This window comes from Sorghum bicolor, chromosome 4 (assembly GCF_000003195.3).
Source record: "Sorghum bicolor cultivar BTx623 chromosome 4, Sorghum_bicolor_NCBIv3, whole genome shotgun sequence".
Classification (NCBI taxonomy): domain Eukaryota; kingdom Viridiplantae; phylum Streptophyta; class Magnoliopsida; order Poales; family Poaceae; genus Sorghum; species Sorghum bicolor.
Window position 1 is genome coordinate 3,625,344 of NC_012873.2, and position 122,807 is coordinate 3,748,150.

At 42.3% G+C, this 122,807-nt stretch overlaps 14 protein-coding genes and 6 long non-coding RNA genes across 26 annotated transcripts; 10 read left to right on the forward strand and 10 right to left on the reverse strand.

The window, feature by feature from the left end:
* LOC8069986 lies at positions 1,079-6,122 on the forward strand. Of its 2 annotated transcripts, XM_021458246.1 has the most exons (12): positions 1,079-1,578; positions 1,679-1,826; positions 2,245-2,328; positions 2,423-2,539; positions 2,660-2,857; positions 2,939-3,142; positions 3,231-3,718; positions 4,399-4,498; positions 4,679-4,738; positions 4,810-4,902; positions 4,983-5,102; positions 5,336-6,122. In XM_021458246.1, the coding sequence occupies exons 1-12, from the start codon at positions 1,478-1,480 to the stop codon at positions 5,702-5,704; spliced, it is 2,082 nt and encodes a 693-aa protein (XP_021313921.1). In that variant the 5' UTR covers positions 1,079-1,477; the 3' UTR covers positions 5,705-6,122. The 2 variants fall into 2 exon arrangements, with proteins under 2 accessions (XP_021313921.1, XP_002451560.2); XM_002451515.2 differs by lacking the exons at positions 1,079-1,578; positions 1,679-1,826 and adding an exon at positions 1,869-2,138 and having other exon boundaries at positions 5,336-5,821.
* Positions 6,687-9,525, reverse strand: LOC8074648 (1,4-dihydroxy-2-naphthoyl-CoA synthase, peroxisomal). Its single transcript, XM_002453272.2, has 9 exons — positions 9,116-9,525; positions 8,829-8,951; positions 8,597-8,698; positions 8,182-8,220; positions 8,000-8,098; positions 7,760-7,807; positions 7,357-7,452; positions 7,142-7,264; positions 6,687-7,064 (listed from the first exon to the last, which is right to left on the reverse strand). The coding sequence occupies exons 1-9, from the start codon at positions 9,383-9,385 to the stop codon at positions 6,948-6,950; spliced, it is 1,017 nt and encodes a 338-aa protein (XP_002453317.1). The 5' UTR covers positions 9,386-9,525; the 3' UTR covers positions 6,687-6,947.
* LOC110434399 lies at positions 17,364-26,687 on the forward strand. The gene is made up of 3 exons (XM_021458331.1): positions 17,364-17,561; positions 18,233-18,300; positions 24,777-26,687. The coding sequence occupies exons 1-3, from the start codon at positions 17,524-17,526 to the stop codon at positions 25,655-25,657; spliced, it is 987 nt and encodes a 328-aa protein (XP_021314006.1). The 5' UTR covers positions 17,364-17,523; the 3' UTR covers positions 25,658-26,687.
* Positions 25,225-26,718, forward strand: LOC8069987 (UPF0481 protein At3g47200). Its single transcript, XM_021458332.1, has one exon. The coding sequence runs from the start codon at positions 26,150-26,152 to the stop codon at positions 26,555-26,557; it is 408 nt and encodes a 135-aa protein (XP_021314007.1). The 5' UTR covers positions 25,225-26,149; the 3' UTR covers positions 26,558-26,718.
* On the forward strand, positions 32,915-43,584 carry LOC110434891. The gene is made up of 2 exons (XR_002452416.1): positions 32,915-33,075; positions 43,314-43,584. It is a non-coding gene; the product is annotated as an uncharacterized LOC110434891 (long non-coding RNA).
* Positions 33,750-37,146, reverse strand: LOC8074649 (tyrosine-sulfated glycopeptide receptor 1). The gene has a single exon (XM_002453273.2). It carries the CDS (start codon positions 37,002-37,004, stop codon positions 33,801-33,803), a length of 3,204 nt encoding a protein of 1,067 aa, XP_002453318.1. The 5' UTR covers positions 37,005-37,146; the 3' UTR covers positions 33,750-33,800.
* Positions 39,364-42,691, reverse strand: LOC8074820 (tyrosine-sulfated glycopeptide receptor 1). The gene has a single exon (XM_021459765.1). It carries the CDS (start codon positions 42,689-42,691, stop codon positions 39,515-39,517), a length of 3,177 nt encoding a protein of 1,058 aa, XP_021315440.1. The 3' UTR covers positions 39,364-39,514.
* Positions 48,080-58,255, reverse strand: LOC8076069 (tyrosine-sulfated glycopeptide receptor 1). Its single transcript, XM_021460299.1, has 2 exons — positions 56,283-58,255; positions 48,080-51,312 (listed from the first exon to the last, which is right to left on the reverse strand). Exons 1-2 carry the CDS (start codon positions 57,716-57,718, stop codon positions 48,231-48,233), a joined length of 4,518 nt encoding a protein of 1,505 aa, XP_021315974.1. The 5' UTR covers positions 57,719-58,255; the 3' UTR covers positions 48,080-48,230.
* On the forward strand, positions 51,002-53,449 carry LOC110435024. Its single transcript, XR_002452679.1, has 3 exons — positions 51,002-51,110; positions 51,193-52,504; positions 52,932-53,449. It is a non-coding gene; the product is annotated as an uncharacterized LOC110435024 (long non-coding RNA).
* LOC110434428 lies at positions 58,401-59,318 on the forward strand. The gene is made up of 2 exons (XR_002451926.1): positions 58,401-58,574; positions 58,913-59,318. It is a non-coding gene; the product is annotated as an uncharacterized LOC110434428 (long non-coding RNA).
* LOC110434694 lies at positions 61,751-68,396 on the forward strand. Its single transcript, XR_002452330.1, has 2 exons — positions 61,751-62,316; positions 67,553-68,396. It is a non-coding gene; the product is annotated as an uncharacterized LOC110434694 (long non-coding RNA).
* On the reverse strand, positions 63,250-67,223 carry LOC8076071 (tyrosine-sulfated glycopeptide receptor 1). Its single transcript, XM_002453277.2, has one exon. It carries the CDS (start codon positions 66,678-66,680, stop codon positions 63,498-63,500), a length of 3,183 nt encoding a protein of 1,060 aa, XP_002453322.1. The 5' UTR covers positions 66,681-67,223; the 3' UTR covers positions 63,250-63,497.
* Positions 69,521-72,388, forward strand: LOC8076072. Of its 2 annotated transcripts, none has more exons than XR_002452329.1 (3): positions 69,521-70,048; positions 70,164-70,435; positions 70,730-72,388. It is a non-coding gene; the product is annotated as an uncharacterized LOC8076072 (long non-coding RNA). The 2 variants fall into 2 exon arrangements; XR_002452328.1 differs by having other exon boundaries at positions 69,524-70,048; positions 70,167-70,435.
* LOC8074650 (tyrosine-sulfated glycopeptide receptor 1) lies at positions 74,729-76,879 on the reverse strand. The gene has a single exon (XM_002453278.2). The coding sequence runs from the start codon at positions 76,877-76,879 to the stop codon at positions 74,729-74,731; it is 2,151 nt and encodes a 716-aa protein (XP_002453323.2).
* On the reverse strand, positions 79,975-82,262 carry LOC8076073 (receptor-like protein 2). The gene has a single exon (XM_002453279.2). It carries the CDS (start codon positions 82,135-82,137, stop codon positions 79,975-79,977), a length of 2,163 nt encoding a protein of 720 aa, XP_002453324.2. The 5' UTR covers positions 82,138-82,262.
* On the forward strand, positions 90,326-90,834 carry LOC110434880. The gene is made up of 2 exons (XR_002452398.1): positions 90,326-90,456; positions 90,618-90,834. It is a non-coding gene; the product is annotated as an uncharacterized LOC110434880 (long non-coding RNA).
* Positions 90,990-93,128, reverse strand: LOC8076074 (receptor-like protein 2). Its single transcript, XM_021459717.1, has one exon. The coding sequence runs from the start codon at positions 93,126-93,128 to the stop codon at positions 90,990-90,992; it is 2,139 nt and encodes a 712-aa protein (XP_021315392.1).
* On the reverse strand, positions 101,285-106,069 carry LOC8076075 (60S ribosomal protein L19-1). Its single transcript, XM_002453281.2, has 6 exons — positions 105,936-106,069; positions 104,674-104,886; positions 103,535-103,657; positions 103,147-103,460; positions 101,660-101,709; positions 101,285-101,567 (listed from the first exon to the last, which is right to left on the reverse strand). The coding sequence occupies exons 2-6, from the start codon at positions 104,783-104,785 to the stop codon at positions 101,543-101,545; spliced, it is 624 nt and encodes a 207-aa protein (XP_002453326.1). The 5' UTR covers positions 104,786-104,886; positions 105,936-106,069; the 3' UTR covers positions 101,285-101,542.
* LOC8076076 (60S ribosomal protein L37a-1) lies at positions 108,820-110,800 on the forward strand. Of its 2 annotated transcripts, XM_002451518.2 has the most exons (5): positions 108,820-108,940; positions 109,895-109,934; positions 110,017-110,105; positions 110,359-110,441; positions 110,530-110,800. In XM_002451518.2, exons 1-5 carry the CDS (start codon positions 108,938-108,940, stop codon positions 110,591-110,593), a joined length of 279 nt encoding a protein of 92 aa, XP_002451563.1. In that variant the 5' UTR covers positions 108,820-108,937; the 3' UTR covers positions 110,594-110,800. The 2 variants fall into 2 exon arrangements, with proteins under 2 accessions (XP_002451563.1, XP_021315393.1); XM_021459718.1 differs by lacking the exon at positions 108,820-108,940 and having other exon boundaries at positions 109,868-109,934.
* On the reverse strand, positions 112,806-119,540 carry LOC8074651 (receptor-like protein 2). Of its 4 annotated transcripts, none has more exons than XM_002453282.2 (3): positions 119,072-119,540; positions 117,717-118,912; positions 112,806-116,672 (listed from the first exon to the last, which is right to left on the reverse strand). In XM_002453282.2, exon 3 carries the CDS (start codon positions 115,307-115,309, stop codon positions 113,102-113,104), a length of 2,208 nt encoding a protein of 735 aa, XP_002453327.1. In that variant the 5' UTR covers positions 115,310-116,672; positions 117,717-118,912; positions 119,072-119,540; the 3' UTR covers positions 112,806-113,101. The 4 variants fall into 4 exon arrangements, with proteins under 4 accessions (XP_002453327.1, XP_021315391.1, XP_021315390.1 ...); XM_021459716.1 differs by having other exon boundaries at positions 112,806-117,320; XM_021459715.1 differs by having other exon boundaries at positions 112,806-117,623.

Below are 122,807 nucleotides of genomic sequence, written 5' to 3' on the forward strand. Positions count from 1 at the left end.
CCTAAGCTGGCGTTTTACCGTGTTTGAGGATGAATCGGTCTAGGGTATACCTCTCTCGAATAGGTCACAAACAAAACAAATTGCTATTACTTGTGTCATGATTATCAACTACAGTAGATCGTGTGTTGTTTATAGGTACCTTTCATGATATTTGTATAAGTCCTATCGTTTCTGTTATAGACCGATTTGGGTATCTCATCATCCATTGTTCCTATTCCATCTTTTTGCAAAGGTAGGTGGTTAGAGACATCAATGTGGTCCTCAAGATTACCCTTTAACTAATACTTTTTTATAAAGTGTACTACAACTAATAGAGAAATAAAAAAAATCATAACGAAACTAATACTCACTAGGTCAAAAAATTCTCGCTTCCTATGTAATCAAGCATTTTAAATTTGACCAAATCTAAAAAAATACAAATATTATGATATCGACAAAATATTATTGAATTAACTATCAAATATACTGTTTATAGTAAACTTATTTATATGTATAAACGTTGATATTTTTTTTTTATAAATTTAGCTAAATTTAAAAAAGTTTGACTTGTCTAAAATCTAGTATTATTTTTTGGGACGAGGGAGTAGCATGATAATGTGTTGCTAACTCATGTGAAGAAAAATATATACATTGACGAAACGAAGCGACATGTGGTGTGGTAGAAGCAACAAAACCTACCTTATTACCGATATAAGAATCATTATGTAACTATTATCGAGTTAGTCAGGATATTCTTACGTGGTCCTCCCTCTGTTATGAAATATAAACGATCTAAGTTTGTTCCAAATTAAACTATCCAAAATTTGATTAAATTTATAGAGAAAAGTAGCAACAAAGCAACATCCATCACATCAAAAGAGATAAATTATAAAACTACACTTGATGTACCTAATAAATGATGTTAATTTGATGTTTTAAATATTTTCGTTATATTTTATTAATTTATTTAATCTTAACATAGTTTGACTTTAGAAGATAAATTTAGTTTTTTTTTGTATTTTAAGATGGAGGGCCCATTTGTCAGTTTCGTTGCATTCCTTGTTGTTTGCTGTCCTTGTCAGTTTAGGATGGAGCAGCCGTCAGCCCGTCACCAGCAGGATCCAGTCGCCTCGCCAGCTTCACTCACCATCCTACACGCCCCCCACTACTCTTCCTCCTCCAACCTCCCTTCCCCTCTCCCTCCCTCCATCGCCTAGCGGTGGCAGCGACTGCTCCCCCACCCGCACGCACGCCCGCCGTGAGCATAAAGCCGGCGCGCGCCCACACGCCATTGTCATTTCCATCGTTTCCCTTTCCAAATTCAACGCCGCGGCAGGGAGCTGGCACGGTCACCTCCCTGACCCGTTGAGCCGTCAATTCTGTTCCGCCGCCCCGCGATTTCTTCAGCTGCCGATCGAGTGGCCGGGGAGGCGCATTGCCTCCGCTTCCACCGGGAGGGCCTCGCCTGACCGGCGCTCCCGGCGCCGCCTTGGCTCCCATGACGTGCGCGCGCGCCGAGGACGCCATCTCGCCCGCCGCCGCCGCCGCCGCCGCCGCCGCCGCCGCGGGCGACGACGACGATGTGGCGGCTGCCCCAGTGTGAGTGGGACTCCCCTTCGTCTGATGCGTTTCTTGTCTTCTTCGTCTTGCTGAATCTTTCTTGGACTGTGCGAATGCCATGCTTCTGCGTGGGTTCCAGTTCCAGGGGCGGCTTGATCCAGAAGGTGGCTGCCGGCGGCGGCGGGCGGAGATCGGCCGGCTCGGCGCGCTCACTGCAGCGCTCGGCACATCTGGCGACCGGGGACGGCGATGCTCCGGCGCCGGCGCCGGAGGCCAGTTGCTCCGGGGTAAGCTCTCGGTTGACTTGCTTCTTCCTCCAATTAGCGCGGCGTTCACCCCGCACAAAATTCACAAATTTTGTCTGGATTCGGTACGACATTGTTGAGAAAAAGTTATAAGTTAAATTTTCTCGGTGGACAAAAGCGAGAGTTTAACGGCAAGCGTAGCAAAGTTGGTGTCCTTTCGCGAGTGCGTGCCGTGGTGCGGAGGGCACTGTCGGTTTCGGCCGTACTGTGTGCTCCCCGCACTTCATTGGGGGGACCTGAATGCTGGATGAACTGTCCCTTACCTCCCTTGTCCCTACTTCCCATTGATTACCAGTCTGTTCAGTCAACCAACAATCTTGTTGCTATTGGTTCTTCGATTTGGTTTCTTCCCAGCGAATTAATGTGGCAGTGATTGGTTTTTTGGTTTATTCCTTTGTAGGATGGGATAGGTAAGAGCAATGGTGGTGGGAAGAGGGAAGATAGCCACAGGATGCGGCAGTACAGGTCCCAGCTCGAGCAGGAGGTGGGTGATCCTCTTGAACCCTGTGATTTGGTTTCTAGCTATAATGTAATGGTGTCAACTGATGTGATTCACTAACACTGCCAAAATTGTGCAGGTCAAGAAATTGCAGAGGCAGCTTGAAGAAGAGATCGATCTGCATGTGGCGTTGGCGGATGCTGTTACACAAAGTGCTGTGCCTATATTGAAGTCTTCTAAGAAGCTTCCACACAAGGTGTGAGTTTGCTTAAGTCTGACGGTTAAATTTCACATGTTTCCTTGTGCTTATTCGATGTCATGTCCTAGACAGTTAACGCATCCAGTAACCCAGCACCTTCAACCTTTTGTTCTGCAGGCACAGGAGCTACTGATTAACATCGCCTCCTTGGAGACTACCGTTTCAAAGCTTGAAAAGGAGCTAAATGATCTGTACTACCAGCTTTGTCAAGAAAGGAATGAACGGTTACTTGCTGAAAATAATCAGGGATGCTTGCCGTCTACATCCTCAGATGAGCACCAATCAATGTCAACTTGCACGTGTACGTGGGAAGAAGTAAGTATCATCTGAGTAAATTTTTCTTTACTTTCTTTCTGCTGTGGGAATCACTGACAGTTTCTTGATTATCAATCTTAGCACATATCATCATTGAGAGATTTGAAGTTTGGGGGGTATGAATCAATGAGGTCAACGAGACAGGACTTATTCCCTGAGCTTGAAGATGACCAGGATGTTGGAGAAGATCCTGAAGGTCAACAGATGGTTTCTTTAAACAGGCTGCTAGAAAAGCACCGAGATTCTTCTTTGAATAAACTTCTTGAAAAGCACCGGGATGAAGAGGTCCCTTTCATGCCTACCTTACCTCTATAGTTTTAAGAACCAACTTTGGAACATATTAGAGTGTCAATAATTATTTATCTTTCAGCAGATGCAAGAATCATGCTCTGTGGAAAATGAACGCAATGAAGATGAGCAGCTTGACGCCTTATCCTTTGAACAGTCCATTCTAAAGATAGCTAGCATGAAAGGAGGGAATCTTTGGAGCAACCCAAATGAGCTCTCCGAGGAGATGGTTCGTTGCATGAGAAACATTTTCCTGCGCTTGTCTGAATCCTTGAAGATATTGCCGAAGGCATCTTCTGATTGTTCATCTTCCTCAGCGGAGCGTCTATCAGGCTCCACATCAGCATCCTTCTCAGATTCATCCATAATGCCCTCAATGCTACGGAGTCCTTCAGTTGATTCTAACCACAACAATGAGACAATGAATGAAGTCAGGAACTTTGATCCATATAAAGTTAATGGAAAGGAAACTCGAAGAGATATTGGAAACTATCGTTCAGCAGCTGAAGTATCTTGGATGTCTGTTGGAAAGGATCAACTTGAATATGCATCTGAAGCTCTGAAGAAGTTCAGGTTTGTTGCTGCAACCTTGGCTAAACCTATGATGAGTCCTCATAGATATATCACATGTTTACAAACTTTACAAATGTTAGTGCATATGTACATAATTGTTAGATATGATTTAGACTTCTTAATTTTGTTTAATCTTGTAAATGCTCTAAAAGAATAAGCAGACAATTGAACCAGTCTAGGAATTTGGACTTGGGAACCAAAAGATGCTCTATTCTTGTTCACTTGCAGTAAGGAAATAAGTTTCAAATTTGGTTTGGAGTACGTTTATTTTTCTTTCTTTTGAGCCCTTAAAGAATTCCTGTCAGCATGGAATTTGCTAGTATTTTGAATGCACTGGGGAACATACTTTTCTGTCTCCATTTCGGCACACTTCTTGTGGCTTATGTTACATTTCTGATCCTGGATCTTAAGAACTCCCGATGAAAGTTAACATATGTTAGTTGGTGTTTGGATGAGGAGGCCACTCTTGGAATTGAGACATTTTGATCCAAACCCTCCCTATTCAAACAGGAAGTTATGAATTAGTGAATCCCCTAAATCTCACAACAAACATATTCTTACCCCACTTTTTTCCAAATTTACATGGTGCAGATGTTGCTGCCCCACATTTATCTCGTTATTTTGAATGTAGGTGATATACTTATATTTAAGCACATCTTTTTTTGCTCTATGTTTTGCAGATTTCTTGTGGAACAGTTGTCAAAGGTTAATCCTAGCTGTATGAATCGTGATCAGCGGCTAGCCTTTTGGATTAACTTATACAATGCTTTGATAATGCATGTACGTATGACATGGTTGCTTAAAATGCTGGCTTTGCAGATGAGAACAAGGATTAAATTTCTGTTTATAATTGGAAATAGGAACTTGTTTCTTCATTGCATCAGTCCTCATTTCCTTTCATTAAGTGTCGTGCACTCACCAGTTGCTTACAGTTGCATTTTTTTTGTCGGCATCTATTAGGCGTATTTGGCATATGGAGTACCTCGAAATGACATCAAGCTTTTTTCTCTAATGCAAAAGGTTTGAGCAGTATATCTTCTTCTGTTAGTCTAATCTCATACATCGGACTGTTAACCGTGTGAAATGTGCAGGCTTGTTACACAGTTGGTGGCCAGTCCTTCAGTGCAGCGGAAATAGAGTTTGTGATTCTAAAGATGAAGACTCCAGTGCATCGGCCCCAACTTGTATAACTTGTTTCTATATCCTAGACGTCACCTTTTGGTTTTATTGTCTTTTCACTTATTTTGCTTTTGCTTTCTTTCAGTCTTTGATGTTGGCTCTGAATAAGTTCAAGATTACTGAGGATCACAAGAAGTACTCAATCGATGAATTTGAACCCCTTTTGTTGTTTGGACTTAGCTGTGGAATGTTCTCTTCTCCTGCTGTAAGTATGCCTGCTAATCTTACTCCTGTTAAGATGTGCATGTGCTTCAGCAAATTCGTCACTTTAATAAGTTGCTGGCCAAACTAGAGCCACGCTTGTCCTTCAGTGTGCTATCCTTGTCCTCGCCAAGACCTGGCATCCTTCAGAGTTCTTTGTCCAATTTATCGTATGATTATAAGATTGCTAAAACTAAGTTATCTATATCCACGTTCCTGGGTCCTGTTGTGGTACAGGTACGTATTTTCTCCGCCGCAAATGTCAGACAGGAGCTCCAGGAATCTTTGAGAGACTATATTCAAGCGACTGTTGGTACAAATGACAAAGGGAAACTGCTGATCCCAAAGTTAGTGCAGAGCTACGCCAAGGGAGCTGTTGAAGACTCTCTGCTTGCAGACTGGATCTGCCACCACCTTGCTCCTGATCAAGCTGCAGTCATCCGAGATTCTTCTTCACAGAGGAAGCAGCGGCTTCTTGGATTTCGAGGTTTCACTGTTCTCGCGTTTGACTCAAAGTTTCGGTACCTCTTCTTGCCTGACAGCAGTGGCTCCCAGAAGCTAGAGGCAAAACAATCTTACAAACTTCCTGAGCCGTGTTCAAAATAGATAATAAAAGCTCAGTTTGGTATATTTGAGCCATAATACCATTCTTTTGCGTAGCGTGACATGGGATTGGCGGTTGTATATGATGTAAATTTTGAAGAAGGAAAGTATATCATTCAACAAAGCTCAGAGAAAGCTTGAATTGCCGTGTTTGCAAAATCGGATCCTCTCTGCAGAGTTGGTGACGGGTTGTATTGTTTTTTTAGGTATTCACTTGTCTTTCATACTGAAGATAAAATCCTTTTGTTGTTTCTTCTTTTTTCCATACTTTTTCCTCTCTCTCTTTTTTCTGTAAAGCTCTTTGGTCAATTGATCTGTAACTTCTACACAAATAAAGGCGGTGAGCAGTCTTTACTTTGGTATCTCTGTGCAATTGATCTGTAACTTTCTGTTTACTTATATGATACGTTTTCATTGCAAATCTTCACTCTGGTTTCTCTGCTTGAATGGGGTGAGCAGTCTGCACATAGCGGCTGCTGGTGGTTACTACTCGTACTGATGTCGACATCTCTTATTCCTCTTCTCACCTAAATATAAAAATATCGTCACGATAATAATAATTTTTGGAAAATTTCTTTTGTGTGTGATTTGTACACACACAAAAGTACAATTCCTTTTGTATTTATTGTTTAGTGAACATGTAACCTTTTATGTGTAAATTAAATCCTTATATAGTGAGGACGAGTAAAACACATGCTGCACACTGTAAATAAAATCCAACATCCTCAGGAGCTGCTAAACCTTAACATTATGTCAAAAACTCTGCTTTGTGATGGACATTTTTTGCATCCCAAATTTTGGAGGTTGTAGATTGCAAGGGGGAAAAATGGCGGTCTGCATGGATTCTGTTTGTTCTTGCAAAAAAATTATAATCCTAGGATTGATTGAATAAATGCTAGCAAAAAGCAACAAGCATTAATTAAATCTTAGACTTTACTTTAGAAGAATTCCACGACGAAGAACCGAAGAAAGCCAAAAAAAAAGATGAATCAAATGCATCTAGCTTTATTTTCCATCGATCTGAATATTCATACAAATTACATTTTTTTTGTATATATGCAAATAGATTGACAAAAAAAAAAGGTCCCATCATCCGTCGCCTTGCATGTAGTAAACGATAATGATATACAACTTGCTGGCATTATTGTTTTGGGACCACACCTTTTCTTATTTCCATGTTGGAAAAAATAACATTCAGTAAAATAATTGACTAGGCCATTACAGATGTACAGAACCAAATCGAAACTCAAGGTTTCCGTGGGAATTTGGAGAAATCTGGGCGTCGTCTCTCCATGTACGCATTCTTCCCTTCCTTTGCCTCCTCAGTGCCGTAGAATATCAGGGTGGCATTCCCGCCAAGCTCCTGCAGCAACAGCGTCGTCAGTAGTTCATTTCAACACACAAACAGAAGCTGAACTGGCTTTGTCTGTCAAGTTATACCTGAAGACCTGCATGGCCATCATCAGCAGCGTTGAGTGCAGATTTGAGCACTCGGATGGCCATGGGGCTGTTCCTTAAGATCTGCCTGCACCATTTGACAGTTTCTTGCTCCAGTTGAGCAAGCTGCATATGCAGAAGCAGTGTACTTGTCAGTGCATCAGCAGGATCCAAACAGTTTGTTTTTTCGGTAGCTGATGATAGTTTTCAGCACTCACTGGCACCACAATGTTCACAAGTCCCATTTTGTCAGCTTCATCGGCTGTATAGAACCGCGACAGAAACCACATCTCACGGGCCCTCTTCGGTCCAACCTGTGTATATGAGGGAAATAATTGGACCGAGAATACCATGCTACTTATAGCATGTATATGGTGGTAATATGAAAATTAAATGCAATACTAGTCTACAACTCAAAATGCTTGATGGGACAAACTGTTCCGGACAATGTGTTATTCAGAACACTCTTTTGGGTATTGAAGGTGTTTTGGTTCTTTTCTCGAACAATGTGTGATAGCCTGATAGGAGTAATGTCTCACTAGAACTAGATTCAAATGTGTTCTAGCTAGGACACTGACAAACATCTAAGCAAGGAACCAATAGATCAGCATGACAACTCACCAATCGGGACATTATTGAAGATCCGTAACCAGCATCAAAGCTTCCAACCTGTGATAGGAAGTACAGAAATGGGATGTTAATACATCATGTTTACTGTTACGGTAAAAAGAAGGAAAAAGATTAGTTAATAAACATACAAAAAGGGCAATTCCACAATCAACTGATTATTTCACTTTATCGGTATTTGGTATTATATGCATCATATACACCAAGATACAAAATAGACCAAATGAAAATCACCTTGGGCCCTGTCTGCCCAAATATCGCATTGTCTGCTGCAATTGTTATGTCACACACCATATGCAAGACATGCCCACCACCAACAGCATAACCAGCAACCTGATAGTAAATGATGACAATAAATCCAGTCTATGAGATGAAGTAAGGAAATAGGAAAAGGCGAATAACAATGATGACCATACCATAGCAATAACAGGCTTTGGAAGACGGCGAATTTGCACCTGAAGAAATGATTCATCTGAGGTTCTCAGTATTAAAAACAACTCTTAATGTATTATGAACTAAAAGATTATCATTTTACACACTAAAACTACAAGTGCCAACATGACAAGCAAAATCTGCTTGGACCCTGCAAATTAGCTAAGCAGGACATCAACATATATTCAGTATTCAGGAATTCTACTCAACTCAAGCTGAACGATGTAAATCAATACAAACCTTACTAAATGCACAGAAACGCCTGCATTGCGTGTGAAGAAATCGTTGATGGAGGAAGTGCATTATTTTAAAAAAAGAGAATCCCGTCTCAAAAGAAAAGTTCAGCACAACAGCGATTCTCTTTCAGAAAACAGAAATTGTCAAAGAGGTGCGTCTGACCTGGAGATCTAGAACGTTGAGGCGGCCGAAGCTATCGAAGTCAACATATCCATCAGAATCTCTTAACGCCTGGTCACCGCCGCTGCAGAACGCCTCGGTTCCCTGCTCAACCAAAACATTGCAAATAAGCTTATCTTATCTCCGACAACTAACCCAGTTCAATCGTGCAAACGGTTTTTTTTTACCCCATTTGTTTTTCCTCTAAAAGCATCGGTAGTAGTAGTAGTAGTACCTTCCCTGTAAGAATGATGACTCCAATGGAGCTATCATCTCTAGCGTCGTTGAATGCGCGCATAAGCTCCTTCACGGTCAGCGGACGGAACGCGTTCCTTCGATTTGGCCGGTTTATGGTGATCTGCAGCAGCAATACACACGCACTATTGAACAGAACACGAGATGCAAGACGCGTGTAATTGTGAATTTGTAATCCATATAAGCATCATACGATTGAAGTTTCTAGATTTTTGGAAATGCACAGTAGTGACTCGACGGAAGATAGAAGCCTTCTCAGTAACTCACCTTGGCGATGCCCTCTCCCACGGCCTTCTCGTAGACGATGTCGACGAACTCCTTCCCCGACTCGTCCGTGGCGGCGCGCCACTCCGGTGGCTCCGACGGCACGTCGCCGTGCACGCGCCGGTAGCTGTCCTTCGCCGGCGAGGACGACGACGACGCTGCCGTGGCAGAGGGCGCGAGGGGACGCACGGTGGCGTGCGTAACCGGGAACGACGACGACGGGACGAGGTGGGCGGCGACGCGGGCCAGCCTCCTCTCCGCGGCGTCGCCCATGGCTGAGACTGAGAGCTAGGCAAGGCTACCCGTATCGCTTTGCAGCTGCCTGCTGCCTGCAACCAAACCAACTCCGACCGCGCGCAGAGCATCTCATCCTTTCCTTTCCGCTCAACCAAGATGACGAAGTGGTTAGAATTGTTGGGATTTGATTAATTTAATTTAGAGGAATATGCATGCTGAACGCTGAGTATTATCTATTTCTTAAAAAATATGCCACGATAAGTGCTATCATGTGCTTCACCAGGATGACGATAGTGATCTGCGACGGGGGTTAGGGCCTGTTTAGATTGGGAACGAAAATTTTTTGGGTGTCACATCGGATGTGTCGGAAGGATGTCGAGAGGGGTTTTTAGAAACTAATAAAAAAACAAATTACATAGCTCGTCAGAAAACTGCAAGACAAATTTATTAAGCATAATTAATCTGTCATTAGCATATGTGGGTTACTGTAGCACTTAAGGCTAATTATGGAGTAACTAGGTTTAAAAGATTCGTCTCGCGATTCTTAACTAAACTGTGTAATTAGTTTATTTTTTTATCTACATTTAATGTTCTATACATGTGTCTAAAGATTCGATGGGATGGATGAAAAAATTTGGGTAGGGAACTAAACAGGGCCTTAGGGCCTTGTTTACTTTCGAAAAGTGAAAAGTTTTCAGTATTGTAGCACTTTCGTTTGTTTGTGATAAATATTATCTAATCATGGACTAACTAGGATCAAAAGATTTGTCTCGTGATTTACAGCTAAACTGTATAATTAGTTTTTGTTTTCGTCTATATTTAATGTTTCATGCATATGCCATAAGATTCGATGTGACTGAAAATCTTGAAAACTTTTTGGTTTTGCAGGTGAACTAAACAAGGCCTAGCTACGCTACGCACCTGGCGGATGCCGTCGGATTTTATCCTGAGTAGTCAGCTGCGGGATGTTTTTTTTCTAGGCCAAGAAGACCGATGTTACTCGATTTCACTGCTCAATACTTCACACATGGGCTTTTCATAGGCCTATCCTTCCACTCCTCGACTTTCTCTCTCCCGTTTTTCTTCTTCCTTTCTGAGACGAGTTTCCTCACCAGCGAACGGCGGCGCTGGCACCATCGTGTATGGAAACCCGAGCGGACGCATGGAGATTCAACGGCACTCTTACGAGGTAATGTGCTCGTTTCTTGCGATATATTTTCAGTGTGTTTATTGGGGCTATATTTTCTTCTATGCCCTGCTGCGTCAGCACGTGGTTTGGATACGTTGAGATGCCATGAGCTGATAGGGTTGAGTTCAGAGGACTCGACTCCTTGTTCGTTTGAGCTTACCGGTACTTTCTACCATGACTTAGAGCATCTTCAAGAGATTAGCTAGAAAGACTAGCCAAATTTATTGATTTAGCTACTCTCTAAAATAGAGTTGACAAAAAGATATTAGAGTATTCCAACAGACTCTATAAAAGATAGCTAGTGAGGTAGGATATCTCAAAAGTAGAGAGCGAATAAGGTGGGATGGAGAGTTTCTAAATTTGAAGAGTCATTTACAGAGTCTGTTGGAGACGTTTTTCCTTTAACAATAGCAAAAGATACCTTTAGAAAATGATTTGGCTAATCTCTTGGAGATGCTCTTATTAGCCAAACGAGCATTTGGACAATAGTTCATGAGAGCAGAAAAAAAGATACATTGCAAGAGAAGTTTAGCAGTATGTTATTATACAAAACAAGTGATGTGCAGGTCACTCTATGCCAAGACATAAGTTTGTATTATATTTCCAAAGGAAAAGACAAATTTAACAAATTTTAATCAATAACTAATAGAATTAAAATGACAACCCACCACAAACAATTTATATTTTTTTCTAGTCAAATCTGACAAAATTTCATTGTACCATAACAAGAACGACAACAAATAAAAAAATCAAGGATATGAAATACTAGGAAAAGCGTAAAATTATTCCACAGTTCCAAAATATATCGAAATCTACAATGAAAAAACTCATGGACAACAAGATTTAACGCAAGAACTCGTGACGTGTCAGTGCCGGCGAGGTTTCTCGCTGCCGCAAGCCGTCTTCTTCCGGGCTTCCACCTTCCTCCGGGCTTGTTCCACCATCTTGTGAACGTACTCCAGGTCCTCAGTTGCCTCCGTTGGGGTGAGCCAGAACGAGAGGTCATCTCCCTTCGGCGGCGACTGCTGCGTGACGAAGTGGTTCACCGCCGCTTGTTGGTTGGCAACGTCCCACTCCCCGAACACCTCCACACCACGGCGGAAGCGCTCGTCGTGGTCGTCCGATTTCAGTGGCACGACAGCAGAATTGGCGGCGGACGGCGATGGTGGTCGTCTCGCCTTGGCCGGAAGGTGCGGCGGCGGCGGCGGGGCAGCCGGTCCTAAGACGGTAAGCCGCCTCGAAGAAGAACTCGGAGTGGCAGCTGCGTGATTGTTGGCGTAATAGGAGTGGTTGCTGTCTCCCGGTGAGCTGCCGCTGCCGGCGACCGAATGTTGTTTGCCGCCGCTGTCACCGCCGATGACGAACGATGACGACGACGATGAGTGCTTGACGCGGATTGCCTTGCTCGATGCAGGTAGAGCCACGAACGGTGATGCCTTGTCGTCCTTGCTTGATGAGCCACCGGCACCCGTCCTCTCTGCCGCCGGCGCGCGTCTCTGGCTGCGGTGCGCTCCGCCCGTGGGTGTGGCGAGCTCTGTGCCGCCGCGGTCAGCGTCGATCGTCGACCATGTCGCGGTGAGTTCTTGAGGAAGAAGAGCATCTTTTGCATCGTGCTTCCTCCGCTTCCGCTTGTGATCACGGTGGCCTGTCACCAACGGCGGCAGCAGCGAGTGGTGAACATAGTCGACAACTTTGTCGTCGCTTGCAGCCACGAGGCCCGATGTTTCCTCCGGTGGCATGGTGATTGACTGGAGTCCGATCGGATGCGTGCACCCGCAGCCTTGGTCTTGGTTTATTTATAACAGCAATTAAACGAATCGGACTCAGAATACGAGTTGTTGAGTACAGCGCGACGCTCAGCATCCACCCAAATCGGAGTAGGGCTGCCTTGCCGCCCCCACACCCTCAAGGCGTCACTCTCAGTAGCCGCCGCATCCGGCCGCCGGTCCCGCTCCCGCGCGAGGGGGAGGAGAAGATCACGGCGGCGGCGGCGTCTTCTGCCGGTTTGAGGTAGCTTTCCGTTCGTGTTTAAGCTAAAATTGGTGCTGTTGATTAAGAGGGGAAGAAGGTGCTGGCTCGTCAGATTCAGCTGTGCTGCTCCGGCTCGGGTTTTCTTTTCTTTGAAATGGATAGTCAAATTGCAGGATTTGGGGACATCAGCTGCCGCCAGGCTCCATCATGGACAAGGCGTTTCTGCGCCCTCCGCTCGCTCGTAATCTGGTTTATGACGAGTTTGCCGTTCTGCACCCCACAAGCTACCCTTTCCACACTCTTCGGTATTTGAGATGCAATTCGATGTAGGCTTTGTTCCCGAAAACCAAAAACTTTTCAAGATTTTCCGTCACATCAAATCTTGGAACATATGCATAAAGCATTAGATATAGATAAAAATAAAAACTAATTGCACAGTTTGTCTGTAAATCACGAGATGAATCTTTTAATCCTAATTAATCTATGATTGAATAATATTTGTCAAATAAAAATAAAAATACTACAGTGCCGAAATCCGAAAAAAATTTAGGAACTAAACAAGGCCGTATTCAAGACCGCTGCTAACAACATCACCACCTTCACCATCAACGGTATGCTCTTCCCGAAGCTGCAAGGCATAACAGAAGGAACTTCTCTGAGTTTCAGAGTTGATTTTTAGCTCCAAAATTCACATCAAGGGTAGCTTCACCATCAAGGGTATGCTCTTCCCGAAGATGCGTGAGCTCGGCGGGATGGGCAAACACGGCGTGAGCTTCCCGGCGACCGTGTGCGAGCAGACGACCTCATCGCGCCGCTGCACTGTAGACCCGGCCCCCTACCGCCACCGACACTGAGCAGCACATGGCCGACGCTGCCCCTGGATCTCCATCGTCGCACCGGTGCGACCGGCCATCTCCGTTGGTTGGAACGGCAAGGCTCCAGGCACACCGGATCTAGAGGGAGGGGATTCGGTCCCGTCCCCAATGTCGTTGTCGTAGTTTGTGGTTACTGCATAGACTTTCTTCAAAATTTTAAGATCTTGTTTAGTTTCGAATTTTTTTTAGATTTCGGTACTATAGTTTTTTCGTTTGTATTTGATAATTATTATCTAACTATAGACTAAGTAGGTTTAAAAGATTCGTCTCATAAATTACAGACACACTATGCAATTAATTTTTGTTTTCATCTATATTTAGTGTTCCATGTATGTGCCGCAAGATTCGATGTGAATCTTAAAAAGTTTTTAGATTTTGGGGTGATCTAAACAAGGCCTAAATTGATTTCCATGTTAGATTTTTGCTTAGGTTTTGTTTAGTTCACTCTAAAACCTAAAAACTTCTCAAATCTTACAGCAAATGCACGAAACATTAAATATAGATAAAAATAACTAATTATACAGTTTGTCTATAATTTACGAGATGGATCTTTTGAGCCTAATTAGTCAATGGCTAGACAATAATTACCAAATTAAAACGAAAGTGCTATAATACCTAAAAAAAATTTCACCTCCTCAAAAAGGCCTTACCTGACGGTGGGCTCATTAGGGCACTCCCAATGCTAAAACTATATGTAGTTTCTATACCTATTAATTTCTATAAACACTATGTACAAAAACTATAGTTCTAATAGATACAATAATTTTTTATCCAATCACATTCATTCTCTCTCCATTCTCAACCAATCATACTACATTATGTTTTGGATCTCGTGTAGACATGATTTCTAACTTAGGCCCAGTTTCTATGATTTTTGCTCTATCTCTTAAATAACTATCTTGCCACATCAGCAAAATGCTTAGGTGGTAGCATAATTAATGTCTATAGAAACTATAATAGTTTCTGCATTGGAAGTGCTCTTACACGTAGTTGAGAGGTCAAACTGGGCAGTCTCATGTTAAAAACTACGTGTAATTTTTATACCTATTAATTTTCATATACACTATATATTAAAATTATGGTCTCAATGAATAGTTTCTATAATTTTTTTTATCGAATCACATATATTCTTTCTTCGTTCTCTACCAATTATATACCTTAATGTCTCGGTTCTCGTTTAAACATAGTTAACTTAGACATGGTTTCTTGATCTTTGTTTTCTCTATTTAATTCTATACCTATATTCCCTTCATATGTGTAAACAAAGTTGTTTAGGACAGCGACGTCTTCAAAGCATAGCTTTAACTCTTTGTGTTTATAAAAATAATTATCAAAGTGGTATATGTATACTTTTATAAAAGTACCTTTTTAAGATAAATCTATTTATATGATTTTAGTTATTCATGATTTATATTCTCAAAAATCCAAATCTTATCTAAAATGACTTTCTTTATAGATATAAAAAAGTAATTTGCTACATCAATAAAATGTTTAGGCGTTTAGTTCGTGAAATATTTTGGGTTCGATTAATGTAGCAATTTCGTTTCTATCTGGCAATTATTATCTAACCATGAGCTAACTATGCTTAAAAGAATCGTCTAGCAAATTACAGATAAAATTGTATGATTAGTTATTTTTTATCTATATTTAATGCTCGCATCCAAGATTTAATGTGATGGAGATTCTTTAAAATTTTTGAGAACTAGCCTTAGTTGATATATAGGCATGGTTTAGTTCGCGAAATGTTTTGGCTTTAGCTAATGTAGCATTTTTGTTTGTATTTAATAATTATTGTCCAATTATAAGCTACTCCCTCCGTCCCCAAATACTGCTATTTCTTGCAGATTTCAGACAGATTAGTGTGACAAACAAAAGACCATTCTACCCTTAATTAATTTAGGTTCCACCATTTAATCATGCACGTTAAGCCATGATTCTCTAGTTCCAACGAGCTGCATTTAATGTCAACTGAATAGACTCAACCAATTACCATGCGCCAAAGTACTACTCCCTAAAAAGAAATTAAATGAGTTGGTGAACCACCCAAGTTCCAAGGATAATTAAATGAGCTGGTGGACTGAGTATGCTAGTAGAAATAGCAGTATTTGTGGACAAAATTTTCTCCTAGAAATAGCAGTATTTAGGGACGGAGGGAGTAACTAGGTTTAAAAGATCTGTCTCGCAAATTACAGACAAATTATGAAATTAGTTTTTTCTATTTCTAATACTCTATGTACTCTCTCTCTCAAGACCGTTGTTGTTGATTTTATGACATTTTGTTTGACTATCCGTCTTATTATAATTTTTTTATAAACATTGTCTCTTTTAATATGACTTATTTAATCAGTTATTTTAATAATAATTTATCTATTTTAAAATTTATATAAAAAATTTAAATAAAACGAATGGTCAAACATGATTGATTAAAGTAAAAAATAACAGTGTTTTTGAGGCACAGTGAGGCCTTGCTTAGTTTCTAAAATTTTTCAAGATTCTAAGTCACATCGAATCTTACGACACATGCATGAAACATTAAATATAAATAAAAAAGATAACAAACTACATAGTTTATATGTAATTTGCGAGACGAATCTTTTGATCCTAGTTAATCTATGATTAGATAATAATTGTCAAATAAAAACGAAAGTGCTACAGTAATAAAATTCAAAAAATTTCCCAAAATGAACCAGCCTGAGTATGCTTTGAAGGTTCTTTTGAAATTTGCTAATATGAACAGAAACCGTGCGGTCCATCTTGCTGTCTCCACTCTGCAGCCTCGCATGCATCGGCTGGGACCCAAATGGAGTTAAAGCCGCCTTTATTGGTGCTGGCAGGTGGCAACCCAATAATCAATAATGGCCGTTGGGAAGCGAGTGTACAGTAGAGGAGTACTGGAAGAGCCACTCTGCACTTGGCACTTGGCTCTGGCCTCCGCGATTCCTCACCCGCGGCTGTCGCCTGTCGGCTCGCTTCTGATCACCAGCATGTGAACGCTAACGACGGAGTGACAAACATATCAAATTTTTGAGCTCAGCTACAATATCATTTTATGTATTTTTAGTAATTGTTATTTATGTATAAATTCATTAAAATTTAAAATTCGTCTCATAAATTAAAAATAAACAATATAATTAATTATTTTTTTATTATATTTAATACTTTATATATATATTTAAAGATTTGATTTGATAAAAGATCTTAAAAAAATTTATGCTAAAATGTCAAACTGACATTAAATTCGTGACATGGCTCTACGAACCTGGGACATGTAAAAACAGTACCCTTCTCGACAGCTGTGACCATGATCCATCGGTTTTTGGGTGTTTCCCGTCGGATATTTGACACGTACATATAATATTAAATTTAGACTATTTATAAAACTAAATATAGTATATTAAAACTAATTTAGGAGACAAATTTATTAAGTCTAATTAATCTATGATTTGATAATATGGTGTTACCACAAACATATGTTGATAACAGATTAATTAGTCATAATAAATTCGTCCCGTGGATTACTAAGAACTTTATATAATTTGTTTTTTCTAACCGAACACCTCTTAAACTTTAGTTACTGTATGAGTTAATTATAAAACTAATTGCATAGATTAAGCCTAATTAATCTATCAGTAGCACATGTTTGTTGTAACACTGCATTATCAGACCATGTACTAATTTGGTTTAATCTCTACCTATGCAATTAGTTTTGTAGTTAGTCTATGTTTAATATTTTAAATTAATTAATGGTTAAACATCCGATATGATGGAGACTAAACTTTAACCAAAGGACTTTTCGTTTGGCTAATAAGACATGACAGAAAGTACTATTTACTGATTTGTTGTCAGATTACCTTTGTTCATTTGATCTTATATAAGTCGAATCTATCAGTCATTCAGTAGTATTTTTTTCTCACAACAAATTAGCCAACAGTATTTTATGCCATTCGTTTAGGCTGATAAGCTCAACTCAACGAGAGGACGCCTCGCCTCCGGCCTCCTTTATAATCCCGTGGCTTTGGAACTGGAGCTTCAGCCTTGAGCCGTTGAGCTCACCTTTTGGCTGTGTCGTTCCGCCTTGCTTTCCTCCATTTCCTCCCTATATACAACACACACCAGGACTCCAGTAGAGCGGGGGGACGATGGAGCCCGACGATTTCTTCTACAAGGACGATGAGTCGTAAGTTGCTCATTTTATGCATATGGAGCGATAGTATTCCATCTTAGCTAAGACTTCTCTTATGGTTCTAAATTACAAGATGTTTTGAGTTTTCTTTTATTATACAATTAGACATATGCATTATACTATGTCTAGATCTATAATAAAGTAATACATTTACAATAATCAAAATATTCTATAACTGGTAATAGCGGAAGTATACTAAATTACTTCTCGTATCAAGAATATTATGGGCTCTTGACCATATTGTTCTTTATTATAAGTTAGGACATACATATTTCTTTTATTACTTTTATTAGGGCCGGAGCCTCGAAGAAGCTAGCGCCAACTCCCTGTCGCTCGCTCCGGCCTAGAGGAAGTTTAGTCCACAAATAAGTATCATTAGATATTTATGATATAATGTTATTTGGTGTCATAAATATAGATATTTTTTTTGTAAATTGGTTAAATTTAAGCTATTTGACTTAAAGACAAAAGCAAGAATTGCATTTTTTTAGAGGCAATACTAACACGATAACTCTTAAGTAATAACTATAGATGACTAATAAGAAATCATGGCTACGAATTATGAAATATTATAATTGAGTTAATCAATTAACAACTAATTTATCATAAGTTTGCCCAAAAATATAACAAATACATTTTTACTGGGATATCTATTCTACTTGCAGTGATAGATCTGAGTCGCTCACGGGGTGCGCGCCAACATCAACATATGAGACTAAGATGCGGCTGCCAGGTCCATAGTTTGCTACTCCCTCAGTTCTAATTATGAGTCACTGATGTGAAAAGTAAATTGGTACCAGACTGTTTGGGTATTTTGTTTTCTTCTTTTTTTTGTTTTTTCTTTTCTTTTCTTGTGGGGTGATGGTTGAGACGACGAGACTCATGATTCGACCGCATCTAGCGATGATATATATAGAGTCAGATCGTATATATTGAGGCCTTGTTTAGAGGCGATTTTTTTTTTATTTTAACACCGTAGCATTTTCGTTTTTATTTAACAAAAATTGTCCAATTATGGTGTAACTAGGCTTAAAAGATTCGTCTCACGATTTACAAGCAAACCGTGCAATTAGTTTTTGTGTTTATCTATATTTAATGCTCCATGCATGTGCCGTAAGAATCGATGTGATGGAGAATTTTGAAAAGTCTTTGGTTTTTTGGGTGAACTAAACAAGGCCTCATAATTCCGTTATAATGCACCTGTACGTTTGCTAGTCAGACTAGTTTAGTTTCGAAAACTAAAAAGTTTCCGGAACTGTAGCACTTTTGTTTTTATTTGACAAACATTATTCAATCATGGAGTAACTAGGCTTAAAAGATTCATCTCGTGATTTACAGGTAAACTGTGCAATTAGTTTTTATTTTCATCTATATTTAATACTCCATACATATGGCGTAAGATTTGATGTGACAGAGAATCTTGAAAATTTTTTACTTTTTAGGGTGAACTAAACAAGGACTAAAATGAGAGCAATAGATGTGACATGTGACTAGACTAGGGGAGGGAGGGTGCATAACCTGATTCTGCTTGAAGTGCTGATGGTGGAAGCGTGGTGACGGTGGGGGCATCAATCAAGTAGGGGGCAAGACATCCCCAATATTGCAAGACACCGAATAATTAATCACTTAAGTGGCTTAGCAAGCCAAGGCCCAACAACTATTTTCTGTCTAAGCCACACAAGCCAAGGGTTGAGAGCCAAAGCAAGCGGTCCACCTTGACCTCTCCCCTTTCCTTCTACCGCACGCTATGCGGTCATGCTCGACCTCTCCCAGTATGGACCACTGGGATAGGACGTGGAGAGGCCGGACGCCATCAAATACACCTACCCTAACACAGACAGGCATGCTCTGCTTGCTCCACCAGGGCAGAGGGGACAACCATCTTGGAGAAGATGCCATCCCTACATATGCCTGCACAGACAAGATGGCACCATGGGACGATGACGTTGAAGGGTCGAGGTGGCGGACTAGAGAAGGGTGAATAGTCTTTTTTAAAAAATTATCACGCCGGCTAACCGAAACAAATGCGGAATTAAAACTATCGGTCTAGCCAAGACTACACCCCTCTATCTAAGTTCTCTAGCACCTTGAAAAGATGCTAAACAAGCAAACAAGGTGCTACCTTAGCAAGAGCTCACCTAACAATTCTAGGAGCAAGGTCACACAAACATATGCAACTAGTACTTTGCAAACTGGGGGAGCTCCTACTCAAACTAGTGAGGCAAAGCGCACAAAGCCTAAGCTCACTATCAAGCTCAATAACAAGCAGGGACAGATCTACAGTAGTAGCACGGGGGTACAGCTGTTCCTTCAAAATTTCTTGAAAAACATCTAGTATATATACCCTTTAATAACATGTACATGTATAATACATTATTATACACAATTACTAGTCTGCTCAGCCCAGACAAAAGCCTCAACACTCTAGATTCACAACTATTTTATCATCGTTTAGTAATCTAATTATGTTATGTCTATGTTGATAAACTATATTATTTGTATATGTACCCCCATGATTAAAATTCTAAATCCGCCACTGATAACAAGGCAACTAATGTCAAATTAGAGAGCGCAACTTACTTAGCTACACAAACTAAGCAATGTGACTAACAAGGTTACACAAACCAAATTAGTCACGCAAGGGAACTACTTCTAGCTACACAAGCAAGAAGGTAACTAGCAAGCTACACAAGCTAACTAATTACAAGAGCAACTACACAAGCACAAGTATAAGAAAGTAAGCACAAGCTTGTGTTAGGGACCTGCAAACCAATGGGAGAACAATGTTGACACGATGATTTTCTCCCGAGGTTCACTTGGTTGCCACCAAGCTACGTCCCCGTTGAGACAAGCTCCAAGGTTGCCGCCGGTCCTCTTGCTAGTGGTGACCCGCAAGTCACACTCTCCCACGTGGAGTGCTTACCACAAGCTCTAGCACTTGACCCGGCCGGACCACTTGTCGCTCTTCACGTCTCGCTCAACTAGAGTTGCTCTTCACGATCCCCGCGGGGTGAGCACCATACCCCTCACAATCTCTTCTCCGGAGCACCGCACAATCTCCTTGCATGCTTCGACGGAGTCACAATCCACCAAGCCGTCTAGGAGGTGACAACCTCCAAGAGTAACAAGCACCACCGGCTTACAACACGAACACCTAGTGCCACTCAATGCAATCTCTTAATGCAACGCACTAGAATCGCTCACTCACACAATTGGATGAACACTATCAAGCATATGTGAGTTAGAGGCTTCACTAGCACTCTTCAAGCATGGACACTAAGTCCCAAGGGTGCTCAACACCAGCCAAGGCCGGCCACCACTTCTATTTATAGCCCCAAGGGCTAAACTAGCCGTTGTTCCTTCACTGGGCAAAAGTCGTGAGCACTGGACTCACTGCAGGTAGCACCGGACGCTGGAACAGTGCGTCCGGTGCTCTAGAAACAGCCACATGTCACTAGCCGCTTGAACTCGACTGTTGTCGCCAACGGCTAGCACACGCACGCGCGTCTGGAACAGTAGCACCAGACGCTCTGCTGCTTCACATTGGACGCGTCCTGTGCGCACCGGACGCATACGTAGAGAGCAACGCAAACTTGCAGCAGCACCGGACTCTCAGCGTCCCGTGACACCGGACTCGTCCTGTGCGCACCGAACCCGTACGTAGAGAGCAACGCAAACTTGCAGCAGCACCGGACTCTCAGCGTCCTGTGCACATGGGACTCGTCTTGTGCGCACCGGACTCAGCGTCCTGTGCCTGTAGTTCAACTTGTTCGGTTGCTAACTTCTAGCTCCGAACTCCGAATTCAATGATCTTAGGCATTTTGGAAAGCTTACTTAAAGTGCTATCCAATCTATATGAATACTCAATCCAAATCAAAATGTATCAAAGCAGTATTCCAATCTAAAAGCCATCCTAATATCCAGAGAACACCAAAAGACTTCTCTCTCTTCTCCAAGTTGAACAAAATCAACTCCAACACCTTCTCCTTTGCAAATGTGCCAACACCACCAACTGTACACCACCATGTGCAAGTGTGTTAGCATTTTCACAAATATTTTCCCGAAGGAGTGAGCCTCTCAACTTGCCACGCCACTCGATCTTAACACGTATGCAAAGTTAGATCACTCAAGTGGCACTAGATGACAGATATGCAAACAAGTTTGTCCCTCTTAATAGTACGACCATCTATCCTAAATCCGGTCATAAACTTCTCTAAACACCTATGACCGGTGAAATAGAAATGCCCTAGGTTATACCTTTGCCTTGTGCATTCCATTCCATCTCCTCCAATGTTGATGCAGCACATGCACCAACCAATCACCAAAAGATATGATCCACTTCATATCATCACGTGACCGTATTGGTTCATCAATCTTGACCTCACTTGCTCTTCACTGTTGCCTCGGTCCATCAGCGCCAAGTGTTGCTCAAGCTTCACCGTCACACGCGGTCCCTTGCTTCAAAGCCTCCGACTTGCCCTTCACTCTTGCAACCGGTCCATCAAGCCAAGCCTCATCTTGATCTTCTCCACCTTGGTCACATGACTCCATGTCATGACTCATGTGCAATGAGCTCCTCCATCATCACATCATCACATCATCACCTGTGGACTAATCTTCTGTGTATCTCACATAAACACTATTAGTCCACCTAAGTTGTCACTCAATTACCAAAACCAAACAAGGACCTTTGAGACGTCTAGTATGACATTGCACCATCCAAAGCCCGCCTGACAAGATAGGTGTACGGCCCCACCCACTGCGGGATGGGTCACATGACCATGACTTTGACCTCACAAGGCTAACAAGGCCACCAGAAGCCTTCCTGCGGTCTAGGGTCAAGGTTAGCAGCACCAACTCATTGATGTACCCATTTAGAAATGCACTCTTCACATCCATTTGGTACAACTTGAGGTTGTGGGCACAAGCATAGGCCAACAAGATTCTAATTGCTTTCAGTCTTGCAAGGGCATATGTTTCCTAAGTCAAGACCCTCAACTTGAGTATATCCTTGTGCTACCAATATTACTTTGTTCCTTACAACTATCTCATCTTGATCTTTCTTGATTCTAAAGACCATTTAGTTCGAATCACATTGTGGTTCTTTGGTCTTTCAACTAACTCTCATACTTGATTTCTAGTAAAGTTGTTCAACTCTTCATGCATGGTATTAACCCAATCAACATCCTTCAATGCTTCTTCTATCTTCTTTGGTTTAATAGATGATACAAACAATGTTTTCCTAAATGCTAAATAATAAACAGTCAAACACCTACTGTTTAGCCATTATTCAGGCTAAACAATCAATTAAATGGGCTAAACAACCAATTAAACGGGGCAAACGGATGATTAAACGGAAATGACATACCACTGTGTAGCGTTTACACGATGTTTAAATGGTTGTTTAGGCGAACAGTGGATATAAATAAGAACTGCTCACAAAATGACGCCAATCTTGATCTAGTTTGCACACCTCTTGAAATATCTCCAACTATAGTATCCAATGGATTATCATCTCTTGCTATGTTGGTTGGTTATTGGAACTTGATCATTCATATTCGGTTGAGATGATGTATTAGTCACTTTGAATTTGTACTTGAGATGATGAACTATCTTGATTTGTATCAACTTGCACTTTTGGAGAAGATAACACTTGATTTTGATCATCTTCTTCATCTATCACCTCTCTAGGCCATATATCACCAACATCCATTTTCTTCATTGCATTTTCCAATTGAACACCTCTAAAATCATCATGATTCTCATCTTCATCTTGGGAACCCTTGGTTTCATCAAATTCCACATCATGAACTTCCTCAAGAGTGCCACTTGCCAATTCCAAACTCTATATGCTTTACTAGTGGTTGAATATCCAAGCAAGAATCCTTCAACACATTTCTTGTCAAACTTGCTCAATTCAGTGTCTTTCTTCAATATGTAGCATTTGCAACAAAAAACTCAAAAATATGCAATGTTGGGTTTTCTATCATTCGAGAGCCCATATGATGTCTTTTCCAACATAGGGTGACAATAGAGTCAGTTACTATAGTAGAAGGCCATGTTAATTGCTTCGGCCCAAACAGATTAACTCACATTGTACTCACTAAGCATAGACCTTGCCATATCAATCAGTGTTCTATCAATAAGGCCATTTGATTGTGGAGTGTACTTGGCCAAGAATTGATGTCTAATTCCAATTCATCACATAACTCATCAATTAGTTCTTCTTGAACTCAATACCATGAGGCGCCGAGTGAGCTCATTGACGTCCTTCTTTAAGGTCTCATTTTCGACCATAAACGAGGCATCACAAGTTAAACCATCACTCATAGGTGAAGTAGTACTGGTAGTGCTAGATGAGCTACAAGAGGGGTTAGTGGGAGCAACAACAATAGGCTTATAAAAAGATTCATCAAGAATATCACATGTCAAGCCTACGTCACATGTTACAAGACCCTCTTTCTCATTTTGGCTATCAAGAAGAGAGGAATGAGCTTTCTCAAGCTTCTTGTGAGCCTTGCCAAGCTCATCATGGTCTTCCATTAGTCCTTCCCAAGGAGTCAAGGCCGAGGGTGGCTGAGGTGTCCGTGTAGCATATGGTCGAGAGACGGGCTGGGAGAGGTCGAGGCGAGCCTCGCACTGTTCGAGGAAAGAGAGACGGTCGAGATGGGCCAGGGCCTGCTGGGCCATTCTGATTGACTATTAGGGTATTGATAATTGAAGGAGGTGTGAGCGCACCTTTTGGTGAAAACATAACAATATACAATTTAACCTACCTAAAGTATATATAGCTACCGGGGAGTAAGGATGAAAACGGAACGGAAATATTTCGTACTGGCCGCTTTCGTTTTCTACGTTATGATATCGTTTTCTATATTATGATACCGTTTTTGAATTTTGTCAAACATAAAAATTTGTCAGTTTCAGTTGGTTTCACAACCGTGTTCGTTTTCTATATTGTAATTCCGTTTCCGACCGTTTTCATCGGGGAGTATTCATAGATGTAGAAGATATACCCATATAGGGAGTATATATTTATACTTACTAAAAACTAAAATACTTTGTTGGCTACTTGGCTACTCATATATTGCATATTGGTGCCCATATATATTGAGTTGAGGGAACAATATACTGCATGCATGTTCCTTAACTAACAATTTATTTTTTTTCTTTTTCTTTTTTGAACTTAACAAATCAGTTGATTTTCAGGTGACGATGAATTCTCAAAAGATATGGATATGATAGAACTACTCTTCAGGTTTCGTGGGATAGAGGAACCTCCCGCAAAACATAGCAAGTGGCCTCCCACCATTTGCATGGTTCCCAAGGAACTTCGAAGGGGTGACAGTAATGGTTGCTATGACCCTGTCGCTGTCCAAATAGGCCTGTGCATAAGCAGAAGACCGGAGAAGCTCCATCCAAGATTTAAAGAATCTCCGGGAAGAGAGTTCATAAACACCAAGGATCTCCGGCAAGTGCTCCCGAAGGAGCTGCAGGACATGGAGCGGTACAAATCGTCCTGCGTGCTGCAGCTGATGAGCCGGCGGCGTGACAAGAAACCAGGGGAACTGGTGTACAGCTGCTACGACGGCATGAATCGCCGGCTTCGCGAAACCATTCTGTGCCACTCCAACGCCGAGGGCCGTTTCTTGGACCTACTGGCGTTGCTACGCACCTTGGTAATCGACGGCTGCTTCATCCTTCACCGCTTGGTCAAGTACGCACATCTCGCAGAAAGGAAGACGAAAAGCAGCAGGCAGCAGCAAGGCGGCGGCTATGGCGCCCATGACTGCACGCAGACCGGTGGCAGGTGCTTCGTGTGGCAGCTCGTGACGCGGGACCTGCTGCTGCTCGAGAACCAGATCCCTTTCTTCGTCCTCCGCGAACTGTTCCAGGTGCTGAAGAAGGACGGCGAGAGCGACGAGACCCTCGTGAAGGGCGGCCTCATGCTCTTCCGCGCTCTCTGCCCCCAGATGCTGCTGCATCGTCCAGATTCTTCTGTCCCTGTCTCGGACATTGCCAAAAAGCTCGATGCCGATGCCGATGGTGTGCACCACCTCTTGCACCTCTTCTACCTCTTGGTCGGCTAGAGAGAGCTCATCGTCAGCAAGCACCCAGCACCAGCACCAGCAGGTCGTCGTCCTCGTCCAGCAGCGGCAAATGTTTCGGTACCCAGGTGGGCTGGTACCCATGCTGACCGAGCACCAACATCAGCACCAGCAGGTCATCGTCCTCGTCCAGCAGCAGAAGGATCAGCACCAGCAGGTCGTCGTCCTCGTCCAGCAGCAGCAGCAGCAGCATCATCAGCAGCATCAGCAGCAGCAGCAGCAAGCAGGAACAACAATAATGACGGCGGCGACGACGCCGTCGTCGAGGAAGAGGAACTCGACGACGACGACGTGCTGCCGTCGGAGCTCCCGCAGTGGATACCAGGCGCCAAGGAGCTGGTGGAGGCCGGCATCCGGCTGAGGAAGAGGAAGGGCGCGGTGAGCTTCCTGGAGATCAGGTTCGACGCCCGCCGCGGCGTCCTGGAGATCCCGCCGCTGCAGCTCTACGACTACAGCGAGGCGCTGTTCCAGAACATGATCGCGTTCGAGCAGACGTACCCGCGCACCCAGTTCGACGTCTCCACCTACGCCGTCTTCATGAACTGCCTCGTCAGCACGGCGGAGGACGCCAGGATCCTGCACCTGCGCGGCATCCTCGTCAACATGGTGAACGGCGGCGGCGACCACGACGGCGGCCGCCACTTCTTCGACAGGATCTGCTCGCAGGTGCACTTCCCGTCCGACAACTACCTCGTCCACACCATGGCCGGCGTCAGCGAGTACATGCAGTCCAGGCGGCACAGGTGGCGGGCGGCGCTTGTGCGTGACTATTTCAGCAACCCTTGGGTGGCCATATCCGTGGGGGCCGCGGTTTTCCTGCTCTTCTTGACCGTGCTGCAGACCTTCTTTACCGTCTATCCCTACTTCAAGCCTTCCAATTAAGGCAGAGAGATTAATAATTAAGCACAGAGCCATCTGTGCAACATTTGCTGCATCCATGTTTTCAGTGTGTTAAACTGTTAATTAATGTCTGTATAAATGTACATGGATCTATAAACATATTACTGTACTACCTTTTGGTAAATGGCTACTCTTCTTCTATACTCCTTCTGTACCTAAAAAAACAGACGTCGTGGGCTTCTATTCTACTTTTACAAAAGCTGACGTTTTACTGTAGCTAGACACCATTTGGACTTATTTGCCCTCCGCTCGCGCAGACTTCACACGCACATTAACTGCAGCCCGCAGCAGACTCGATGCGACGCGCCGCTCATCCATGCAGAAATCGAAGCGTTCAACAAAAAAAATGTGCGTCCGAGGCTTTGAACTCGAGACCTCAAGGCTAGCATCCTCACACATTAACTACAAAACTTTTTTGAAAATAATGTACCCGCAGTCCTATTTAATAAGGGCAAAGAAGGAAAAACACCCTTTAATTAATCACTCATTGGTCACTACAATCATGTCCTAAACGTCAAGAATTTCGGATATGGGGGGAGTATGTAAGAGCACTCCCAATGCAGAAACCATCGTGGTTTCTATAGATATTAATTACAGCGCCATCTAAGCATTTTGCTGATGTGGCAAGAGAGTTATTGAAGAGGGAGAGAGTAAAAATCATAGAAATTGGGTCTAAGTTAAAAACCATGTCTACATAAAATCTAAGACATGAAGTGATATGATTGGCTAAGAATGGAGAGAGAATGAATGTGATTGGATAAAAAGTATTCTATAAAAACTATCCATTGAGACCATAGTTTCTATATATAGTGTCTATAAAAATTAATAGGTATAGAAACTATATGTAGTTTCTAGCATTGGGAGTGTCTATTGGAATCACGAGTGTCTAATGGAATCATTTTTCTCTTCTTTATTTAGTCGTACACGACATATATGGCATTGCCAGGACCCCACGACCCATATGGTGTTTTATGTTTTACACTTTTCACCTTCTCCTGCAACTAAAAAAAAAAAGTAAGATCACCATTGGATTGCTTGCCTGTTTCAGTCATTTTTTGGTGGGCATATATTCACCTACCTTTCATTGAACTGGCATTGTTTCCCTCCGACATGATATCTTATTCTGATCTACAACTAATTTGTACTCATGCTGCTTAGGTTTTTCTCTGAATATTTTTTTTGCTTTGCTCATGCACAGGTAATTCAACAATGTCATCAGGTATAACTAGAACAATATATGTACGAATGAAAAAAATTGGGTCATGTACACCTTATCTAGCATTCTGCTACATTAAGACAATTATTTGTGAAGTTTGGGTCAACAAAAGAAAACAATGATTTTGTGAATTTCTTGTGAAACCAAAGTGAAGACAGTTCTTTTAGGATTTTTAGGGATTTGCTAACTGAGCGTAGCTCCCCCCCCTCTCCTCCGCATTGGCCATGGCTCACTTGATGTTTGCATCGGTAGTTTTGTGTGAAGTCGAGCAAGCAGCGCCGACTATCGATTGCATGGTGAGGTGAGTTTTGCATCTGCACGAGTCACGAGAGCGAACGCGCATGGACAACGTAGCGGCTTCAATGGTTTGGGACAGTAGGGACGCCTCCTCTCCGTTCGAATCTAGAGAGTCGACAACCCAATGGGTAAGGGAGGGCAGGACGAAGGCAAGCGGTGGGCCGGATCCGCCGCCTCCGATCCGGACCCTGCCGAACCGGCCTTGCCGGTGTGGGCGCGCACCCCGAGCGAGTGCTGCGCGGAGCTGGGGCCTTGTTTAGTTCAACCTGGAAACCAAAAAGTTTTCAAGATTCTCCGTCACATCGAATCTTATGGCACATGCATGAAACATTAAATATAGACGAAAACAAAAACTAATTACACAGTTTAGCTGTAAATGACGAGACGAATCTTTTGATCCTAGTTAGTCTATAATTAGATAATATTTATCATAAATAAACGAAAGTGTTACAGTACCGAAAACTTTTCACTTTTCGAAACTAAACAAGACCAGGGTGTCTCGACTAACCGTGGCCTCGGCTCCGAGGAGGCAGCTGCATGACTACAGTGGTACGGGCCCAACGAGCTCCAGGGGCACATCCCACCGTCGGTCTAGAAGCTTGTCCTCAAGCAGTTTAATGACACATTCATGTGCACCTGGTGGCCGTGGTCTCCTTTGTGCTAGCGCTCTACGACGACAAAGGGTCTACGGATGTGGGCGCACTGCCATTCTGAGGCCTTGTTTATGCCTTGTTTAGTTCTCAAAATTTTTCAAGATTTCCCATCACATCGAATATTGCGGCACATATATGGTGTATTAAATATACATAAAAACAAAAACTAATTGCACAGTTCATCTGTAAATTACGAGACGAATCTTTTAAGCCTAGTTACTCCATGATTGGACAATATTTGTCAAATAAAAACGAAAGTGCTACAGTGCCAAAACGCAAAAAGTTTTGCAAACTGAACAAGGCTTTAGTTCTCAAAAAATTTTTACAAAATTTTTCAGATTTTTCGTCATATCGAATCTTTAGAGGTATGCATGAAGTATTAAATATAGACGAAAATAAAAACTAATTACACAGTTTGATCGGAATTGACGAGATGAATTTTTTGAGCCTAGTTAGTTCATGATTAAACAATATTTGTCAAATACAAACGAAATTGGTATTATTTATATTTTACCAAAAATTTTTGAACTAAACACTGACAGGGAGCCGTGCGGGCTGCGCGCGGCCGCCGCCCTCAGTAGGGCGAGCGGCTGGGGCTCCACCCCTTCGGGCCCGCTCTGAGCTGCTACGCTGTCGGCTGCCTGGCCAGAGAACCTAAAGCCGAGGCCTTCCCTTCCACACACGTGACTAGCAGAAGCTTCTCCATGGCTTGCATGTAAACCTGACAATAATTTGGGTTAAAATCGAGTTTTTTTTGGTTTGGTTTTACTTTTGAACTGTATTGGTTTGGATTAAAACAGGCTGAAAAGGCTGTTGAGCCAGTTTGGTTTGGGCCCTATTAAAGTGGGCTGAACTGGTTTGGCTGTAAATAATAGAGTTTACAATGATTTTTTTATTCTATCTATTTATTTTTTGTTTTTGTTTATAGCTAAGTATAAACAATAGCATGAGGTGCCGATAAAATGGTGGGTTGGAAATGTATTTTAATGGGTCTAGCGCATAAGTGGTATGGTTTGGTGTGGATGATTGAAGTCATGGTCTAATTTGGTTTGGATTTGACTTTCACATATATATATGTTTTGGATTGGTGTGGGTTTGGTTTGGATCTCAGTCCATTTTCAGGTTTACTTCCATGGCCATGGAGTGAGGAGGAAGAAGGAAATGTTAGTGAATCCTCCTGCGAGCATGTCGATGGCAATGTGCTTAGGCAAAAATTAGTGACCAGCAGAAGATTTAAGACGAGGGCAAAAATACCATTTTACCCATCTCCCTCTATGAATGTGAGAAATGCATTATTTTATGGAGGCGGTGTGTTTCAACAAATGGACACGATTTGTAATGGTACTAAGCAAATTTCGCTCTTGGTGTCCATCAGCATATTATGCATTTTCACGGTGTTCTACATCAAAATTTTAACACAGTGATGAGACAACCCAAACCATTTTGAATCAGCCGCAAAACAACCGTATATTTGGGAAAAACAACCGTCAACCAAAAAGCTGCAACAAGTACCTAAATTTGATCCTGTAAGAGATCAAGCTTATTGTTGGATAGTGACTTGTGAACCTCGATTTTTTTTTATTATTAGCCCAAATTTAAAACATATTTCAATTTTGACCCGCTTATGAAAATATGTTCAAAACTAGGCCGTTTGGACCCGCCACCATGCATGGCGGGGCAAATGCACAGAACCCCGCCACGCATGGCGGTGGGGTACTACCGCTGACGTGGCATGGTTCAGAGAGACATCTCCTAACGTGGCTAACACATGGCGGGGTACGTGGCAAAGAGTACCCCGCCACTCATCATGGCGGGTTGCAACCCCGCTGCGCATCATGGACGGGCTACCTCCTACTTTCTTTGTGTTTTCTAGTGCACTTTCGTTAATTTGTGGTAATTATAGTCTATAAATTACACTAATTATACAGATTGCCTATAAATCGCGAGACGAATATTTTATGTCTACTTTTTATAATTAAATAATTTTTATTAAATAAAAACGAAATTGCTAAAGTGTTAAAATCTAAAAAAATTTTGGATCTAAATAAGTCCAGGCTATAATGTGTATGCGTGGAAAGAGATACGTCACGACGAGAGGCAAAGTGACCACGTGAGTAGTCTAGGGGGTTGGGTGCAAAAAATTTTGCAAAATTTTTCAGATTTTCCGTCACATAAAATATTTAGACGTATATTTCTAACTTTAAATAAATTTATTAAAAAATTAGATTTAAATATCTATCAAATGATACTAATTTTATATTATAAATATTAATATTTTTAAAAAATATTTAATCAAAGTTTTTTTATAAGAAGCGAAAACGACAAATATTTAGAAATAAAGAGGTAGCATATGCTTACAGTGCTACAGGCCTGGACTGGCCTGCTCCTTCAGTGCTACAGTACTACAGTGCTTCTGCTCCTGCTCCTGTACTACAGCGCACAGACGGCCTGCTCCTGCTGCAGTGCTGCGCCTACTCCTACAGTACTACAGCGCCGTTGAATTGTGGTGTCGTATGCTACCTCTTTATTCCTATATATTTGTCGTTTTCGCTTTTTATAAAACATTTTTATTAAATATTTATTAAAAATATTAATATTTATAATATAAAATTAGTATCATTAGATAGATATTTAAATCTAATTTTTGAATAAACTTATTTAAAGTTAAAAATATACATCTAAAGGTTTTATGTGACGGGAAATCTGAAAAATTTTATAAAATTTTTTAGAAACTAAATAAGGCCTAACACTCTAATCTTTAGATGCTTGCATGGAGTATTAAATATAGACGAAAATTGTTTAGTTCCCAAAAAATTTTGCAAAATTTTTCAGATTCCTCGTCACATCGAATCTTTAGACGCTTGCATGGAGTATTAAATATAGACAAAAATAAAAACTAATTGCACAGTTTGGTCGAAATTGACGAGACAAATCTTTTGACCCTAGTTAGTCCATGATTGGATAATATTTGTCAAATACAAACGAAAACGTCACTATTCATATTTTGCAAAAAAAATTTGGAAGTAAACAAGGCCTAGACCTGTGGTCACTTTGCCTCTCAGCCTGACTCCTCTCTCTCTCCACGCATACACACTATAGACTTGTTTAGATAAAAAACTTTTTAGATTTTAACACTGTAGTAATTTCGGTTTTATTTAATAAAAATTATCTAATTATAAAAAAAAACAATTTGTCTCGCGATTTACAGGCAAACTGTATAATTAGTGCAATTTACAGACTATAATTACCATAAATTAACGAAAGTGTCATCACGAAACACAGAGAAAGCAGGAGGTGGGCGGTTTTGTCGGAAGCACCCCGCCATGTTGGGCTGCGGGGTTGCAACCCGCCATGATGAGTGGCGGGGTACTCTTTGCCACGTACCCCGCCACGTGTTAGCCACGTTAGCAGATGTCCCGCTGAACCATACCACGTCAGCGGTAGTACCCCGCCGCCTTGCATGGTGGGGTTCTGTGCATTTGCCCCGCCATGCATGGTGGCGGGTCCAAACGGCCTAGTTTTGAACATATTTTTATAAGCGGGTCAAAATTGAAATATGTTTTAAATTTAGGTTAAAAATAAAAAAAATTCTGAACCTCAGCCATACACAGCCGAAGAAAATGACCTCCTCGACGATCGCCAACTGTATGGGGGTATCCATCCATTTAACGATGGCGCATCCACCCCTTGCAGTCTTGCACCCTCTCCACCGCAGCAATGGATCAAGTCATGCACTTTGCTGACCTCATTCTCTTTTCTTCTCTAGCTAGCTCCTTCATTCATCCATTGCCATCGTAGCCCAAATAAAGGGCTTTTTTTAGTTCACCCAAAAAACAAAAAAGCTTTTTTCAAGATTTCTCGCTTGTGACACATGTATGGAGCATTAAATATAGTTTTAAACAAAAACTAATTATACAGTTTACTTGTAAATCGCAAGACGAATCTTTTAAGCCTAGTTACTCTATGATTGGATAATGTTTGTCAAATAAAACAAAAGTGCTACGTGTCAAAATTCTAAAATTTTTTGGATCTAAACAAGTCATGCACTTCCATTAGGAAAGGAAAACCCAGAAAAAAGTTTTTTTTTTCCCCTGGGCCAAGAAGACTCCATATTTCCAGATTGCTTAATTTCACAACTCATCACTTCACGTCTGGGCCTCTCATGGACCCGAGTTCTGGCCCATCGTTATTCTCTTCCAAGCGCGAATTGCGTTTCCGCTTCCTTCGCCGGCGAGATGACCTCCCGCTGTTCCGCACCGGCGAACGGCGGCGGACCCGTCTCTGGAGACCTGCGCAGCCGCACGCAGGACCAGCAGAGCGCCTATATGGGTTAGGTGACCTTCTCTGTTGTTCTCTTCTCCTCCGTTTAGTGTTTGCGGATACTATTTTCGATTCGCTGCTGCGCTGTCGGTTTCTTCAGAGATCCGTGTAGATAGGGTTTAAGCAGAGAATTCGATTCTGAGGATGCAACATCTGGCGGAGGAGGGAGCTGTGAGTCCCCGCCAATATAATGGGGCCTTCACATTGGGAGCTATTAACGAGCCGGCCATTTCAGTGTTGGTGACCTCTAGTTTGCTTTCATTTCTTTGCCCCCACTGTTCCGATCTCTGATTTAATTTTGTCATTCTGTATATATTTCATTTTGCATCTAGTCGGTAATTCTGCCCTTGCTGCGGTGGTGCTCATATAACTGACGAAGTCCAAAGTTACGAGAACAAATTACCTGGAACTCCAGAATAAATTGAATAGGACTGAACAGTTGCCCATAGTCTTTGTTTCTCGTGATTAATCATGCAAATTAGCTCACAGAAAGGGTAAAAGGAGATGGAATACAAAGCTGTGACTTGTTTCTCAAGAGTCATCATGTGTATGTTACTTTACATTAGCTCACAGAGAGTGGACAAGGGAGATGAATTACAAAAGTATGGTTGCCTGTTTAAGCTGTTAAAAAAGAGGTAATATGATCAGTCAACAGAAGTAGTTCAACTACACATCTACTCTATGCACTGAGATATAGCTTATCATTTACATTTGTATGTTACTTTATGCTTGGCTGAATTTATATCCTTAGGTCGATGTCTATGCTGTCCAGGCAGGAGATTACTTCCTGTATTGTTGGCCTCATGGATGGATTATGGTTGACACACTGGCAAGCAACTTCAAGTACCTTCAGCATTTGCTCCTCATACCCTGTGCCCCGTAGTGTTGGATCCAGAACTTCAATTTGCTTTCCTTCAGATCTCATCTCCCATACCCACTGGACGAGTTCTTTTGACACAAGCGAGATTGGAACGGACCGCTGGCCTGTGAGCATCTCAAGAAGGACTACTCCAAAACTATACATATCACCTCTTAGAGTAGCCACCCAGCCTTGCCCATACTCAGGTGGGATGTAACCAAGAGTGCCAACCAACTCAGTTGTAACATGTGTTCTGTTGGGGAGGATCAATCTGGATAGCCCAAAATCCGCAACATAGGCTTTGAATTCTTTGTCTAGTAGGATGTTGCTGGACTTGATGTCACGGTGAACTATGTGAGGCTTGCACACATTGTGGATATATGACAGACCTTGGCTTGCTCCTTGTGCAATCTTTAGCCTCCTCGGCCAGTCAAGAAATGAACTCACATCATCATCCCTGTTGTGGAGCCAATCATCCAGGCTTCCATTCTCCATGTAGGAATATATGAGGAACCTTGAGTTTCCCTGGATGCAGTAACCCCAGAGTGGCACGAGATTGTCATGCTGCGCCATGGAGAGTGCATTGACTTCTGCACTGAATTCCCTATCCATCAGACACATTTCACTGCTAAGTTTCTTTATGGCGACCTTGGAGCCATCAGATAGCGCAGCTTTGTAGACTAGCCCATAACCTCCACAGCCTATGATATTCTCCTTGCCAAAGTTATTTGTAGCCTTCACCAGGTCAGTGAATGTGAGCTTATTTGGTTCCCCCTTGCCTCGTGAAACCATCACCAAGGATTGCTCTGAATTGAGGTTGGACGACATTCCTCGTATGACATTCTCATTGTTGCTCCTGTTTTTGTTCATGAAATTTGTCCTCTTGAAGAAGAAAAAGAAGCAGGCTAGCAGGAATAGGATGGCAATCCCTCCAAAAGTTATACCAAATGCAAGCACAAATATGGCTTTTTTGTTTTGTCGCTTCTTGGTGCTCAATGTTGTTTTACCGGAATTGCAGTGATTTGCAAGCATTGGACCACACAGTTTTGGGTTTCCATAAAAGCTAGAGTTTGGAAATGTGCTAAGCTGACCTGAAGTTGGAATAGAGCCTTCTAGGTCATTATTGGAAACGTTGAATTGAGAAAGAAAGTGCAGATCCTTCAGCGCATCTGGAATTGTACCGTTGAGATTATTGCTTGATAAGTCGAGTACCTGCAGGTTTGTGAGGTTCCTCATTGATTGAGGGATCTCTCCATATAATTTGTTGAAGCTGAAATTGAGTGAAAGGAGTGCTTTTAACTGACCAATCTCTTTTGGGATGGTGCCAGTGAAGTTGTTGTTGCCTAGATTTAGCTCTTTAGGGAAGGAATTGGGCATGCGGTATTGAAGTGACTGATCCTTATAAACAGGCAGCTCAAAAACCTTTGGTGCAACCTTGTCTGTTTTTAGCATTTGCAGCTCCGTTAATGTTGTTGGAATTTCTCCTGTAAGGGTGTTGTTTGATAAATCTACATAGAAGAGGGAGTTTAGGTTGCTGATCCAGTCTGGTATTGGTCCAGATAGTTTATTGTTATATAAAAATAGTATCTCCAGATTTGTGAGCTTTGCTAACCATTGGGGTATCTTTCCAGACAATGAACAACCATTCATGGAAAGGACCTGGAGGTTCTCAAAACCATCGATTATTTCATCCTCTGGCATGGCCTCATTCTTGAAGTTATACCCAATTAGCAAGGTGGTTAGGTTCCTGCAACTGCTAAGGATTTGAAGTGCAGCTGTGATATTTCTTAGGTTGATGTCAACAAGTGATAAGAATGAGAGAAACTTGAGACTGCTAATTCTTTCTGACAACTGGCCATGGAACTTATTTGCAGATAGCCGCAGTGCAGTTAGATTGCTGCATGAATATATGCTTTCTGGGATAATTCCAGTGAAGTTGTTCCACACAAGATCCAAGGTTTTTAGATTGGGCAGGTTGGAGAAATTGACCTTGCTGAGTTCTCCACTGAAATTGTTGCTCTTGAGGTCGATGGTTATAAGATTTCTGCAGTTGCTAAGAGTTGATGGAAGGTCCCCAGACATGTGATTGTAGTCCAAATGAATCTCCTCCAGTCTCTTGAGCTCACCTATAGAATCTGGGATATTGCCGCCAAATCCATTCCCTCCAAGGTCTAGGGTAACCAGATTAATGAGTTTGCTGATACTGCTGAGTGATCCTTCCAACTGATTATTTGGAAAAGAGAGGTGCTCCAACAAGGTAATATTGAAGAGCTCATCCGGAAGAGTCCCACTGAAGTTGTTATGCCCAGCATTAAGAGATGTCATCATGGAACAATTGCCAAGGCCTGGAGGGATACTTCCGCTGAACTGATTGTAGCTAAGGTCAAGCATAGCAAAGGATGGTGCACTCACACATAGCACGGTTGGTACAAGACCAATAAAACTGTTGTTACTAGCGTTGAGTGCAACTAGATTCTTCATGACCTCCCATGTACTGGATGGAAACTGCCCCGTAAACAAGTTACTCGAGATGTTCAGTACCTGCAGAGGCCGTACAAAGGTTGCAGATGGCTGATCTTGTAGGTCTCCACTGAGCTGGTTGAAACTGACATCAAGCACGGTGATGCTGTTGGACAACACCAATTCCAGTGGTAGGTCACCAGACAACAAATTATAGGATAGATTGAGGCGCAACAAGCCTGTGAGGTTACCGAGGAATGGTGAGATGAATCCCTGAAGGTTCCTAGAAGCCAAGAAGACATCTGTAACCATCTTGTCTTGACCACATGCAATGCCTTCCCATTTGCAGCAGTCTGTGCCATTCTTCCATGACACGGTGAGGTTGCTGTCCTGCGAGAGCCCCGCAAGGAACTGGAGGAGGGAGTTGCTCTCCTGCTCGGTGCAAGAGCTTGCAGGAGATGCCAAGAAGAGGAGCAGAACAATAGCAATGGCAAGGGAAATCGTGGGAAATCTGCTGCTGTATTTGTTGCATGGGAATTGGAGTGGCAGCATGGTTTTTTGCCCCCAATAGATGAACATGGGAGAAAGAGGCATAAGGTGTAAGCTGAGAAGCCATAGGTCCATTTTTGCGTCTGATGGAGAAAGAGCATGAGGACCAAATAGAGCAGCTGCTGTCCACTTTTTGTTGGACCTCTCGGCCAGGTCGTTGTCAAGTCACCAAGAGAAAATACTAGTCAAGGACTAATTGCTACAGCGTTTTGTGAGTTCACACCATGTGGTGTCGTGTCTGAGTTGCCTGGCTTCCATGCTCGAAACAGGAAAACAGTAAGTGGAACAGTCATCCACGATTAGTTCAGGACAGGAGCAGACATGATTTCAGGGCAACAACGAATTCCTCCGATCTGCAACTGCAAGGTATGAATCCATGAGCATCATGTAAAGCATGCATTCAAAACTGGGTGCTCGTGCTTTTTGGGTTTGTTATCCTTCTCTTCTAATGAAATCCTACGGTGTTCTTGGGGTGACTGATTCAAAGCAGGCATCCATCCATGTCATGATCGACGTGGCTGCAGTAGGACAGGTAGAGCACACGGAGACTGCAGATTTATGGAGGAATTGTCGCTGAGTGCTCTTGCTTCTTCTTGACCTGAGGCGTTTACTTTTCTCTAGCTGTTGCCATCATCCAAGAGTTGCTGTGGCTGATGTATGCCTCTGAAAATTCATTCTGCTGCAACTGGTGGTTTGCAGTGGGCTTTGGGCTTTGGACGACGACCTGTTGCTAGGTGCAGAAGTGAGGCCTTGATTAGATGCGAATTTTTTTTTTTGGATTTTGCTACTGTAGCACTTTCGTTTGTTTGTGGCAAATATTGTCTAATTATGGACTAACTAGGATCAAAAGATTCGTCTCGCGATTTACAGGTAAACTGTGCATTTAGTTTTTTTATTTTTTTATCTATATTTATTGCTTCATGCATATGACGAAAGATTCGATGTGACGGAGAACCTTGAAAACTTTTTGGTTTTGAGGATAAACAAGCCTCGAGTCGATGAACCCAGCCGGTGTTTCAGACGGGGACAAAAGCTCTAAACAGAAAATATTGCATGGATTTGTTTTTTTTTGGCGGCTATGTTTTTTATATTGTGGACGGTTTTGTTTGGGAGCTGGTGGTGCAATTGATGCTGTACTTTTCTATCTATATTTTTGTAAGTTGGCTGTCGTAGTTCGGTGCCAATGCCTGATATTTTTCTGCAAAACTCTGGTGTTCATCTATGCGTCATTTCTTTACTTGGCAATTGGTGGCAACTAGTGTTACTGAACCAATCAGAAAGTGACTTCTGCAAAATTAAACTACGACCCTAATAATGATAATCCCCCTACTGAATTTTTTTTGAAAGGCATCAAGTCCTATGAAAAAAAATTATGCCTTTGAACTAGGGGAACGGACTATCAAATTATCATGCAGTTTTCTACGAAATGAATTTTCAAAAAAAAAAAATCAAAGGAATTGTTATATACTCAACTGAAAAAAGAAAACAAAGAAACTGATAGCGTCAATTCTGTTGACCTTTTCTTTTACTGGAAATTCTGTTGACCTGTTAGGTTAGTATTATTATTATAGAACCTGGGCTACATCCTGTTATGGGCCGCCGCGGTGCCAGGCCTATGAGCCCATGATCTATTGGCTTCCCTGCAATAGAACGGCTCCCATGAGGCCACAAGCCCACAACTCCTGGCCGGAGCCGGCGACGGCGAACGGCGGCGCCTCGGTTTCTCCGCCGAGCATCCGGCCGTAGCCGCTGCAAGGGTTAGTCTGGCCTCCGCACCTCCCCCGCCCCGGTTGGTTCCTTAAACCGGCATCCGTCCGTGTTCGTAGCTTCGTCTACTGAATTTGTTTCTCCCATTCCCATTCCGCGGTGCATCATGTTGCGGCGTTAGAGCCTGTCTCTCAGTCTCCATTTTCCAGTCGCGGATTGGTTCTCCGTGGATTGGTGAAGAATTAGCCTTTAGCCCAAACCGAAACCCCCTGTGTGCATTGGTGTTTAAGCCTAAAACCAAGCAAAGATGTGGTGGTAGCTGCAGAAATGCAGACATAAGAGTGCAGTGTGTAAACCTGGTGGATAGCTCAGACACTGTTGATCTCCTTTGCTTTTCTTAAAATAAAATGTAACAGCTACTACTTGTTTTCCTTACTTCGCTATCTGTGTACGATATTTACATGATTAAACGGTGATATATCAGTCTTTCCCCATTTTTGCAGAATATGATGCATATGGGAGTACCGAGTACCCCCTCTTAATTCTTAATGCCCTGTATTGAGTCTTACATAAATAATTTGTCCCTTGCACTAATGCAATTGGCTCCTGATTTCTCACTCGTATATCCAATTGGTGTGATTTTCCCAATAGGAGTAACAATACTGAAGATGAGCTTGAAATGTCTCATGGATTTTTGTTCTTTGTTTCTCATGACACAAAATAATCTGGGGAAAATGGAAAAGGACAATCAATGAATTACAAAAGAATATCTAAAGTCACAATCTGTCAGAAACTGTACAAAAATAATTATGAGATTGTCAAAAATCGTAGTTTGTGGGAAGCTACATGTAGCTACAAGTGAATCATGTTTAACTGCATTATATCCTAACTGAATTTTGCATCCTCAGGGTGGGTTCTATACTGTCAAGGCAGGAGACTACTTCCAGTATGGTTGGCCTCATGCACGCATTATGGTCGACGCACTTGCCGGCAATTTCAAGAACCTTCAGCATTTGCTCGTCATGCCCAATGCCTCGTAGATGTGGATCGAGGATCTCAATCTGCTTCCCTTCTGATTTCATCTCCTTCACCCACTTTACAAGTTCTTTTGATAAAGACAAGCCCGTAACAGGTCTCCTTCCTGTGAGCAGCTCAAGCAGAACGACTCCAAAACTGTACATATCACCTCTCAACGTCGCAACCCATCCTTGCCCATACTCAGGTGGGATGTAGCCCAGAGTGCCAACTAGCTCAGTTGTGACATGAGTATTGTTTGCATGGACTAACCTTGAGAGCCCAAAATCAGCAACATAAGCCTTGAATTCTTTGTCAAGTAGGATGTTACTGGACTTTATGTCACGGTGAACAATGTGAGGCTTGCAGACATCATGGATATAAGAAAGGCCTCGGCTTGCCCCTTGTGCAATTTTGAGCCGCATCGGCCAATTGAGAAATGTGCTGGCGCCATCATCTATGTTGTGAAGCCAATCGTCCAGGCTGCCATTCTCCATGTAGGAATATATGAGGAGCCTTGAATCTCCCTGTATGCAGTAACCCCACAGTGGCACAAGATTCTCATGCTGGGCCATGGAGAGTGCTTCAACCTCTGCCTTGAATTCCCTTTCCATGGTCCACATTTCACCATTAAGCTTCTTGATGGCCAGCTTGGTCCCATCAGGTAATATAGCCTTGTAGACTAGACCATAGCCTCCACAGCCTATGATGTTTCCTTGGTGGAAGTTGTTTGTGGCCCTCACAATGTCAGCGAATTTGAGCTTGTTTTCTTTGCCTTCTCCTCTTGGCACTATCACTAATGACTGTTCTGAATCAGACATGTGTGAAGTTGCTTCTACATCTTCGTTGTTATAGGTCTTGCTTTTGTTTATCAAACTTTTACCTTTGAATGAGGCAGTGAGATATACCAGAAGCAAAATAAGAACAACCCCAAAAAACACACCAAATGCAATCCCAAAAATGGCTTTCCTACTGTGTTGCTCTGTTGAGGCTGTTGGTGCGACTGCTGAGCTACAACTGTGAAGGAGGATAGGGCCGCACAGCTTTGGATTACCCTCAAAGCTACTATTCGAGAATGTACTGAATTGGCCTCCATTTGGAATAGGCCCTTCCAGGTTATTGTAAGAAATATTCAATGTAGAGAGGAAGTGTAGGTTGTTCAATGCTGATGGGATTGTACCACTGAGATGGTTGTTGGACAAGTCTAGCACTTGCAGATTTGTTAAGTTGCAGAGTTCCAGTGGTATTTCTCCTGATAAGCCATTTGAGCTGAAATTGAGTACAGCAAGTGATTTCAATTGACCAATCTCTTGGGGAATCACACCAGTGAAGTTATTGTAACCAAGTTTCAGCAGTTTTGGAAGAGCACTGGTTATCCGGTACTGCAGTGATGGGTTTTTATAAACAGGTAGCTCAAATACCCTTGGATCCAAATGGGTTGCAGTCTTTTCTGTTGTTAGCATCGGCATCTCCATTAAGGCTGTTGGTATATCCCCTGTAAACTTGTTACTTGATATGTCTAGATGGAAAAGTGACTTTAAGCTTTTGATCCAGGCAGGTATTGGCCCACTGAGTTGATTTGTGTGCAAAAGCAGCACCTGCAAATTTTTGAGCTTTGATAGCCAAAGAGGTATTTTCCCAGACAACGAGCAATTAGACATGGAAAGAACCTGAAGATTCTGAAAACCATCAATTGTTTCATCTTCTGGCATGTCCTCACCCTTGAAGTTGCTTCCAATAAGTAGAGAGGTGAGATTCCTACAATTCTTGAGGATCTGAAGCGTATTTGTGATATTTGTAAAATTGTTGGAAACTAGTGACAGGAAAACAAGATGCCTCAAATTGGCTATTCTTGGTGAGAGCTGCCCATGTAGGTTGTTGCTAGAAAGCCGCAGCGCATTCAACTTGCTGCACGAGTAGATGCTTTCTGGAATTGTGCCGGTGAAGTTGTTGTACAGAAGATCTAATGTTTTCAGATTGGGCAGGCTGAAGAAGTTAACCTTCTGAAGCTCTCCACCGAAGTTGTTGACCTTGAGGTCAATTGTTATGAGATTTGTGCAATTGCTTAGAGTTGATGGCAGCTCCCCAGACATGTTGTTGTTGTTCAGATGGAGTTCCTCTAATCTCTTGAGCTGACCTATGGAATCTGGGATGTTTCCATTCAGCCTATTACCTCCAAGATCAAGGTGAGCCAGATTTCTGAGGTTGATAATGTGTTCACTATCAAGTATTCCGTGCAAACCATTGTTAGGAAAGGAGAGGTACTCTAATGATGTAGCATTGAAGAGTTCATCTGGGAGTGACCCACTGAGGGCATTGTGGCCAGCCTTGAGCACTTTGAGCATGGAGCAGTTACCAAGCTCAGGAGGAATGAGGCCACTGAGTTGGTTATAACAGAGTGCAATCACAGCTAAGGCTGGTGAGCTACTGCAGAGATGACTTGGTATCTGTCCGGTGAAGCTATTGTTGCTGGCATTGAGCGCAACCAGACTGGTCATCACCTCCCATGTAGTTGATGGAAACTCTCCTGTAAACAAGTTGGTGGAGATGTTGAGTACCTGCAGAGGCCGGCGAGGGGTTGATGAAGGTAGCTCATGCAGGCCTCCGCTGAGACGGTTGAAGCTGACATCGAGGACAACGATGCTGTTTGATGACATCAGTTCCATGGGCAAGCCACCGAACAACAAGTTGTGCGACAGATTGAGGCGCAGCAGGCCGGTGAGCTCACCCAGAGACGCTGAGATGTGCCCCTCAAGGCCCTTTAAAGCAAGGGAAACATCAGTGACTGTCCCATCCATGCCGCAGCCTACCCCTTCCCAAGCGCAGCAGTCCGTGCCATTCTGCCATGACAAGGCGAGGCCGCCGTCCTGTGAGAGCCCAGTGAGGAACTGAAGGAGGGAGCTCCTCTCCTGCTCTGAGCACGAGCTTGTAGGTGGGAGAAAGGCAAGTAGCAAAAGCGCAAGCGCGAGGCCTACGAAAGGTTTGAGAAATCCATTGCTGTACTTGTCACATGAGAGATGATGCACTGGTTGCTGCTGCATGGCTTCCTGATGATGAATGAAACTAGCATCAAAGCTGGTGCTTGAATCTGATGCTGACTGTGACTGGATGACGATGCCTAATGAGGAAAGAGCGCGAGGAGGAAGAAGAGGTAAGGGACAACAAGCTGCCCCCAGTTTGATTCTGTCCTGTTTATCTGTTGCAGGCTTGCAGCCGCAGGAAATGAAAATTGGGTCAAGTACTGCATGGCTGATGTGGGCACACATCCACACCCGTTTCCGGCGCATTTGCCATAGCAGGTAGCAGCTTACTGGCTGATTCACACGGTCAGACCTTCACGTTTTGGATGAGCCAGCCTGTCTATCATAATCTATGAAAAAGTCCAAACCTTTTTTTTTTTCGTGAGCGTGTCAACTTGACACGTGATTCATTAAGCAGAAAGGGAACGTTGAGGTTACAACAGCCTTTGAAAAAAAAAAGTCCAAACCTTCTGCGCAAACAAAAGGCTGCTTTGGTACACACCCACCCGTTGATTATGCGATTATTGAGTCGTTGCAGGATATGCATAACTTTAGATGGTGATTTGATCTCATATTAATAATTTAATATATATACACTGGTGTTTTTATTTTCATTCATTATTTCAGTCTTTGCTTAATGCAGGTACTCTCTTCAGTGCTGTTGCCTGTTGTGGCCAATTTGGGTCCCCAAGCAGCATGATAAACTTTTCTCGTTTTCATTTCATCTTCATCAACTGTTTCATTGACCAAAATGTGGTGCTCACGTGTGCATGAACCGATTCAATTAATTTGCCCTTGTTTCTTCTGCTTTAGTTGACCTCGGGTGTCGGCTGACATTTTTCAGTGTACGGTATCTATTTATCTATTCAAGATGGTGAAAATCGAAGCAACCCTGTCCACTTGAGAGGCTGATATAATCTCGTGTTTTTGTGCAAAGAAAATGGGTTTCTTTGGCAGGCACTATTCGGTTATATATATTTATCGGATGGTGGTATGCTATTGGAACAGGTCCAACTTACCCTTCAAGTTAAGCTTCAGTTCAAGTAACACTCAACTATGAAATCATCTCTTATAAAGAAAAAAACCTATGAAATCGTCTACTTAACTCCGTCGTTTTTCAAAAGATTGTTTTTCACGTTTTGGTCTAAACCAAAACCGTTTTAGGTGTGGCATCTCAGGTCCAGGTGGTTTTGAAGACCTGGCATAGTCAATAGCCAAGGCACTGCTCAGCTGAGCTTGTCGACGAAATTTAAAAGAAAATTTTCTTTGTATTAAAGAAGAATATTGTAATTTGCTAGGTAAATACTTTTTTATAATAAATATTACTTGGATTTCTAAAAGCTTCAGGCTCCGCCGCAGGCCACGGTTATGATTATGAAAACAAATGGTCAAGCTTGCTATAAGTCATCTTCCTCCCTAGACTCCGTTTGGTTTCTCTTGCTAAATTTTAGCAAGCTAAAAATATTTTAGTTATTCTTAAGTGATTAATGAGAATAAACTATTTTAACTCTTTTTTAGTCAATGTGTTTGTAAGTTTAACTATTAAAATAACTAAAGTTTAGCTGGCTAAAGTTTAGCTAAGGACCAAACAGGCCCTAAATCTTCTCTACTCTCCCTGCTGGTGCTGAACTGAACCAGCTCAGCATTACGGCCATTGCTTGCCGACATGTACTCAGCGGTCGGCCTGTGGGATCCTGCGAAGCACGATGGCGACTGACGAACCACCAGGCTACGAGAGGCTATCAACATTTTGGTAAATAAAATCATTGCTTATCGAAAGTTTTTCATCACTGTCACGTGTGTGCTTGAACAAAGAACCAATGTATATATGCATACGTGAATTACTGTATATGTATTGTATATTTTTTTATGAATTAGAATACATACATAGACGCTTACATATATGTACGTGCACTTATCTCTATGAGACCGTGAGCATATTTTTTTTTGAAAGATCCGGCATTACCGGCTTTGATTCATTAATAAGAGAGGGAGCAATAACATCTAAATACATGCGCGAGCTGCGCCCCTCACGTTGCCGAGGCCACACAAGGCTTAGTTACATAATGGATTACTCACTAACTACATGATCAACCCTAAGAGCTTTACAGCCTGCCCAGCTCCATTGTTGAGACTGAAACATGAATGTAAACCGGAGCTGCCGTGTGAACTTGAGATGCTATGAACTTACTTACATTACAGCACGAATAAAGCGCGCTGCGCCGTATGCTGCTGGTTGTTGCTGCTGTGGGATGCCGTGGTTTCTTACTCGTCGCATGTCTGCATGGTCTGTGCACACGTATGGCCTATTGGCCTACTAGCGTGTGACATGGTTCGTGAAAAATGCATTTGAAGGTTCAGATTCTGGTCAGCATTCCGTGCGGCTTTTATTCCAATTGACAAACAGATGTCCTAGTCCATGCTTGCTTTGGACCAGAAATGGGATCCTGTTTTTGTATTGTGGACAATAAGACTCGTATCCGTTTTCTGTTTGGATGTCATGGCCTAAAATTTAAACTTTAGATCACTTTAACTCTTGAAGCTCCAAACAGAATATCTAAAGTCTAACTAATCTCATAAAACTTTAGATCATAAAAATGAGCTAAAGTGATCTAAAGTTTTAGTTCTTAACTTTAGCCAACTAAATTTTAGACCAGAGAATCAAATAGGCCCTTACTTTCTTCATGATTTGTAATTGGATGGCCGAGTTTCTGCCCTGCTTATTTGTAAGGAATGAAGAAAATAAAACATTGAATAAGACATTCTTGGCATTTTAAAGAAGGAAGAGAGGTCCATCTTTTACCACTAAATCATCATCAGCTGTATAGCCATCAATCTGTGTCTCCTGCCATGACTTGGCTAGGCCGGCATAGTATTAAATATAGACAAAAACAAAAACTAATTACACAGTTTATCTCTAATTTGTGAGATGAATCTTTTGAGCCTAGTTAGTCCATAATTGGTCAATATTTATCAAATACAAACGAAAATGCTACAATATCCAAAATCATAAAACTTTGCCAACTAAACAAGGCCTACAAGGCCGTAGTAACATCAGCTCATTATATTATTATATTGTTGATATACGTTTATTTATTTAAATTTTTGCATCGCATAGCCTACTTTGACTTACTGTATAGCAGAAACGACGTACTCCCTCTATCTAAAAAATATATAATTATTATTTTTTAAGAAATGAATTAATTTAAATTTTGATTAAATAAATATATAAAAAACAATACCAATTCCTATGATTTTATAATGTGCTTCTTCATGATAAACCTATTTATAATAAACCTATTTAAAAATATAAATGTTGATAATATTTTTTATAGGCATATACAATAGACTTCTCTAAAAGTAAGGTGAGATCTTTCTTTTTCACTAGGGAGTGAAGAGACCACTCCTTCCATGTTAATGGTATGTTCAACTTCGGCACCAAAGCGTTGGAATCGCACAAAATGAGATTATGTGGAGGAGCCCTTTCTTGTGCATGGAGCTAGAGCTTTTTTGGTGTCTGGGGTAGGAGCGTCAAAATTTGTTGCGCCTAAGTGCTCCAATCCGACTGCGCCTATAATACTTCGGTCCCCAACAACGAACCTAAAAGAAAACCTTCAGACACGGATGTTCTTTCAACCTCTTGTAAAACAGTTATGTGGCAGATATTTCAGTCAAGAATAGAGACGAAGAGAGAGCACTTATTTAGGTTTTGCCTCGCCTCCCATGCAAAATGGGTCCTCCTTTTGCCTACTGTTGGCTGTTATTTTCTTCCCCTAAAGCAATGTGAACAATGCATTTTGGATTTGGGTGACATTATGCATAGACTGTTGGAGACCTTAGTGTTTGTTTGAATATACTCGTATTCACTTTGATATTGGAGATAATTAAAGTGAAAATTAATTAAGTTTCTATCACATCCACATAAATACAGCCAAAAAAGACCTCAACTAGAATTAGAGCAGACATGTTAATTTTTGATGAATATAGGGTATTATGTAAATTGTAGGGCCATGTTTAAAAATAGAAGTATAAAAAATTGGTGATTATATGCAAAAGAAAAACATCGGATCACAATTAATAGTAGGGACTTTTGCAAAAAAAAAAAAGGTTACTAGTAAATCTGTTGTCCGGCGGCATGGCGGCCAACGAGGTCGTGCCGCCATCGGCCACCGCCTGCAATCCCCAAGGTCCCACCGCCACACCGCCCACACGCCTCGTGCAATGTTGAGTAGACATCACGCTGTTAGCCACTGTGCCATCGCCCTTCGCCCGCGACCTCGTTCCCATCCTCTGATCGTCGGGTGGGCGGCAATCACCACCAAGTGAGTTCTGCAGTAGCTCCTCCCTCTCCAACCACCAACACCATCCGCGCGCCGTGACCTGGGACCTCGAGTTCATTTCCCTCGCGCCTTCGTCGACGCCCTCGTGCTGCCCGACACAACGCCGGTCCTGGGCAATGGGCATTGATCCTTTGGGAGCGGATCGAACAAGGCGCTGCCGTCCCGGAAGCAGCGCGCTCAGGCTGTTCGATGAAATGCCACCGTTTGAATTGGATTCCGTCACCCAAGTGGCTTCATTGGACGACAAGGGCGGCCGTCCTGAGGTTCGTGCGGGGCTGGCGTGTTGAAATCGAACAGGCCGAGGGACACTCCAAGCTTCCTGGTATGCTGCAGGTGGATACTGTGCGCTGCAATGGATTAGACATCTTATGCATAGTTGCATGCTTTGGGTTGTTGGAATGCATAGTCATGTTAGCTTGTGATCCTAATCCTACACTGTTCTACACTATGTTTTTTTAAAGAAACTGTTCTACACTCTGTTCAGCCAGTTTTTTTTTCTCGAATACGCAAAAGTTTTTCATATCTTTGTATTTAAGAAGAAGATGTTTTACAACGCACACGGGCGCGCTACGGATAATAAAGTATACAAAAGGTGCAGCCTTCCTAGCCTGATTACACATGGCGATTACTCGCGGACTAACTCTCCTAGGTGGCGCGCTCCCGCCTCTATCCAAAAGTCGGCGATTTGCTTGATCGTGGCGAGGAGTTACGCACTGGTGGCCACTTCGTTTCGGAAATAGTCTTGGGTTCAGCCGTTTGATCCCAATTGACGATCAGACATCTTATAATGCTCTCATTCTGAACCACAAATTGTTTGCTTTTAGTCATATCCTACTCTTAAGCTCCAGTGCTTTGTGAAATCTGTGAATCAGAACCCAAAAACCTTTTTTTTTTGTGATTACCCAAGATCTGAGTAACAGCAGACAGCACTAGGAGCATTACTGTCAGTACTTGGGTTAGTAAGGTACTCAATGAGCTTGACATTTTTTTTGTTTACTTCTTTCTTCACAATGCTTGAGAAAACTAAACAGCATACATGTTACATATCACCTCATGATAAAGAAGGGAATGGCGTATGGTCCAGATGGATTCTTTACTCAAAGAAGTACACAGGTCTCAGTATGTGCAAAATTGTACAGGACACTATAACACTAGTAGAACTCAAAAGTAGTACCTCTTGTTAAAGATACATGTACTCTATGCATGAATTTACAATATTCTCACGTATAACTGGCTAACTGTATTGTCTTGACTGACTTTTGTGTCTGCAGGCCAACATTGATGCTTTCCAGGCGTGTAACTACTTCCATGATATGTGGCCTCATGCTAGGGTTATTGTTCACACATTTGCAAGCAACCTCAAGCACCTTAAGCATTTGCTCTTCATGCCCTGTGCCATAGAGTGTTGGATCCAGGACATCAACTTCCTTTCCCTGAGAGCTCATCTCCAGCACCCATGGGACAAGTTCTTTTGATGTTGTCTGGACTGGAACAGGTCGCAACCCTGTGAGCAGCTCAAGAAGGACAACTCCGAAGCTGTATATATCACCTCTCAAAGTGGCCACCCATCCATGCGCATACTCAGGGGGGATGTAACCTAGAGTGCCAACCAACTCTGTCGTGACATGGGTTTTGTTCGAAAGGATCAACCTTGACAGTCCAAAATCTGCAACATAAGCTTTTAATTCTTTGTCAAGTAGGATGTTGCTGCATTTGATGTCACGGTGCACAATGTGAGGTTTGCAGTCATTATGGATATAAGAAAGGCCACGGCTTGCTCCTTGCGCAATCCTGAGCCTTGTTGGCCAGTCAAGAAATGTGCTGGCATCGTCATCCCTGTTGTGAAGCCAATCGTCCAGGCTGCCATTCTCCATGTAGGAGTATATGAGGAACCTTGAGCTTCCCTGGATGCAGTATCCCCACAGTGGCACAAGATGGTCATGCTTAGCCATGGACAGTGCTTCAACCTCTGCAGTGAACTCCCTTTCCATCAAGCACATTTCACCATTGAGCTTCTTGATGGCGAGCTTGCAGCCATCAGGTAGCTCAGCCTTGTAGACTAGACCATAGCCACCACACCCAATAATGTTTTCTTTGTTGAAGTTATTTGTAGCTTTTACAATGTCAGAGAATGTGAGCTTGCTTTCTTCTCCCATTCCTCGTGTCATCATGATCAGTTCATGCTCTGAGCTGGAGTTGAATGAAAATGTTTCAAAATCTCCATTATCCTCTCTTCGACTTTGGGCTGTTAGATTGTTAGCCTTGATTGAGACAAGGACACGCCACAGCAACAAAAGAATGGCAATTGCTGCAAAGAACACGCCAATTGAAATTGCAACAATGGCCTTCTTATCTCTTCCTTCTGTGGATACCAGAGGTACATCAGCTGAATCGCATCGATGACCAAGCATAGAGCCACACAACTTCGGATTCCCCAAAAAGCTGGAATTCTGAAATGTACTAAATTGGCCACCAGTTGGAATAGGCCCTTCTAGGTCATTGTTAGAAATGTTGAATGTGGAAAGGTAGTGCAGGTTCTCCAATGCAACTGGGATTTTACCCGTGAGATTATTGTTGGATAAATCTAGCACCAGCAGGTTTGTGAGATTGCAGATAGATGGGGGGATTGGTCCAGTTAAGTTGTTGGAGCTGACATCAAATGAAAGGAGGGCTTTCAACTGACCAATCTCTGGGGGAATCAGACCTGTGAACTTGTTTGTGTTTAGATTTAAAACTTTAGGAATAGCAATCGGTATGCGGTATTGACGTGATGGACCATCATAAACTGGCAGATCAAAGACGCTTGCATCCAAATGAGCTGCAGTCTTATCTGAAGTTAGCATTGGCATATTCATTAATTCTTTCGGAATTTCCCCTGTAAGGCTGTTGTTTGATATGTCTAAATAGAAAAGGTTGTCCAGTGTGTCGATCCAGGTTGGTATAGGTCCACTGAGTTGATTGCCATTTAAAACCAATATTTCCAAATTTACTAACTTTGATATCCAAAGAGGTATTTCCCCCAATAGGAGGCAATTTCCGATGTCCATAAACTGAAGATTCTCAAAACCATAAGTTTCGGCATCATCTGGTATGGTTTCGTTAAAGAAATTGATCCCAAAAAGAAGTGTGGTCAGGTTCTTGGAGGTCCTTAGTATCTGAAGTGCATTTGCTATATTTGAAAGACTGTTGTTTGCAAGCGACAGGAACGAGAGGGACTTCAGATTGCCTAGTCCTTCTGATAACTGTCCATGGAACTTATTCGAAGATAGCCGTAGTGCAGTCAGGTTTCTACAGGAGTATATGCTTTCTGGAATTTTGCCACTGAAATTATTCAGCATAAGATCTATGGTTCTTAGATTGGGCATATTGCTGAAATTAACCTTGGAGAGTTCACCACTGAAACTGTTGCTCTTAAGGTCTATAGCTATGAGATTTGTGCAGTTGCTCAGGGTTGATGGCAGCTCCCCAAACATGCTATTATAGTCCAAATGAAGTTCTCGCAATCTCTTGAGTTGACCTATGGAATCAGGTATCTTGTCGCTGAAATTGTTTTCTCCAAGATCAAGGACAACCAGATTAGAGAGTTTGGCTATATGTGTACCATCAAGTATTCCATGTAAACAGTTGCTGGAAAAAGAGAGATATTCCAACGAGGTAGCATTGAAAAGTTCATGGGGGAGAGTCCCACTGAGGTTGTTGTGGCCAGCCTTGAGTACTCTGAGCATGGAGCAATTACCAAGCCCTGGGGGGATACTGCCACTGAATTTGTTGTAACTGAGTTCAAGCACAGCAAAAGATGGTGCTATGTTACAGAAATGACTTGGAATCTGCCCAGTAAAGCTGTTATTGCTGGCATTCAATGCAATCAGATTCTGCATCCCCCATGATGTGGATGTAAGCTGCCCTGTAAACAAGTTGCTTGAGATGTTAAGTACCTGTAGAGGCTGGCCCAGGGTTGAAGATGGCAGCTCATGCAGGTCTCCATTGAGCTGGTTGAAGCTGACGTCGAGGACGATGATGCTTGTGGATGACACCAATCCGAGCGGCAGGTCACCGAACAGCGAATTGTAGGACAAGTTAAGACGCTGCAAGCCAGTGAGGTTGCCAAGGGACTGTGAGATATGCCCCTCAAGGCCCCTGTAAGGCAGCGAGACAGCACTGACTGTCCCGTTTTGGTTGCAGGTGATTCCTTCCCATTTGCAGCAGTCAGTACCTTGCCAAAGCTTGGTGAGACCAGCATCCTGCGAGAGCTCCGAGAGGAACTGGAGGAGGGATGTCCTCTCCAGCTCCATGCAGGAGGAACTGGTGCAAGGCGTCAAGGAGATGAGCAGCACAAGGGTAAGGCCAATGGAAGGTATGTGAAATCTGTTTTGGTTCCTCTTGTATGAAAAGTGGAGTGGCTGCATGGCTTCCTATTGAAAGTTTGAAACTTGCATGGGAACCAGATGCTTAAGTTATGCCCTCTTTAGACGAACTACCAATGGTCTAAACAGGGAAGAGCATGAGACAGAAGTAGTAGGAGGCGGCTCTTGGCTCTGCTTGCTGGTCCCTTGATAGCCGTGGCCACCCAAAGAAAAATGGAGTCAAGGATTATATGCTACAACAAAATGCTGATTATGGTTCTATTTTATACACCAGACGAAGCAGCCTGCATGTTCACACTTTGACATTTTCATTGGTGGCAAGCTGATCCATCTGAACAAGCTTCTTGCCGTATAAAATATTTGCCTTCTCCGGATCATCATTAAACAATCCTGGCTGAATTATTATTACAGACTGCCATGATTTACCTGATCACACATAACTTCTTGTGACAGATTTGACTCGATACACAGCCTGCCTTTTTTATCTGATATCAGGATACGGCACCACTTGTCCTACCAGCTTCAGCTAGCCAACCTGTTGTCCACCGCTTGATGAATGTTTCCATTTTTATACATAATAATGCACCCCTTTTCTTGTTAACAGGAATCTGGAAAAGTTGCACGGTTCCCAAAGACACTGAAGATCTTCAAGATTATCGAGAAGAGACACTACAGTACATGGAGAGCCTCACTCCAGGGCGCGCGTACAATAATTTAGATCAATCATCGGCGCTGCGGTCAGGGTATCAACATGGTTTAAACTTTGGAGAAAGCATTTTTTGCAAGTGGAGGCTGGAGAAATAAGAAAGGCAGAGAGGTTGATGATGATGATGGTGGCTAGCTAAGGACGACCTGGAGCCCTACTCTTTGTCTGATTGGCTGCCTCGGCCCCGAGGCGTTTACTTTCTGTTATCCTTGCAGTTGCAGCTTATGCAGTGATGTGCACGTTTGCGGCTGTTTTCCATGCCCCTCTCCCCCGTTCCACTGGTGCGTGATGGACCTCGGCTCTGGCTGGAAGTAAACTGGGCAGCGTCTTGTGCACGATGACAGGCAGGCAGGCAGGCTGAGATTTGAAGCAGCCCCCGGAGAGTGGAGCGCATGAATGAACACGACCTATCGAAATTATTCAGGTAGTGATTCTAAAGATCTCGTGTGTGTGTGTGTGTGTGTGTGTGTGTTTTCTGGGCATCTTGATCATATTCATGTTGATGATGATATGATTGACTGCTTGGTTAGTCCGTTAGTGGGTGCAGTTGCACATTTCTTAGTGGTCGTCCCGTCGTTGTATGATGATCTATCATCACGGGTGGGCGGGTGGCTGCTATTTTCTCGTGGTGTTGTGACTGCAGAACAGCAAGTGGATAGCACTAAACACTGTGGAGGTTTAAAGAGCCTGCTGAGCTGAGCTGAGCTAACAATGCGTCCCTTTCTGTGTATTTTTCTTAGAAGAACACTTTTGGGTCTTGTTTTCTTGCATTCACAGTTCACACACTATTTGTTTATTTTTCGCAGACGTATCTATCTATCTATCTATGTTACTAATAATCCGGCTGTCAGGATTCAGAGCCAATCGCAGAGGAACCTGCTCAGCTGGGAGCTGAAGGTGAAGGGCGAGTGCCTGGCGTGTCTGCTCGGACTCTCTGAAACCACGGCAGGATGATGCAGCAGCCAGCAGAAGCCACGGCATGCAACGGCTTCAGCATGCGCGTGGAGGACGCGGCCTTCCCACTCCAACTCCAACTCCACGCGGTCGTCGGTCAGCGGGCTCATTGCATTGCACTTGCACCGACTGGATGGAGACGGGACCCACAGCAAACGTGGAGGTGCATGGTTGAGCCAAATCTTGGTTATGGCCAAATTTGTAAATTAATGCTTGGTTTGCCACGGAAAAAACCTTGGCCAATACCAAAATGTAGAGCTGCAAAGAGTGTTTGGATAGTTGGCCTGCCAAGTTTTAGTTTACTAGACCTGTGTGAATATGACCTGTAGGATTCACATGTTTATATTATCTTTTTCTTGACTATAAAACATGGCACACGTGCAAGGAAATCAAAGCACGTTCGCGAAAAAAAAAATATGAAACATGGCACGCGTGGGACCTTGTTCTGTCGTTAGGATCACGGTACGAGAAATAAAATGGTGAAAAACAACTTGCAAATCAGATACCACGATTTCGTTTCTTGTATTTGTACCTAGACGTTCTCAAAAAAAAAAAAAACGCGGAAGCCAAATTTCCTATCCATGGTTCTTAGCTTTGGGTACTAAAATGTCGCATGAACTCCTTGGTACAAATTGTAATATATACACTTCATACAGTATTAACAAATATTAATACATTTATTAAAAAAAACAGCGCACTGAATTTTCATCATTTATACTGGGTTTTTTTTTGTGCTATATGCATTATATCGGATAAAAAACACATATTAATGCATTAGCGAACTCCGCACTCTGCAGTAGGCCGCGTGCGTGCCCAGCCTAGTGCTGCAGGACGCAATGCCGATACTGGGCGGCAGGGAACGTGGCGCCGCCGTCTTGGAAGCTGCACGCTCAGGGTGTTTGTGGAAATGCCGCCGCTAGGACCCGTCACTTGGGTTGGGCCGTTGAGGGCTCCATACGGTGGCTGTCGAATGACTCGTGTGAATGGGCGCGTCAAGCAGGTCGAGGACGTTGAGCACACGGCCGCATGCTGCAAGGACCTGGTCTCCTCGCCGTGTCAAACTTCTGCATGCATGGTTATAGGTACAGTGGTACTTCTCATGGTCCAAATACATGTCAATAATCGTTTGGTGATTTTCTCAAAACCAAATGTTATGCTACATATTACGCTGATACTCCATTTCATACTTTAACCAGACCTTTTGTTCATCATAGCCAAGAGCTGAGTGATCACAGCATCTAATGCATTAGTATGAGCTAGTAACAACTCAGAGAGAATATTAGTATTTCACTTGCTTTTGCTTTGCCACAATAGTCCAGAAACTTATCAGAGCATACATGGTACTACTTCAAGAAAAAGAAGTAGGTACTTATAATGTGCAAGAGACTGTATAGAATGCACTGTAATACTAGTCGAACTCAAATTGGTACCTCTAGTGAAAAAGTAGAGAAAAGTATATTTACTCTATTCACCTAACTGCATCATCATCATGTGTAACTAGATGCTTACTGCATTATTTCTTGGCTGACTTTTGCCGCAGACCAGCATCGATGCTTTCCAGGCATGATACTACTTCCATTATAGTGGGCCTCATGAGAGGATTATGGTTCACACACTTACAAGCAGCTTCAAGCATCATCAGCATTTGCTCTTCATGCCCTGCGCCATGGAGTGTTGGATCCAGGACCTCAATCTGCTTTCCATGAGACCTCATCTCCAGCACCCACGGGACAATTTCTTTTGATGTTGACAGGACTGGAACAGGTCGCAATCCTGTGAGTAGCTCAAGTAGGACAACTCCGAAGCTGTATATATCACCTCTCAGAGTAGCCACCCACCCATGCCCATACTCAGGGGGAATATAACCAAGAGTGCCAACTAGCTCGGTCGTAACATGAGTTCTATTTGGCAGGATCAGTCTTGACAGCCCAAAATCTGCAACATAAGCTTTGAATTCTTTGTCAATTAGGATGTTGCTGCATTTGATGTCACGATGGACAATGTGTGGCTTGCAGACATTATGGATGTAGGAAAGGCCACGGCTTGCTCCTTGGGCAATCTTCAGCCTTGTCGGCCAGTCAAGAAATGTGCTGGCATCGTCATCCCTGTTGTGAAGCCAATCATCCAGGCTGCCATTCTCCATGAAAGAATATATGAGGAACCTAGAGTTTCCATGAATGCAATAACCCCACAATGGCACAAGATTTTCATGCTGAGCCATGGAAAGTGCTTCAACCTCAGCGGTGAACTCCCTTTCCACAAGGCACATCTCACCATTGAGCTTCTTAATTGCAAGCTTGGATCCATCAGGTAGCTCGGCCTTGAATACCAGTCCATAACCTCCACACCCAATGATGTTCTCCTTCCCAAAGTTATTTGTTGCCTTCACAATGTCGGTGAATGTGAGCTTGTTTTCAACTCCCTTGCTTCCTGGCACCATCACCAACGAGTGCCCTGAATTGGAGTTGAATGATACCGCTTCTATATCACTATTATTGTTGCTCCTATTTCTGGTGCTGAAACTTTTACCCCGGAACAAGACTAGGAGGCGAGCTAGCACTAACAGGATGGCAACACCTCCAAAAAATACACCAAATGCAAGTGCAAATATAGTTGTCTTGTCATGTACTTTTTTCTTAGAGATGAAAGGTGCTCCAGCTGAACTACACTGCTGAATAAGCATAGGACCACAGAGCTTCGGGTTGCCACCAAAGCTCGAATTTGTAAATGTACTCAACTGGCCTATGGTCGGCACAGGCCCTTCTAGGTCATTGAAAGAAACGTTGAATTCAGTAAGGAAGTGTAGATTGTTCAGTGCTCCAGGGATTGCACCAGTTAGATTGTTGCTTGACAAGTCTAGCACCAGCAAGTTTGTGAGGTTGCAGATCGATTGGGGGATATCCCCATATAGTTTGTTGAAGCTCAAATTAAGTGAAAGGAGCTCTTCTAAAAGACCGATCTCTGGAGGGATCACACCAATGAAGTTATTGTTTCCTAGATTGAGAACTTTTGGAAAAGCATTCACCTTGCGGTACTGAAGTGTGTAATCTAAATAAATTGGTACTTCAAAGACTCTTGAATCTAAAAGTGCTGCAGTCTTCTCTGATTTTAGCATCGGCATCTCTGTTAGTGCCGTAGGAATTCCCCCAGTCAGACTGTTATTTGATATGTCTAGATAGAACAGGAAGTTTAGGCTGCTGATCCAGTCAGGAATCGGCCCAGTTAGTTGATTGTCATCTAAAAATAACATCTGCAAATTTGTTAGCTTTGATAACCAATAAGGTATTTTCCCCAACAATGAGCATGCACTTAAGGAAAGAACCTGAAGATTCTCAAAACCGTCAATGCTTTCATCATCTGGCATGCTCTCGTTCATGAAGTTCAGCCCAATAAGAAGGGTAGCGAGGTTTTTGGAGCTCTTTAGTATCTGAAGTGCATTTGTCAAATTTGTAAAACTATTGCCAGTAAGTGAAAGGAAGGAGAGTGACTTCAGATTGCCTAGTCCCTTTGATAACTGGCTTTGGAAATTATTAAAAGATAGACGCAGCGCAGCTAGTCTGTGGCATGAATATATGCTTTTTGGAATTTTGCCACTGAAGTTGTTCTTCCTGAGATCTAAGATTTTTAGATTGGGTAAGTTGGAGAAAATGACCTTGGTGAGTTCTCCACTGAAATTGTTGTTCTTGAGGTCGATGTTTGTGAGATTTGTGCAGTTGCTCAGGGTGGATGGCAGCTCCCCAGACATGCTGTTATAGCCCAAATGAAGTTCCTGCAATTTCTTGAGCTGAACTATGGAATCGGGTAGCTTTCCCCTGAAATTATTTTCTCCAAGATCAAGGATGACCAGATTACTGAGTTTGGCTATATGTGTGCCCTCAAGAATTCCATGTAAACTGTTGCTGGAAAAAGAGAGATGCTCCAACAAGGTAGCATTGAAGAGTTCATCAGGGAGACCCCCACTGAGGTGGTTGTGGCCAGCCTTGAGCACTTTGAGCTTGGAGCAATTACCGAGTCCTGGGGGAATACTGCCACTGAGTTTGTTGTAACAGAGTTCAAGGATAGCAAAGTTTTGTGATATGTTACAGAAATGACTTGGAATCTTCCCAGTAAAGCTGTTGTTGCTGGCATTGAGTGCGACTAGATTCTCCATCCCCTTCCATGTTGTGGATGTAAACTGCCCTGTAAACAAGTTGCTTGAGATATTAAGTACCTTTAGAGGCTGGCCAGGGGTTGAAGATGGCAGCTCATGCAGGTCTCCAGTGAGGTGGTTGAAGCTGACGTCCAGGACGATGATGCTGCTGGACGACACCAATTCTAGCGGCAGGCCACCGGACAGTGAGTTGTAGGACAAGTTAAGGTGCTGTAAGCTAGTGAGGTTACCAAGAGAAGGTCTGATTGACCCTTCAAGGCCTCTAGATGGCAGAGAGACCTGAGTGACCGCCTTGTTACCGTTGCAGGTGATCCCTTGCCATTGGCAGCAATCAGTGCCTTCTTCCTTCCATGACTTGGCGAGACCAGAAACCTTCGAGAGCCCAGCAAGGAATTGGAGGAGAGATGTCTTCTCCTGCTCTGTGCAGGAACTTGTAGGGGTGGCCAAAGAGACCAGCAGCACAAGAGCAATGGCAAGGACTGGTATGGGTAATCTACTCCTGTATTTCTTGTATGAAAAATGGAGCGGCTGCATGGCTTCTTTTCGATACAAGCATGGAAAGCAGATGCTGAACCTGTGTCCTGTCTAGGCAGCACCAAATGGTCTAATCAGGGAAGAGCATAAGGTAGGAGGAGGAGGAGGAAGCCCTCTCTTACATCTTTCTGATCCCTTCTTGGTGTGGTTAGCAGAGAGAAAAATGGAGTGAAGGATTAGATGCTATAACAATTTACTCGTACCTATATTGTATTTTATGCAGTAGACACCGCAGCTCACTTGTTAGAACTTTGACATTTCATTGGTGGCTAACTTGTATGATCAATTAAGAAGTCCAACTGACCACGCTTCCTGGTCGCGCAAAGTATGTCTTTTCCCAGTCATCTTTGAATCAATCCGTGTTGAATTATTACAGTTTGACATGATTTACCTGATCTGACATAACCTGTTTTGCCAGACTCACTCTACAGTAAACACAGAGCCTGCATGAATTTACCTTGTCTCAGGATCTGGCATCGCATGTCCTACACCCTATTTGTTGAACAGGAAAAGGCACATAATTTAGATCAATCATCGGCGCCGCGGTCAAGGTATCAACATGGTGGTGGCTAAGGGCGACCTGGTGTACTATTCTTTGTCTAATTAGCCGCCTTGCCCGAGGCGTTTACTTTCTGTTATCCTTGCAGCTGATGCAGTTGTGCACGTTTGCAGCTGTCCCCCACGCCCCCTGTTCCACAGGTGCGTGATGAACCTCGGCTCTGGCTGGAAGCCTGGAAGTAAACTGGGCAGAGCAGCTTGTGCATGAGGACTGGCCGACTGAGATTTGAAGCAGCACCGGAGAGTGGAGTTCCCTGAAGCAAGCTGCTGTGAAACACGGCCTATCGGAAATTTTCAGGTAGTAATGCTAAAGATTTCGTGTTTTTCCAGGGCATCTTGATCATGTTCTTGTTGATGATGATTGCTTGCCTGGTTAGTGGGTGCAGTTGCACATTTCGTAGTGGTCGTTGTATGATTATCTGTCATCACGGGTGCCGGGTGCCTACTATTTTCTCGTTGTGTCGACTGCAGAACAGCAAGTGGATGGCACTAAACACTGTCGAGGCTCCCTTTCTGAGTTAAGCAGAGCTGAGCTAGCGCTGCGTCCCTTTCTGAGTCTTTTTCTTAGAAGAACACTTTGGGTCTTGTCTGCTCTGCTCCTTCCATTCACACACACTGTTTGTTTATTTTTCGCAGGGTTACAAATGTACCAGGTCCAGAGCCAATTGCAGAGGAACCTGTTAGCAGAGCAGCTGAGGAGCGAGCGCCTGGCGTGTCGGCTCGGACTACCTCGGCTTCCTGCAGCCAGACATGAGTGGAAGCACGGCAGGGATGCAGAAACCACGGCAACGGCATGCGCGTAGACGACACGGGCACGGCCTTCCCACTCCAACTCCAACTCCATGCGGTTGGTCAGCGCGCTCATTGCATGTGCATGAACTGGATGTGGATGGACGGCCATCCCCGGTCGTCCATCTCAGCATACGTTGTCTTAGGGTCTGTGTACAGGGAGCTGTTTTTTTATTAAACACTTATTTCTAAAACAGTTTCATAGGTGAAGCTGTTTTTCTTCTCTTGAAGCTGAAAAAAGTAGCTTATTGCAGCTCTCTCCCTCATTTCTATCTCTCATCTATGCATAAAGTAGTTGGTGAAGCTATTTTAGCAAACATTTTTTTCTAAAATAGCTCAACTTCACCTATAAAGTTGTTCATGAAGCTATTTTCTAAAAAAAATAGCTTCACTAGTGAAGTTGAGCTGTGCTAAACAAGCCCTTAGTGTCGACTATTTTCTCATTATATCTTGAACCGTGATCTTTGGCTTAATTTTATCCTAACTTTGCACATTAATGATCCACAACACGTGTTAAATTTGAAAACGATCAGGACGTCCACGTGGATTTGGTGTATCGTGTTTTGCAGTCTGGCAGTTTTGGCCGTCATTTGCCCGTCAATTTTCTTCGTGCCTATAGGTTCAATCGGTTTCTTAGGCAGTTATTTGTTGAGGTAGTTCTTGTTGAGTATGTTTCAAATTCAGTTGCACATTATAAAAGCCGACTTCTGGCGGAATAAAGCGGAGGCATAAGTGGCTCAGCTTGACTCCTTATCTTAACGAGCCAAAAAGCTGGCTTGGCTCGCTTATTACGAGTTTGAGCTGGCTCGTTAAGCTCGCGAGCCAGGTATAAAAGGTACATAAATTATATTTATTTGCGTTTGTCTAAATCTTAAAAATAGTAATAATATAAAAATGATATATCCAATAGTACTAAATCAAATAAAATATTCATATCAACTAACATATCAACCATTTGTAAAATATAAGACATGAAGTAATACAAAATTAATATCAGTTATGATGACTTTTTCTCTGAAATGCTCGTTTGGCTCGCGAGGTGGCTCGAGTTGGCTAACGAGCTAAAATCTTGGCTCGGCCGAGCCAACCACAACCCGAACGAGCTAAGGACCTTCGAGTTTTTCGTCCACGCTTATCTACAACAAGTGATATCTGTAATGTCGTATGACAGTTTTATCCTCTTGTTGCCCATTATTTTTCTTCATGTCTATAGGTCTAGTCGGTTCTTCGTGTGCTTACCTCACGCTTTTTAAAGAGATCTTGGTCTCTCTCGAAAATATCGATTATTGGCCATGCATCCCCATGTTGCTCTATAGTCTCCATGTCGCTTCTTGTTCTCGCCTCCTCTGTCCATCCCCACATCTATCTCCGCATTGTTTTAGTATCAACCACTTTCTAATGAAGACAAACTTGAATTATGATTTTTGGCCTCAATTTTATCCTAATTTATACATGGTGTGTATTCAACAAGACAAACTTGGCCGAGCCACCAAACTCAGCAATTTCTATACTTTGTTTTTTTGCCTTAGCACACGCCATCAAAATTAGACTTCTCTCTATGTAAAATATGAGTACTTTCTTAGTTCTAAAATAGAAGTCAGTCTCACTTCCTGATAAGCCAGTTTTTCTTAACTTTGACAACTATATATAAAAAATATTAATATTTATAATACATAATTAGTATCATTAAATAGATCGTTAAGTATACTATCCTAATAAATTTATTTAGAGATATAAATGTTGCATGTATTTTCTATAAATCTAATCAAATTTGACAAAATTTGACATGCACGTATCTCGTAGCATCAACTATTTAGGGACCAAGGGAGTACTGCCTAGACCTTCTTTAGTTCCAAAATTTTTGGTAAAATGAGGACTATAGCACTTTCGTTTTTATTTGATAAATATTATCCAATTATAGACTAACTAGACTCAAAAGATTCGTCTCGTAAAATACAGGTAAACTGTGTAGTTAATTATTGTTTTTATCTATATTTAATGCTCCATGCATATACCACAAAATTCGATGTGACGGAGAATCTGCTGTAAATTTTTTTTAACTAAACAAGGCCATACCTAGTCCCAATTTACGGTAGGGATATCATATAAAATGCGAGGGTCTTCTACCAAATATCCTGACCCAAACTTTCTAAAAAAACTGAGGCCTTGTTTAGTTTTCAAAAAAATTTAGTTTCGGGTACTGTAGCACTTTCATTTTTATTTGGTAAATATTGTCTAATCATAGACTAACTAAGCTCAAAAGATTCATCTCGCGATTTACAGGCAAACTGTGTAATTAGTTTTTGTTTTCATCTATATATATAATACTCTATGCATGTGCCGCAAAATTCAATGTGACGGGGAATTTTGAATTTTTTTTGGTTTTTGGATGAACTAAGGCCTTGTTTAGTTCGTGAAAATTTTTGGATTTAGCTACTGTAGCACTTTCGTTTTTATTTGACAATTATTGTTTAATCATGGACTAACTAGGCTCAAAAAATTCGTCTCGTAAATTATAGGTAAACTGTATAATTAATTATTTTTTATCTATATTTAATACTCCATGTGCCGCAAGATTTAATTTAACGGAAAATCTTGAAAAATTTTAGAAACTAAACAAGGCCTGACCCAAAAACAATAAAACAGGAGGGGACTTTTGTAAAACACTGCTTATTCCGCGGCGCTTCCGTCAACGGTCGCCGGCAAGCCGCAGCCCAGTCGCCGCGCGTCTCGCTCAACTAGGCATCCAACAAATTGCACCAGGCGCGGCGCCGGCGGGGGTACCTTCGGACCCATGACTGGGTTATCGGTCAGGCCTACTAGCGTACTCTGCACTCTGCAGTAGCTCCTCTCTCGTCCCCGACCAGTCTACAGCCAACACCCGAGCAGCGTGTCCTCGCCGCCCCGCGTTGGTCGCTCGGTCCCGATCGGCCGCGTGCGTGCCAAGTCAGTGGTGTACGGCGCAATGCCAATCCCGAGGACCGGAGAATGCGGCGTGGCGGCGGCGCCGTCTCGGAAGCCGCGCGCTCAGGGTGTTCGTGGAAATGCCGCCGCCAGGACCCGTCACTTGAGGACTCCATGGATGGATACGGATACGGAATTACGGATACGGTGACTGTCGAATGCCTCGTGTGAATGGGCGCGTCGTGCAGGAGCAGGTCGAGGACGTACGGGCGCACGGGCGCGTGGTGCATGGACCTGGTCACCTCGCCGGGTCAAACTGCATGCATGGTTACTCCTACTTAGCACAGGTACAGTGGTACTTCGCACAATCTAAATGCATGTCGAGATTCATTTAGTGTGTGTTTGGTTTGAAGAATGTCATCTCCTCACTTTTTTTTGTTTGGTTTGTGGAATGGAATAACTTGATCCACGACCACCTCATTCCTTACAAGCTAATATTTAGGCCTTGTTTAGATCTAAAAACTTTTTGGATTTGGGTATTGTAGCACTTTCGTTTGTATTTAGCAAGTATTGCCAACCATGGACTAACTAGGCTCAAAAGATTTGTCTCGCAAATTACAGGTAAATTGTGCAATTAGTTATTTTTTATGTATATTTAATGCTCCATGCTTGTGCTGCAAGATTTGATGTGACGGAAAATCTTAAAAAGTTTTTGAATTTTGGGTTAAACAAGGCCTTAGTTTATGTATGAGGAATGGGTTGATTCCACCAAATTCATGGAATAAAATCATGACGCACCACCTCACAAAGCATGGGTATTCCACAAACCAAGCAACCATTAGTGATCGTCTCAAAACCAAAAGTTGTGCTACGGATTATGCTGCCGCTCCATTTCATACTTTAACCAGACATTTTTTTTATTTCCTCGTTCTGTATTCTCACTCCATTCTAGGCCGTGTTTAGTTCCTGAACGAAAAAACTTCGCGACACTGTAGCACTTTTGTTTGTTTGTGGTAATTATTGTCCAACCATAGACTAACTAGGCTCAAAAGATTCGTCTCGTACATTTCGACCAAACTGTGCAATTTTTATTTTTATCTATATTTAATATTCCATGCATGTGTCTAAAGATTCGATGTGATGAGGAATCTTAAAAAGTTTTGGGTTTTGGAGTGGAAGTAAACAAGGCCCTAGTGGTTTTAGAACTTTGTTCATCATAGCCAAGAGCTGAGTGATCCCAGCATCTAATGCATCAGTACCAGTACTTGAGCTAGTATAACAACTCAGCAAGTACATTCGTTTTTCACTTGCTTTTGCTTTTCCAAAATACTTCTACAAACTGACCAGAGCATACATGTTACTAGTACTTAAAAAAAATAGGTGGGGGATGCGTACTTATCTTCCTCAAAATCTATTTTTATAATGTGCAAGAAACTGTACAGGATGTAGTGTAGTACTAGCCCAACTCAAACCGGTACCTCTAGTGAAAATTATATCTACTCTCCCTATTCATTTAACTGCAGTACCATCATGTGTAACTGGATGGTAACTGCTCTGTCTTGGTTGACTTTTGTCTCTGCAGACCAGCATTGATGCTTTCCAGGCATGAGACTACTTCCATTATAGGTGGCCTCATGGAAGGCTTATGATTCACACACTTACAAGCAACTTCAAGCATCATCAGCATTTGCTCTTCATGCCCTGTGCCACGGAGTATTGGATCCAGGACCTCAATTTGCTTTCCCTGAAACCTCATCTCCAGCACCCACGGGACAAGTTCTTTTGATGTTGACAGAACTGGAACAGGTCGCAATCCTGTGAGTAGCTCAAGAAGGACAACTCCGAAGCTGTATATATCACCTCTCAAAGTAGCCACCCACCCATGCCCATACTCAGGTGGAATGTAACCAAGAGTGCCTACCAGCTCGGTCGTAACATGAGTTTTGTGGGGCAGTATCACTCTTGCCAGCCCAAAATCTGCCACATAAGCTTTGAATTCTTTGTCAAGCAGTATGTTGCTGCATTTTATGTCACGATGGACAATGTGCGGCTTGCAGACATTATGGATATAGGAAAGACCACAGCTTGCTCCTTGGGCAATCCTCAACCTCGTCGGCCAGTCAAGAAATGTGCTAGCATCATCATCTCTGTTGTGAAGCCAATCATCTAAACTGCCATTCTCCATGAAAGAATATATGAGGAACCTAGAGTTTCCATGGATGCAATAACCCCACAGTGGCACAAGATTTTCATGCTGGGCCATGGAGAGTGCTTCAACCTCAGCAGTGAACTCCCTTTCCATAAGGCACATCTCACTGTTGAGCTTCTTAATTGCAAGCTTGGATCCATTAGGTAGCTCGGCTTTGTACACTAGACCGTAACCACCACACCCAATGATGTTCTCCTTGTTGAAGTTATTTGTAGCTTTCACAATGTCAGAGAATGTGAGCTTGTTTTTGTCTCCCTTGCCTTGAGGCATCATGACCAGTTCGTGCTCTGAGCTGGAATTTATTGAAGTCGTTTCAACATCTCCACTATCCTCCCTTCTACCTTTTGCTGCTAAACACTTTACCCTGATTGATACAAGGAGACAGCCCAGCAACAGAAGAATGGCAATCCCTGCAAAGAACACGCCGAATGCAATTGCAAAACTAACCTTCTTTTTTTCTTTTCTGGTGACTGGAGATGCTTGAGCTGAACTGCATCGATGGGCAAGCATAGAGCCACATAACTTTGGGTTCCCCTCAAAGCTAGAATTCTGGAATGTGCTAAACTGGCCGCCAGTTGGAATAGGCCCTTCCAGGTTATTGTTAGAAATGTTGAAAGTGGAAAGGAAGTGCAGGTTCTCCAATGCAGCTGGGATTCTACCTGTGAGATTATTGTTGGACAAGTCTAGCGCCAGCAGGTTTGTGAGGTTGCATATCGATGTGGGGATTGGTCCTGTTAAGTTGTTTGAGCTGATATCGAGTGAAAGGAGGGCATTCAACTGACCGATCTCTTGGGGAATCACACCTGTGAACCTGTTACTGCTTAGATAAAGCACTTTAGGAAAAGCAATTGGTATGCGGTATTGACGTGATGGGCCACTATAAACTGTTAGATCAAAGATCCTTGGGTCCAAATCAGCTGCAGTCTTCCCTGAAGTTAGCATTGGCATATTCGTTAATTCTTTTGGAATATCCCCTGTAAGGCTGTTGTTTGATAGGTCTAAATAGAAAAGATAGTTCAGGGTGTTTATCCAGGTTGGTATCGGTCCACTTAGTTGATTGCCTTGCAAAGACAGCGCCTCCAATTTTACTATCTTTGATATCCAAAGAGGCACTTTCCCCAACAATAGGCAATTTTCGATGCCCAAAACCTGTAGATTCTCAAAACCAGCAATGCTGTCATCTGGCATGGTCTCATTCATGAAGTTGAGCCCAATAAGAAGGGTGGTGAGGTTTTTGGAGCTCTTTAGTATCTGAAGTGCATTTGCCAAATTTGTAAAATTGTTGCTAGCAAGTGAAAGGAACGAGAGTGACTTCAGATTGCCTAGTCCCTTTGATAACTGGCCTCGGAAATTATTATAAGATAGACGCAGTGCAGCTAGTTTGTAGCATGAATATATGCTTTCTGGAATTTTGCCACTGAAGTTGTTCCGCATAAGATCTAACATTTTTAGATTTGGTAAGTTGGAGAAATTGACCTTTGTGAGTTCTCCACTGAAATTGTTGCTCTTGAGGTCGATGTTTGTAAGATCTGTGCAGTTACTCAGGGTGGATGGCAGCTCCCCAGACATGCTGTTATAGCCCAAATGAAGTTCCTGTAATTTTTTGAGCTGAACTATTGAATCGGGTACCTTTCCACTGAAATTATTTTCTCCAAGATCAAGGATGACCAGATTAGTGAGTTTGGCTATATGAGTGCCCTCAAGTATTCCATGTAAACTGTTGCTGGAAAAAGAGAGATGCTCCAACAAGGTAGCATTGAAGAGTTCTTCAGGGAGAGGCCCACTGAGGTAGTTGTGGCCAGCCTTGAGCACTTTGAGCTTGGAGCATTTACTGAGCCCTGGGGGTATACTGCCACTGAGTTTGTTGTAACAGAGTTCAAGGATAGCAAGGTTTGATGATATGTTACAGAAATGACTTGGAATCTGCCCAGTAAAGCTGTTGTTGCTAGCATTGAGCACCACTAGATTCTCCATCCCCTTCCATGTTGTGAATGTTAACTGTCCTGTAAACAAGTTGCTTGAGATGTTAAGTACCTTTAGAGGTTGGCCAGAGGTTGAAGAATGTAGATCATGCAAGTCCCCACTGATATGGTTAAAGCTGATGTCGAGGACAATGATACTGCTGGATGACACCAATTCCAGGGGCAGGTCACCAGACAGTGAATTGTAGGACAAGTTAAGATGCTGCAGGCTGGTGAGGTTTCCAAGAGATGTGATACTCCCTTCAAGGCCTCTAGATGGCAGAGAGACCTCTACGACCGTCTTGTTTCCATTGCAGGTGACCCCTTCCCATTTGCAGCAATCAGTTCCTTCTTGCCATGACTTGGCGAGACCAGAATCCTTCCAGAGCCCATCAAGGAACTGGAGGAGAGATGTCTTCTCCTGCTCCGTGCAAGAACTGATGGGGGTGGCCAAGGAGAGCAGCAGCACAAGAGAAACGGCAAGGACAGGTAGGGGTAAACCAATGTTGTACTTCTTGTATGAAAAATGGAGTGGCTGCATGGCTTCCTATTGAAACTAGCATGGAAACCAGACGCTTAACTTCATAACTTGTGCCCAATCTAGACAAAGTTATAATATGGTGTAACCGGGGAAGAACATAAGGTAGAAGAAGGAAGGGCTGCTGGTTCCATCTTGCTGATCCCTTCTAGTAGTGTCCACCACAAAGAAAAATGGAGGCAAGGATTAGATGGTACAACAAAGTCTTCATTATGATTCTATTATATTTATATGCAACAAAAAACACAGCAGCTCGCTTGTTCACACCTAGATGTTTCATTGGTGGCTATCTGCTGTGGTCCACTAGGAATCCAACTGACGAAGCTTCCTGGCCGTACAAAATATTTTCCTCTGTCCAGTCATCATTGAATCATCCTTGTTGAGTGTCTACAGTCTGCTCTGATTTGACATAGGCCTTGTTTAGTTGTGAATTTTTTTTGAATTTCGCTACTGTAGCACTTTCGTTTTTATTTGACAAACATTGTCAGTAACTAAGTTTAAAAGATTCATCTCGCGATTTACAGGCAAACTGTGCAATTAAGTTTTGTTTTCATCTATATTTAATGCTCCATGCATGTGCCATAATATATGTTGCCACACTCGTGTAACCCCTCAATTGTCCTGATCAATAGCGAGTGTAGGTTGCACTGATTTTTTTTGAATTTGGCCTAATTTTGATAAAATTTGTATTGTTGGCCCCTCTAACAAAAAAAACACATTTTTGGCTCTGCCTGTGGATCTGACATCACTTAGCTGCTAGCTTCACTTGAACAACCAGTTGTCGTAACCTTAGTCGTTACTCGTTAGTGCTAACAAATCTAAGACAAAAAAGAAAAAATAGAATCACTAATCGAGGTGCCCTTTTTGTTGAGCAGGAAAAGGCGCGTATCTCTGAAAGCCACAATTGCCGAAGATCTGCAAGACCCGATTGGTGTGAGATAGTATGCAAAGCGCATGATCCTAAAGGCGCCTACAATCTAGAGCAATCATCGGGTTGACAGTCAAGGTGTGTACATGGTTTGGACTTAGGCGCAAGTGGAGGCAGGAAAAATAAGAAAGCAATTGTTGTGGTGGTGACAGGGCGAGGGCGACCTGGTGGCGGGTGCCTTCTGACTGGCTGCTTTGGCCTGTGGTGTTACGTTCTGTTGTCCTTGGTCCTTGCTGTTGATTCAGTGATGTGTATGGCTGTTTCCCATGGCCCAGGTTCCAGAGGCGCATGATGGAGCTTTGGTCCTCGGGTCACGGCTCATGTTGCTGACCGGAATTCAAAAGCACTGGAAGTTAACAGCCATGGTGGAGGTGCTTCTGTGAAGTGTGAACGTGGCCTATCAAATTGATTCATTCAGGTGGTGATGGCCTATCAAACAGAGACAAGAACAACTGTCGCCAAAAATTTACTAACCCTCCATTTGGGTGTGTAGTAACTGTGTATGGTCATCGTGGTTTTGTACCTCCTCTGTTTGGGTTTGTTTACCAGTCGCCAACAATTTACTGACTGACTGTAGCATAGTCAAAATCGCTATGGTAAAAAGGTGATGTCAAAATAGCATAGTCAAAAATTACTTCCCCTCCGTTTGGGTTTAGTTTCTTCGACATTACCCTTTTTTTTAATTGGTGATGATGTCGAAAACGGAGGGGAAGTGATTTTTTATTGATTGAGATTATGTTGATGATTATGCTTACTTGGTTATTACAGTATGAGCGCAATTGCACATTTTATATTGGTTCTTAGTAGCTGTTGTATGATTCTCTGTCATCACGGGTGGCTTACTATTTTCTCGTGTTGTTGAGTGCAGATCAGAACAGCATGTGGCTGGCTGAGCAGGCGTTGCGTCCCTATGGGCTATGGCTATTTGTTTGTGCATATATACTTGGTTTGCCTGCTACTTGCATCCACGCTCAGTTTGTTTATTTCCTCAAACCTAATAACACGGTCTATCAGGTATTCAGATTGAAGAGGCAATTGGAGGAATCTGGGAGGGAGATGGAGCATGTAGCTGCAGCTGCAGCTGAAGATGGAGCGAGGGGCTGGCGTACGTGTGCCGGCCTGGACAATGGACTCTGCTTGGCGCCTGCTGGCTTTGCTGCAGTGCAGAGGGGCGGGGCGGCCGCTGTACTCCACGGACCACGGCTGGCAAGGCAGTGTGAGGCTGGCTGTGAGCGGAGCGCGCAGCGTGCCGTACGCGTCCAGAGCGGAACGCGCGGGCGAGGACGCGGTCTGGTCAGCGGCCCGCCCTCAACTCACGACTGCCAAACCAGCGGGCCGGCGGGCGACGTGACACATGCCATGCCATGCCATGCCACAAGACGCGTCGTCGCATCGCACGCACGTCCGACCCTCGCGCCCGTCCTACTGTTCCATTCCGCGCACCCATCGCGTACGTACGTACGCACGCGCTCACTTGGTTCATCATCACTCATCAGTGTGAAAAGTCCAAAAAGGCCGTGTATCTTCACCGATCAGATTCCAAGTCGTCCCAACTCTGAGAACGGACCGAAATATTGGGGGATGTGGTGGCGACGCCGACGCGACGTGATAAGGTCACTCACAATGCAGACTTTATTATAGAGTCAAAGTTATTTATTACCTCGAACAATGTGGACTTAGAGTCTAAATAAGACTTGGAGTCTTATTTTTCTACCTCTTTCTTCAATAAATATGCTGCCACATCAGCAAAATACCATAAATAATATGTAATTAATTGTCTTGGACTCTGTGATAGAGTCTTGTACCAAAATACCCAATGGGGAATTAATTGTAGTTTCTATGTGTATTAATTAGGCTCTCTCATTAATATTTTGCTGATGTGGTACTGCAGTAAAAGAAGAGAGAGAGGAGAAAATAGAGAAACGGTTTCTTCATCTAGGAACGGAGTCGACGCTAGCAACGAGGAGGATAGAAACGACCAAAATCGCATTGGGAGAAACCACCGGTTTCTAGCTTGATCAGTGCCGGATCCACTGCTCCACCCGCCGCCGCGCGAGAGATGGCGCGCGCTCGCATCCTGTTCCCGCGCTCGCCTGCTTTGTGCGCCCTTTCTCCCGCGCGCCCCCTTCCTCCCGCCCTTTCTCCCGCGCTCGCTAGAGCCGCCGCCGCGAAAGGTTGCGGCAATCTCCCGCGCTCGCCTGCCTCCGGTCTTCATCCAGCGCCTCCCGTCGATCCGCACTTCTTCTCCAGCCTTAGGTCCCCCACCGACGCTATCCAGAGGGCGGAGAGCGCTACTACGAACCGAGCTGCCACGAGCATAAAAGCGCGCGCCTTTACAAGGGCGGCGCGACGACGCTGAGGTGGAGCTGCCGGTCGCGGCCACGACGGGACGGGAACCACCGGTCGCCGGCTTGTGCGCTCCGCCTTGCTGCTTGTGACGACGGTAACGTCTCCACCTGTATGCTTTTGTTTCCTTTGCCCTTCCTGTTTTGTATCCTTCAGCTGCTCGATGAATTGTCAAAACAAGTCTGCTTTGTAATCTTACTTCATTCCATCAGCAGCTTTAGCTACCAAATGTGAGCATGAATCAACTCCGTCCGCCGTCAAGGCAAGGCAAGGTCGGGCGGGGCAGGGGTGCTCCGGCCACCCTCAATGGTCGATGTGTTGATGCTGCTCCCGCTGCCCCTGTTGGATCAAGTCCGCCCGGTGAACCAAGCACCGTACCAACAGCAACGACATCTCCAACGACATCTCCGACGCTTGCAAGTCTTCGAGCAGCTGGATTTCCTGAGTGGTGGACAAGTTCATCTACGTCAGGCTCAAATCAAGGGTAAGTCCGTGTTGTTGACATGTTCCATGTTGTTGCCATGTTCCATGCTGTAAGTTCATCTGTGTCCATGTTGTTGCCATGTTACAGATGCTCTTTTTTTAAAAAAAATATACATGCTGTTGCCAGACTAGGACTACATGATTTGCATGCTGTTGACATGTTCCTGATCCTATACGATATGATGTCCATGCTGTTGCCCTGTTCCAACTGTTGTTTTTCTTTCAAAAAAATATACATGTTATTGCCATGATAATAATTATTCAAGGCACTGAACATCTCTTTTTATTTTTTTAGGATATACCCACAAGGAGGGTTTACCAATTTGTTGAACTTAAACGGTACTCTAGAGAATTTCCATTTAGTTGGCAATACAAGAGGCAGCACTACAATTTCACCAACAAGTTTGAAAAGAAGCAGACCAGTTGAGGGCAATGGACATGAGACGGAAACAATTGTTGTTGATGCTGATGAAAACAACGAAGATGAGAGAACCGAGAGGCGATTGAACTATACAAAACAAGAGGATGTTAGATTGGCTTCTGCTTGGCTGCGGCACTCAAAGGACCCAGTTGAAGGAACCGATAGGACTGGAGATCAATATTGGACTGCTGTAACTGAAGAATATAACAAAGGCACATAGATTAGCCGCAGAAGAAATCGGAACCAGTTGAAGATCCGCTGGGATCGTCTTAAGAAACCAGTAATGGAGTTCCATGGATGCTGGGTAAGTACCAACAGAGTGTACAGAAGTGGTTATAGTGATGACCAGTTGATGGACATGGCTGAGAAAATGTATGCTAAAGCCAATAGTGATAAAGATTTCACGCTGAAGCACTTTTGGGAGGTTGTGCGTGGTGAAAAGAAGTGGTCTGCATATGTTAAGAGGGAAATGGAAAAGGAGAAGAAGGGTGCATCTAATAAGGGTGCATCGTCACCGGCTGAAGTGGTGAATTTGGAAGATAATCCTAATATTCGTACTCCGGGACATAGGAAGGCTAAGGATGAGTTGCATGGGAAAAAGAAGACACCTCAATATTCTACTATTAGTGACAAGGTAGACAAGTTCATTGAAGTAACCACATTGGCTAGAAAGGACCGTGACAAGATGGCCGAGACACAGCAAATTATGGCACAAAGCAAGGTTGAAGCTGCTAGGCTGAATGATAAGGCAGCAGAAAAGCAACTGAAATGTAAAATGCTGGACACCTATAGGGAGCTGCTGTTAGCACCAACAACTAATATGAATGCTCAAGCTTTGGTTGAGAGGGACAAAGCACTAGAGAGTATGAGGTTGGCCTTATTTGCTACAGATAATTAAGGCATTTCCTCTACTTCTCTGTTGTTGTCCACTACTTCTCTGCAACTTATTTGTGTGAAAGCATTATTCTCTGAAATCTGTATGTCTACTAGTGTGAAACTGAAACTGCAACTTGGACTGCATGTCTACTGCATGTCTGCTGGTGTGAAACTGAAACTGCAGTACTTATTTTTATTTGTGTGAAAGCAGTAACTGGTGTGAAACTGAAACACATGGCAGAGCCCACGCCCTCTAGTGTATATATAGAGACTGCACGCCCTCTTCGCTCTGCCTAGTACCCTCTGTCCTCTTTTCTCTTGCCTAATATTACTGAATAATAATTGGTGAAATTCATTTGTTTGCTGTTTTGTCCTGCAGATGATGGTTTCTCATGGCTTGTGGAGTTTGTGTTGACTTGCTGGAGTGCTGCATGACTTGGTTTCTGGAGTTTGCTTCTGGAGTGCTGCATGGCCTGTTTCAAATGTGGCTTTTGGGCTATTGTTTATCAAATATATATGCTATCTGTTATCTTTATTCCTAGACTATTGTACTCTTGGGCGTTATGTTTGCTGGAACCATAGATGGTCATACGATGCCATCAATTATATGTTTGCTGTTATCGTTAAGAATAGCTTGTGTTCTTGTCTTTTGGAACATGTCGTGCTATTGTTAAGTATGGATCGTGTATATATATATATATATATATATATATATATATATATATATATATATATATATATATGCAGTTCTAAAAATATATGTGATTCTGAAAATATATGTGGCAACATGTGCCGTACAGAGCTACTAGTGCCACAACTGATCCATCTCATGATCCATCTCATTTTAATGCATCATTTAATTTATCCCTTCAATGAATATGGTTATGGAAACTATGGATTGAAAAAGATAGTTTCTATAGACATTAATTAGTCTTGGACTTTGCAACTAGAAACCATCCATTGGGACTGCCCTGAGTGCCCTAACGGGCTATACCGTGCTGACATGTACCTAGGCGCGTGCGTGTGTGTTCAGCGTACTAGGTCGGTCGAACTGCCCAATGAACTCCACATTTTTTTTTTATTTTTGATAAAAGCAAACTCGGCATCCCCCCTCCCCAATTATATATGTTCTTATTAAAACCTTATTTAGACCATTTTTTTGTGGGGGGCTTTGTTAGACCATGTTTAGAACGTGGAAGTGGTATTTTTGGCCACTTGACCCGTGCACTGTGTTCCATTTTTCACGATCGTTTGTTGAACGAGAAACTAGTGAATGACCACACCAGCCCACGATTTTTCTTTCCTAGAATTATTTGTTCCTTAAACTTTCTATTTTTACAAAGTTACACTCGTAACTTTTTGTGCTCATATTTTTGCGAGACCAAACTTGTTACTATAACTTTTTCAGAACAATTTATTGGCATAGTTTTAACATTTTACGATACTAAACTTATTACTATAACTTTTTATCGTAGTTTTTTCAAAACAATTTATAGAAATTATTTTCATAGACAAACTTAGTACCAAAACTTCTTATCTTACCTTTGTCAATACATTTTTAGATAATTTTATAGGCAATCTCATCATGACAACTTTTGAGCATCATGTTTTATTTTTTTTAAATGAAAGAGATAGCTTCATATATTAAACTATATTGATACAACTTTTCAAAATGGCATTTATATATATTAACTAATTAACGAACGACGGCCATGGCCCCGCTTCTATGTAGTTATCACTCTTTTCTTTTTATTCTTCCTTTTCCCATTTTTTCATATCAACTAACCAATTTTTCTTCTCTATACTATGAATAGTTCTTTTTTGGATTCATAAGCTTGTCAGAAATTATGTAAAATAACTGTGTTGGCCAAAAAAAAACTTATGTGTGTAAGTTATGTTATTTGTAAAATTTACTATATGAAATATTACTAAAAAAATATGTTAATAATTTTTTATGATATTTTTTGTTGATAGTTATTATGAACAAAGATTGGGTTGCAAAGGTTTAAAAATTATGTTGAGCAACGGATGAGCACAAAATGTGGTTTAGGCCTTATTTAGTCCCAAAAATTTTCAAGATTCCTCGTCATATCGAATCTTGCGACACATACATGAAGCATTAAATATAGATAAAAAACATAACTAATTGCATAGTTTACCTGTAATTTGTGAGATAAATCTTTTGAGTTTAGTTAGTCTATGATTAGACAATAATTGTCAAATAAAAACAAAAGTACTACAGTAGCAAAATCCAAAAATTTCTGTGAACTAAACAAGGCCTAGTAAGAGAGAAGTGCTCCTACAGTAAGATTGCAGCCCAAACCACTCGCTTCGCAGCCCAAACATGCCCATTTATCATAGATCCCGACACTCACCGGCCACGGCCCAGCCCAGTTCATCGTTTCCTTTCGCAGGTTTCACCGCATCAGCCTTCGGGCGAACCACCGCCCAAGTTCCATAGGCAACGGCGGCCGGCGGCCGGCGGCCGGCGGCGCGAGGGACCCATGCGCACGCGCTCCAGCGTACGGTGGCCGTGGGCTCGAGTACAGGCTCGGGAAACGCGCCCGATGGCGTGGCGCGTTCGGGCGTTCGGCGACCTCCGCTCTTCTCCAAAGGTAATAGACTCCAATGGCCACGGACACAGATAGGCGTATTGTGCGTGTTGGCTGTTGCCCTAGCTTAAGTTTTATCGAAGCCATTTAGCCAAGGCCACTAAAAGTTCCATCATTTGCTTCCACTATCAAACTTTTGGAGCAACCAAGTGACAGTAGTAAGATGGACCGCGGGAGTACAAGATCACTGACCCAGACTTGTCAGAAGAAGAGTCTTACAAACATAATGAAGAATTAAGAGGGCAAAAGGAAAACACTAGCTATCACAGGTTCAGCACATGCTTCTCCATAAAGTTGCGGTTGTTTTCTGGGACTTCAGTTACATCCATTGCCCATCATCATCCTTCAAGCTCAGGTTCTTGAGAATAATACTTGAAGCCACGTTTTATTTGCCAAAGAATCTGGATAGTATGATCTGATCATATAGCACTCCTACTCCAAAGAAAACGACGAAAGCGGCAGCAAAGAAAATGTTGCCACCATCCAGTCCTGTTGGACCAATGGGTGCAGGACCTGTCTCAATTGAAGCACAATTGTGAATAAGCATAGGGCCACAGAGCTTTGGATTCCCAGCAAAGCTGGAATCCTGAAATGTGCTAAATTGGCCACCAGTTGGAACAGGCCCTTCCAGGTCATTGTTAGAAATGTTGAAAGTGGAAAGGAAGTGCAGGTTCTCCAATGCATCTGGGATTCTACCTGTGAGATTATTGTTGGACAAGTCTAGCGCCAGCAGGTTTGTGAGGTTGCATATCGATGTGGGGATTGGTCCTGTTAAGTTGTTTGAGCTGATACCGAGTGAAAGGAGGGCATTCAACTGACCGATCTCTTGGGGAATCACACCTGTGAACCTGTTACTGCTTAGATAAAGCACTTTAGGAAAAGCAATTGGTATGCGGTATTGAAGTGATGGGCCACTATAAACTGTTAGATCAAAGATCCTTGGGTCCAAATCAGCTGCAGTCTTCCCTGAAGTTAGCATTGGCATATTCGTTAATTCTTTTGGAATATCCCCTGTAAGGCTGTTGTTTGATAGGTTTAGATAGAAAAGATAGTTCAGGGTGTTTATCCAGGTTGGTATCGGTCCACTTAGTTGATTGCCTTGCAAAGACAGCACCTCCAATTTTACTATCTTTGATATCCAAAGAGGCACTTTTCCCAACAATAGGCAATTTTCGATGCCCAAAACCTGTAGATACTCAAAACCAGCAATGCTATCATCATCTGGCATGGTCTCATTCATGAAGTTGTGCCCAATAAGAAGGGTGGTGAGGTTTTTGGAGTTCTTTAGTATCTGAAGTGCATTTGCCAAATTTGTAAAACTGTTGCCAGTAAGTGAAAGGAAGGAGAGTGACTTCAGATTGCCTAGTCCCTTTGATAACTGGCCTTGTAAATTATTAAAAGATAGACGCAGTGCAGCTAGTTTGTGGCATGAATATATGCTTTTTGGAATTTTGCCACTGAAATTGTTCTCCCTGAGATCTAAGATTTTTAGATTGGGTAAGTTGGAGAAATTGACCTTGGTGAGTTCTCCACTGAAATTGTTGTTCTTGAGGTCGATGTTTGTGAGATTTGTGCAGTTGCTCAGGGTGGATGGCAGCTCCCCAGACATGCTGTTATAGCCCAAATGAAGTTCCTGCAATTTCTTGAGCTGAACTATGGAATCAGGTACCTTTCCGCTCAAATTATTTTCTCCAAGATCAAGGATGACCAGATTAGTGAGTTCGGCTATATGTGTGCCCTCAAGAATTCCATGTAAACTGTTGCTGGAAAAAGAGAGATGCTCCAACAAGGTAGCATTGAAGAGTTCTTCAGGGAGAGGCCCACTGAGGTAGTTGTGGCCAGCCTTGAGCACTTTGAGCTTGGAGCATTTACTGAGCCCTGGGGGTATACTGCCATTGAGTTTGTTGTAACAGAGTTCAAGGATAGCAAAGTTTGGTGATATGTTACAGAAATGACTTGGAATCTTCCCAGTAAAGCTGTTGTTGCTGGCATTGAGCACCACTAGATTCTTCATTCCTTTCCATGTTTTGGATGTAAATTGCCCTGTGAACATGTTGCTTGAGATGTTAAGTACCTTTAGAGGTTTGGCAGGGGTTGAAGATGGCAGCTCATGCAGGTCTCCACTAAGCTGGTTGAAGCTGATGTCGAGGATGGTGATACTGCTGGACGACACCAATACCAGAGGAAGGCCACCGGACAGATAGTTGTGGGACAAGTTAAGATGCTCTAGGCCGGTGAGGTTGCCAAGATCCGGTGAGATGCGCCCTTCAAGCCCCATTGAAGGCAGTGAGACACGGGTGACCGCCCCGTTTCTGTTGCAAGCGATGCCTTTCCATTTGCAGCAGTCTGTGCCTTCCTGCCACATCTTGGCAAGGCCGGCATCCTGGGAGAGTCCAGCAAGGAACTGGAGGAGAGAGGTCTGCTCCAGCTCCATGCAGGAACTGGCGGGGGTGGTCAAGGAGATCAACAGCAGAATGGTAAAATGTACAAGTAATCTGCTGCTGCATTTGTTGTCTGAAAAATGGTTTGGCTGCATGGCTTCCTCTTGAAACTAGCATGTAAACTAGATGCTTTAACTTGTATCCTGTCTAGATGAAGTACCGATGTTGTAATTGGGGAAGAGCATGAGGTAGAAGATAAGAAGATAGGGGCTCTTGCCTTGCCTTTATCAGATTCTGGTCATAGTCAACTCAGATAGAGAAATGTCGTCTGAAAAATCCTCCTTATGGTTGTATTTTATTCAAGTGACATGACAGCTTGATTATTCGACGTTTCACTGATGGCTGCCTGATAGGATCCATAAAGAAGTCCTACTGACGAAGCTTCCTGACCATATGAAATACACGCCTTTTTTTCTACCTCAGCCAAGTAGCTAGTTAGAAGAGCATGACAAAATTTATACCAGACTCGTATTGAAAAAGAAGTCACGATGATCAATGGTTTTCATAATAAAGGAACAAGTTGCTCCACCAGCCGATCGACCTGCTGTAAGGTCTGCCTGTACTCAAGTCCGTACTGATTACAGCCCATTTTACACTGAGATTTCAGGCCAAACCACTTGAAACAAAGCAGTCTTATCGAGGCATTGACTGACATGATGACTAGTGAGTAGCCTCAAACTACTACGGCATTATCAATTGAGGCCGGGGGACATAAACCAGGATTCATCACACCCAATTCTATGTTTCAGTTGTACAATCTGCAGACTCTGGAACTGAATTTTAATGTGTACCCCCCAAGATCGGATTGAGAGGAATCAGGAGCCTTATTAACCCTTATGCTCTCCAAAATCAAAATCACAGCCATTTGGAAGGCCAAAGCTGAAGCAGAGTGTCGTTTTTTTTGCATGGACTGTCCTACATAAAAGGATTCTCACAGCAAACAATCTGCTCAAACGGGGATGGACAGATGACACAGACTGCAGGCTATGTAGAAATGACCTTGAAACACCTGTGCACTTATGCAAAGGTCCATTCACCAAGGAAGTGTGGGAGATCCTAAAACAGTGGTTGCAGTTAACAGCGATAAAGTCGATAAATTCCTCAGGCTCCTTACACAGTTTCTGGTGGAGATGTAGACGCAGATTCGAGAAGAATGAGAGGAGAAAAGTGGATGGGATCTTCATCTACTTTTGGTGGAGTATTTGGAAGGAGAGAAATAGGAGACAATTTCAGCAGAAGGCTCTCAACCCAATTCAAGTGGCCACGTTATGCAAGGACGACATTATGCAGGACAGGATAGCCATGGCACCAAGAGTAGTTGCAGACAATGTTTAGGATCTTCAGAGTGCCTGCATTTCTTCCCTGTTGTTCCTTTCCTGCGTTGGTTGTTTTTGGTTGTTCGGTAGTCTTTTCTTGTGTTTCAGTAGTCTTTTTCTTGTGTTTCAGTAGTCGCGTGCAAAGGAAAGGTAGCTCTATAGTGGTTGTTGCTGTTTTATAAATACTTGTAAATCTTTTTTTTTCTTTTTTCTATCGTCTAATAAAATATGCGGCAAAGCTTTTGCCGTCCTTTCTAAAAAATAACCTTTATGCTCTGCTAGAAATACACATCAACAGGTGTGGTTGAATCTGTAACATTAGAGAGCTGATGAGCCTCAACAGAATCATGAAGCTATTGGGCATGCTGACGACCAGATGAACCATACTCCTTTTACCGCTTGCATTGCCAAAAAAGATGAGAGTAGATCAGCAGCATTTGAACTCCTTAATTTTTCATGCACGTATTTATACTAAATCATTGCCTCCACTAGAAGATTTTCTATTATGACTCAAAGCAGACAGGACAGCATCCGATTTGTTGAAGGCCTGCCACATCAGAGCAAGCACTATATTATGGAAGTAATACACAAACCATAAGATTCTCAAAGACACAAGCGTCTCGCTGTCGATAAATCTAGAAAAATATGAGCATTTACCAAATTAAGGACTTAAACCCAATGATCAAATTCCAATACAAGGAACCTAGCTAACTGATCTAGCCTATGATCAGTTGGAGCGGTTTCTCTTGCTAAATTTTAGCCAGCTAAACTTTAGTCATTTTAGTAACTAAACTTCTAAATACATTGACTAAAATAAGCTAAATAATTTAGTCCCACTAGTCATTCAAGAATAGCTAAAATAATTTTAGCTAACTAAAATTTAGTAAGACGAACCAAACAGGGCCTTGATACAAATCATTTCATTTGAATGAGTAAACTAAGAAAAAAAGTTCCATCCGTGCCCCGGAGACCATTTTTGGCCCTGACCTCATGCGGCCTAGCCCACACATCTAAGGCCCATCTCGTATCCTGCACGAACGCGCGGTAGACGCGGCGGCTCAGCGCCACCGCCACCGCCACCGCCACGCCATGGGACGCGTCACACACCACACGGTCACACGTCACCCTCGCACCGGCGGGCGGGCGAGCGGCGGCGCCCGGACGGCCGAGGGTCACGTCACATCCATCCAGGCAGCGCGCTGCGCTCCAGAGGTAACTAGTGCGGCGAAGATCTTGCGGAGGCCGGGCTGCTGCTGCTCAATCCGTGTCCTTGCCATCAAAGTTTGGCTCTAGCAGAGTAGCAGTTGCGGCGTCTGCTCTCTATTTTGGTCCTAATTTCTGGTTCCATATTCTGTCGTGGATGTATCCGCAACCCCCCTCGAGTCTTACTTTGATTCGCCTTCGGTTCCATAATTCCATTTAGATTGCTTTTGTGGTTTGGATTCAGGCGGCCTAACACATTGGTCTCACAAGATATTAGTAGATCTGCTCCCTCACTTCGTTTACTCAGCTACCACATCAATTCTCAGACATTTATACAGAGTAAATATATGTTGTAAATGCAGTCACACAGTCTCTCAGAAACACATAGAGTCACATTATTAACTCAATAAATCAACATAGTCCAGTGACTAAACACTCCCATTACAGTTTATTTCAGTACAGATTATTTGATATCATCCATTTAGTGGAGGGCATGGGCTAAATGCCGCTAACTATGAGATGTGCTAATCTTGCTGGCTGCTGCCGCTGGAGCCGCTCGATTGAATTACTCAAGTTTGAAGCTGTGGCTGTTTATTGCTAGATTCTGTTCTGTACACTGCATATCCTTAAGCCTGGACAGATTATTGTAGAACATTTCAATTCAAGTAGCTTCAGACGAAATAAATATATCTGAATAGGACCATCTGGTCATACAGCACTCCGACACCGAAGAACATACCAAAGGCCATCGCAAAGATGACCTTGTCGGTGTACTCTTCTGTGGAGACAACAGAGACTGGAGCTGCATCTACTGAATTACAGTGGCGCATCAGCGTAGCGCTGCACAGCTTTGGGTTTCCAAAAAAGCTAGAATCTGGAAATGTGCTGAACTGGCCTCCAGTTGGAACAGGCCCTTCTAGATCGTTTCTGGAAATGTTGAATTTGGAAAGGAAGTGAAGCCTCTCCAGTGCAGAAGGGATTGCACCAGTCAAATTGTTGTAGGATAAGTCTAGCACCTGCAGATTCGTGAGGTTGCCGACTGATTGCGGGATCTCCCCATGTAAGTTGTTGAAGCTCAAGTTGAGTGTAAGGAGTGCTTGTAGCTGGCCAATCTCTGGGGGAATTACACCGGTGAATTTGTTGTTTCCTAGATTCAACATTTTAGGGAAGCCACTGGTTGTACGGTATTGAAGAAATGGTGTCAGGTAGATAGGAAACTTAAGTATTATTGGGTCAGAGTGAGCTGCCTCAAGCGTTGGCATCTCCATCAGTGCTGTTGGTATGTCACCGGTAAGATTGTTATTGGATATGTCAAGATAGAAAAGAAGGTTTAAGCTATTAATCCAGGCTGGTATTGGTCCACTGAGTTTGTTGTTGTCTAACAGCAACCCTCGCAAATTTTTGAGCTTAGCCAGCCAGTTAGGTAACTTTCCATACAGTGGACATTCATTTATGGCAAGACACATAAGATTCTCAAAGCCATGAAATTCATCATAGTCTGGCATGGTCTCATGCTTGAAGTTGCCCCCAATTAGCACGAGAGCGAGTGACCTGGACTTACTGAGGATTTGAAGCGTGTTTGTGATATTTGTAAAATTGTTGTGAGCGAGAGCTAGGAATCTGAGGGACTTGAGATTGTTTATCCCTGATGAAAATTGACCATGAAGGTTGTTGAAAGATAGCCGCAACGCAATAAGGTTGCTGCAGGAGTAAAGGCTCTCTGGAATTGTGCCAGTGAATTTGTTTGACCTGCAATCTAAAAATTTTAGATTAGACAGGGTGGAGAAGTTGACACGTTTGAGATCTCCTTGGAAGTTGTTGTCTTTAAGGATGATGGTTGTGAGATTTGAGCAACTGCTAAGGGCTGGTGGCAGCTCTCCAGACATGTTGTTATTGTCTAAGTGAAGCTCCTCCAGCCTCTTGAGCTGCCCAATAGAATTTGGGATCTTGCCATTTAGCCCATTCCACCCAAGATCGAGGATGGCCAAATTTCTGAGTTTTCCTACACGCTCAGGATCAAGTGTTCCTTGCAAATGGTTGTTAGGGAAAGAGAGGTGCTCTAGTGAGGTAACATTGAAGATCTCAGCTGGAAGGGTCCCATTGAGTTGGTTCTGGCCAGCCTTAAGCACTCTCAAACCAGAGCAATTACCAAGCTCTGGGGGTATTCTACCAATGAATTGGTTGTAGCTAAGGTCAAGGACCACGAAGAATGGTTTATCAACACAAACTGTGCTTGGAATTTCCCCAGCAAAGCTATTATTGCTCATATTGAGAGCAGCCAGATTCTTCATGCCCTCTAATGTGGTGGATGGAAAATATCCTGTCAGAAAGTTACTTGAGATGTTCATTACCTTCATTGCACTGTCAGGGGTGGATTGCAGCTCATGGAATTCTCCACTGAGCTTGTTGAAGCTGACGTCGAGGACAGTAAGGCTTCTAGAGAGCAACAGTTTCGGTGGGAGTTCACCGGAGAGCAAGTTGCCAGATAGGTTGAGCTTCAACAGGCCGTTGAGATTGCCAAGTGAGGGTGATATGTGCCCCTCAAGGCCCATAGCAGCTAGTGAGATGTCTATGACAGTTCCATCTACATTGCAAATGACACCCTCCCATAGACAGCAGTTTGTGTCATTCTGCCATGAACTGGTGAGGCCAGAGGCTTGAGAGAGACCATTGAGGAACTCAAAGAGGGAGGTCTTCTCCTCTTCTTTGCAGGAGATGGCAGGAGAGGCCAAGGAGAGAAATAACACAAGAGCAACACCAAGTAAAGGTATGTGTAGCATTTCTGATTTTCTGTTGTTGCATGAATACTGGAGCGGCTGCATGGTCTTTTGCATGAAAGAAGGTAGGACCCTGCGAAGACTTCACTGCTATATAAAACAGTGGCAAACAGAATATTGAAAAGCTTGCAAGGATGTTGACCCCATATTGCTTTTGCACCTTGTTTTGTCATGATTAGATGTTTGTAGCCTTTCTGCAATTACACGTTCTGATATCTAGGTTCATATGAGCATCCTTCTTTTTTATGGTAACACTGTGAGTTCTGACTCTAGGTTTCAACCCTTTTTTGTGGTTTCTTAATCTTTGTTCCCTAATGATTAGTGATCATGTAATACTGGAAGAAAAGCACTGCAGATCTGCAAGGTTGTATTGTTACTTCATTTGCTAAAGTCATAGACTATTTGCAGTGCATATTTGGTATTTCATTTGCAAGAGCCATGAAGACTATCTGCTCTATATGCAGGGTTGTATTGGCATTTCATCTGTTGGTTTTATAAAATCTAAACCTCGTAATATTTTTGTTCATTTTCTAATGTTTTTTTTCCTGGGATGTGAACTGTACTGATTCACCAAAACATATTATATAGTTGTAGTGAAATGCTGACCGAATCAATTGGAATATGGATGCACCCCTGTTGAGAGATTTGGGAAGAAAGTGAGTACAAGATAGCCCTGTAGTTCCCATGCTGATATAAGGGGAACCATGATGCTTGAGTGGACGCATGACATACACGTATGTTCTTCTAAACTTTGCAAATGTTGCTTTTTCTGAAGCATATTATGCAACACAGGATATAAGTTGGTAACAAGATATCTTTAACAGTGGCGCCAGCAGCCAGCCCTATGCTGGCAAGTGAACTCCGGGTGATGACCATTCTAACAGTAGGATCACCAAGTGGAGCTTAGCGTGACACACCTATCCTGATCTGATCTGGTCTGATCTGATCTGCTTTTGAAAAAGAGGATATTCGTTCACGATCCACATGAACACATCTTCTGCCCACGACGTGTTTCGTCTCTGACCTATTGATCAAGACAGGTCCAGCCTTCGTCTCTCCACCCCTGTGCAGGCTGGCCATGTATTCTTCTCACCGAGTGTCGTGTGGATATGGCATCCGGTACTCTGAGTTTCATTGATAAATTGGTTCATTTAAAACTTTGTATCTGCCCACTGACCCACGGATAGGATATACTCAACCCATCACAATTTATAAGACGTTTGACTTTTTTGACACTAAGTTTAACCACTAACGAGTGGTCAAAGTTAGGATAAAAAAGTCAAACGTCTTATAATTTGGAATGGAGGGGAGTACTTCTGTAGCTGAATTGACAACCAGGGATCATATGCCAAAGGAAGAGAAAATGACCTGTCCAATTGGTACAACGAGTTTTTATTCTTTTCTTCTTCCTCTTCCTCTTCCTCTTCCTCCTCTTCTTTGAGAACCTTCTGTTGATTCCTGTTACTTTTCCCTTTTGCAGATCATGGACAGTTGGTTCCCACTAGTTATCCATCACATGCTTTTAGCTTTTGGAGTCATGGTGGAAGGAATGGAGGATGAGCAAATATCCTTGAGCTGACATTCCTTGATATTGAGCTCGTTTCAGACACGCACAATACACAAAGTTGCAAATACTAAACGGTCGATAAATTTACGTCCTTTGGCTGCCACAAGACCTGCATTCTCCTCCGGTCTAAAGAGTGTCATTTAGATTTTGCACAATTAACATATTAAACCTTTGGTTGTCGATACCCTGTTGAAAAATTGAACTTTGAAAATGATGTCTCTAGATTTGTCTTGAAAAGTATTTTGAAAACATTAAAATTTGGCAAAAATTTGGAGGGGCATTCTAAAAAGGTGGCTATTGCTAGCGAACACAAAAAAAATTCACTCTGGTTAGTTTCTTGAGGATACTGCACCTATTAAAATGTAATATTTTCCCCAGTACGAGAGTCAGGTATCGTTTGGCTGATAAGTCATTGCAGTTGATTTGTTGTGAAAGAAAAACGCTAAATGGCTAGCAGATTTGGCTAATAAGCTCAAGCGAACAAGTAATGTCAAAATCAGATAACTTTGAGACTCTGTAATACCTGATTTTAAGGACAAAATCAGATATACACCATATGTGAGTTTTAGAAGACAAATTTCATATATAGCTACAAATAAAGGGTAATATCAAAAGATAATGCATAAATTATATAACGTACATAGTAAATCAGAGATAACCTTAGGCAGCATATAACGAAAGGTAATTCTAAACTTCGGGTATTAACTTCACTTTACAGTATCCAAACTAACTAGTTGATCACAAGCCTAACACTTAGTATGGGAGAAATAGCAAGAGTGAACACATATCATACTCAACAAGTATAATCAGGGGTTCATGAGGCTTAATAGGCTGACACCGGATTGACTGCATTTAGCTTTTATATGTATATAGCATATTCATCATTAGATAGCAAATAATGAAGGTGGCATCATTAATCTCATAACCACATGATCAATGTTTACAACAATAAAGAATATCATATATAAATAATATAATAAACCATCATTTATCATCATTAATCATATCTAACAGTGACTATCTATTCCATCAGTTAGGGCACAACCAGTATACTAGATTTAACACTCTGCAAAGGTTGTACATCTTTACCCATGAGTCATAATTTACCCTTTCGCCTGAGGTAGCTAGTCTCTTAACCCCCTTCCAAAGGAGGTCGGCAGGGATCACTATGAAACCTTTCAAAAGTTTATCTAACAAGTTAGGGGCGCAAGGTTTTCAATTGGCACGCTGAAAGCCCTAGTTTGGTTTTGGATAATTGATGAAACCCTAGCACTAACCTCTATACTAAGTGTGTGTAGACTTAATGAGGTTGGTACATGCCAAGTGATGGAGCAAGTGATGATCATGGTGATGATGGTGATGACCACAAGATGATCAAGTGCTCAACTTGGAAAAGAAGAAAGAGAAAAACAAAATCCTATGGAGATCAAGGCAAAGTTATTGCTTAGGGTTTTGTTTTTGGTGATCAAGACACCTTAGAGGGTGTGATCACATTTAGGATAGATAGCCGTACTATAAAGAGAGGAATTCTTTGGCGAAGCGGTTATCAAGTGCCACTAGGTGTTATTGTTCATGTGCATGCATTTAGAACCTAGTGAGCTAACTTAACTCCTTCGAAGAAAATGATTGTGAAATTGCTAACACACGTGCACTTGTTGGTTAACTCCTTCGAAGAAAATGATTGTGAAAATGATTCGGCGCTTTTCGGGAAAATGAAGTGCATATTTTCTATTGCGCCGGAGGGAAATTTGGAGAAGTCGTGGGAGTGTTTCTCGCTGAGGAACACTCACCGGACGCTGGCTCAGAGGCACCGGACGCTGTGTCTGAGCGTCCGGTGTGCAGGCTGCCCGACTCGGTTAGGGTTAGGCACCGGACGATAGGCACCGGACGCTGGCTTGAGCGTCCGGTGTGCGGGCTTTTTGCGACCCTCTCTGCGCATGGGTCCAGTGAGCACCGGACGCTGAGGGTGCGTCCGGTGGCTTGCGTCCGGTGACCCTGCGAGTTTGTGGAGCTCTCTGCGAGTCCGGTGTGCACCGGACGCGTCCGGTGCCAACCTGCTCAGCGTCCGGTGCTCTGCAGGTTACCGTTAGATTCTGACACGCGGCTGACGTTGGAGCACCGGACGCAAGGGCTGAGCGTCCGGTGCCCCTTTAAGAGCGTCCGGTGACCCCGTGTTTCGGCCAGTGAAAGAGCCAACGACTCTATTTGCTTGAGGGGGTATAAATACGTGTTTGGCCGGCTTGGGGCTTACTCTCTTGGCATTCTAACAGACATAACATCCTTGTGAGCCTAAGCAAACACCTCCCACTCATCTCCTTCATAGATTAAACATCTTTGTGAGATTGGGAGTGATTCCAAGTGCATTTGCTTGAGTGATTGCATCTAGTGGCACTTGGGGATCGATTTGGCTGCGGTTTTCTTGTTACTCTTGGTGGTTGCCGCCACCTAGACGGCTTGGAGCAGCGGAGGAGGATTGGCACGAGTTAGTGATTGTTCGTGGCCATCTCCCGGTGATTGTGAGGGGTCTTGTACCTTCCCCGGCGGAGAGCCGAAAGGTAACTCTAGTGGATTGCTCGTGTCATTGAGTTACCTCACTTGTGGGTGGGTTCTTGTGGTGTCCTAGTGAGGACGAGGTTCGTGCTACACCTCTTAGCCACCGAACCACCAAGTGTTGGTCGACACAACGGGGACGTAGCGTGCCGGCAAGCACGTGAACCTCGGAAGAAAAATCGGTGTCTCAATTGTGTTTGATTGGCATTCTCCCGGTGCTTGATTGTTTATATTGGTGATTGGTTCATCCCCTATACGGCGGTATAAATATCTCATCTTATCTTTATTTACCGCAAACTAGTGTAACTAGTTTAGTTGCTTACTTTGACTTGTGTAGCTTAGTTCTCTAGTGTAACTTGTAGAGACTTAGTTCTTGTGTGCATAGAGATCTTAGCAACTAGAATTGTTGGGTAGGTGGCTTGCAAACACCCCTTTAGAGCTAGAGCAAAAAGCTTCGCTTTGTTATTTACTAACCTTTTGCTCTAGTGAGTTTGTAGAATTTTTAAATAGGCTATTCACCCCCCCCCTCTAGCCATATTAGGACCTTTCACACGCAGATATAGAGCCCCCTTCCAAATGGCACAATGACGCGCAACCTATACACATAAGGACAGAGGCCGCACTATACCCAAAACGGAAAGCCCCTCTAGTGCCCTTTCGGGTACCTCTAACAAGCTAGATAAGATCTTCATATTGAGCTAAAGCCAGAGCTATATAGCCCTCATGGTTGTATGAATTGTCTCAGCTTTTGCCAAGGGATAAGTCCTTATGAAGGGTCAAGATCAATTTAGCAAAAGCCAGAGTTTTTTTCCACCCTTTTTGTTTATGTTGCTAGAAAGCTTATTTTATTATTTATTGCATATCCAAATATTGATGTTACAAGATCATGGATTATAATCAAGCACTAGGAAGAACTATCCTAATGCATATCCAAATAGGTATTAAGGAAATCAAGATAACAATCATCTGTAATTTCACTAGGGTTGTTAAGGTGGATACATGCATATGATATATGTATTAAAAGTGTGTATGTAACAAAGATGGTTCCAACTTATACTTGCGTTGATCAAAGGTTTCTTGTTGTTCTTGCTGCTCGTCAAAGGATTGGCCTTGATCACCAACGTACGGCTCACCGTCTATACCTGATCATCAATCAACAACACGCAAGTAATTGGAGACAATCATACATGAAGAAAACAAACTATAATTAGAACAGTACACCAACAGTAGTAAAACAAATATAAAAGTTTATAAAAACATTCTACGCAGCGCTACGATCGCACAGACGTAAAGATCACAAAAATCAGAGTTAAAACAATTAAGTTATGGATTTTCTAAGAATTTATTAATTAAATAGTATCACGAAATTAAAAATTTGCTAATCGGTGAAACAGTGATACTATCATGTAGATCTCGCAAAGACGAATCCAACGCAATTTGAATGGATCAAATCAGAGTTAAAATGAGCATTTTATAAGCAATATAAAATCAGTGGCAAAACTATAAATATTGGAAAGCGTATTCTGATTAAACCGACGAAAAATACATTTTTGAAAATGAAAAACGTAATCTCGCAGAAGCGCCATGGACCGTGGGTTGATTCGTGGAAAGAGCAGGGGCTCTTTAACAAAAACTTCAGGCGAAACCGTATCTCCTAATTTGGACCGTAGATCATGAGATGAGCGGCCAAGAAGCGATCTAGGATAGAGAGCGGCCAACGGCAAGCTTTCCACGGCAGCGCCATGGCCGACATGACGAAGGTGGGTGGCGCTTCTCGAAATGCGTTTTCCAAGCACCTAAAAACAAAAGAAAAATACAGAGAGGAGGAGGAAGAGATCGCGAATCCACCTAAGTCCTTGGACCGGGCCGAGAAGGAGTAGGATGTGCACGGAGGCGCAGATGAACTCCAAGCTCGGCGAGATTCAAAACTGTGACGAGAGGGCGGCTAGGGCTCAGAATAGTCGCGCAGATGGGAAAACGGAACGCGGGGAAGATCAGGGAGCTTTATAGGGCTTAGGGGGATCAAATCCCGAAGGAATCGGGATTTGTGTGCGGCCGGGATCGAGTCCGGTTCGTCCCCTCGCTGACATGCGGGTCCTAGGTGGCAGCGACTGGGGAAAAGGGGAAAGGGTGCGTGCGGTGTGGGCTTCGGCTCTCTACTGGGCCTACGAGCTGGACTGAAGGGCTTGCTGGACCGGTGCTGGGAGAAAGCAAGCCCGAGTAGGAGGATGGAGTGGGCCTTCGGTCCGAAACATGGAGAGGGTGTGGTTTTCTCTTTTTTTTCTATTTTCAAATCAATTTTCAAATGGATTTTGAATTCCTTTTGAGATTTTGAAACAAACCACCCCACACAAAAATATAAATGCTCCAGCATGAATGCTCAACATGTAGCTAAGCCTTAGGATAAATTTTAATTTAATGAAAAAATTATTTTCTCTATATTTCATGAGCACAAAGATAAATAAATAAATTATTTTTCATTTATTTCTAAAAGAGCAAAATTTAAAGTGTTACAGACTCAGTTGGTTGGCTGAAGGATAATAATGTCAAGATTTGATTTAGACCCAGTCTTCTCTACCCAGCTGACAATACAGAGATGGCATCTTCTAGACCTGGCGCAAATATCTGTGCTGCATTTTTATTTACTCTGAAATGTGGAAGATGCTAGGTTTGTAACCTTTTCCCTAATATAATGCTGGTGAAAGTTATCATTGACATTTATATACTTGTTGGTCTTTATGCTGGTGAAAGTTGCAAAGTACCAGTAGTAACCACCAAATTCCAGTGTGACAGGGATGTCCCCTCTTGTGATCTAAAAAGGAGCAGTTATCAGTTTAATATGAGAGAAGTGTTGCTAATCCTTGACTAAGCATGGTCTGGTCACTTGTTTGCAAGGCAATTATCATTGAGAACACTTGTCCTGATAAAGAAAATGTTTCTTTGCCCATAGGTCATAGCAACTTACTGTGATATGAAATGGGCAACCATCGAATAAGAGAAGTTGAGAGACACTACAAGAAGTTTTTGTTGCTATCCTTGCTGAGAAATCACTAGGGACAACTCTGCTATTTGCTATGTAAATATTACATTGCAGCAAAAATAAATTTGATAAACTTACGGTACATATAACGACACATTGTTTATTGTTGACCGATATGGTGTATATTGTACTTTTTTTGGCAGAAAGCGTATATGGTACTAGTTTGGCATTCCTTGTTATTTTTTCGTTTCCTCAGCTACCAGAGTTCTAGTAATTTCATTTCGAATCTATTTAGGTTCAGAGCTCAAAGGGAGGAGCAGGTGCAGCTCACTGGGGAAACCTGGGAGAAGAGAGCAGCGGGGGCCTGGCCGGATGCTAAATCCAGACTCCAGAGTTCGGTATCTTGTCTGAAATAATGCAGTAGAGCTCTGTTCTCTATCCATATAGTAGTGACAAGAACATGATCCTCTCCCATATTCTTGCTATCTACCCATACTTTGAGGAGAGCCATAACGACACAGGAGCCGTGGGAGTAGGGAGTTGAGTGAAGGCCTGATTTGCAATGGCAAGGTACTGTGCTGCATGTGCATATCTGTAACCTGAAGAAAAGATGTTGGAAATTTCTTGTTAGGGTGAATTCAGTTCTTGTAATAGTGTCAGCTTCATATGGAACCTAGAAACAGGTCTTGTACTAAACATTTTTGACAAGGGTTCCAGAAAACAATGACATGGCATACCCTGATGATTCCCCACCCAAAGGAAAAGAGAGAAAACTCCTGGTGAATCGTCTTGTGTTAACTCCGACTCAAATGATGAATCCAACGAATGGCATATCTATTCATAGCTTCTGTACAAAAGGAAACTGATCATGAGATTCTTTTATTTTTTTCTTTTAATTTTTTGTTTTTTTAGCAGCTGCACCTGCACCTGCACCTGATAGTTAAAACACAGTGTATATATTTTTTGGAAAAAAAATGAGAGTATCTATCAGCGTCGTTCAAGTTTATTATTATTTTTTTGAACACATCAGTGTTGTTTTAACAAATGTTTCCCTAAAATCCTTTTTTTTTCTAGGGCCTCACTTCCTCAGCCCACAAGTTCAGCTTTTAATGGTCCGGCTCACACTATTCCGCACCATTTTGGCCCAGCCCATGTCCAAGCCTAAAACAAACCGCAAGTCCACAAGCCAGGCAACTAGGCAAGCAAGGTGCGGCCGCGGCGACCAGGCGTGCGCAGCGGCGGCGGACAGCTACCGGAGTGGGTCAGCAGCTCCAGCGAGGTACATCCTACGTATGGGTGGCTGCAAAAATGGGGACGCGTAACCATCCCCCGAGCGTATGGGTGGCTGCAAATTTTTTTTTGAAATATACGATTCAGCAAATTTCGGTTGCTGTCTCTTCTTGTGGTACTGGATACCTAATGTCCTGCCAATTCGTGCAGGAAAGGTCTCATTTTGTTTGTGAAGGATTTACTTGCTGCGTGGAAAGATTGCTCGAAGAATTACGCTAGTAAGTCCAGCAATGTTTGGATACAGTGTTCCTTGGTTTGTGTTTGAAGATGAAATCACGAGATTAAAGTTACACAGGTTCCCAACTAGATTGAAGTACTGATGTATTAAGAGTGATTTTGTTAAAATCGTCATACATGGGTTACATCTTGGAATCCCTTCTGGGTTACATATTTTCTGGTAATCTGAATATGAACTAAATATGGTTTCAGTTTCACAACTAGAGCAAAGCCTTGTAGATTGGAGCTGTCTGAAAACCTGAATTACCAAAATCATCTTAAGCCAGCATGTAAACTGAGGTAGCACTAGCCAAAAAACTTTGATAATACTGTCTGATCATACAGCACCCCTACACAGAAGAATGCACCAAAAGCGATTGCGAAGATGACCTTTTGGACCTTGTCTTCAGTTTGTTTTGTGGAGAGAAGTGTTTCTACAGAACCACAATGGTGGGCAAGCATAGGACCACACAACTTTGGGTTACCCTCGAAGCTAGAACTTGGGAATGTGCTGAGCTGACCGGTGGTTGGGATAGGCCCTTCGAGGTTGTTGTTCGAGACATTGAACTTAGAAAGGAAATGCAGATTGTTTAGCTCCGTTGGGATTGGACCTGTTAGATGGTTGCTAGACAAGTCCAGTGACTCGAGGTTTGTGAGGTTGCAAATCGATTGTGGGATTGGTCCACTGAAGTCGTTGTAGCTCAGATAGAGTGTAAGGAGCGCCTTTAACTGACCAATCTCTTCAGGGATCACACCGCTGAAGTTATTCATGCCTAAATTCAGCGTTGTTGAGAAAGAAATGGGCATACGGAATTGTCGTTGCTGGCTCTTATAAACAGGCAGCTCGAAGGCCTTTGGTTCGACCTTATCTGCTTTTAGCATTGGCATGTCCACTAAGGCTGTTGGAAGTTGCCCAATAAGACTGTTGTTTGATAGATTTATATGGAATAGGAACTTTAGGTTGTTGATCCAGTCTGGTACGGATCCAGTTAATTGATTTCCATACAGAAGTAAAACTTCCAGATTTGTGAGTTTCGACAACCAAAAAGGTATTTTTCCAGATAATGAACAGTGATTTAAAGCAAGGACCTGAAGCTTCTGAAATCCATCAATTCTATCATCCTCTGGCATGGCCTCGTTAAAGAAGTTGTGCCCAATAAACAAGGTGGTCAGGCTGCTGCAACTCCCTAGGATCTGAAGTGCACCTGTGATATTTGAGATGGAATTGTTAACAAGCGACAGAAAAGTGAGGGACTTCAGATTGCCAATTCTTTCTGACAACTGGCCATGGAACTTATTTGAAGATAGCCGCAGTGCTGTTAGTTTGCTGCATGTATATATGCTTTCTGGGATTGTGCCACTGAAGTTGTTCCGCAAAAGATCCAAGGTTCTTAAATTGGGTAGCTTGGAGAAATTGACATTGCTGAGTTGTCCACTGAAACTGTTATTCTTGAGGTCTATGATCATGAGACTTGTGCACTTGCTTAGAGTATATGGGAGCTCACCGGACATGCTATTGTCGTCCAGATGGAGCTCCTCTAATCTCTTGAGTTTGCCTATGGACTCTGGGATGTTACCACTGAAACTATTCCCTCCAAGATCAAGGGCCACCAGATTTTTGAGCTTGCTGATGCCATTGATCGATCCTTCTAGCTGATTATTAGGAAAAAAGAGGTGCTCCAACAAGGTAAGAGTGAAAAGTTCATCAGGAAGAGTACCAGTTAGGTCGTTATTCCCAGCACTGAGAGATGTCAGCATGGAGCAATTACTGAGACCTGGAGGGATTCTTCCACTGAACTGGTTGTAGCTGAGATGAAGTGAAGCAAAGAATGGCGCACTGACACATAAGCTAGCTGGTATCTGGCCACTAAAGCTGTTGTTGCTAGCATTGAGCGCAACCAGACTCTTCGTCACCTCCCAGGTGGTGGATGGAAACTCTCCTGTAAACAAATTGCTGGAGATGTTCAGCACCTGCAGAGGCCGGAAGGCTGAAGACTGCAGATCCTGCAAATCCCCGCTGAGCTTGTTGAAGCTGACATCAAGGAGAACGATGCTGCCAGAGGACAAGAGCTCCGTCGGTAGGCTTCCAGACAGCAAGTTGTTTGACAGGTTCAAGCTCACGAGACCGGTGAGGTTGCCGAGAGACGGTGAGATGTTGCCCTGAAGACCTCTGGACGGCAGGAAAACACCAGTCACCGTCTGATGATCTGAACTGCAGGTGATACCTTCCCATCTGCAACAGTTTGTGTTGCTCTTCCACGAACCGGCGAGGCCACCATCATGGGAGAGCTCAGCGACGAACTGGAGCAAGCAGGCCTTCTCCTGCTCGCTGCATGATTTGGCAAGAGAGGCCAATGAGAGAATGATCACAAGTGCAGGACCAAGTAATGGCATGGCTAACCGACTGGTTCTGCTGTTGCATGAGGAATGGGGTAGTGGTTTCATGATTCTCTCTTGAGCGGTACAAATGACGAGCAATAAATGTGTGTATTCAGACTTCAGAGGATGTTGCTCTTTATGAAGTAATCAGAGTATTCAACGTGTGAGAACTGGCAAGCCACCTCAAAAATTTGTCTGCTAGTTCACGGCCTCTGATATGTTTCTAACAAGTCTATGGCTGCTGAGACTGCAAGTCAAAATAAGCAAAGACTTGTTGGCCGACATCGTGGACCTGTTCTTTGATAGTATTCGAGGAGGACAAATGGGTATGTTTGCCTCTGTTACAGTGCCCTGCACAGAGACCTAAGCAAAGATTATGTTTTCATCCGAATACCAGTACCTGCACAGAAATATTATATGCATGCATCGGTCAAATTTCCATTCTGAAACTTAGCTACTAACTATGTTTCAAAAGAAAAATACATTCTGAGATCATAGAATTTTGGGCAATAGTTTAACCTTGAAGACAAAGCTGGTTGGGTGAGGGATAAGGTCAATGGTTTTATAGTGGAGAAAAGAGAGCTTTTTGACCTCATCCGGCCGTTTACTTGCTGTTTTAAATGTTTTCAGTGGCCGTGCAATGTGGTTTGCATTTTGTTTGCCCTACAGCTGGTGCCGACTTTGTATTGTCAGCTGTCATTGTCATTCATTCACAGTTCACTTGTCTTGATGATTCTGATGTAGGTGATACTTAGGACTTGTTTAGTTCCGAAATTTTTTTAATTTTCGGTATTGCAGCACTTTCGTTTTTATTTAACAATTATTATCTAATCATGGACTAACTAGACTCAACAACGCGATTTACATGTAAATTGTGCAATTAGTTTTTATTTTCGTCTATATTTAGTGTTTCATGTATGTGTCGCAAGATTTGATGTGACGAGGAATCTTGAAAAGTTTTTTGGTTATTTGGGTGAACTAAACAAGGCCTTAAGCGAATGTTTGCACTTTACCTTAGGCAGCGTTTTCGGCTTCACTAAAAAGCAGTGGGTAAGGTCTGAGTCAAGATAGTCGGCGGGCTACTTGACAACATGCATTGGTGATGAGCACTCAGCATTTAGGGGTCTACGATAGACTGCTGACATGAAACGCAATGTTATGCACTTACAAAATATTCTCTGTTCCAAAGTATAAGTTGTTATCGCTTTTTTATACATTCACTTTGCTTTGTATTTAAATATAACAATATGTCTACCTACATAGCAAAATTGATATACTAAAAAAGTTAAAATGACTTATCTATACCTAATAATAAAGAGGCAAAATTTTGACTTTTTTTTGTCTGCCTACTTATAAGCATTGGCAGGTCTTTTAGTCCAGCCTAATCCTAAATTGGCTCGGCCTTGCCATCATCATCAGATAAAAAAACGATGTCCGTTTTTCTGCCTGAACGTCCGTAGCTACTAGGGGAGGAAAACAATCCATCCAACCGGTACTTAGGCTGGGCCTCTTGTGGGCTTAAGTCACTAGGTGTATGTGCCATTTATGTTTTGCCTTTTCACCTTTTGCTTTTGGACAATTCTAAAAAGAAAAATATTTCGTCAAAAAAAAGAAAAATAAAAAATGCTTTTTGATTGTCATACCACCTTCCACAATGGAGATCAGAAATTGAGACGTTTCAAGTTCATAGAGTTAGGTCTTGTTTAGATGTGAAATTTTTTTGGATTTCGCTACTGTAGCACTTTCGTTTGTTTGTGACAAATATTATCCAATCATATACTAACTAGGGTCAAAAGATTCGTCTTGCGGTTTACAGTTAAACTGTGTAATTAGTATTTGTTTTTATCTATATTTAGTGCTTCGTATATATGCCGTAAAATTCGATATGACGAAAAATCTTTGGATTTTAGTGGGAACTAAACAAGGCCTTAATGTTGCCTGCTTGCCGTTGTGGACCAAAGCATCGGCGATCAACCGTCGCTTGCCCATGATCGTCCGCGTCTGTGTTTGCCACACTGGCGCATTGCATGCCAGGCACCACTATCCACTTGCTAGGCCGACGTGTCTTAGTCCAAGACTCCACAATCTCGTCGCCGGTTACACCGGCCGCAACAATCACCAATAAAGGAGACGACTTATTTATTAATTTGGATAATTATTTTATTGCTTACTTTGGTTGTTAATTTTATTTTATTACTTAGTCTGGTTGTTAATTCATGATGAAAGTGCAATGAATATAATCATATTCTCAATGTTAGATTTTTTATATAATTTGTTGGATAATTATTTAATTATTTATTTTGGATGAAGCACAATGAACATAATCACGTCCTAAATGTTAGTGTTTTACATCGCATCAATGTATCCATGCTCCATGGCATCGATGCAAGGCTTGTTTCAATGTTGTCGGATTCATCTCAATTCATATGTGTTGGGATGGAATTTAGTTCAAGTTTCACTAATCCACCCCCACACATGTGGACTGATACAAAACCGACTACATGAAAACAAAGGCCTTAGGGACTATTTGATTATAGGCTTAGAGCTAGGACTGTTTAGTTGGATGATCTACAAAAATCAATGCTAGAAAATGTTTTTTTCAACTCTCTAAACTAAACAACCACACACTATGCATCCCAGCATCCTGCTTGAGCTATCAATTTTTAAAATAATCGACAATAGTCATGAGTAAAATTATCACCTAATTACTCAACTAAATCATATATTTTTTTTTGTTGTAATGCATGGGCACCAATGCCTCTACCGCTATTGAGATAGCCATCATGTGTCATTGCTTTGAGGAGAGCAATGCTGAAGCCAAGAGATGACCGGGTCAGATAAACAAGCATTCAATGCAAAAAAGAAGCAAAATTTCTCATAGTGTCTGACCAATGTCAAGGATTTTTGATTGAGTATTTGGTTGCAGGTGGAGGATTTATCCAAATTCAGCTTCCCGCAAGCTGATGCTTAGTTGTTGATAAAATAAATTGACAGTCCATTATTTTTTATTTTCTTTTTGTTTTGTAGAGATTCTGCTTAGTTGTTGTGTTCATCTTCAGCTGCTTTGTGTAATTACAGAGGTTTCTTGATTGCAGACCTAAATGATAACATGCAATATTGCTTAGCTCCAAGACCCCAGGCTGCCATGTGAATATGTTCTCTAAGCCTATTGTTGATCAATCTATGTTTATAAGTAGTTGAGCACATCAAGGATGGTCGGTGAGAAAACTATGAGTGAGCAGATGTTGATTTGGATGTTAAAGCGGATAACTACTCGTTGCAATACATGGCCACTTTTGCTAGTAATTTAAAAATGGAGGGAATAGCTTATATGCTAGACATATATAGGCTCAAACAAACCCTATTGAGATAGGATAAACATAGCCACAAAGGAAGCTCGAGACCTCGAGTAGTACGAGATGTCTAGCGTGCTCCCCATGTAGTCAGAACTCAGACTGGAAGTACCATAGACGTCCAGACTGGTTGGTAATTGCTTGGTGAGAGTTTTCTTTTAAGGCCTTGTTTAGTTTCCAAATATTTTTAGTTCGGGGCACTGTAGCACTTTCGTTTTTATTTGGCGATTATTGTTCGATCATAGACTAACTAGACTCAAAAAATTCATCTCACGATTTACATGTAAACTATACAATTAGTGTTTGTTTTTATCTATATTTAATGCTCCATGCATGTGCTGCAAGATTTGATGTAACGGAGAATTTTGAAAAGTTTTTTGTTTTGGGATGAACTGAATAAGGCCTAATAAATGATATTGATATAACAAGTCAAATAGGTCAAGGCGATACGATCGTCTTGAGACTATTCCCAGCCTCTCCATATATAGCTAAAAAAATACATAGCCTATAAATTTTGTAACATTCATAAGAGATACACTAATAACCATCAACCATAGAGTAGATCGTCGTATATGTGGCTGGGTAAAAAAACTCATAACAGCCAAAACCATATATTGCCTAGTGGGCTGCTGGGCTAGGCCGTATTTTTAGAGGGAGGCTATTTAAGATGGCCACCTTTGTAAATAAATTTTAGAGGTGGTCTCTTAAAAAATACCTACCTCTCTTAATGACTATTTTTAGATACATGAAGAGGCACGACACTGTTAGTCTATTTACAGAGGTGCTCATTTTTTAGATATCTCTATAAATAAGTTGATCGTTTGTACTCTCTCCGTCCTATAATATAGTGCATCATAAGAATTTTAAGACAAATTAAGAAAAAATATAAAAGATGCATGTATCTTCACTTTATTATCTAATCAGACACTATCATCAATTTGATTAACAGTGATTGATTGATAAACAAAAAATATTTAATGCAAAATTATGTTTTATTCTCTAGAATGTATTATCTTTGAGGACTAATTTTGAATAGTAGAATGAACTATATCACGTGGATGTCTAGGATAACTAGATATAACATCAAAACAGATGAAATTTCTTGTCAACTCAGGCCTTGTTCAGTTCGCAAAAACTGTTCAAAAATGATACTGTAGCACTTTCGTTTTTATTTGACAAACATTATCCGATCATGGAGTAACTAGGCTTAAAAGATTTGTCTCGTGATTTACAGATGAACTGTGCAATTAGTTTTTATTTTTATATATATTTAATGCACCATGCATGTGTCGCAAGATTCGATGTGATGGAGAATCTTGAAAATTTTTGTGAACTAAACAAGGCCTCATATTGTTCTTGCATAGCATTAACGACCAACATGCAGCAGCCGTCCCTAAGTGGACTAACATTTCGATATCTTTTTCTAAGAAAATTGTGTGGCAAATTAACAATTAGATCTTGTTTTTCTGCACTTGTATCTACCTTATTTATATGTGTTAGGGTGAATTGAGATGGAAAAATTGTGCAGTCAAAGAAAAACACTGTTAGTGGGAATCTGCAAGCCACTTTCAAAATTTGTCTACTGCACGGTCATTGCTACATCTTTCTAACGAGGTCAACCTTTGGACTTCTCGGCTGATATTATGGACCTGTCCATTGCTATTATTCGAGAATAACAAAAGCATGCACATGTTTGCATCGGTTACCAGTACCTGACAGAAAGTTAAGGATTATATATGTTTGCTTCAGAGCTCCTGTACATACCTTCGCAGGAATATGTCAACTTTTCATTTGGCAATTTATAAGTCATTTCAAGAATTTTGAAGAGTTAAGTATCTCAAATTTGACCAAAATTATGTGATAACATAATAATATTTATGATACCAAATAAGTATCATTAGGTTCTTCATTAGTTATATTTTCATAATAATATCTATTTGATGTTATAATCTTTCTAATTTTTTATATAATGTTATTCAAACTTGAGATATTTTAATTTTTCAAGATTTTTGGAATGACTTATAAATTGGGATGAGGGGAGTATTTCACAAGAAAGTTCATGTTAGCAGGTATACTGTTTGCAGTAGCTTTTTATGACACAAAATCGTAGTATGTGCGCAATAGTTTTTTAGAGTGCGTTTTGAGTAGTAATCATTGGCGGACTCAGGCCTAGGGCCACTAGGGCCAAGGCTCTAGTCGTGGATCAGGTAGGCTAGGTAGAGCTTAATAATTTTTAGTTCAGTTATTAGTTTATCAGAGTTCAGTCAACAAACTTCCAAGCCAATCAATCCCGGCAAATTAGGATCTGACACCTCTTGTTATCTCGCCCCTCTCACGTAGATGTATGGTCACTCGCGCCGCCGCTCGTAGCTGGTGCCAGTCGCCTACCAGTGCCTTGTCACTGTGCCATACTTGGGCCAGTAGGCAACCACCGGCGCCTGATCTGGTGTACAAATCACCATCGAGCGTGGGATTCATCTATGTGCAGGCCACGGAACCACATCATCGCTGAGAGGAATGAGCAGAAGATCAACCAACGCTTCATCGAGTCCTCCCGCATCCTCAAAAATGTCCTGATCCAATTTATGAAATAATTGAATCCTGTAAATCTACTACTACATCTACTCTGTTTTTAACAAAAATTAAACTCCACCATGCAACATATATAGATTATGGTGAATTTGTCCTAGCCTTTATAAAATCCTGGGTCCGCCTTAGGCGGTAGTTGTGTGCTTTGCATTAGATACAGTGCTGAGTGCGGTTGAATGATTCGGATGGAGAAAATATAGCTTTTTGACCCGATCGTTCGTTTTGTCCTATAGCTGGCGCCGACTTTGTATTGGTTATCATTCAATGATATATCACTTGCTTGTATCTGGTGTAGGTGAAAAATGCAGCGAGCGTTTGCAGTTCCCTTTCAAGTTCCTTGACCCATTTTCAGCATGGTTTACACATAGTTGACGTGAGTCAAAAGACTCGGCTGGTGGCCACTAGGGCTCTGGGCAACCGTGGTTATTACGGGTTTTTTTTCTAAAAAGATTGATTTCCAACAACTATGAAACTTAGACTTAGCAAAAAAGGAAAAAACACGAATCAAAATATGTCGGTTTGGTTTTAAACCAAAAGCTTGGACACTTTTTTAATCTCAATTTCACTGAAGAAATTTAATTGATACAAAAGCGGTGGTACAAAGATCATATCGCTTCATGTACAACTGCAGTAGTAATAATAAATTTGATGATTTGTCTACTCATCAAGATAAGTGCAGTTAAGTCATGGCAAAAGTGTATGCAGAAAAAAAAAGTAGCAATTCATGCTGAATTATATTTTCTATCATGTTAGTTTATGATGATGTGAGGTACTCCCTCCGTTTGAAACTATAAGTCGCTTTGACTTTTTTATACATCTATTTTATTGTGTATCTAGATAAATACATAGCGAAATGGATGAACCAAAAAAAGAGTCCAAATGACTTATAATTTGGAACGGAAGGAGTGAGCATGATCAAAGTCAAAACAAGGAATATGCAAAGATAATTTAGCATCTAAAGGATAAATAGTAAAAGAATCACAACAATCACTAAGTAGTAAGTTTTTAACACAATGCTACAAACACAAAATCTTCATCAATATGCAAATCAGCATGATACCTCACTGGTGAAGCAATTTATAAGCAGAACTTGTACAAGAAATTGGAGGAAATGGTGTAAACTGCCTAGTTACTGTTCAGTCATGTTATGGCACCTTAGCTTGTTTCAAAGGCCTTTCACGATCTTCATCAGTAAAAAGTTCCACAGCTCCTTAGTATTCAAGAGGGCAGTACACGCCTAAATCCTTCATTCTGAAACTTCACCCCTGTTGAATTTTTGTAAGGAAGATATGGTGTCATATCTTCTGTTCCGATTCCTATTGTGCATACAAAGCATGAGTGTGTATCTGATCATGAGCATCAGAACTTCATGGTGATACTCTAAGGCATGTTTGGAATAAAGGAATGAAAAATGGTGGAATGAAAAAAATCGCAGGAATAGAGTGAAGTAAAAAGTGAAAAACTACATGATTCTAAAATACAGAAATGGATACTTTGAGTTGTTTGGATCGTAGAAATATGGTTAAATAATCAAATGTCTCTAAACAATAAATTAGTTCTAACCGTTGTTACATTCTAAAGTGGTTATTCAGAGGACTCATAGTTTGTCTTGCATATTATTATTTAGGCCTTATTGAGTTTCTAAAAAAATTTTGCAAAATTTTTCAAATTCTCTGTCACATCGAATCTTGCAGCTCACATAGAGTATTAAATTAAATATAGATAACGCACCCATGCTTCTTTTCCTTAGAAACAACGTCCTCCAAAAATCCTACAATCCAAACAGACCCTAAAGAGAAAAATGCATGGGTGGTCCTTTAACTTGGCATGGGGTGCCATCTAGGTCCTTTTAAAATGCTAATTTTGTGTCGATGATCTTGGCTTCGGCATCGTCCAGGACCAAATGGGTCTTTCGGATAAAGACAAACTTTATATCAAGATTATAGTCCTCAATAGGATCTACAACTTTATAGTTAAAACGTTTTAAACTAAAATTGTTTAGGGTCCCAAAATATTGTTGTAAATACACAGATTTTAAAATTTAAAATTATCTAACAATCACGAATATTGACATGGTCTGTATGAAAGTAGGTTAGGGCCCGATCGTCGACAAATGCACATCCGCACCCGAAATAAAACTAAAGCCTGCCAAATAAAACTAAATCCTGCCGTAGTCCCGAATTCTCTTTCGTGTGTGAAAAACTGAATATCCACGGACCTGAACCAGTAGCACTACCAGCCCTTCGATCAAGGGATACCATCGTCAATTGCACAATCACATAACAATAAGATAAATTTTCATAAAACATAACCACATTTCCCGAGATAATCTGATCCAAATAAACATTTTTGGGGATTCCTGTCCCAACAAAACTCTGCATAGACATCTCTACTACATTATCCAACATAAAAATCCAGATATGATATTCGAATATCAAGACAAAAAGTTATATAACAGCAAAATAGTTCAGGCGCTCCAAAATTTGGCTAGTGCTTATGAAGTACTGGACTAGAAAGCTACAGCTTTGTTTCAATATTTCACTTCTTTGCTTTCTTCGGTGCCCTGTGACATTGGTCAAACATAGAAAAACACATCGATCATAAAAACATGATAAAAATCCAAGGAAACAAAACAAAGAGCTCCAAGGCACTTACCCAGTGGCTTGGGCTGTGGCTGAGACTGGTGGAGTTATATCTTTTGGGCCCTATACGATAAAAGCATACATTTAAACAAGATTCTAAACGAATTGTAAGATCTATAAACATAACAAACATGTAGCCATTAGAAAGGGCTAAGAGCAACTCCAATAGTTTGGCAAAAATAACTAGGCAAATCTAGGCATTTGGCAAGTGACTAAAACTTATACCAAGTCAAAAAATGTAGTATCTCCAATAGTTTGGCATTTGAGCTTGGCAAAATTAGGCCCACTCCAACCGTTCAACTAATTTTTGCGTGGAGCATCCTCTTTGGCCCCCGCGTACGTCACAGGACCTCTCGACGCCGCCGTCGGACGTCTTACGTGTTGCTCCGCTGCTCTCCATCGTCCCTGGTGCCCTGCCATCTCCTTCAACGAGCAGGACAACTCGTCCACCAAGGTAGGCACTAATCTCCTCCAAGACATCCAGATGATCTTCCGTATCCTCGTAGGTTTGCTTTTTTATTCAGATTTACCGTTGCAGATGAGCACCAGCTACGGCATCAAGGCACTCCCCGCCGCCAACGCGTTGTAGCGGCGCTGAGCGCGCACCCGGCGGTGGTCTCGGCGAAGGAGGCCGATTAGAGCCATTCATGCACGTTAACAACAGACTCGCACGCCAATCATGGACGCTTCAGCGAGACCGAGGCGCGCCCCGCTCAGCCGCGCTCCCTGAGGACCTGCTCCATTGTTTCAAGGAGCTTGTCGTCGACGCGCCTGACGTCGGGGAAGTCAAACGAGCGCGCGACGCTGGCGTCGTCGCACCAGAAGTAGAAGCCGCGGAGCACAACTTCTCTGCTCACCACGACGGAGGCCGGCGCGATGTCCTGGATGGAGGACGGCGCGATGTCGTCGATGGAGGATGGCGCGATGATCTGGATGGAGTCCGTCTTGATTTCTGTGGATGGACACGACCTATTCAGATTGGAAGCTGTACGGGGTTTTCGCGCGAGTCCTAGCGGCGCTCGGGAAGTGGAGGGCGTGAAGTTTCCTGGACTGCGCGCGAGAGGACGCGCCCACCGCAGAATCGCTGATGCCAAGTCGAAGGGAGCGCGCAAATATGCGCCTGTTCACCAGGAAATTGCCAAGTGCGCAAATTATGCCAAGTGAATTGCCAAACTGTTGGAATATGGTTTTTCAAGTTTTGCCAAAAAAACTAAGGATAGCAATAACTTTTGCTAAACTATTGGAGTTGCTCTAAGGAAACTTATAAACTACAATGCAGCCATGAATGATCCAAGATATACGTAAAAATCAACCTAGCAGCTTGTCATTCAAGTGTTAGCTAACTAATCCACACAAAAAAAATTCAACAGATCAAGATTTTAGCAATCGACAAATTTCACTAGACCATAAAAATAGAGATATTCCAGAACATTATGAAGCAGCAGTTGTACCCATGTTCAGAAACAAATGCAGGTATGAATCGATATAACATTATCATACCTGGGCCAACCTCTCCTCCCTCCTAGCAATCTTCCTTTCACGGCTTGCCTTGCTCTTGGCGCGCTTAGCCTCAAACTGATCAGAAAGTGTCTTCTCTCTGGCCTTCTCGGCCTTGGACTTGTGGATACTCTCCATAAGTACCCTCTTGTTCTTGAACGAGTTACCTTTGACCTTCATGTACATATCATGATACATGTGCTTGTCAATCTTCTTGGCCTCACGATACTTGCGGAGCAGGCGCCTAAGCACACGCATCCTCCTCATCCACAGAACCTTGGTGGGGAGCCTAGCCTCCCTGGTTCCCCTACGCTTTCCTATAAAAGCATCGGATTAGCACAAATTGATCCATCCTTGAAAATAGCAACATAATTGAGTTGCAGCAGCATACCATATCCTGAGTGGCGCCCCTTCTGCTTGGCCTCATGTGCCCTTCTTGCACGGGATCTAGAGTGGATCTTCTGAGGCTTCTTGATGATAAACCCATCCTTAACCAACTTCCGGATGTTCTGGCCTGTAAGTATTGCAAAAACATGGTCCACTTATGTTCCTTTAAAAAGTTAGAGCAGAATAACAAGCACAGCACCAACTATACTTGCCTACCATTTCACAACTGCAATCCATTGTGTCAAGTAAATGTAAACATAAGCTCATGTGCAAAGCCCAGCAAAATCCCATGATTGCAGAAGACTTGAACTAAGGACTATCCCAAAGAGCAAAATCATGGTCAGTATGATAAATTGAGATTTGAGAAACAACATGACAAAATCCTAGTTGGCTAAGCAGTGCAAACATTTAGCAAGACAGACATCGCCAGATAATAATCAATGTAAAATTAACAGTGACCAATAATATGAGCATTACATGCGACAATTATGTCAGGTTATGCAATGGTATTGCTTCCTTCCATGCTATTCGCAATTTGATACACATGCAATACCAGTCCTAGCCAAAATCTACAATCACATATACATAAACAATACAAATAATGCATAAAATGAAATAATCATAAACTGGATTTGTTATTTCAAGAAAACTATAATCACATCAGGTTAACCAGTATCATATACAAATTAGAAACTGCACAGGTACACACGTAACAAACTAGAACAGCTACAGTCAATAGTGTCTTCAAGGGTGGCCGCAGGTAACACTGTAACAAGATAGTGGAAAGAATAATGAGGCGATTGATCCAATATAAGCAAACCAGATAAACTATCCTCCTTTGACCATGCCCATAAAGTGAACCATGCTATCCATTTAGACGGCTATCAACCTCAACAGCAGGAAATTGGACCAAGCACACTACAAACAGATCGCCACAGCTCATTTGATGTTGAGACCGCAACTGAACGCAGCACACCCAAACAAAAATTTCAACAATCACAGCAAACGTCAAACATATTCAGAACCAAGCAAATAAATACCTCACCCACATATCCATATAGAGCCCCAATACAGTGAGCAATTAATCAACCGGGGGGCGGCAGGGGGGGGGGGGGGGGGACGAGCGGTGCGGATAAGCCTTACGGGAGTTCGCCATGGAGATCTCACTAACTTCATTTGGATCAAGCCACACTTTGCCTTTTCCACACTTTAGAACACTCGCGGCAAGGCGCTTTTGCAGCTTCAGCGACACCATCTTTGGCCCAACCGATAAGCTCTCGCTACTCGTTTTCTGAATAGCAGGAAGTCAACCCCAACCACTGCAACTATCAGATTGCAATGATAATAGCAAGCACCCTGCAAGTGACAAAATAAAAACATAAGATTGTGTAAATAACTAGGTACATGGCAACAAGATTGAGTAAAAACAACTACTGCACCACTAAAAGGACAAGTAATCATGTAAATAACCAGGTACAGAGCAACAAGATCAAATAAAAAAAGTTCTACTGAAAGCAGGCAAGCAAACCAAACAACCAAGGTGATTCTCTTTCTACTAAGGTGATGATGATGATACCCTTGTGACTTTGGGAGCACAAGAACTTACAGAGACGGTAACCACCAAATTCTGTGTCCAGTTAACAGAACATAGTTTTTTAGGTGAGCTTATCCAGACTAATTAGTTTATAATACCAACATACCAAGTTAATTTCATGATTGGTTCACCTGTTCTGAACATCTCTCATCTAGCAGCAAATAAATTGCATGTCATCTTATCATGTACTAGCACCTTATTACCCACTTAAAAAAATTATTAGGATCTGCCTCATTTCCAGTATGCCATACAGAGAAGCCGATGATAAAATAAGCAGCTTGTAGCTCCACCAACAGGCAACAGCTATAAATGAAAAATAAAATTGGAGAGCCTAGAAAGATAGTTACTCATACAAGCACATTCGAGAAGTGTGACAGCATTCAGTGAAGCTGCACAATTTTCTATGCACCTACCGACATACGTCTTTTTTTTCCCTATCAGTTAGACAACAAGAAACAAAGGAGTTCCAATTCACTGAGTGCACATACCACTACGTAAGCATAGATCTAATCAGAGTGCTTTTATTGTGGTAATGGATATACCCTGTAAAATTGGCAAACACGAGCGGGTACCAATGTGTGGGCATATATCTCTAATCTGAGTGCTGTTCTTGAAAGACTAATCAGAGTACTAGCAGAAAGCCTAGGCCTGAGCACATGGGATGTGATGCCGTCACTGGATCCACAGTATAAAGAAAATAAAAACGGCTAGCACCACTCACTAAGCTTGAAGAAGATACGAGAGGCGTAAGTCGATAACCTTGAGCGGTTAGTTGAGAGACGATGGGAATCCGGTTTGGAGGCGAGCTCACCTGACGAGGCGGAGGTTCTGGAGGCGATGGCGACACCGGAGAGGATCAGCGCCTCAGCAGCGGGTTGGGGCGGCGGAGGAGAAGCGAGGCGGCGGCGGCGGCGGCTTATACGTGCCCAAAATGGCCACGGGATTAGGGCTGTTCTATTCTAAAGCGGACCAGGCCTCCGTTCATTCCTATTGGGCCATGGCCCATTTACAAAATCTCCGTCCGGCCCGGCGGACCATCTCCAGCTCGCCACCCCGCTTCGCTTCTCGGGCCTCTCGGTGACCGGCAGTTTTCACGGAAAGGAAACTTGTGTGAAATTTTGTTTTTCCTCGCTCAATTATAAAAACTAGACAAAACACCTTTCTTAACATTTAAAATCGTTTATATTACCTCGCTGCCTCTATTATAAGAGGTTTTATATTTATATTTTTTTATTTATTTTAGTTAAATCTTTAAAAAATCATAGTAAATCAAAAAAACATAAACCTAAATAAAATCTATAACTAAGTTATACATGTTTTAATGAATATAAATTTTTTTTCTACAGTTTGAGCATGCAATAATTAGTCCACTATAATAATTTTTACCATAATTGGAACAAAAACTGTAGTTATAAATTATCTCACTAAATTGAAAAAACACATATATTTAAAGTTACAACAAAAACATTGTACTAAAACATATCATATTATATTATTATATATTCACCGTTCAGATCTACTAATGTGGAATCTAATTAAATTAAATTTTTTATTTTATGATTTTTCTATAATTTTTAATAATTTAATCAAAATAAATTTAAAAAAAAGATAAAATCTTCTTTAAAACCGCTTATAACACGGCTAGTGAGGTAAGATGAACAATTTTAAAAGTTGAGGGAGATGTTTTATCTGGTTTTAGAGTTAAGGGATAATAAACGGACCTTTCGTGAAAATTGATGGAGGTAATGTGGACCTCTTTCTTAGTAAAACAATGTGTATCCTTAGAATCGTCTCCCGAAACAAGTTTATGAAAACGAAGCGAGGCTTTGTGATTGTTTTTTAAGTCTATTTGACTCCTTAAACTATCAATCTGATTGACCTGTCATGACTAACGTAGCTGCCACGTAGGATAAAAGTACTATCAAAACCATTGTCATCTGTGTTTGTAGCAGACGGTCTGAGATTTAGGATATCTTACCTTGGAGAACAAAAAGATGATATCAATAGCTTTTTTGAGAGAAAGACTCAAATATTTTTTAGCAACCTGCCAAATATCACTAGCTGAAAGGGATCAAATAGACTTTTTCCTTCAGGGTCTATTTGGTAACTTGCATCTGGCCAGTTTTGGGTGGCTAGCCTGGCTATGGCCAGCTAGAGTGAGGTCCAAACGATGCAAGTGAGTCTATTTGGTTGCATGTCTATCATATTTGTTTGCCTTGTACAACGTTGCATATGAACTTGGTAGCCCTACCACCATAAAAGTCTTCATTGGCATTTCATCAGGAGTTGATGGGCGGTGGTGGAGAGGCTGGAGTTGCAATGGTGAGGGATGAGGGATAGGAGACGCACCTTCGCTCTCCATGACCATGGTGAGGGACGAGCGGAACATGAGCGCGAGGCGGGACGTCAATGATGGGGAGGCATGGCCGCCATGCCTGAGCAAGCTCGCCGCGCCGGCAAGGTCGCGTTGTGGCACGCCACCACACCAGGCAGACACGCTCATGCCATCGTAGCCAGGGGCGAAGGTAGGTAATTTGTAATGAGTGCTAATGCCAGGGGCGTCCCAGAGCCCATGTAGGCCGTGCGACCGAACTGGGCCCCAAAATTTATGGACCCCAACATTTACTAAGTGTTCTAAGTATATATAATAATTTTATATTTATTTTAATTAATAAATTAGTCATAGAGACTCAATAAATATGACCTGGTACTTTCTTCGAGAGAAAGCACATTGAGTTCATGATTGTGAGTTAGAAAAGTCTGCGGTCGGTAATTCTTCTTCACATAAGTTTGTAACCCTTCGTGAGTTTGTGGCTTCGTCTCTCGGACTTGTTACTCGCTCTTGGTGTTGTTTGTCGCTCAAGAGTCGAGACCTAGTAGCAATCCTAGACGACCGGATCCAGATTAGGACGCCAGATGAAGATCATTGTCTGGTATAAATTCTATGCACAATTCCTATTTTATTTAGTTACCTCTACTTGTTGTTTTGAACCGAGCCTCATATTTGTCCGGGACACCCCTGCTAATGCACCACCCAAAAAGTAAAAAAAAACAGTAAGATTGATTAAAATTTTCATCATATATGTATCCTCTAGCACACATATTTATGCACTCACAAGGTAAGTGCACCATTCTCAAATTTACTCTAGCTTTGCCACTAATCGACGCACCGGTGAGGCTAGCATGGCCGCGCGCCACGTTGGCCACGCGACAGGGATGCCAGGAGGGCTGTTTCGGTGAGGGCTCCCCTTCGAGCTCGCCGGCCTTGGAGCAAGAGCGGAGGAGAGAGCAGTGGAGAGGAGCTCGCCGGCCTTCGAGCATAAGGGGGAGGAGAGAGCGGTGGAAAGCAGCACGCTGCGGTATAGCGGAAGGCGAGAGAGACGGAGGTACCCGGCATCGTGCGGAATCCGTTGCCGTTGGAGAGCTTGATTGCTTGAACGAGCCGTCCTCTGGAAAAAAAAAAAAAGAGAGAGCCCCCTTCGTTTCTCTGGGCCTGGCACAGGATGCTTTCCAGTGTGGGGCAGATTTCGAAGTTGGGCCAAGTGCATCAAGCAAGTAAGTTGCAGCCCACGGGCGTAGCCAGGCCTTCGGCCCACCACATCAAACACCCCCGCCCTTCCTTAGTTACTCATCATCAACTCCATTTTGGCCCGGCCCATAACAGCACAGAGGCCCGATCCATATTTCCACGAAACCCTAGCACCTCCTATATAACTTCTCTCTCGTGCTACTTCGCCTCTTTCTCGAGCCTAACCCTCACGCGCGCCGCCACAGCCGCCGCCGCCGCGCCTCGCTTGCTTTCCCGTCGCCAAGATGGTACGTCGCTTCACCTCTTCCTCCCATTCTTCCTGTCACCATGATTTCTACCTTCTGTTGCTTGTCGTGCGGTGAATGCCTAGTTCTGTCTGGCCGCTTTTTTATGACCTGTTGCGCGAGATCTGGTTTTCGACTTCGCGGTCCAGCTTCAGTTCGATATGTATTCGGCTAGGCTCCATTGTTTAGTTTCCGGGACAGGAGCATGTTCAGCAATCATACTTTGGATCAATCGCTGTGTTTTGATGTAAGTTGAAGGTCGTTGGTTGTAATACTAGAAATCTGGAATAGCTTGTGCTTAAAGTGCTACCCTTGATTGTGCAATTTAGAGTGGCACACTGCCATTTGTGCAGTGTAGCCGGGTTTGGAGAAGTTGCTACCTCAGGTTCGCCAGGGACCCAGGGTGAGGTGCGAACTGTAGTAAGGCCACAACACGTCAGTGTGGTTTTGATCCTGAGTGCTTGTGCAAGTTCCAGCAGATTGGAAAAATACATTTATAGTAAACTAGCTTTGGTCATCTGACACCTTTTCCATGTTTAATCTGAAGCCACTGTGCTGCACCAGGCAGCATGAAACTTGAAAGTAGTATCCAGTGCAAAGTTTAACCTTGAATAACTCATGTATAAATCAGTGGCTTATTATACTTTTTCCCCTTGTGTTGATATAGTTGTTATGCGTTCACTTTTTAAACGTGTATATACATAGTTATTCTCTTGCTGCTATTGGAGAGTGAATGGCAACTAACTCAATGTTTTTTAGTGGTCTACATATCTAGTGTTTATTTAAGAAATTGTAATTTTTCTCTTGCTGATTGTTAACCAACCTGAGTGTGCACAATCTTTTATATTGATACGAACATTAGTCTTGAAGTTACAGTTTTACACTTACCAGTTATATTGCATTGAACAACTCTAGTGAGCATCTGTGTAATTTATTTTGTTTATAATGCTTATGCAGACTAAGCGCACCAAGAAGGCCGGAATTGTTGGCAAATATGGTACATGCTGAAAAAATATGACATATTTCCCAATTTGTGCATCTGGGATATGAAGTTAACATTGCAAATTATAATGTTATAGGAACCAGGTATGGTGCTAGCTTGCGTAAGCAGATCAAGAAGATGGAGGTATCTCAGCATTCCAAGTACTTTTGCGAGTTCTGTGGGAAGGTAGATCTTCTGTTAGTTGCCCTGCTTCTGCATCTGAGTTTGCTATATTTTTTATCTATTGAAGTGTAAACTGTCTTTATGTTCTTGTTATCACCACTAAAACTGTAGGCTGCTGACTGATTTTGAGCAGCAATCGGTCTTAAATATATTTGTTTGTTTATTCTCATATTTGAATGGTTTATAAGATGGTTATAGGCATGTTGAGCAATTTGTTTCTAAGATGTGTCCCACTTTTGCTGTGTTGTCTTTCCAGTTTGCTGTGAAGAGGAAAGCAGTTGGAATTTGGGGATGCAAGGACTGTGGGAAGGTCAAGGCTGGCGGTGCTTACACCATGAAGTAATTATTTGCTGACTCAAATCTTTTGTTTCAAAACCATAATTTTGTTAAGCAAGGTTAAATTAAATTCTGTTATTTGCATTTGCAGCACTGCTAGTGCAGTCACTGTCAGGAGCACAATCCGTCGCTTGAGGGAGCAGACTGAAGCATGATTTAGCTTGTTATATCAGGGTTCTCTAGTTGCTCTTGTCAGGCATGTTGGGGTTCTCTTGTGGAATCACTGTACTGGCTGTTGGCCGAGATACTACTCCAGCATTTTTGGTTTATGCTCTAGGATCTCTAAAAGTTGGGTGCTAAGATTTGTACTTGGTTACCATTATGAATTTAACAAGTGATATTTGATCCTTTGCCTGTCTTAATGCCTTCAAATTTGGCTGCTGTCAGTGGTTTGCTATACTTTTCTTGTTGAAATTCTACAGATATTGCTGGGTCTTCTCATATTAGAAGAGTTGCTTATAATGCACTGCACTGAACTGTCGGATGTTCTTCTGTTTAGGCTAGCGCACTTCCACAGTGCCTACTGTGTGAATTGTTTTACTTCAAAAGTTAAATGATGCGATCATTTCCAAATGAAACGGTCGACCTATTAAGGGTCAAAGACTGTCACGAACAGCGTCGCTGACCGATCGACTGCGGCCAGCCCTCGACGTCGCCTGATAGAGGGCAATTTCAGGATGTTTTGATGTCTTCCTTGTTTTCCAATCTCAAACAAACTCTTCTTAACAGCGGAAGATCCTATAGCCTAGTGGTTACAAGAGCCCTAGTAGCATCGGAGATGCTACATTTGACTCTTCTTGGGAACGTATGTTTAAGAATTAAACGGTATTATAGGCCCATATATATCGTGACCTCTTCAATCTCGGATTTGCCGGTCTAGCCTGCAGAAGAGCATATATTTTACGTAAATCGCTGTTTCCTCTCTTGATCTGGTATTTGTCTTGTCGTATGTGTTAATTAAGTCACCATCTTGCTTGCTATTGGTTCATATGTGGAGTTGTTGCATGTATGGATGAGTTGGCAAGAAAGGCATATGTGTGTTCTTTGATATTTTGAATATGAGATGTTGGGTTGATGTATTACTGAGTTAAGTGACACAAGTATATTGTTACTGGAAGATGGGACAACTTGTCGTTTGATTGATTGAGATTTAGGTGTTGTTTTATTCATGCACACAAGGTGTTCAGTGATAATAATTATGACAGCTTAGTTTGCTAATTTTGATTATTCTATTGCCCATCTATTATCCCACACATCTTTCCAGTGAGGCTGAATCTAGCTCACGCAAGGAGATAGTTGGAAAATGGAAATGGATATCCAAATTATTCGACATTCGTATCCACTAAAACTTGTAATATGGATACCATATCCATATCCGTTTATATTATGGATACTAAATGAATATCTCTAAAATCATTTTTGAGTATTTTTCCCTATTCGATTCTAGAAATATAGATAGTATCCATCTCAGCAAGAAAAACAAGGTATCATGAACCTATTTAAATTTTTTCTCTATGTAACAATTGACTAATTATTTGATTTTGTTATTACTAATGATGCATTGAAACCATTTAATAGTATATCTATAAATAACATTTAGTATTAATTTAAAATTATTGATGATATATAAAGATAATATTAATTTTAGTATTTTCTGATTTAGTTTAAACCTAATATATTTGTTGTTTGTAAATTATTTTAATACTTTAGTTTATTTATTTATTGATGTCAATCATTTCATATAATTTATATCATGATAAATATTTGTATAAATATAGTATAGATTGATTAATTGGGATATTTAATTATTAAATATTGATTGATGAAAATATTATTTTTATGAGCTATCCTTGTCTATGTTATATAAACAAATACTTTAATCTCTACATGTGTAATAATTTTGTAATTCTAAAAGTATTGATAAAGCAAAATGGCTATTTGTTTTGTACCATTTTTATTTGAATTTCTTGATTTGACCTATTGTTTTATTAAATATTATCCATTATAATTTAGTTTACTTTAATATTGGAGATTATTAGAAATGTACTTTCATTTAGTTCACTTTGGTTAACAGTAAACTTAGTAATAAAATTTATTCATGTATGTTGAATTTAACAATATGCACTTTGAGTTGAATTGAGTAAATATCCGAATAGAATCTCGATTTCGAGATTTTGTTTTGTATTTGTATTAAAAAATATCTGTATTATTCGAATTAAAATATGGTAAAATGTGATATCCTAATCTGATTCCATGCAAATCCGATACATTTCTATGAAAACATTCACTCTAGCAAGTTATCTTGTGTCACTATGAAAACATAGTTCACAGCAATCAATTCATTTCATTGCAAGGTCACATTCACTCTAGCAAGTTATCCAATCCTTCAATAAATTTTGAAGCATGCTTGCTAGAACAGATTAAATGAATAATACACGTTTCGATAAACCAACCACACGTGTTTTTTAAAACACTTGAAAATTAAGAGCCAATTGCAGGTGGATTCAAATCCGTGAAACCTGACGTGGATAATAATGAGCAAGCATGGATGACACTGTATCAAGACGGGAATGATTGAGAACAAGCTATTGTCTATTGATATATCCTTAATTAACTTTGCTGGGTTCAGCTCAACCTGTTCCAAATACACGAGGTTGCACGAATTACGACTGAAAGCAGCAGCTAAATGTGGAGAGAACTAGCTGGTCGTATAGCACTCCCAGTCCAAAGGACACAGCAAAGGCGACGGCGAAAATGATCTTCTCGCTGCAGTCTCTTGTGATCACAATGGATGTTGGAGCTGCTTCTATAGGATAATTAGGATTACACCGATGAGTAAGCATAGAGCCACAGAGCTTTGGGTTGCCATCAAAACTAGAATTTGGAAATGTACTTAGTTGCCCTTCTGTTGGAACAGGCCCTTCCAGGTCATTGTTAGAGACGTTGAACATGGAAAGGAAATGCAGTTTTTTCAGAGCCGCTGGGATCTCACCGGTTAGAAGATTGCTGGATAAATCTAGAAACTGCAGGTTGGTGAGGTTACAGAGAGAATGTGGGATTTCTCCATCCAATCTGTTGAAGCTTAGGTTGAGTGTATTGAGCGCTTCTAACTGACCAATGTCTCCAGGGATCCTCCCAGTGAAGTCATTGTTGCTCAAGTCCAGCACTTTAGGGAAAGCACTGGCCTGGCGGTATGGATGCGAAATACTGATATAAATAGGCATGGCAAAAAAACCTGGATCCAAATGAGCTGCAGGCTTGATTGATTTAAGCATTGTCATATGCAATAGTTCTGTTGGAAGCTTCCCAGAAAGGCTGTTATTTGATAGGTCCAGATATGAGAGACGGTTTAGGTCCTTGATCCAGCTTGGTATCTGTCCTTCCAATCGGTTGTGGCTTAGAAGCAATACCTCGAGGTTTCTGAGTTTTGACACCCATGTTGGTATCTTCCCAGTTAATGAGCAGTGATGTATTCCAAGAGCTTGCAGATTTCCAAAACCATCCATGGTTTGGTCCTGTGGCATGGCTTCACGCATGAAATTCTTGCCCACAAGCAAGGTCCTGATACTACTAGAGCTCTTTAGGATCTGAAATGCCTTTGTGATGTTTGTGAAGTTGTTGTAATAAAGTGATAGGAAGGTGAGGGACTTGAGGTTGAGTATCCTTGGAGAGAGCTCACCATGTAAATTGTTCCCAGACACTCGCAGCGCCATCAAATTTGTGCAGGAGTAGATGCTTTCCGGGATCGTACCGGTGAAGTTGTTTGCTGCAACATCTAATCGTTTTAGATTTTGCAGTGTGGCAAAGTTGACACTGCTGAGCTCTCCACCAAAGTTGTTGTTCTTGATGTTAATGTTTGTGAGGCTTGTACAGTTGCAAAGACTCGGTGGCAGCTCCCCAGACATCTGGTTGTAGTCCAAAAGGAGCTCCTCCAATCTCCTGAGCTGGCCTATGGATTCTGGAACCTTGCCGGTGAAATTGTTCTCTCCAAGGTCTAGAGCAACCATGGCAGTGAGCTTGGCCACGTGTGCACCATCAAGTGTTCCTCGTAGCCCAGCGTTGCGAAGTCCGAGGCGCTCTAGCAGGGAGGTAGATTTGAAGAGTTCATCCGGGATAGTCCCTGACAGATTGTTGTGACCAATCCTGAGCACCCTGAGCATGGAGCAATTGCCAAGCGCAGGCGGGATGGCGCCACTGAACTTGTTGTACTGGAGGTCAAGCACAGCAATGGAGGAGGATGGTGATGCAAGGCAGAAAGAAGACGGCACCTGCCCGCTAAAGCTGTTGTTGCTGGCGTTGAGCACCACCAGATTTGGCGTCAGGTTCCATGAGCTCGATGGGAAATCTCCGGTGAACATGTTGCTGGAGACGTTCAGCGCCTGCAACGGCAGCGGCAGCGGGCGGCCGTGGGTGGCCGAAGACGATGATGCTGCTGGCAGTGGCAGTGGCAGCTCGCCTAGCTCTCCGCTGAGGCGGTTGAAGCTGACGTCGACGACGACAACCCTGCCGGCGGACACGAGCCGCTCGAGCGGCAGGTCACCGGACAGCGAGTTGTGGGAGAGGTTGAGGCGCCGCAGTCCGGTGAGGTCACCAAGAGCCGGCGAGATATGCCCTTCGAGGCCTCTGACGGCCAGCGAGACCTCGACGACCGTCCCGTTCGTGTCGCAGGTGACGCCGTCCCATGAACAGCAGTCTGCCGTGCCGTTGTGCTTGTGCCACGACACGGCAAGGCCGCTGTCCCTCGTCAGGCCGGCGAGAAACTGGAGGAGGGAGGCTTTCTCCTGCTCCACGCACGGTTTGCTGGCGTGAGAGAACAGGGAGAGGGAGAGGGAGAGCAGCAGCACGGCGGGAATGAGGCCAGAGAATGCCATGGCCACCACCAACCTGCTGCTGTGCTTCCTCTGATGCTTTCAGTGTGTGTATAGCATGAACTGGGTGTGGGGCGCTTCAGATTTAAGGGACACGTACGATTGTTCGTGTAGACGCCATGATGAAGCCTGGCACAGCCAGGAGCCAGCTATGGCATGACTAGTGACTTTCTGATCCAAAGGACGTTTTCTGCCTCTTACAATAAATCAGCCAACAGTAATTTTAGTTTCGTTTAAACTTATTAGCCGAATCTGTCAGCCATTCAGCAGTACACACAATAAATCAGGCAAGAGTACTTTCTGCCATGACTTATCAGCCAAACGAACAAGGCAGCGTGGTTGTGGTACCATATCATTGCAGCAAACAGTAAGATTCTTGCCAGTAAATTCAAACCACAACGGTCATCCATTTGATATTAAGATTCGTGCTAGAGTGCTCTAAAATCCATGTCCTAGTATGTTTAAAATTAGTGTGGAACTGTTTTTTATAATTGATTTTTATGACCTACACGAACCACGGAACAAAATGAACGGTAGGATAAGGGGTATGCTCCCACCCTAGTGTGGAAATTGCAAGTTGGATTCTTGCTTTGAAATATATACTAGGTAGCGTGCCCGTGCGTTGCTACGGGATAACTAACATTTTATACTAAAAACACACAGATCACACGACAAGATAACAATACTGTACAAATTAAATATCAATATTAAAGTGAAATTTAATTAAAAAAAACAAAGTTTATGAAATTAACACAGTCATAGAGCGTGTGACATCGCAAGCCTACAAACTCTACTCTGTAGTCATTTGTAGCATTTTTGCAGACGTTTTTGGTGCATTTTTTATGCATACAATTCACGTCATCTCTTATTCAGTAGTGCCCTTTGTTTAGGAGATATTGTACCTTTGGATTTTTTTGGTAAAACTAAAAATTTGTTCACGTTGATATTGTTCACAACTAAATATAAACTAAAAAATAGTAAAACTGAATTCAAAAAAGAAAAATCAGGTTTACCAACTCTTTTCCAATGATATTGTTCACGATGCTTTCTATTATTTTCATTTCACTCTTCTAGAGCCATTGCTGCCAATCGTGCCTTTTCCCTGTCCCTTTAAAACATGGTGGCATTCGTGTTTTCCTTGTACGATTCAACCCCAACATATGTTTATATAATAATATAATAATGATAATTTATCTATATGAGAGCAAATGTTTATTCTATGTAGGTTTGTTAAAATTTGTTTGTGGTGGACCACTCAACCCAGCAGCTAGTGTAGATTCTGCCTTCTCTGATGATACTTATCTCTATGTTTTTTTTCATGCCTTTCTTCTAATCTTGTTCAACCTTTCATAATGGTCTTGGAGTTCTAGGATAAAAAGAAAAAATGACATATTCAGATCAACTGTTATCTATGCATCAAACTCCCTCAAAAAACAAAAATTGTTAAAAAAAATATTAAACAGGCTCTCTAGCAACTTAACCGAAAAACTTATAAGCATAGATAGAAGAACACCACTAAGTGTCCTAAGATACCTGCAATAGTACAAATGATACAACTGGCACAAAATAAGATCTATCTTATTTTGAGTTGAATACTCTGACTTTTTAGATAAGCAAAAAAAATCAGCAGTTGGCACTGATCATTTTCTCTTTATACCAAACAAAATCACTGTTTCAGAAAGATAAATTTATTCCATAGTAAAAGAAGAAGTGAAATCATCGAAGGGCCTGACGAAGACCTGTTCAGGTGCCCGGTTTGGCACAGCACGAAGGGAAGAGAAGGGTGGGGATACCTGTTGGGTGCTCATCTCCGACAAAGGGCACGATGAAAACATGAGCACCTGGCACATGGTGGCGACACGAGGCAGCGAGATGCAGGATGGCAGAGGGTGGTGGATTGAGTGTGACGAGGCAGGGGCAGGCCTCCAACATCAGCAAGGAGAATGAGGAGGCAGCCAGGAAGGGCAAGGAGGAGGCATCATGGTCCAGTGATGTCAACGGTCGTGGGTCGTGGCTGCGGGGTAGGGTAGATAACAACGAGTAGGCGAAAATTTATAGACAGTGCAAAAGCCTTGAGATTTGGAACCGAATAGCAACGAGTAGGCATAAGTCTTAAAAAATATAAACTTTAAATTATTTAAATATGTCAAATGTCATGTAGCTAGTGAAACAGTGGGTACAAGCAGACCAAGTATGATTTAATTGACAATGTTCGAAAGTGTCCACAAAGACATTTGCTAAGTTACTGTAGCATCTAAAGTGCAGACCGAAAGTAGTAAAAAAACTGGAGGCATTGTAACATTCAACAGGTTCTGCACTGTTAAACATGCATCAAATTTAGTTGTACTAAGCTAGGATGGTGATTAGTATCATAAAAGAAATCTGTATGTAAATGAAAAAATACGCATACCTCAAACTTGATGTTTAGTTGATCGTGTTGATAGACCAGGTTGCTGGCCGGTCTAAGAATGTCTGCAGCCTAAATTGTATAGAAAATCTATGATAAATAATGAATCAAATATCTTAAACTATCACAAATAATATGTTACCATATGATACAATGAAACTGATATAATTGAAACCCGAACATCTATCTATGCCAGACAAAATCATTTAAAGTTACATGCCAAAGAGAAGGTGCTTTAGGTAATCCAAAATTATATATATTCGTAACACTTGCATAGGGCAAAGAAACCTAAGCACTGACAGCTAATGCTCATGATTTTTTTTAATGTATATGGCTTCAAAAGGATAACTCCATCTTCCTCTCTCAGAGAAAACTGCATCTATGTATTTTATCAGTTTTGACCGGACACAATGCCTCTTATAGTGCATATTTGTTAAAGTGTTTTTATACAACTAATGCATTATATCTATCACACATGAGATCTATCACGAACAAAAAACAGCTAGACACTTCATAGGACTGAAAATGATACATTGTGTCATTAAATGTGAAAGGGTGTGTGTGGTATTCATTAATTGACCAAAAATTATTAGATAATCACACAAGAACTTAATAGGATTAGAAGACCTACATATGCAATCTGCAATGTAACACATGAGCATCAGATAAATAGCTTGTTGGGGTCTAGTGCTATGCCACTACCTTGACAGATGCTGATTGATTTGATAGCGGCAGCCTATGTTTGGGATGTTTTTGTAAACCAGTTTATATAAAAGCAGGGTATCCTACTTGAAAAAGAAAAATTGAAAATTGTCTGCAAAGAATAACACAATTTTGCACAGAGTGGCTGCATGTTGCAGAACTGCAGAGCCTATGTGATTCCAAAATCGTAGCTTTATCAAGTCAGTACCTGCAAACCGCAAGAGGAACACAAATATCATAGTCAATTAAGGATCCCAATGGCCAATACTTGCTTAGAACTGCTATTGTCGCACCCTGCCTAAACGACACCACGAAGAGGACAGAAAAAAAAGGAATGAAAGGGAGGAGCAGGACTTCCATGTCCCAAATTTGGAGCTTGAAGGGCTTGCTGTCGATGGTGATCATGCGGGTGCTGAATTTGACGCTGATGTTGAGGTCGTGCATGGGCTGGAAGCGCTTGTCCGTGAACTTTAGCAGCAGGCACGAGTTCTCCACGCCTGCAACACAAACAATCCATCAATCACCAGATACCGACGGCCACACGACACCCAAACAACAGATCCCCAGCCGCATGTATCTAATCCAATCTCCCCCGCACGGGGCAGGGCAGCGGGGATCAAAGGAGCTGTGGGCTCGGGAGCGAGGAGGCGATGGACCTGTGTTGCCGATGATGGTGTACTTGAAAAGGTAGGCGATAGGCGTACGACATCCTCGGTCGATAGGATCGGATTCATCGATCCTGGTGGATGGCCATGAGATTTGGATTTAGGAGAGGAGCGATGGCCGATGGGGATGGTGTTACGACGGTGACATGGGGTGCAGGGACAGGGAGTGGCGGCGTGTGCGGCCGCAGGTAGCGGGGACGGGAAGCGGCGGCGTATGCGGGCGCAGGGAGCAGGGATGGAAAGCGTCGACGTACACGGGTGAGCGAGCGACCCCTGGGATGGGGAGCGGCGGCACAAGCAGCCACAGGAAACGGGGACGGGGAGCTCAGGGATTGTTGCAGGGATGGGTCAGGGAGTGGGTTTGGGTGCAGGGATGGGGATGCCGTGTGCGGCGTGATTGGGGGAGCGAAGGGAGATGCCGCAACGCGTGATTGGCGGAGCAGAAGGGAGGGAGCGAGTGTCGCACGCCAGGCAGACGGGTAGGACGAAGATAGATTGTTGCACCAAAATATATCTACTCTTTAGTAGTTTTTTTAGTTGTAGGAGATGCTTCATGTAAGTTCACTTGAACAGGAGTATTTAAGCGTTATTACAACAAAAACGTATGGAGACCAGCAAAGCTTCAACTATTGCAGCGTGAGTGACGGGTCGAGCACGTCAACTTTACAATCGTGCACCACCTTGCTCAGCCTGTCTATGATTTAAATGGCAAGAGTGGCAACGGCCGGGTTCCATCGATCTTGCTCGCGTGCAGCATGTTGCTTCTTCAAATGCTGCATGTTGTTGTCGTATCCCCATTGGTTCAGTAGTGCATCCATTATATTTGAGTCGCTGGAGACCAGACAACACAGAAGCATGACTTGACCAGCCTGTGGCTGGTGTATAGGGTCGTATGTGAAAAGAGTACTCCCTCGGTCCTCCAAGAGAAATCATTATAAAATGCGTGCAAGTTATATTTTTATAACTTTGAGCATGTTTGTAAAAAATACGTGTAATATTTATATTTTTAAAAAAGTTTGATTTATCTAATAATATTAATTATATATTATAAACACTAATATTTTTTATATATAATGTTGAATATAATGGGCCATTAGCCCATATTTATATTTGATGATTAATTCAAGGGCCCATAATTAATGCTATAATGAAAATGGTTTAGTACCATATTGATGATTGACCATGTGTTAACTCAACTTAAATAGGTGGCCTTTGTTAGCCCCTATGGAGAAGTTGAGGGAGGATGAAGGGGTGCCACATGCGCGCGCCGCCGCCGAGCCGTGTCGAGGTCGAGACGAGCGAGCGTGACGTGGCACACGAGGACCAGACGTGACGTGGCGCATGCGTGGTGAATAAGGAACGTGGCACACGAGGACCAGACCAGACGTGACGTGGCGCATGCGTGGTGAATAAGGAAAGGGAGGAAAAACGGGATCTGACCGTTGTGTAATTAATGACAATTAATTGCTAATTGATTGACTCAGTTTATGGCAATTAGAGCAGGCCTCCGGAACCCGACGCCTTGCATCGAGACACCTGCTCGGGTGTTGCGGGCAATCAGGTTTTTAGGGAGCGTCTTCCGCGACTGCTCACCGGCGAGATCGTCTTCTTCCACTCCGGCGGGTCTTCTTCCTGGTGAACGTTCGCGCGGATCGAGATCTACTACTTCGTCTTCTTCCTGGTGGACGTTCGCGGGACTGCACTGCGAACATCTTCCTGCACAGACTGTGGTCCGCTACTTCGAGCAACGCACTATGTCGACTAGTGCGAATGGAGCCGCCGGTGCCTTCGGCACTGGTCCCTCCTCTGGGTACAATCTTAAACGATTGTTTTTCGTTTTCAGTATGTCTGTTGTTGTTACAATAGTATTTGCAATGTTTGTCTCTAATCTGAGTAGTGATAAAATTGCACACGTGCACATATATGCCACCACAATATTATGCGTAATTTTCTGGATTAAATCAAACAGTAAAATGTCTAAATTTCTAACATATAATTGGTTAAAGTTAAAAAACTGATTTCTTAGAAAACGAGAATGATTTCTATTTTAGGATAGATAAAGTAAATATCTCTCAATGGCTTATAATGGAGTCAGGCAGTGTGTATACATGACACATGTAGGTTAGGAAGGAATGATGTGCAAAGCGCCACAACCATGGAGACGGAGGGCATGGAGGTCAGGCCTAACCTAACCTCTTCTCTTCTCTTAGGGTAAATGTTCATGAGCATGACATACAAACTGTCCCAAGCAAAATGACCGATGTACGTTTGACAAAATTTAGTAAGAAAATAAGTCTATGACACACCTAGAGTTGAAGGCTCAAAAAGTTCAGCAAGATCTACTTATTGTCGTTAAAACAAAGAAAAAAGTCTACATCACCCCCTGAACTATGGGGTGGTGTCTACTTTACCCCCCGAACTATAAAACAGTCTAATTTACCCCTGAACTATCCAAAACCGTTCAAATCACCCCCCGAGCGGTTTTTGATGGCGGTTTTGCTACAGTACCGTGGTTTTGATTTTTTCTTTTTCCCTATTTGTTTTCATATAATCTTTGAAAAATCATAGTAAATCACAGAAAAATCATAAAATAAAAAATCTAATTTTGTTGGACTCCGCATGAGTAGATCTACACAATGAATATATAATATGGTATACTTTAATACTAATTTTTTTGTAGCTTTAAATTAGTTAGAAAAAAAATCAAATTTTATCTGTAATTAATTGGAATAATTCATATCTGCAACTTGTGTGGTCCAATTGTGGTGAAATTTTTATGGTGGAATAATTATTCTACGCTTGAACTATAGTAAATATTTCATACTCGTCGGATCATGTATAACTTAGTTATATATTTAATTATATTTAACAAGCATAAACCTGAATAAACTTAGTTATACATGATCCGATGAGTATGAAATATTTACTATAGTTCAAGCATAGAATAATTAGTCCACCATAAAAATTTCACCACAATTGGACCACAGAAGGTGCAGCTATGAATTATTCCAATTAATTACAGATAAAATTTGATTTTTCTAACTAATTTAAAGCTACAAAAAAAAATTATACTAAAGTATACCATATTATATATTCATTGCGCAGATCTACTCATGTGGAGTCCAACAAAATTAGATTTTCTATTTTATGATTTTTCTGTGATTTACTATGATTTTTCAAATATTATATGAAAATAAATAGGAAAAAAGGAAAAGTTAAAACATGGTTACTGTAGCAAACCATGGTTACTGTAGCAAAACCGCTATAAAAAACCACTCAGATGTGTGATTTGAACGGTTTTGGATAGTTCAGGGGGTAAATTGGACTATTTCATAGTTCGGGGGTAAAGTAGACACCACCCCATAGTTCAGGTGGTGATGTAGACTTTTTCTTTAAAACAAACATCTATCTAATTATCTGTGTAGAGTGACAAAATGTGTGGCACGAACCAAACATCAGAGTGGTAGATCAACATGCATGTATCCTATTATCAAGTTCAGCTCCTGCAAATCTAGGGCGACGTTGCGGAATAAAATTGCAAGGACCAACGATGGCGCCAGAGAACGTCAATTCCGGTGAAATGCTCACCAGAGAACAAGTTATGTATGAGAAAGGGTATATAGCCTAGTGATCAGAAGACTCTTAGTAGCACCTTAGGTCGTAGGTTCGAGACTCTTCATGAAGCAAATATTTTAAAATTTAACAACGTTGTGCTTTTCGATATGTG

Bases quoted from the DNA above. Each gene is read 5' to 3' on its own strand.
- LOC8069986 (XM_021458246.1), top strand. From the start codon at position 1,478: ATGACGTGCGCGCGCGCCGAGGACGCCATCTCGCCCGCCGCCGCCGCC. The intron at 1,579-1,678 runs GTGAGTGGGACT...CGTGGGTTCCAG, and splicing joins GATGTGGCGGCTGCCCCAGT to TTCCAGGGGCGGCTTGATCC. The intron at 1,827-2,244 runs GTAAGCTCTCGG...ATTCCTTTGTAG, and splicing joins CGGAGGCCAGTTGCTCCGGG to GATGGGATAGGTAAGAGCAA.
- LOC8074648 (XM_002453272.2), bottom strand. From the start codon at position 9,385: ATGGGCGACGCCGCGGAGAGGAGGCTGGCCCGCGTCGCCGCCCACCTC. The intron at 8,952-9,115 runs GTGAGTTACTGA...TTGCTGCTGCAG, and splicing joins TGGGAGAGGGCATCGCCAAG to ATCACCATAAACCGGCCAAA. The intron at 7,808-7,999 runs GTGATTTTCATT...TTCCTATCACAG, and splicing joins TTGGGCAGACAGGGCCCAAG to GTTGGAAGCTTTGATGCTGG.
- LOC110434399 (XM_021458331.1), top strand. From the start codon at position 17,524: ATGGAGCCCGACGATTTCTTCTACAAGGACGATGAGTC. The intron at 17,562-18,232 runs GTAAGTTGCTCA...TTCTACTTGCAG, and splicing joins TTCTACAAGGACGATGAGTC to TGATAGATCTGAGTCGCTCA. The intron at 18,301-24,776 runs GTCCATAGTTTG...GTTGATTTTCAG, and splicing joins GACTAAGATGCGGCTGCCAG to GTGACGATGAATTCTCAAAA.
- LOC8069987 (XM_021458332.1), top strand. From the start codon at position 26,150: ATGATCGCGTTCGAGCAGACGTACCCGCGCACCCAGTTCGACGTCTCC.
- LOC8074649 (XM_002453273.2), bottom strand. From the start codon at position 37,004: ATGGACCTATGGCTTCTCAGCTTACACCTTATGCCTCTTTCTCCCATG.
- LOC8074820 (XM_021459765.1), bottom strand. From the start codon at position 42,691: ATGCAGCAGCAACCAGTGCATCATCTCTCATGTGACAAGTACAGCAAT.
- LOC8076069 (XM_021460299.1), bottom strand. From the start codon at position 57,718: ATGCAGCCGCTCCATTTTTCATACAAGAAATACAGGAGTAGATTACCC. The intron at 51,313-56,282 runs GTTATTTTTAGA...GCCTTGCACCAG, and splicing joins AAGCTAACAAATTTGCAGAT to TTCCTCCTGCATGGAGCTGG.
- LOC8076071 (XM_002453277.2), bottom strand. From the start codon at position 66,680: ATGCAGCCACTCCATTTTTCATACAAGAAGTACAACATTGGTTTACCC.
- LOC8074650 (XM_002453278.2), bottom strand. From the start codon at position 76,879: ATGCAGCCAAACCATTTTTCAGACAACAAATGCAGCAGCAGATTACTT.
- LOC8076073 (XM_002453279.2), bottom strand. From the start codon at position 82,137: ATGCAAAAGACCATGCAGCCGCTCCAGTATTCATGCAACAACAGAAAA.
- LOC8076074 (XM_021459717.1), bottom strand. From the start codon at position 93,128: ATGAAACCACTACCCCATTCCTCATGCAACAGCAGAACCAGTCGGTTA.
- LOC8076075 (XM_002453281.2), bottom strand. From the start codon at position 104,785: ATGGTGTCGCTGAAGCTGCAAAAGCGCCTTGCCGCGAGTGTTCTAAAG. The intron at 103,658-104,673 runs GTAAGGCTTATC...CAATACTTACAG, and splicing joins GATCTCCATGGCGAACTCCC to GCCAGAACATCCGGAAGTTG. The intron at 103,461-103,534 runs GTATGCTGCTGC...ATGCTTTTATAG, and splicing joins GGGGCGCCACTCAGGATATG to GAAAGCGTAGGGGAACCAGG.
- LOC8076076 (XM_021459718.1), top strand. From the start codon at position 109,883: ATGCTTATGCAGACTAAGCGCACCAAGAAGGCCGGAATTGTTGGCAAA. The intron at 110,106-110,358 runs GTAGATCTTCTG...TTGTCTTTCCAG, and splicing joins TTTGCGAGTTCTGTGGGAAG to TTTGCTGTGAAGAGGAAAGC. The intron at 110,442-110,529 runs GTAATTATTTGC...TTGCATTTGCAG, and splicing joins GGCGGTGCTTACACCATGAA to CACTGCTAGTGCAGTCACTG.
- LOC8074651 (XM_002453282.2), bottom strand. From the start codon at position 115,309: ATGGCATTCTCTGGCCTCATTCCCGCCGTGCTGCTGCTCTCCCTCTCC.